This window comes from Mustela putorius, unplaced genomic scaffold (assembly GCF_011764305.1).
Source record: "Mustela putorius furo isolate JIRA1106 unplaced genomic scaffold, ASM1176430v1.1 tig00000992_pilon_pilon_pilon, whole genome shotgun sequence".
Lineage (NCBI taxonomy): Eukaryota > Metazoa > Chordata > Mammalia > Carnivora > Mustelidae > Mustela > Mustela putorius.
In genome coordinates, this window is record NW_025421526.1 from 109,158 (window position 1) to 240,908 (window position 131,751).

The window sequence follows — 131,751 nt, forward strand, 5'->3', positions numbered from 1 at the left end:
CTTGTTGTATGTGAGTATGTGAGCCAGAGTGGCTGAGGAAAGGATGAGCAGTAATTGCCCCAGATGAAATAAATTTTAAACCTGCAAAAGCTTAAGAAGTTGGAATTATCAGTTGCAAAATATGAATTTTTATAAAATGTTTAAAGAAAGAATAAAACTTAAAAAAATACAGAAACATCAGTGAAAATTTAGAAGACAACATAATTAACAACCTCAATTTAACAGGCCTATATAGAATACAAAAATTGACCATATATGGGTCACAAAGGAAGTCTAAACAAATTTCAAAAAGTTGGAATCATAGAAAATACAATGATCATGGGATATTTTTAGAAAGCAATAACAAAAGATAAATTGGGAATTAGGAATTGTGATTTTAAATAACTTATGGATCAAAAAGATCATTATGGAAATTCACTTTAAAATAATGAAAATTCTGCTTATCAAAAGGTGTGGGATGTCACAGAAGCAGAAAATAAAGAAAATGTATAGCCTTAAATGCAATTTAATTTAAATGAAATGTTAATCAAGAAAAAATTGAAGGAAACCAAACCAAAAAATCTAACTACACAAAATAAGGAATTTAAAAGGGACATAGCTACATGCAAAGAAGAGATTATGGTGATAGAATATTATAATAACCTGTGCTTAGACATAAAAAAAAACTGAAATAAAACAAGGATATTCTTAGAAAATCATAACACAACTGCCAAAAGGAGAAATAGAAAACCTGTATAATCCATTTAAACTTATAAAACATTCTAAATATTAAGTTGACAGCTAAAAATCTTTACACAAAGGAAACACAAATCCCAGATGGTTTTATAGGTGATATCTACCAAACCACGAAGAGCAAGACATTCTAATATTAAGCTCTTTGAAGGAATAGAAGAATAGAAAACACATCCAACTTAATTCTATGAAGCCAATATAATTGATACCCAGAATGGTGGAAGATAGTTCCAGCAAGAATTTCATGCCAGTCTTTCAGAAAGACATTTATGTAAAATTACTACATTAAATATAAGCACACTAAATGCTAACAGTTTATTTTAAAAAAATAAAACAACTAGGCCAATTTTGATTTGTTCTAGGGTGAGTTAACTTAAAAATATAGAAATGTAACTTAACACATGAATAGACTGAAGAAAAACAATTTAATGTCTTAAATTTGGAAAAGCTTTTGATTAAATTAAATAACTTCATTATTTAAACAAGCTTCAAGTTGGATGTTTTCCAAGATGGTGGAGGAGTAGGAGACCTGAATTTTGTCTGTTCCCGGGAATTCAGCTAGATTGCTGTGAAATCATTCTGAATACCTGTGACTTCAACCAGAGATCTAAGAAAAGAGTAGTTACAACTCTGCAAGTAGAAAACCAACCACTTTCTGCAAGGTTGGAGGTGCATAGAAGTGATTCCAAGGTGATATATGGGAAGATGAAATGTGTGGGGGCAAAGTGGGGGAGCCTCTGTAAACAAGCACCGGTAAGTGATATAGCAGTAGAGCCCCAAATCAAAACTTTTAAAAGTCTGCTCCAGTGAGAGACATCCCTACCTTAAAGGAGCTCAGGTGCTGAAGCAGGGAAGAATCTTAGATGGGACATCCAGGCAGAATCCGCTGGACCCCTGGAATCACAGGAAGAACACAGGTGCCTGAATGCAGCAGACTTCGCAGGCATCAGAGGAGGGAAGCTGGCTGCAATCATCATGTCCAACAGTGGGGTTATGGGATTACCATAAACCATGAACTATAGCATGGTTGGGCAACCACTCTCTGAGCAGGGGCCCAGCAAGCAGCAGAACCCCAGCAGAGCCCCCTCCCTCCTTCAGGAAGAGCAGGAGGCATGGTACAAGTGGATGCCACAGGAGTCTGCAGGGTTTGGAGACTCCAAACAGAGTCACGTGCTTGAGACAGAAATGCTCAGTCACAGGCTAGATGAGCACGGAGTGTGGACAGAGATAAGGGAGAGAGGAGTCATTGCCTACTTTTCCTGGAGGGTGCACTGAGTAGTTGGGGGTACAAGCTTTCAGCCCTGTAGCAGAGATTGGAAAGTTGCACTTTCATTTTCATACTCTAAAGTGAGGTGGAAAACCTTTGGGGAACTAAAGCCACATAGAGCAACCTGGAGCCACTTACTTAGCTTGGTTCCTTGGCAATGGTGGTGTACTTCTGTCCCAGGAAAAAACACCTGAGAATCAGAACAATATGTCCCTCCCCCAGAAGATCAGCAAAACATTCAGCTAAGAACAGGTTTACACAGATCACACAGAACTGCAAAACTCCAGCACTAAAAGAAAAGAGTTTATAGAATTCACTGTTTTTTTCCTCATGATGTTGTAGTCTTTCCATTTCCATTTTTTTTTCTCTTTCCTTTCCAACCAATGTCTTATTTTGTCAGGTTTTCCTTGTTTGTTTTTGTTTTTTGTTTTTTGTTTTTTTTTTTTTTACATATAATGTATTATTTGTTTCAGGGGAACAAGTCTGTGAATCATCAGTCTTACACAATTCATAGTACTCTCCATAGCATATAACCTCCCCAGTGTCCATCACCGAGATACCCCATCCCTCCCACCCACCTCCCCTCCAGCAACCCTCACTTTGTCTCCTAAGATTAAAAGTCTCTTATGGTTTGTCTCTGTCTCTGGTTTCTTCTTCTTTCATTTTTCCCTCCCTTCCTCTATGATCCTCTGTCTTCTTTCTCAAATTCCTCATATCACTGAGATCTTATAATAATTGTCTTTCTCTGAGTAACTTATTAGGCTTAACATAGCACATTCCAGTTCCGTCTACATCATTGCAAATGGCAAGATTTTGTTTTTTAAGTCTTTTTTAAACTCTCATTTTTACATTTACATTCTCTCCCCTGTATTTAATTTTACTTTTGCATATATATAAGCTATTCCTTTTTTATAATCTTGGGATCTAGTTTTCTAACAAATGGACCAAAATACATATAGGATCCAGTGTATTATTCTGTTCTGTTCACCTGTTTGTTTATATTTTCTCTTTCTTTATTTTTTTTAATTTTTTTTTTCAGTTCTGGGTCTCTTCTTATTTGATCAGTGTATATTTCTCTGGGACCATTGTTGCCATTTTAATATTTTGTTCTTCTTTTCATCTATTCTTCTCTGGACAGAATGACAAGAAGGAAAACCCACCTAAAGAAAGAAAGAAAGAAAGAGTACTGACTGCAGGGATCTAATCAGTATGGATATAAGTAAGATGTTGGACCTGGAGTTCAGAATACCAATTATAAATATATTAGCTGGGCTTGAAAAAAGCATAAAAATCACTAGATAATCCCTTTCTGGAGAAATAAAATAACTAAAATCGAATAAAGTTAAATACAAAGGCCACTGAGATGCAATAAAAAAATGGAGGCTCTAACTATTAAGATAAATGAGACAAAAGAGAGAATTAGTGATGTAGAAGACAAAATGATGGAGAGTAAAGAAGCTGAGAGAAAGAGAGATAAACAACTATTGGATCACGAGAAGAGAATTTGAGAGATAAGTGATATCATAAAGTGAAACAATGTTAGAATAATTGGAATCCCAGAAGAAGAGGGAAGGAGAGAGAGGCATAAGGTATTTGGGAGTAAATTCTAGCTGAAAACTTATCTAATCTGGGGAAGGAAACAGGCATTCAAGTCCAGGAGGCAAAATCAATAAAAATAGGTCAACACCTTGATATATAATGGTGAAACTTGCAAATCTCAGAGACAAATAGAAAATCCTGAAAGCAGCACAGGACAACCTTAACCCCAACCTACGATGGTAGAAACATTAGATTGGCAGCCCACCTATCCAAAGAGACCTGGCAGGCCAGAAAGCACTGGCATGATATATTCAGAATGCTAAATGAGAAAAAGATGCAGCCAAGAATACTTTATCCAGAAAGGATGTCATTCAAAATAGAAGAAAAAAAAAAAAAAACTTCCAGGACTTTGTAATCACTAAACAAGCCCTTCAATAAATATTGAAAGGGGTCCTCTAAGTGAAGAGAGAGCCCAAAGTAACATCGACCAGAAAGGAACAGAGATAATATACAGAAACAGTGACTTTACAAGGAATACAATGGCTCTAAATTCCTATCTGTCAATAGTTACTCTGAATGTACATAGGCCAAATGCCCCCATCAAAAGACACGGGGTATCAGATTGGATAAATAAGCAACACCCATCCATATGTTGTCTGCAAAAGATGGATTTTAGACCCAAAGCACCTCCAGAATGATAGTGAGGGGGTGGAGAACCATTTATCATGCTAATGGACACCAAGAAAGCTAGGGTATCAATCTTTATATCGACAAATTAGATTTTAAACCAAGATTGTAATAAGAGATGAGAAAAACACTATATTATAATTAAAGGGTCTATCCAACAAGAGAATTTAAGAATTATAAATATTGATGTCCCTAACATGGGAGTAGCAAATTATATAAACCAATTAATAACAAAATTAAAGAAACACAATAATATTACAATAATAGTAGGGGATCTTAATACCCCACTCACTGCAAAGGAAAAATCATCTAATCAGAAGATCAACAAGGAAACAGGGGCTTTGAATGACACACACTGGACAGATATACTCAGAGCATTCCATCCTAAAGCAACAGAATACACATTCTCCTTGAGTACACATGGAACATTCTCCAGAAAATGGGTCACAACTGGTACCAAAAGATTGGGTTCATTCCCTGTGTATTTTCAAACCACAGTGCTTTGAAACTTGAACTCATTCACAAGCAGGGAATTTGGAAAGAATTCAAACAGAAGGAGGCTAAAGAGCATCTTATTAAAGAATGAATGGGTATACCAGGAAATTAAAGAAGAATTTTAAAAATTATGGAATTAAAAAAATGGAAGCAAATGAAAATGAAAACAAAAACTGTTCAAAATGAAACACAACAGTTCTAAATCTTTGTGATGCAGCAAAAGCAGTCGTAAGAGGCAAGTACATTGCAATACAAGCCTTTATCAAGAAACAAGAAAGGTCTCAAATATACACCCTAACCTTACACCTAAAGGAGCTGGAGAAAGAGCAGTACATTAAGCCTAAATCCAGCAGAAGAAGAGAATTGATAAAGGTTAGAGCAAAAATCAATGAAATAGAAACCAAAAGAATAGTAGAACAGATCCACAAAACTAGGAGCTGGTTCTTTGAAAGAATAAATAAGATCAATAAACCCTTGGCCAGACTTATCAAAATGAAAAGAGAAAGGACCCAAATAAAATCATGAATGAAGGAGGAGAGATCACAACCAACACCAAAGAAATAAAACAATTATAAGAACATATCATGAGCAACCATATGCCAACAAATTAGGCAATCTGAAAGAAATGGATGCATTTCCAGAAACATGTAAACGACCAAAACTGAAACAGGAAGAAATGGAAAACCTGAACAGATGCTTAGTCAGGAATGAAATTGAAGCAGTAATCAAAAATCTCCTCTGACAAACCAGAGTCCAGGACCAGATGGCTTCCTAGGGGAATTCTACGAAACATTTAAAGATAAATTAATACCTATTCTTCTGAAGCTTTTTCAAAAAATAGAAATGGAAGGAAAACAAACTCTTTCTGTGATGCCAGCATTACCTTGATCCTTAAACCAGACCCCACCAAAAAGGAGAATTACAGACCAATATCCTTGATGAAAATGAGTACAAAAATTCTCACCAAGATACTAGCCAATAGGATCCAACAGCACATTAAAAGGATTATTCACCACAACCAAGTGGGATTTATTGCTGGACTGCAAGGTGGTTTAGCATCCACAAATCAATCAACATGATACACTGCATAAATACAAGAAAGGACAAGAACCATAGGATTTTCTCAATAGATATACCTGATCAAAACTCTTCACAGTGTATTGATAGAAAAAACATACCTCAATACCATAAAAGCCATATACAAAAAGCCCACAGAGAATATCATTCTCAATGGAGAAAAACTGACCACTTTTACCCTAAGGTCAGGAACATGGCAGGGAGGTCCACTTTCACCATTGTTGTTCAACATAGTACTAGAAGTCCAAGCCTCAACAATCAGACAATAAAAAGAAATGAAATAAAAGGCATTCAAATGGCACAGAAGAAGTCAAACTCCCAGTCTTTGCAGATAACATGATAGCCTATATGGAAAACTCAAAACACTCCACTCCAAAACTGCTAGAACTCATATAGGAATTCAGCAAAGTGTCAGGATATAAAATCAATGCCCAGAAATCAGTTGCATGTCTATACACTAACAATGAGCCAGAAGAAAGTGAATTTAAGGAGTCAATCCCATTTACAGATAGACCAGAAACTGTAAGATACCTGAGAATAAACCTACCCAAAGAGGCAAAGAATCTGTACTCAGAAAAATATAGGACACTCATGAAAGAAATTGAGGAAGACAAAAAGAAATGGAAAAACGTTCCATGATTATGAAGTGGAAGAACAGATATTGTTAAAATGTCTATGCTACCTAGAGCGATCTATACGTTCAGTGGAATTGCTATCAAAATATAATCAAGTTTTTTTCACAGAGCTGGAATAATAATCCTAAAATTTGTATGGAGCCAGAAAAGAGCCCGAGTAGCCAAAAGACTGTTGAAAAAGAAAACCACTTTGGTAGCATCATAATCCTGGACTTCAAGCTCTGTTACAAAGGTATAAGCATTAAGGCAGTGTGGTACTGGCACAAAAACAGACACATAGATCAATGGAACAGAATAGAGAGCTCAGAAATGGACCTTCAACTCTATGGTCAACTAATCTTCAACCAAGCAGGAAAGAATGTCCAATGGAGAAAGGACAGTCTCCAACAAATGGTGTTGGAAAAATTGAACAGCCTCATGCAGAAGAATGAAACTGGACCATTTCCTTACACCACACACAAAAATAGACTCAAAATGGATGAAAGACCTCAATGTGAGACAGGAATCCATCAAAATCCTGGAGAACACAGGTAGTGACCTCTGTGACCTTGGCCCAGCAATTTCTTGCTAGGCATGACTCCAAAGGCAAGAGAAACAAAGGCCAATATCAACTATTGGGACTTCATTAAGATAAAAAGCTTTTGCACAGCAAAGGAACCAGTCGACAAATCCAAAAGACAACTGACGGAATGGGAGAAGATATTTGCAAATGTCTTATCAGATAAAGGGCTAGTGTCCAGAATTGATAAAGGACTTAGTCAAACTCAGCACCCAAAGAACAAATAATCTGATCAAGAAATGGGCAGAAAGGAACACTGGGTGTGGTGCAAAAACAATGAATACCCTTACATTGAATATAAATTTTTAAAAAAATTCTAAAAAAAAAAAAAAAACTCAAAATGGATTAAAAACCTAAAAAAAAAGAAAGAAAGAAATGGGCAGAAAGGGGCGCCTGGTGGGGCTCAGTGGGTTAAAGCCTCTGCCTTTGGCTCAGGTCATGATCTCAGGGTCCTGGGATCGAGCCCCCCCATCGGGATCTCTGCTCAGTGGGGAGCCTGCTTCCCCCTCTCTCCATCTGCCTCTCTGCCTACTTGTGACCTCTCTCTCTCTGTCAAGTAATTAATTTTAAAAAATCTTTTGAAAAATGGACAGAAGACATGAACTGACATTTCTGTAAAGAAGACATCCAAATGGCCAACCAACACATGAGAAAGTGCTTCATATCATTCGACATCAGGGAAATACAAATCAAAACCACAGTTAAATACCACCTCACACCAGTCAGAATGGCTAGAATGAACAAGTCAGGAAATGACACGCTCGCGAGGATGCCAGAAAAGGGAACCCTCCTACACTGTTGGTGGGAATGCAAGCTCTGGGAAACAGCATGGAGGTTCCTCAAGAAGTTGAAAATAGAGCTGTCCTGTGATGCAGCAATAGCTCTAGGAGGTATCTAGCCCAAAGATACAGATGTAGTGATCTGAAGAGCTACCAGCTCTCTGGCGTTTTATAGCAGCGGTGCTGTCCATAGCCAAACTGTGGAAAGAGCCCCAACGCTAATCAGCAGATGCATGGATAAAGATGTGGTATATATATATATATATACTCAGGCATCAAAAAAAAAAAAAAGAAAGAAAGAAAAAAAAGAAAGAAATCTTGCCATTTGCAACGACATGGACCAACCTAAGTGTATGCTAAGAGAAATAAGTCAATCAGAGAAGACAGTTATCATATGATCTCACTGATATGCAGAATTTAAGAAATAAAACAGAGGACCATAGGAGAAGGAGGGAAAAATAAAACAAGATGAAGTCAGAGAGGGAGACAAACCATAAGATAGTTTTAATCATAGGAAGCAAACAGGTTTTCTGGATGGGGGAGGGTAACTGGCTGGTGGACGTTAAGAAGGGGATATAAGATTCATGAATCACCAAACTCTACCTCCAAGACTAATAGTATACTCTGTGTTAATTAGTTTAAATTAAAAAAATGTAAAATAAAAAATAAAATTAAATAAAGGTCAAGTGGTAAGTATGAACAAATACCATCATCTTACATTCAGAGTATGCCAGCACCTGTTTATCGGTCACTATGTGAGTTAATGGAATTCTTACTGGGAAAATAATATGGAGTGATTTTATAAAGCTCAGAAATCTACTTGCCAGTATGTAGAATTATTTCTTTGTTTCTGGGTTTTTTTTTTCTGTAATAGCAAAAAAAAAATTAAAAGCCCAAAACAATCCAAATAACCTTTGACAGGAGAATGAATAAATATATTATGAGTTTAATATATGATAAGATACTACTCAACAGTGAAAATTAACCTTACAGATTTCTCTAGATAGTTTGATGTCATAGATTGATGTTATCATTAATTAGAAGCTTTTCTGTTTCTAGGATGAACCCAAATTTAGAGACAAACTCACTCCAATTACTGTTTTTATGGAATATTGGCTAGATCACAGAACAGCTGCTGAAACGAGTCTTACACCCAGTCTTAATAAGTTCACTCCAGCCAACACTTGCTGATGGTATTACACTATCTCCACTTATCACTAATTTTATATTTTAATTTTTTTAAGTTTTATATTTCATTTTTTTAAATATCATGTGGGATTGCTTTTTAAATGTTGTGTTTCTAGTCAAAGAAGCCAGGGGAAAGAATCGGAATTTTCAGGTCACAGATATTTGAAGCCACTCAGAATTTGCAGAGAGACAGGGTCATATTCATACATGTTACATAGTAAAATACTTCAAGGAGAACAAAGTGCCGTCTATTTACTGTTTTTGCTAAACAAGTTTTATGTCTATGTTTTCTTTAATTTACATTTTAATTATAAAAATAATGTATGTGTACACATATGCAACCTCTTACATCTATGTCATTAAATTAATTCACATATATTGTTGCTTCATTGCAGTTAAATTGACAGCTAAGATCTGCATCATGTAATTTTATTCTGTGTAGCTGCATATCCCTTGTGACTTGGAAGAGGAAAACTTTCATTATTTTCCCCTTTAAATCATTCTCTCTCTCTCCCTTTTTTTTTTTTTTTTTTTTTGTCTGTCCCTGGGCTTGAAGCTTTTTGAATATTAATAGACCAAGAATGGCTTCCTCTTTTTCTTCTTTCTTCTTTAAAAAATTTTTAGATTCTTTCTTTCACATTTTGCCCAACCTCTTCTGCTGCTTCCCACTGTTTCTCTTTTTGCATTTTCCATACTGATCTAGCCTCCAGATCTGAAGGGAGAAAATTCAGGGTTTTGGCTTATTTCACCCATCCTGGATTGGTAAACTTCAGTGCTTTTAGTCCCTTTTCCTTCCTCTCCTTCCAAATAGCCATGCATATGCTGGACTCATTTTGTCCAGTTTCCATTCCCTTTGGTATGCCTGTTGGAATTGCTTCCGCATGCCCATAGCTTCTTATTCTTTTACACTCTGAGGCCATATTTCCATGATGTCAGCAGAGGCATAGTCTGCAACAAGAAATTCTAAAAGGGTGGGCGCCTGCGGGGCTCAGTGGATTAAGCCTCTGCCTTCGGCTCAGGTCAGGATCCCAGGGTCCTGGGATCGAGCCCCACATCGGGCTCTCTGTTCGGCTGGGAGCCTGCTTCCTCCTCTCTCTCTGCCTGCTTGTGATCTCTGTCTGTCAAGTAAATAAATAAAATAAATATTTAAAAAAGAAATTCTAAAAGGGAAACTTGTTTCTCCCAAGATAACTCAACTTAGCTAGCAGCAGCAGGTTCATGCTGATTCCTCATTTCTTTTCTTCTTCTTTTTTAAATCTTCATTTCTTGACTGTACTTTTTCTTCTACATGACACTTCATTCCAGAATCGTAACAACAAACATTTGAGATAGAACTAAAATGTTCCAGCTAATTTTATTATATGCTGTGATTGTTTTTCTTCCTTTTCATTCTTGACTAGTTACACTGATCTATTTAAAAATAAGTAGCCATGGGGCTCCTGGGCGGCTCAGTCATTTGAGCATCCGACTCTTGATTTCAGCTCAAGTCATGATCTCAGAGTCCTGGGATCGGGCCCTGTGTTGGGCTCTGTGCTCAGGGGGAAGTCTGCTTGAGGATTCTTTCTCTGTCTCTCCCTCAGCCCCTCCCCTCACTCCCGCATGTGCACACGCCTGGGCCTGCTCTCTCTGTCCCTAAAATAAATACATCTTTTTTAAAAAAGCAGCCATGATACTTTTTACTTCCAGGTATGCAAACAAGTTGATGAGTGTATCTAAATATATGTGTGTTTATGTATATTCACATACACCTACATATACATTGACTTATATTGATTTACAGTGCATATGTGTCCTACCTTGGTATTTTTTTCATGTAGAAACAATAAAATGCTTTTTTCTAGGTCCATATTCTGCTTGACTGTGGTAAAGACAATGTCTGCAAACCTAAATTGGAAGTTTCTGTAGATAGGTAAGTTTTGCTCGAAACAATGAACAGTATAACAAGAAATTTACATGGAAGAAGACACTTTTCTGTTCAAAGCAATAGTATATTTTAATGTTAACTAGTTATAAAGGAGGATAATTCATAATTTTCTGGAATAGTAAGACTATCAGTATTGAACTTTAAGGAAATAAGTACTGTTTTCACTACTTGCCTAGGTTGGCAAATCTATTTCCATGCAGGATGAGTAGTGTTACAAAGTAATATCTCTTTTTTTTTTTGGTCATATTTATTTATTTTAAATTTTTTCAATTTATTTATTTTCAGAAAAACAGTATTCATTATTTTTTCACCACACCCAGTGCTCCATGCAATCCGTGCCCTCTATAATACCCACCACCCGGTACCCCAACCTCCCACTTCAATCCCCTCAGATTGTTTTTCAGAGTCCATAGTCTCTGATGATCAGAGACAAAGTAATATCTCTTTTTTTTTTAAGATTTTATTTATTTATTTGACAGACAGAGATCACAAGCAGGCAGAGAGGCAGGCAGAGAGAGAGGAGGAAGCAGGCTCCCCGCTGAGCAGAGAGCCCGATGTGGGGCTTGATCCCAGGACCCTGAGATCATGACCTGAGCCGAAGACAGAGGCTTTAACCCACTGAGCCACCCAGGCACCCCAAAGTAATATCTCTTAAAGATATGTTTCATTATAGATACCCAGTAAGCTACCAGAATCTTATTAATATTTTATGATATATGAATTTTAAAGAATATTTTGAGAATCATGACAGTGATTAATTCAGCTTTTAGAAGAAAAAAAAATCAGGGAATTAATTAGTACCTACAAAGAGATACAAAATTACTTCAGCAACAGACATGACTGGTAGTGATGTATTAGTAGCATTAATTCTGTTTTTTCCTGAGAGAAGCATGGGATTTGCACTCAGTGTGCTATTTCCAGTTTTCTGTTGAGCTGTGAAATAGGCTTAAAATATCGCCAGACTCTGTTGAACATGTCAGTGCTATATATTTCCTTTGTTTCTTTGAACAACCCTGCTCTCCCCCTGCAGTTTTTTTTTTTTCCATTGTCTAGATTTGTATTAACTTGTAGTAATCAAAAGAAGATCTATATTGGGGACGACAATCCCCAGTATTCTGAGCCAAACTGTCAAGGCTCAGAATCAAGGAGAAGGTGCCCATGAAACTGAGCTCATGGTTTCCCTCCCTCCGCAGGCTGATTTCATTGGGGTTGTCCACAATAGTGAAGTAAGCAAACTGCCTCTTTAAAAATCGAAATGCACTCATAGATTTCATTAACATTAATGAGTTACCCCTCTATTTAGTGTAGTACAAGCTTAGGCATTCTACTTAAGGCTAAATTGCTAGGTAGTAGAGTGCCTGTCTTATATAATTCCTTTCAAGCCTGATACTTTTCATAATGCATTGATAGGACATTTTTAGAATTGCTAGCTAAGTGTCTGAAACAAGGTCAGATCCATCCATCAAATAATTTGTTAGGGGTAATAAGGTCCTCTAGGGATCTTTCAGAAACACCTTGACATTCATATGTGGCAGTTGGACACAATTCTAGCTTCTCCCATACCCACCCCACCATTTACTCAAACGGATGGATATATTTTTTAAAATAAGAAACTTAGTTATACAACTGCGAGATGTTGTCTAGGAATTTTAGTGTGTTTTTTGGGGGGATCATTAATTTATTTTCCTTTCAATCCTTCCCCTGCTTTTTTTTTTTTTCTTTTTTTGGCTGTCAAAGGTATTTGCAAGACTTTCCTGTGTATTTAAGACAAAAGACCAAACCCACCAGGTTAGGTATGTGATCTTGGAAACCCAATGAAGGCTGGAACTCAATTAACATATTTTAACTAAATAGATTTTTTTTTTCTTTTAAAGAAGAAAGCATATTTTTCTGTGGGGTTTTCCATAGAAATTTTTTAAAGAAATGCTTCAGAATGTCTCTTTAAGTTGGTTTTGATTTAGAATGTAATGACTAGCAGAGTTTGTTTGATTTTGACTAAGATAATAATGGATTGTGCTATTACACTGTATTCAGTAAGCAGTGTTTACACTGCCTTCATTTTGCTAAATGGATTGAGAACATGGGTTAAACTAAGGACTAAAATTGTAACTCTGATATTTTCACCTAATGCTTTAATGAACCCTTAAAGCTCTTCTGACAGATACAAGACTGCCGTTACTAAGTGTGATAGAGTTGTCTCATGAATTTGAAACTTATCGCCATCCCAAACAGAATCAAAGAGCACCTTAGTTGGATCAGGCTCCCCTTCAGGTGGAGAAGGGAGCCCAAGAGTTTGAGAAAATGTACTCAGTAGGTCTGCTTCTGAAGTGCTCTAAAAAGTGAACAAACATATAGCTGGAGAACTCTTCGTATCAAGGTAAATGGGAGTATATTTCATCCTACTTTTTTTCTTGCTACTTTTTCTGTAAAATTTAATTATAGTACAAAGACTTTGGTAGTTTGAAGATCTGTTTATCTTTCCTGTTAGATATTATTCAAAGGCCCAGACTTGGCAACTAACAGTGAGTAACCCTTAGAGGTATAATGAACAGCACAGTGCATACATGGAATCATCAACCTTGCGGTGGCGCCTGGATGGCTGTCAGGTAAGTGTCTGACTGTTGGTTTTGGCTCAGGTAATGATCTCAGGTCATGGGATCGAGCCCTGCATTGGGTTCCACACTACTCGTGGGGTCTGCTTATCCTGCTCCCTCTGCCTCCGCCCCATTCTCTCTCTCTCTCAAATAAGTAAATAAAAATCTTTAAAAAAAAATCTTAAAAAAATATTTTGCTAAGAGATTAGATCTTTATTCCAACCATAAAATAGAAATTATAATTATGTGACATAATAGAGATGCTAACTATAGCTACAATGGCAATCATATTATAATTTATAAATGTATCAAATCAACATGTTTTATGACTTAAATTTACACACTGTTAAATGTCAAATATATTCCAACAAAAGTTCCAATTCCTTCAGGTATAATTTCCATTAAAAGTCATTATTATTTCTAAATGTGTGGTCTCTTAGGAAGGAGGACCTGAACAAAGTGCCCTGAGTTTAACTTTTACACATGTATTTAACAATGTTTCACTGACAAGTGAACATATATTTCCCTGTTCTCATTATCTCTAGCCTTCTCACTCACAGCTCACCCAGTGTAGATAATTTCAAGTTATTTCAAGTGGCCCGCTCCAGGCTGTATAAAGTGGGAGGGGGTTTGATGAAGTCCCCACCAGAAGTTTTATTTTTGTGTATCATAAATGATCCTCAAGAAGCCTGCTTTCTCTTACCTTGTTATCTCAGTTCTTTTTTTTTTTTTTTTTTAATTTATTTGACACAGAGAGAGAGAGAGTGAGAGAGGGAATCCAAGCAGGGGGAGTGGGAGAGGGAGAAGCAGGCTCCCTGATGAGAGGGATTCCCTACTGGGAACTTGATCCCAGGACTCTGGGATCCTGACCTGAGCTAAAGGTAGATGCTTAAGGACAGAGCCACCCAGGCACCCCCAGTTATTTTCTTTAAGAACAATGTTCCCCTGCAGGAATTCGGTTGATAATTGTTAGTGGAGTTGTGATGGGCATAGACAAGGTCTGGCTCTAGCCCTACCTCTCAAGCCTTGTGTAAGCCGGGTTCTCTCGCTTTTTAAACCCATTCATTCTTCTTTCCTGATCCATTAACACAAGTTCATTGTTAATTTCCTGTCCCCAAATCAGTGTGCAGAATTGCTGTACTTTCACTGAATCAACAGATACTCACTTTTGCATTTTTATAATGTTAATATTAGGTATTATTATGAGTAGATAAAATTACGTTCATAATTGTTAAGTAGGCTCCTTTATGATTGGCCCATGTATCGTAAATAAAAGAGATTCGATAGAAGATCAGATTTAATTATCTCGGTTAGTGTTTTCAGTTTTATTTTAAGCTCAGAAAAACCCCATTTTGGAATAATTCCTTTTATATTTGGACATTGGAATTTGAATTCCACTGATTAGGTACTGTTTGAATCAATATCGCTCTCTCTTCCTCCCTCTTCAGCTCCTGGCTGGTCTTTGTTTCAGTGCGGGCCAGCAGTCCGAGATGGATACTTCCGTGAAATTCGGTTTACAGATACAAAGGTATGGAAACAACTTGTTTCAGTTTGTAATAACGATTTAGGAAATGTTACTTGTCATAAACATATTATGTAATATGTTCTAAATGTTATGGAATAGAATAGGCTGAAATTTCAGTACTTGACTATATAATTTTTATTATTTTATTATTTTTTTATTTTATTTTAAAAATTTCACTTACAATGTTTCCAAGGCTGATTACTGTTTTTAAAAATAAAATAGTATTCATTGTTTTGTATAAATATATTAATGTCATAAATACTAAAAAACAGAAAATCTAGAAACATATAGAAAGAAAATAATAATCACCCATAGATACCCTTGTGAACATTTTGTTATATATCATATCATATCAATTTCTTTTACAGAATAAGATTTTTTTTTACTTGAACACATCTCTGTATGTTTAACTATTTTCCTTATGGGTGGACATTTAATTTGCCTACAATTTTTTTTAAGATGTTATTGATTCTGAGAGAGAGGGGGGCACAGGGAGAGAAAGACTGTCCAGCAGACCGTGCAGAGCAAACGCGGCTTCCCTCTCCTGACCCTGAGATCGTGACCTGAGCTGAAATCCAGAGTTGGACACTTAAGCCACCCAGGCACCCCTGCCTCTAATTTTTTTTTCAAACTGTGATGAACATCTTTGTAGAAGATATGGTTTTCATTTTTTATTATGCCATTTTAAAAATCAATATTTCTATCCTAAGAATAATTTATTTTGAGTTTTGAGCTTGTAAAACAAAAATAAAAGAAGTAAAATTTGGTCATCTTGGAATTAAATGCCAATGAAAATCGTTTTTAGTTAGTTTTTCCTTTCTTTGTTGCTTTTAATTTGTTCATTCGTTTCACTGCATTTGCCTCTGTATGTCTTTGACGATGATCATGCTTAGGTCAGGTCTAAATATATATTTTTTTCTTTTTCAGCTCCATCTCTCTGACAAGGTAAGCCCAGTTGTTTCTTACAGAGCTGACCTCGCGGTCTTAGCCGCTGTTGTGATAAGAAGGTCAGTATGAGGACTGAGTTGAGTGTCTTATTCTTGTGAGATTTAAACTGCTTTAAAATGCAATTACTTTTTAAAAGTAACTGCGAGGCTCAGTAGCTTCTTGTAGGAAGGATCCTCCCAAATTTCCTGGTAGTTTTACCAGAGCTAGAGCTTCTGTAGAAGTAAGGTCCTAGGTGTATTCCAAAGCCCCCAATATTTGCTGGTATCCTCCAGAAATAAACCAGATGTGGCAACACCAGGCACAAAATACGTGTTGAACTTTGATGCAATGTCATTTACCAAGTCACCCGTTCCGTGAGATGCAGGTGTGTGTGCGTGTTCACATACACATACAGCTCCTTTTCTTTTAAATGTGTACATTTTTAATTAGTTCTGATTAGATTCATCTGGATACAGGGTACTTTTGAAAATGAACTGACCATATCGTTTTGTAATCATGGTAAGTTTTCTTTGGTCATCGTTTAGAGTTTCAAGTCCTGATCATATCTTTCTTCCAATTCCAGACTGTGGGCGTAAGGGGAACGCTGAGACTGAAGAAGATGCCCGGCCTCTTGTTCAGCACTTCTGTGAGGTCTGCAGTTGTTGGCTTTAACTGATGCATGGTAGGGAGCCTTTAAAGAGAAGAACAGATAGGCTACTTATAAAAAGCAAGTCTGTTTAGGGGCGTCTGGGTGGCTCAGTGGGTTAAAGCCTCTGCCTCCAGCTCCAGTCATGATCTCAGGGTCCTGGGATCAAGCCCCGCATTGGACTCTCTGCTTGGTGGGGAGCCTGCTTCCTCCCCTCTCTCTGTCTGCCTCTCTGTCTGCTTGTGATCTCTGTCTGTCCAATAAATAAATAAAATCTTAAAGAAAAAAAAAGCGTGTTTAATGATTATGTAAACTGCATTTTTAAGAATGTATCTGAACTTTCTTTGAATTTTTTCCCTATTCAGAAGTTCCTTTTTTTAAGACAAATAGCCTCAAGTGGTTAAAGAATGCACTGTATACAAATTGTCTAAAATCAGTTACTTCACTTGAATAAAAGCAATAGGTCATTGTTCAGTATTTTCATATGGATTTTTTGCAGCTCTAACTAAAAATTGAAAGTGCCTATAGCAGATCATCCAAATTTTCTTCCTACAGAAAGAAAATATCCTATGCCATCTTTCCTTTGAAAACTTTTTCATATTTTTCTCTTGTTATATATTTTCATCCTGACATATACTGCCATATAGTAGAGATAAATGCTGAGTGGATCTCCTTTGCCTAGTAGTGATCCTGTTAAAATGTCAGAGTGACTATGGAACCTCTGCTGCTATTCAGATCTCTTGCTAAAGTTGGTGTAGGGGGACGATTATGGAATACATTTTTGCTCAAAGTATTTACATTTTCTTTTCCCCATTAGCTCAGAAACAACGGTCCAAGTTCATTCTGCAAGGCAGTGCTGAATCTTCAGTGGCCTTACACACGTGACCGTAGCCCGTTGTTACACAAGCTTCAGTACAGAGCTGGCGGGCCCACAGACTGCAGGTCAGACATGGAGACTGACCCTTTGAGAATTAACGTAATGTGCTTAATAGCAACTTCTCATTATGATATTTAATGCTTTTCTTTCTAGATATATGGGAGGAATGTATGAAATAAGACATTTATTTATTTTTAATGATTTTACTTATTTATTCTAGAATGAAAAAGAGATGAGCAGACGGGAGGGGCAGAGGGAGAGGAAGACTCCATGCAAAGCACGGATCACGACGTAGGACCCGATCCCAGGACCCTGGATCGTGACCAGAGTGGAAGGTAGACAGGTAACCCACTGAGCCACCCGGGTGCCCAAAATAAAGTAAATGCTTTAGTAACACAAACCCACTCTACAAAAATACTTTACTTCATAACTAGTACACTAAAGATTAAATTGTTTATTTGTATAATGAGTAAGGATTAATTCCTTACTCTGCCAAGTCCTCATGAATCATTTACTTATGGAGAGACCCAGTTTGACTTTGGGTCCATTGCATTGTGGTTTATCCACATATGATATTGTGATGGGTGTTTTGTTGTTGAAATTTTTGTCTTTGGAAAAAGATCTAACATTTCACTTAACCTGGCTCTTTTGACTTCCATGACTTAGAAAAACTTCATTTTGTGGAGTTCTGTACTTTTGGACATCTTAGCACATGTATTTGGATAAGAAGCTATTACCCAATTTGGACTAAGGAAAGTTAAGAAAACAGAACAAAAAGCTCTTTTGAAATGATATATATACATGATTGACACTTATCACTGTTGCGCACTATGAAATTTCAGGCTGCTTCCCTGTGTTTTATCCGTGTCCCCTGTAGCTATGCAAGGGGAGAAGAAAATCATGGCTAAGCAGAGGTAACTTTCCACATACTAAGGACTCTCTGTGCTTACGTTCTACCATATATTAAGTAGTAAATTTGTCCTAACACATTTTCAGTCACCGTGTTTAATCATATATAACAGTTTATGCCAAAACATCAGTGCAAAATGTTTTCCACTGTTATATACCATCAGTTTCTCTGTAACCCTAGGTCTCAAATTCACAAACCTAAAAGAATGACACAGTTCCTGGCCAAGGGGACGCGAGCCATCTCCTCACCAAGCAGTATCTCACCCTCGGCGAGGGAGATGTTCACACTTCGGTAAGCGCCACTTCAACAACAAGCACGTTAGACATTAAAAAATATGTGATTATAGAACTGATGCCAGAGAACATTTCAAAAATAGCGACAGCTGTGCTTGGAAGAACCACATATATTTTTACACTATTCACTCCACTTACTGTCCTCGTTCCTAGTCAAATTAATGCCAGGTTTTCTGCAAATGATCTATCTTTGTAGATTGCCAACAAAAGTATTTTGTATTCCAATTTATTTTTCTGGCTGTACTCTAACTGACCTCTTTCTTGACCTCATCCTAATCTTGGAGGCTTTAGTGCAATATTGGGAGAAAAACCCAGGAGGCCACAACAAAAATATATTACAAGAATAATTAGCATTATGTTATAAAATGTTATGTTATATATATATTATATAATGTTATAAAATGGCTTATCATTTAAGTTTTTGAAATTTAATCAATCTGCTAACCATCCGCTAGTGGGGAATCCAGGACAGTGTTTGTATTCATTCGTAAGCACCTTACGCTCACATCACCACATTCCGTAGGTCTTAGTTTGCGTCACCCTCAACTCTCGGTGACGTCTGGCACTGTCGGTCCCTTGTGGCACCACTCCTCGCTCACGTCCGAGACCCGGCTCTCGTGGCCCTCCCCCGTCACCACTCGCTCCTTCTTACTCTTCACCTCCAGACCTTTCATTCTAAAGAGTGTTCCAGGGCCCACGACTCAGATCCCTTACTGCTCCAACACATTCATCCGTTAGATCTGTGCTATCCAATCCACGGACACCAGACACATTTCAAGTAGCCACCTGTGGCTCCTACTTCGGGAGGCAGAGGTACCCCCGCACTGATGATTTCTCATCATCTCAAACCTCATACTGATGTTGTGGGAAGCTACCGTCAGACAGTGCTGTTCACTCTCAGGGCTGCAAACACCATCTCTGTGTGCATGACTTCAGTTTACGTGCCCAGCTGGATCCTGGCATTGAACGCCAGACTCCAGTATCTGACGGCCTGCTGGAACTCCTCTTAAATATTTAATAGCAATCTTAAATTTTTTCCCAAGAACGTCCCGCTGAGTTTTCCCAACTCTGTTCTTCCTGCAGTGTTCCACGTTTGAGTAAGGCATTGTCCAGAATCTAGGAATTGTGGTTGACTCCTCTTTTTCTCTCAAACTTCACATCCTATATACTAGCCAGCGCTGTCAACATCTACTTTCCCATTGCCCTGAACCTGGGCCCGGCCCAGCAGCGAGACCCCTGTTACGGCCTCACCAAGGCCTGCCTCTCTTACTTGGATTATTGCCAGACTTCTAGCTGGACTCCATACTTGTCTCCCCCAGACCACAGTTTATTTGCCCAACAGGAGCCATAGTGATCTTTTTAAATGGAGAAGAGAGCCTGTTCATCATGTTCAGTGCCTTCCCAACTAAGTCAGAGAGGAAGCCTTTCAGCCCAACAAGATCTAGGCCTTCAGAACGTGCCAACTGCGTTTCCTCTCCTGCCTCACTATTCATGTCTTGGCCACCTTGGTTTTTCCTTGAACAGACGTGCCCAAACATGTTTCTACAACCAGGCTTTGAAAAATTTTCTCCAATCTGCCTGGAATGCTCTTTAGAGGGGATGCTCTTTCTCCAGAAAAACCTGGGGCTTATCTTCCCGTCTCCTTCCAGTGTCCTTAACTGGCAGATTATGACAGGACTTCCCTCACCAGCCATGTGAAATAGAAATCACTTTTAACTTCCACCCCACTTCTGATCCTGTACATTACCCTCCTACACAACTACATTTAAAAAAAAATTGAGATAAAACTTGCATGATGTAAAATTCACCATTCTAACGAATTTGAAGTATGCGATTGATTGATTTTTAGTATATTCATGACATCATGCAGCCACCACCATTATCTAATTCCAGAACATTCTCATTGCTTCAAAGAGAAATACAGAGTCACTACCCAATCCTCCAGAACTGTCGCCCGTCCCAGCAACCCCCCGTCTGCTTTCTGTCTCTAAGGATCTGTCTGTTCTGGACACCTCATATAAATGAAATCGCATGATACATGGGCTTTTGTGTTTGGCTTCTTTGATCAGTTTAATGGTTTTAAGGTTCACCATGTTATAGCATATAGTAGTACTTCAGTCATTCTCTGTGGCTGAATAATACTCCATTCTGTGGATATATGACATTTTGTCTATTCATTCATTGACGAATATTAAGTTTGTTTCTACTTTTTGTTTACTTTGAATAGTGCCATTATGAGCATCACAGACAAGTTTTTGCAGGGACATGTTTCCAGTTCTCTTGGAAATAAACCTAGGAGTAGTTCTCTGTAGAACTCTGTTTAACTTTTGAGAAACTACCAAACTTTTCCAAAGTGGTTGCAACTTTTTTATTCTCAACCAGCAATTCAATTTGTCCATCTTTGCCATCACTAGCGCTTCCCTTAAAAAATTCTTTTTACTTTACTTTATGGTCATCCTTGTCAGTGTGAAGTGGTATCTCATTGTGGCTTTATTTGTACTTCCTTGATGACTAAGATGTTGAGCATCTTTTGAGTTATTGGTCTTCTTTTGAGAAATGTTTTTTCAAATCCTCTGCCCATTTTTGTTTGTTTATTTAAATTTATTTATTTTAAGGAGCAGAGGGAAGAGCAGTGGGAGAGGGGAAAAAGAATCCCAAGCAGACTGACTTGACACTGAGCATGGAGCCCTGTGTTGGGCTCCATGCCGTGACCCCGAGATCATGACCTGAGCTGAAACGAAGAGTCAGTTACTCAACCAACTGAGCCACCCAGGTACCGCATTTTGTCCATTTTTAAATTGGGGTGTTTGCCTTTGTTGTTAAGTCATAAGTTCTTTATGTATTCTGGACACTTCCCTTTTCAGAGCTATTATTGTGCATATTTTCTCTCATTTTGTAAATTGTCTTTTCACTTTCTTGATAGTATCCCTTTGATGCAAAAAAGTTTTCTAATTTGAAGACTTTCAGATTTGTCAAATTTTTTTCTTCTTTTGTTACTTCTGCTTTTGCTGCTGTAGTTAGGAAACCATTGCCTAACCTGAGATCCTGAACATTTATGCCTAAGATTTTTTGTTTTCTAAATTTTATATTTTTGAGTCTTATTTTGATCTATACATGTATCTTTAGGCAAGTACCAAATTGTTTTGATTATTATAGCTCTGCAATAAGTTTTGAAATTGAGAAGTGAGTACTCGAACACTTTCTTCTTTTTCAAGATTGCTTTAGCTATGTGAGGCTCTTTACAATTCCATATGAATTTTAGGATCAGCTTGATCATTTCTACAGGAGATGTAGTTGGAATTTTAGCAGCAGTTTTCCTGGATCTGCAAGAATTTAGGAGTGTTGTCATCTTAATGATAGTAAGTTTTTCAATTCTTGAACATGAGATATCTTTTCATTTATTTAGGTCTCCCTCAATTTCTTTAAAAAATATTTTGTACTTGTAAGTGTATGCAAGTCTTGCACTTTCTTGGTTAAATTACTTCCATGTATTTTGTTCTTTTGGGATGCTCTTTTATTTTTTTATTTTTTTAAAGATTTTATTTATTTATTTGACAGAGAGAAATCACAAGTAGATAGAGAGCCAGGCAGAGAGAGAGGGAAGCAGGCTCCCTGCTGAGCAGAGAGCCCGATGCGGGACTCGATCCCAGGACCCTGAGATCATGACCCGAGTTGAAGGCAGCGGCTTAACCCACTGAGGCACCCAGGCGCCACTGGGATGCTCTTTTAAATAGAATTGTTTTCTTAATTTCATCTTCAGAATTTTCATTATTGGTATATAGAAATCAGTCTCGCATTCTGTACCTTCCCCATACTTGTTTATTAGCTCTAATAGTTTTATTGTGGATTATTTAGTGTTTCTGTACATAAAATCCTGTCTTCCATGAACAGATAGTTTTTCTTCTTCCTTTCCAATTTGGGTACCTTTTATTTCATTTTTTTCTTACTTAATCATACTAGCTAGGGCCTTCTGGACAATTTGAACAAAAGTGTCATGAGTGGGCACTGTTGTCTCATTTCTGATCTTAGGGGAAAAGCATTTTTCTTTCACCATTAAGTGTGATATTAGTTACCAGTTCTTCATAGATGCCCTTGCAAGGGTCAGGGAAACTTGGTTATTCCTTGTCATCGACTAGAAGTGCTACTTACTGGGTAGCATTGTTGTAACTATGAATGTGGCAGGTCTAATGCAGTTTGACCAGCACATGCAAGGTGGTCATTATTTCCTATTCAGTTGCCTTCCAATTATTGATAAAAACACCAAATGTAGCAAATTCAGCACGGAACCATCAGCCATTTGATTTTTACGGGTCTGACATGGCACAGGTGTTCAAGATTCGTTCTGCTTCTTTTTCTTTTCCATAGGCATAGTAGGATCTGATTTTTATGTCTTACTATAATCATCACGCTCTGGGTTTACTTAAGAATATTAATTTGTAGAAGAATGTTGACTTCTAAAATCTTAGAGTTTTCTAGAAGAACGTTGGTTTCTGGCCATAAAAATACATCTTTTAATATTATAGATCTTATCCTTATACAACAAATCACATTAAAATCAACCCCTTTATTTCTATTTTATTATTTTTTTAAAGTAGACTTCATGCCCAGTGTGGAGCCCAACACGGGACTTGACCTCACAACCCTGAGATGAAGACCTGAGCTGAGGTCGAGTCAGACGCCTAACTGACTAAGCCACCCAGATGCCCCTAAAACTGACCCCTTTTAAGAAAAAGCATTCATAACTCCACTATTAGCCTATCATTTTAAACAGGATTCTTATAAGGCAAGAGAATCTGGATCATCTCTTCAGCCCTCACATAAAACAACAAGTACTTTTCTTTTAAGTAAAGAATTTGTTTCAGCAGGGTTGTGGAATTGCTGAGTGCCTGAAGATTGCCTTCCAGGTTGGACGACTAGACAGCGGAAAGACTGCCATCCTGTATGTAAAGTCCCTGCTGTGGACTGAGACCTTCATGAATGTAAGTAGACAGATAACAGCATTCACCAGTCTATCCGTTTTCTCCAAGATGTGAAAAAGGCCTCACCTCAGAAATCATTTCATTGTTATTTCTGTACAGAAAGAAAACCAGAATCGTTCATACTCTCTGAAGTCATCTGCTTCTTTTAACATCATTGAATTTCCTTATAAGAACCTTCCAATTAGGGCGCCTGGGTGACTCCTTAAGGCTCACGCCTTCAGCTCAGGTCATGATCTCAGGGTTCTGGGATCAAGTCCCACTCAGGGTCCCTGCTCAGTAGGGAGCCTGCCTCTCCCTCTGCCCTCCCTGCTTGTGTGCATTCTCTCTCTCAAATAAATAAATAAAATCTTAAAAAAAATTTTTTAAAAACTTTACAAGTGAGGGTATCTTCAACTCTACATCAGTAAGTCATTGACTTGGGGAAATGGAATAAATGTACTCAGTTCAATGCCAAAGATATTTTTAAATTTTATTTTAAATAATGATACCTTAACAATTGTAGAAGTTACCTGATAGGCTTGTAACCAATTAAATATTATTTTACTCGCTCACCCCAGAATTATTAAAGGTAGATTTTTTTTTCTTTAACATGCTATTACATGTTAATTTTTGTTTAATCCACAATCCATTTCCTTACATTTTAATTTGTATATTTAGGTTCTATTTCAAATACTAAAAGCCACCCTATACTAAAAACTCTATGATCAGAAATGCCTCTTTTGTGTAATAGTTTAATTTCCTCTCATCATATGATGCTAAAAGCCACACGCAGTTGGGAATCATTTCCAGAGTACATGTATTCCACTGTATTAGTCTGACTATTTAAAATACAAAAAAAAAAAATTTAGGGGGTGCCTGAGTGGCTCAGTGGGTTAAAGCCTCTGCCTTCAGCTCAGGTCGTGATCCAGGGTCTTGGGATCAAGCTCCGCGTCGGGCTGTCTGCTCAGCAGATACTGCTTCCCTTCCTCTCTCTGCCTGCCTACTTGCACCCTCTGTCTGTCAAAAAAAAAAAAAAAAAAAAAAAAAGAAAGAAAGAAAGAAAAGAAATTAAAATTAAAAGACTGTATTTCTTTGATAAACTTGCTTATTTTTAGTATGCTCTTAGAGCAAGAATTTTTAGTTGTAATTAATTTATATTTTTCCTATATATGTGTTCTTCCTTATATTTCTAAAATCTTACTGAACTAAGGTCAAGAGGAATCTTTGCAAATTACAGGAACCTGCATCCACCCTTCCACCCCCACAAGAAAACTTGGAACTGAAATTCTGAACGTGGCTTGCTGATTTCCTTCCAGAAATAGCATGACGCTACTCACAGGGATATTACCTTAGTTTCCACAGGTAGCATGTGTAAAACCAGTCTCAGCTACCAAAATAACTACAGAAGTTACTTTTATAAGCAATTCAAGTTATTGGGAGCCTTTTAAAACTTTTGTAGTTTTATTAACATAAATTACCTTTTTAGGATTTTTATATAAAAAACTGCAAGGTGGCACATTATAGTTTTATATGCCTTCGGGGTGATGATTCTTCTAGAGGAATATGTGATTTATTCACAGTTCCTCAAGGTGTGGGAATGACTCCTAATTATACCTATTTTTGTGCAATTATAGCATGTTATGCTTTAGAAATTGAGAGCTTAGTAGGTTTTTTTTTAATATTTTAAGAGAGTTTAGTAGGTTTTTAACTGCTGTCCTCATTAGGCAATGATAAATATTTCCCTCAAATAACTGAATATTTTTCTGTTTTAAAAATAATTGAAATTTACCTGCCATGTCTTGTGTTCTAATTCCTTACACAAGTGGCTAAGCTAGAATGTATTCATAAAGCAGAGGAATGTGAGTTATATATGTTAGAACATGACAAGACCCTGTTTTTCACTTTAATGAATCTCACAATTAATAGGTTTGTAGGTTAGATTTTATTAGTAGCTTAAATGATCTTAGTCATATGCAATAAGTATTTTTACTACCAGTAAGTCTAAAGTTTTTTAAGAAAAAAATGCTTTTATCCTAGGGTCTGCCACCAAACAGTCAACTAAGTTAACAACTTATACACTTGTTTTCTCACCTAATAGTGTCTTCCCTGAAAGTATGTGTTGGATAGAAATTCACTCTCTTAGAAAAATGTAACTGTTTGCTTTTGCATATTCTGCTCCTTTTATGGCTTCTATCTCAAGGTGTAATCTTGTATGGGAGACTGAAGGTTATTGTTGTTACTGGAAGCATGATGTTTTAAGTTCCCTTTTATGAAATGTACTTTTAAGCAGTAGTATTTTCCTTCAAAAAATGAAAATGCATATCTCTACAAAGGTGTGATAGAAGAATGATTTGGAAGCTTATTCTTTGAGGAAAATGTTTGGGAAAATATTGGGATTCTTTTTACCCTGAAGCAGCATGTGAATGTATTTGGTTAAATTTATCAGACAATAGTTCTATGAAAACTTTTGATTTTCAAACATTTTAAATACTACTGTGTTTATGATTTATTGAAAATTAAAATCCATTTTGAGTGTAGAATTTTAATAATCTGATCAGTTTTAAGAAACATGAGTGAGATACAGGGTACTTAAAGCATTTAAAATTAGTAAGAACTATGATTCTGTTGTCGATTTCTTATATAAGCATTTATTTCAGAATTGATATTTTGAGAAACATTTGTGTGAGGAATATTCTTTCTTTTCTTCCTCCTTTACCATTCTCTTGTGATGAATTATTATTATTATTTTATTATGATGATGGCTATTATTATGATATAGGTCTTCATAATTCTAAAGTATAAAACAATTAAAACTTCAGTGCCACAATTTTACCTGTGTTTAGAAACTACTATTCACAGTAAATTCTCATCAATACTTCATATAATGAGAAAGATAAAGTATCAGTAAAAGAGACTGTATTTATACTGACTTCCTTAAGAGGGCCGTGAAAGACCTGTGATCGTTCAAGAGAGATTTAAGTGGCAAAAGTACAGTATATAATAGATCAGCTGCTTTTTATAAGGCAAACAAAGTGTAAATTGATAGACACTTCCTGTTGCAAAACACAGTGCCAACCTTGGAGAAGAAGAAGAATTTGAATTTTTGAAATGCATGTATATGACCATCGCCTATCTTAATGTCACTTTGTATGTTCTCTTGGATAGTTTGTATATGTGGTAGTTTGGCAAATAAAAAATGTAAATTTCAGAAATTGAATATAGGATCAAAAATGACAAATAAAATAACTCAATACTCAGTGTTTTGGAGACTAGCTCTTTTAATTTGTTGATATGCTAGTTTGAACAATGAACCCCAGGCATATATGCTTGTATTTCATTGTAATTTCTGATCTGTAATTAGCTTCTTGGGAGAGGTAACAAATCCTTGATTTTTGTTGTCATTGTTCTCAAGTGCAATATAACAATGTAACCAAACCTAGATAATTTTCAGAGTCATTGTTAGTTTAGTAAACCTAGTAAACAGAGATTTAAACTTAATAAAATTTGGTTAGTAGGAAGGAGGGATTCTGCTATACAAATGCAGTTATTTACTCCTAAAAGATACATTGTACATTTTTAAAAATTTTTATTTTTTTTTAATTTCTTTTCACTGTTCCAGAATTCATTGTTTATGCACCACACCCAGTGCTCCATGTAATACGTGCCCTCTATAATACCCACCACCAGTCTCACCTAACCTCCCACCCCCCCGCCCCTTCAAAACCCTTAGATTGTTTTTCAGAGTCCACAGTCTCTCATGATTCACCTCCCCTTCCAATTTACCCCAACTCCCTTCTCCTCTCCATCTCCCCATGTCTTCCGTGTTATTCCTCATGCTCCACAAATAAGTGAAACCATATGATAATTGACTCTCTCCGATTGACTTATTTCACTCAGCATAATCTCCTCCAGCCCCGTCCATGTTGCTACAAAAGTTGGGTATTCATCCTTTCTGATGGAGGCATAATACTCCATAGTGTATATGGACCACATCTTCCTGATCCATTCGTCCGTTTAAGGGCATCTTGGTTCTTTCCATAGTCTGGTGACTTTAGCCTTTGCTGCTATGAACATTGGGGTACAGATGGCCCTTCTTTTCACGACATCTGTATCTTTGGGGTAAATACCCAGTAGTGCAATTGCAGGGTCATAGGGAAGCTCTATTTTTAAATTCTTAAGGAATCTCCACACTGTTTTACAAAGTGGCTGCACCAACTTGCATTCCCAAGAACAGTGTAAGAGGGTTCCCCTTTCTCCACATTCTCTCCAACACTTGTTGATTTTGGCCATTCTAACTGGTGTAAGGTGGTATCCCAAAGTGGTTTTGATTTGGATCTCCCTGATGGCTAATTAAGATCAACATTTTTTCATGTGTCTGCTAGCCATTTGTATGTCTTTGGAGAAGTGTCTGTTCATGTCTTCTGCTCACTTTTTAAAATGATTATCAGTTTTGCATGTGTTGAGTTTGCAGAGTTCTTTAAGATTGTATTTATTTATTTGACAGAGAGACAGAGATCACAAGGAGGTAGAGCAACAGGCAGAGAGAGAGACAGAGAGAGAGAGAGAAGGGGAAGCAGGCTTCCTCGTGAGCAGAGAGCCCAATTCAGGGCTTGATCCCAGGGTCCTGAGGTCATGACCTGAGCCAAAGGCAGAGGCTTAACCCACTGAACCACCCAAGTACACTGAGTTTGAGGAGTTCTTAATAGATCCTGTATATCAGCCCTTTGTCTGCATTGTCATGTGTGAATATCTTCTCCCATTCTGTGGGTTGCCTCTTAGTTTTGTTGACTGTTTCCTTTGCTGTGCAGAAGCTTTTGATCTTGATGAAGTCCCAGAAGTTCATTTTTGTTTTCGTTTCCTTTGCCTTTGGAGACATGTCTTGAAAGTGGTTGCTGTGGCTGACACTGAAGTGGTTACTGCCTATGTTCTCCTCTAGGATTCTGATGGATTCCTGCCTCACATTGAGGTCTTTCATCCATTTCGAGTTTATCTTTGTGTACGGTGTAAGAGAATGGTCAGGTCTCATTCTTCAACACACAGCTGTCCAATTTTCCCAGCACCATTTTTTGAAGAGACTTTTTTCCACTTTATATTTTTTCCTGCTTTGTTGAAGATTATTTGACCATAGAGTTGAGGGTCCATATATGGGCTCTCTACTCTGTTCCACTGGTCTGTGTGTCTGTTTTTGAGCCAGTACCATGTTCTCTTGATGATCACAGCTTTGTAGTAAACCTTGAAATCAAGCAATGTGATGCCTCCAGTTTTGTTTTTCTTTTTCAACATCCTTAGCAATTCGGAGTCTCTTCTGATTCCATACAAATTTTAGGATTGTTTGCTCCAGCTCTTTGAAAAATGCTGGTGAAAAAAAAATTTTTTTAAAGATTTCTTTTTTTAATTTATCTGACAGAGATCACAAGTAGGCAGAGAGGCAAGCAGAGAGAGAGGAGGAAGCAGTCTCCCTGCAGAGCAGAGAGCCTGATGTGGGGCTCGATCCCAGGACCCTGGGATCATGACCCGAGCCGAAGGCAGAGGCTCAACCCACTGAGCCACCCAGGTGCCCCGCTGGTGAAAATTTGATTGGAATGATTTGAAAGTATAGATTGCTCTAGACAGTATAGACATTTTAACAATGTTTATTCTCTTGATCCATGAGCATGGAATGATCTTTCATCTTTTTTTTGTCTTCTTCAATTTTTCATGAGTGTTCTGTAGTTCCTCAAGTTCAGATCCTTTACCTCTTTGGTTAGGTTTATTCCCAGGTATCTTATGGTTCTTGGTGCTATAGTAAATGGAATCAATTCTCTGATTTCCCTTTCTGTATTTTCATTGTTAGTATATAAGAAATCAACTTATTTGTACATTGATTTTGTATCCTGTCACATGACTGAATTGCTGTATGAGTTCTACTAGTTTGGGGGTGGAGTCTTTTGAGTTTTCCATACAAAGTATCAGGTCATCTGCAAAGAGAGAGAGTTCGACTTTGTCTTTGCCAATTTGAATACATTTTACTTCTTTTTGTTGTCTGATTGTTTTTGTTAGGACCTCTAATACTGTAGTGAACAAGAGTGGTGAGAGTGGGCATCCTTGTTGTGTTCAAATCTCAACCGGAAGGCTATCAGCTTTTTCCCATTGAGGATGATATTTGCTGTGTGTTTTTCATAGATTTTATGAAGTTGAGGAATGTTCCTTCTATCCTTATACTTTGAAGCATTTTAATCAAAAATGGATACTGGATTTTGCCAAATCATCAATTGAGAGGACCATGTGGTTCTTATCACTTCTCTTATTGATTTGTTCTACCACAATGATGGATTTGCGAATGTTGAACCATCCTTGTATCCCAGGGATGAATCCCACCTGGTCATGGGGGATAATCTTTTTAATGTGCTGTTGGATCCTATTATCTAGGATCTTTTTGAGAATATTAGCCTCCATATTTATCAGGAATATTGGTCTGAAATTCTCCTTTTTGGTGGGGTCTTTGCCGGGTTTGGGGATCAGAGTAATAATGTTGGCTTCATAAAAAGATTCTGGAAGTTTTCCTTCTGCTTCAATTTTTTTAAAACAGCTTCAGGAGAGTAGGCATTATTTCTTCTTTGAAAGTTTGGTAGAATTCCCCAGGGAATCCGTCAGGTCCTGGGCTCTTGTTTTTTGGGAGGTTTTTGATCACTGCTTCAATCTCATTACTAGATATTGTTCTATTCAGGTTGTCAATTTCTTCCTGATTCAGTTTTGGAAGTTTATAGGTTTTCAGGAATGCATCCATTTCATCTAGGTTGCTTAACTTATTGGCATAGAACTGTTGATAATAATTTCTGATGATTGTTTCTATTTCCTTGGTGTTAGTTGTGATCTCTCCCTTTTCATTCATAATTTTATTACTTTGGGTCTTTTCTCTTTTCATTTGGATTAGTTTGGCCAATAGTTTATTGATCTTATTGATTCTTTCAAAAAAACAGCTTCTAGTTTCATTGATGCTTTCTACTGTATCTCTAGTTTCTATCTCCTTGATCTCTGCTCTAATCTTGATTATTTTCCTTCTTCTGTGCGGAGTTGGCTTAATTTGTTGTTGATTCTCCAGTTCTTTAAGGTGTAAAGACAGCTGGTATATTCTGGATTTTTTTTTTTTTTTTTTGAGGGAAGCTTGGATGGCTATGTATTTCCTCCCTAGGACCGCCTTTGCTGTATCCCATAGGGTTTGGACCAAAGTGTCTTCATTCTCATTGGTTTCCATGAATTGTTTAAGTTCTTCTTTGATTTCCTGGCTGATCCAAACATTCTTAAGCAAGGTGGTCTTTAGCTTCCGGGTGTTTGAGGTCTTTCTGAACTTTTCCTTGTGATTGAGCTCCAGTTCCAAAGCATTGTGATCTGAGAATATGCAGGGAATAATCTCAGTCTTTTGGTATTGGTTGAATCCTGATTCTTGACCCAGTATGCGGTCTGTTCTGGAGAAGGTTCCATGTGCTCTCGAGAAGAATGAGTATTCTGTTGTTTTAGGGTGGAATGTTCTGTATATATCTATGAGGTCCATCTGATCCAATGTGTCATTCAATGCTCTTGTTTCTTTACTGATTTTCTGCTTCGATGATCTGTTACTGAAAATGGCATGTTAAGATCCCCTATTATTAAAATATTCATATCAATATGACTATCTTGATTAACAGTTGTCTTATGAAGTTGGCTGCTCCCATATTGGGGACATAAATATTTACAATTGTTAGATCTTCTTGGTGGATAGACCCTTTAAGAATGAGGTAGTGTCCTTCTGTATCTCTGACAACAATCTTTAGATTAAAATCTAATTTATCTGATACGAGAATAGGTACCATGGCCTTCTTTTGAGGCCCATTGGCATGAAAGATACTTCTCCCTTCACTTTCAGTCTGGGTGTATCTTTAGGTTCAAAATGGATCTCTTGTAGACAACATATGGATGGGTCCTATTGTTTTATCCAATCTGCAGCCCTATGCCATTTTATGGGCACATTTAGGCCATTCACATTGAGAGTGATTATTGAGAGATACGTTTTTATTTACATCGTGTTACCTGTAAAGACTCTGTTTATATAGATTGTCTCCATAAATTTCTGTTCAATGCTGTTCTTGGGATTTTTCCTCTTTTATAGGACCCCCCCTTAATATTTCCTGCAGTGTCGGCTTGGTAGTTGCATAGTCTTTTTAGCCTTGCCGGTCTTGGAAGCTCTTTATCTCTCCATCCATTTTGAATGTCATTCTTCCTGGATAAAGTATTCTTGGCTGCATGTTCTTCTCATTTAGTGCCTGAATACATCTTACCAGCCCTTCCTGGCTTGCCAGGTCTCTGTGGACAGGTCTGACGTTATTCTAATGGGCTTTCCTCTGTATGTAAGGAATCTCTTTCCCTAGCTGCTTTCAAGAGCTCCTGTCTACAATTATGATTCATCATTTTCACAATCAGGAGTCTCGAGGTCTTTCTAGATTCTACAATCTTGGGGGGGGAGACCTTTCTGCCTCTAGGACACAAATGCTGGTTCCATTCGCCGGATTGGGAACATTTTCATGGAGAATTTGTTCCACTATATCTTCTAGACTTTTTCTTTCTCCACCCCCTCAGGGATTCCAATAATTCTGATGTTGGAACATTTCATGGCATCATTTATTTCCCTAATTCTGTTTTCATGGCTTCTAAGCTGTTTGTTCCAGGCCTCCTCCTGATCCTTTTTCTCTATCAGTTTGTCCTCCAGATCACTAATTCTATCTTCTGCCTCAGTTACCCTAGCTTTTAGAGAATTAGGTTAGATTGGAACTCATTGAGAGCATTGTGAACCTCATGCCTGGTGGCTTTCACTCTGCCCTAATCAATTCCATTTTGTCATTAATAGTTTTCTCCAATGTAGCCATTATCTGGATAATTATTAGCCTGAATTCCCTTTCTGACATACTGTTTATGTCCATATCCAATAGCTTTGATGGAGAGGGACCAGTCTCTGAATTCTTCCTCTATTGGGTGTTCCTCCCCCTAGTCATTTTGGTGAGACATGGCTGAGGGGATGTGAAGCTGAATGTATCAACCATGAGGCAGGCACAGTGCACCCGGGAATGCTTCTGAGCAATCAGGAGTCCCCCACCAAAAAAAAAAAAAAAAAAAAAAAAAGAAAAAAAGAGAGAGACATGAGATAAATAAATAAATGAATAAATAAATAAGCAGTCCCAGCCTGAATGGGCCCCAAAGGTACAATTTATAAAGTATATAAACAAAAACACCTACAAAAGTAAATGACAAGTTAAAAAAAGAACCCAGCCAAAATGAACCCCAAGCGTAAGATGTAGATACTACCAGAACAAAAACAAATACAGAGAAACACTGACAGAAGAAAAACATGAGAGGGTGGTTATAAATTCTCAGTGTGGGCGAGGAAGATTATTTTGATTCTCCTTGGATGTATCTTGATATCTCTGTTAAAAGACTCAACTTTCCTGAGTTAAAGGGGGATTAAAACTGGTTTGTATATAGGGGTAGCCTTGATTGGGGAAAGGGGATTCCTTGAAGCTTATCTCTATATGAATATTTTTTAAAAAGTAAAATTAAGAAATTAAAAAAAATTAAAAAATAGATAAGCAAAAGAAAAACACAGGCATATGTATCAAAAAAGTTCAAGTTAAAAAGTTATGGAATTTGTGGGACGCCTGGGTGGCTCAGTTGGTTAAGCAGCTGCCTTCGGCTCAGGTCATGATCCCAGCGTCCTGGGATCGAGTCCCACATCGGGCTCCTTGCTCCGCAGGGAGCCTGCTTCTCCCTCTGACTCTGCCTTCCACTGTGTCTGCCTGTGCTCGCTCTCGCTCGCTCTCTCTCTGACAAATAAATAAATCTTTAAAAAAAAAAAGTTATGGAATTTGCTGTACTGAACATCTCATTGTGATGGTAACAAGATGGGATTGGGAGGGAGACAAACCATAAGTGACTCTTAATCTCACAAAACATACTGAGGGTTGCTGGGGGGAGGGGGTTAGGGAGAAGGGGGTGGGGTTATGGACATTGGGGAGGGGATGTGCTTTGGTGAGTGCTGTGAAGTGTGTCAACCTGGTGATTCACAGACCTGTACCCCTGGGGATAAAAATATATGTTTATAAAAAATAAAAAATTTAAAAAAAAATTGAAAAGAATGAGAATAGTGGGAACAAATTAAAAATAAAGCAATCTGAGGGTTTTGAAGGGGTGGGGGTGGGAGGTCGGGGTTCCAGGTGGTGGGTATTAGAGAGGGCACGGATTGCATGGAGCACTGGGTGTGGTGCAAAAATAATGAATACTGTTATGCTGAAAATAAAAAATAAATTAAAAAAACTATATAAAAAAGAGTACACTTATCATTATGAGTGTTGAGTAATGTATAGAATTGTTATATCACTATATTGTACACCTGAAACTAATATAACATTGTATGTTAACTATATTGGAAAGTAAAATTAAAAACTTAATAAAATTCTAAAAAGCCATATTCTATTAAAAAAATAAAAAATAAAAGTTGTATCTATGAAGTAGTGGTGGTTGTCTTCTTGGGTTTTTGTTTCTTTGTTTGAGGGGTGGGGGCCGGCTTTCCGGGAGAGGGGTCCGCCACATGGATTTTTAGGCAGTCTTGCTAGAGTTCAGTCCTCCTCCTTCCTCACAAGGGGCTGGGCTCTGAGGAAACCAGTTTTTCAGGCTTTTGTTCTCTGGAGGGGTTCTGGAGGGTTTTTTTTTTTTCTCCCCTTGGCAGCTTTTGGCAGTTCTTTGGAGGTTTAGAGGGAAGCATACTACACCCAGACCACCATCTCAGAGAGGAGACTCAGTCTGCTCCCCTCTGGGTGCTTCAGAGCACATGAATCCCCCCTCTGCCCCGGCAGAACACATCCCCAGTCATGATCTCAGGGGTCACGTGGCCCCCACTTATGCCCACTGTTACCAAAACCAGATGAAATCCAGAGTGCTGGCTTCCAGCGGCTGCCTCCACCGTGGCTGTCTGGGCCGGTTCCTCCATTCTACAGTTTATTTCAGGCTGGACATGACCTCTTCCCTACTAGTTTTGAAACACTTTAAATACCTTAAATTGACTTGGAACTATATATCAAATTAATTTGTTACCCAAAAATGTAGTAATTTTCTTTGTTTAGCTTCTCTTATGATCACCCACATTGGGTGAGACATAAAAGGTGTGTCTTCTAAAACTTGCCATTCGCTGACTTGATTGAGTTAGTGAGAACTGCTACAGTGTTCTACTTAGTTTCCAATGTGTCACTTGTGTCTGTTCAATAAACTTGAGCATATGGTGCCAGTTTTTTGTATATTTTCCTCTGTGATCATAGTTTTGTTTTTTAATCACATGAGCCAGCAATAATGGACTAAGAGGATGACCTCAAAGAGGTGCCTCTCTGAAAGTCTGAATTCTTTATGAGTGTTATTTATTTGAAAAAAGGTAACATGAAAAGAGCAAAAGGAACCTAAGGTTAAAATACACCAGTTACAAATTACAGAATCATAGACACTTTAAAATTTAAAAGGGTTTTCCATTTCCAATAATGGCAAGTAACTTCTATCAGATAAAAATGGTAAGTGATGAACTAAAGAAGGGAAAAAAGAAACTTTTTGAAAACACTGAAGTTAGTAAAAGCAGAAACTGGAGCAGATTCAACTCTTATTAAAGAGGAGAACCACCTCTTTCCTGGAAGTTACTTTCTGCTGCTGGATAGAATGCAAGCAGAAAAGGGCCTTCCTTTTCCTGGAATGATGGGACTGCCATCATGGATAAAAACTGAGGGAAAGAAAGGAGCCATATTTTGGGAGGGAGGAATGTTTTGTCCTCAAATCGTTTTCTGACCCTGACCATGACCCTGCTCTAGTAAGACTCCAAGGGGCCCAAAAGGAAAACAGCAGATGGAAGGTTGGAAGAGCTGAGCAGGTGCTTCAGCCACTGCCTATGGTAGGAGAAATGAGATTGGAGAAACGGAGACTTGAGTGACCGGCGTTTGGAAACACCCAGTATTTCCAGAAACCTTGGAGGAGCTATGCCTTGGGAATAAATACTACATTCCGAGGTGGACTGATTAGCCCTAGGATGAAGAACAATGCCACTGGTCCACTCTAACACAGTGTAAAACCAAGATTCCACAAACTTAAGGGGATCCACGTGTAATTCATTTGCTCCTTCAGGCAGTTACTTTGAGCGGAAGACCTCGTAGAAGGACTGCAACGTTCCATCCACAATGTCGTGCGTGTGTGTGGGTGTGTATGAAAAGAAAATGTTACCCATAGTTTGAAGGGGAAGAAAAAGAGTCAATAGGAACAGACCCACAAACAATTTAGCAGGTGTGACTTTAAGTAACAATTATAAATAAATATGTTAAAAACTCAAGAAAAACATGGAAATTATGGGCATTTCAGAAGATATTGGAAATTAATAAAAGACTCAAGTAGACATTCTGTTATTAAAAAAATACAGTACCTGAAATCAGAAACTCATTGGAGGGGGATTAAAAGTAAACCAAGAAAAGGAAGAATTCGTGAATTTAGAGAGCAATAGAATGCATCTAGACTGAAGCACTAAATGGGCAGTAGTGGTGTGGATTACAAAACAAATGGCCTCATGACTCTTGGTCAACTGCGGTGTAAAACAAAAGGAGTCAGAGAGGAGAGAGAAAATGGAGACAGACTAACTTGAAACCAAAAAGTTGCCAGATTTGGTAAAATGTAGCAACCATACAGTTGTGGAAGCTCAGTCAGTGAACTCTAAACACGACAATCACAAAAACACCATCTATGTGCATCACGGTCCAACAGCTAAAAACCGCAAGTTAGAAAGGGTTTACATCACCCCTACATACTGGTAATGATGCCCACAGTTCATTTCTTGTCCAAATTCGTACTGACTGGATGGGACCTAAAGCTTATATATTCAAATTTCTAGTCCCGTGTGCTTTCTGCTGTGCAAGACTGCCTAGATTCCTAGTGACCCTTTATATAAAACAGATTTGTTACTATCCAGTGGGTAGGTCAGGATGCCGGAATGTTCCTTGGTGCAATACCAGTACCTTTCCAAGTGATACTTTTATTCACTTTCCGAATGTTCTGAACAGCCTAGAGTTACATTGTTTCATTTCCTTTTGCACCCTGGTTCACTTCCCTTGTCAGCTTTATTTCCTAAAAAGTAACAAATACATAAATTGGTGTTGTTTTAATAAAAGGAGCATTTAGATTTTGAACTCGAACTTTATACAGCAATTTACCTTCATGTTATTAAAATTTTTTGTCTTAAGGTAATTAATTTTTAGTTCTTCTATACCATTTTTCAGATATTAAAGTATCGAAATGGAATCTTTAGGGATTACTTTTTAGCCACTTTTGTATTCAGAAAATTAATTAATGACTACAAGGTTATTCACAAAAAGTACTGGATGATATATACTAGTAGTACTTAATTTGGAGAATGTGCTATCCACCTGAGTAATACAAATGATTCTTGATCTTGTGTGAGATATGTGGTAAATTTCCTGTGGGAGACAAGAAAGTTGGTATCTTATAAATTTTCTCATTTTTGAACAGTGCAGTTAAAATTCTTTTTGAGGTTGTAAGTGACATAAGCACTTTCAGATTTTATCACCTAACTGGAAGACAAGTGAATGATTTTTAATCTCTCAATATACTTTAGTGAGGGAATGAGAGGGAAGACTTTATTAAAAAATAACGAATTTCCTACTTCTTAGTAATACTAGTGTTGACTTTAACTTAAATCTGTAATACTAAACCAAACCCAAGCATTTCACCACCATGTGGTATTAAATTACCGGCACAAATTGAGCCTCAGGGGTCTTTCTCCCACAGGTACTCAGTGTTTCCCAAGTAACAGAGATGACATAGTGGTAACTAAGTTCACCTTATTCCCACTGGACAGCTCTAGCCTCCCAAGGGAACCCTAAAAGCAGCTGCAGTAGAGCAGTGGTTCAGTAACAGACCTGAGAAGGTCATTTGCCCACCATACAGAGATGGTCTCTTCTGCTCCCCTCTAATACTCCAAATTCAGTTCTTCACCTTACCCACTCCACATCCTTTCCTAGATCTAATCAGTCTTGGTCATTATGAGTCTCATTATTTTATCATGGCTTAGACAATAAAATAGTTTTAAATTAGTATATAGTCCTTTTGCCATGAAAGGTGATATATTTACAGAATGCAGGATTAGGTCATGGACATCTTTTTGGGGGGTTGGGGGGAGCTGCATTAGATCTACCCCAGTCCACCTCTGGCCCTCAAAGATTCACTTCAATCTCATATACAAAATACATTAACCCCATGCCAAAGTCCCCCAAACGTCGAACCATTACAGCCTCAACTCAAAGTCCCAAAGTCCTCCTTAATTCCATTATTTTGAATGTTCTGAATCTTGTCATCTAAATCCTCTAAATTATGTATGAGTAAGGTCAGGGTGACGATCCATCCTGGGATACAATTTCTATATGTGAGTCTGTGAAATCAAAGAAACAACGTTATCTTTTCCCGACATACCATGGTGGGGCAGACATATAACAACTATAAACATTCTGGTTTAAAAATAGGAAAAATGTAGAAGGAAAAAGAAAGGTCCCAAGCAACTTCAAAATCCAGCTGGGGAAACTCCATGCAGTTTCAAAATTTGTGGATAATTCTCCATGGCTCATGGTCCCACCATCTGAGTTGTCCTAACCCCTCCCCCCACCTCCACTATGAAATGTAGCACATGTTTGCAGCTGAGTGTTATCAGCTTATTTCCACTGGGAACATTTTATGGGCAGAGTATGCTTTTTCATATTGTACTCTATCCCTTTTAGACCAAACCAACAGTGCTTCTGATGATATAAAATTTGCAGGAACCTCGTGGATCTCCTATGTACGTCAAGAAGATTCATTTTATCATACCGGACACTACTCCACAAATCTTTCCTAAATAATCCCATCTCTATTTTTGGCTCCTTTTGAGATGTTTGAGGAGATAGATGAGTCAAACATTTAACCTCTTGAAGGAAAATTTTGAGATATTAGCAAAAGTTTGTGTAGTCTCTGTGTTCTCTGCACAGCAAATTTTCTTGACAGTGAATCCCTTAATTTTAACATCTTTTGCAATCTAGATAAGTTGAGAATTTTGCAAATCATCAAGTCCTGGTTTCCTGAATTCTCTTTTTATAAATGTATACTTGCTTAATGAATTTATATAATTAAATAAGGACGAGAAACACAAGAGTGGGGTTGGGGGGCTTGTGCATGGATGGTGACCTGAAATGCCACAGATGAAATTGCCCACTCCTTGACATGCGGCCTGTAACCCAGGTATTGTGACTGTAGTCTCAATGACTTACAACGCCTGTCACCTGAGAAGGCCTCTAAACCTGAGTGTTAGTGACTGTTTGAATCACACGATCCAGTTTGGTTAATAATCATACATAGTCTTTATCCCCAGGAGTGTGGGTAGCCCTATCCGGATAAATAATTCTTGTTCCAAAAAATACAAACATCAACCTTGTTCTATCCTCTTCACTAGTTGGTGGTCCCTTGGCTTTCAAGCGCAAATGAGATGGTTCATTATCGAATGAAAACAGAAGTGTTGCAGGAATAGTCATAATCTAAGGAATAGTTGATCATTCACATCTCAAAAATCGTATTATGGTAAATAAGGTAAAAGTTCTTGCAACAACTTGTTTAAAAAGGATTCCGTCTTCTCCCTTTCTCCCTCACATCATTCGTTCTGGCTAATCCTTTGTCCTGGCTGTGTCATGGTGGGGTCTCTGCAGACACACTGTACAGAGACTGTCTGTGAACATTCACTCCTTACACTGCTCCATGAACTCCCTGTTGGCTCAGCCACACTCAGCTCTGGCCTGGGGCCACTGGGGACATTACCTCCACCTTCCTCATACGTCCGTGTCCTGCTCTGGGGATAGCCCTGTGGGGAGTAACTACAGAGGTTGTTGCCTGTGTTCTGGCCATGCCTCCACTAGACACGGTAGTTTGGTACTGCTGGGAACACCAGTTGTAGTTATAGATGAGCAACTGATTATATTCCACTGGCCTCACCTTACTGATTGCCGTACTCGGAAGCACTGGTTTGGACCCCAGTCCCACTGTTCCCTGGCATTCCCTCAGGGTTTGCTTCTGTGCCAGTTCATCCATGAAATCCATAAAACCAAACCCTTTGGACATAACCTGTCTGATTCAAAACCACCTTGTCTCTCCAACAGGACGGTGGATGCTGGTGATCGACCATACAACATACTACTAGCCACATCGGGAGTCAGGCCCCCCACCCCCAAATGGGAGTACATCAGGTTATTATCTGGTTATTTCCATAAGGGGCAGAGTTTAGTACACTAATGCTTTGCAGGTGTGGCTCCTGGAAGACATTTCCCATTAATTTTATGCAAAGTCTTTTCAGCTATGGCCAAGTCTAAGCATTCTACAGAGCAGTAACCAGCTGGGATGCCAGTGAGGCTATCTACTTACTTTATTCTTATTTTTCAAAACTGTTTTGGCTATATGGGATCCCATGCAACTCCATGTGAATTTTAGAATCAGTTTGTCAATTTCTGCAAAGAAGTCATCTCAGATTCTGGTAAGGACTGTGTTGATTCTGTAGTCAAGTTGGTTTTCTTTCTTTCTTTCTTTCTTTCTCCTTCTTTCTTTCTTTCTTTCTTTCTTTCTTTCTTTCTTTCTTTCTTTCTTTCTTTCTTTCTTTTGCTTTTTCTTTTAAAATAAGTTATAACTGGGGCACCTGGGCGGCTCAGTTGGTTAAGCAACCGCCTTTGGCTCAGGTCATGGTCCCGGAGTCCCGGGATCGAGTCCCGCATCAGGCTCCCAGCTCACGGGGAGTCTGCTTCTCCCACTGACCTTCTCGCCTCTCATGCTCTCTCTCACTCTCTCTCAAATAAATAAATAAAAATATTTTTTAAAAAGTTATAACTGATATTTAACATTATGTTGGTTTCAGGTATACAACATAATGACTGAATACTTGTGTATGTTGCAAAACGATCATCACACCAACTCTAGGGAACATCTGTCAGCATGAATAGTTACTATGCCTATATATATACATATATATATATATTTTCATTTATTTGTTTAACAGACAGAGATCACAGTAGACAGAGAGGCAGGCAGGGAGAGAGGGGGGAAGCAGGCTCCCCGCTGAGCAGAGAGCCCGATGTGGGGCTCGATCCCAGGACCCTGAGACCATGAACTGAGCCGAAGGCAGAGGCTTTAACCCACTGAGCCAACCAGGCGCCCCTTGGTTATAGTTTCTGACTGTCTTGGTTTTGAATAATGCTGATATGACTTACGTGTTCAAATATTTACATATATTTAATATTTCTCTCTTGGGAAGGCTTCCTGCCAAGCAGTGACCCTGATGCAGGGCTTGATCCCAGGACCCTGCGATCATGACCTGAGCTGAAGGCAGAGGCTTTAATCCACTGAGCCACCCAGGTGCCCCCCTATGTATATATTTTGAAGGATTCTTAGCAACTTTTAAGTAAGTCGTATAGTATTTCACTCTAGTCCCCATGCTGTACATCATATCCCCACAACTTATTTTATAACTGGAATTTATAACTTTGATGCTTTTCACCCATTTCTCCCACCCCCCACCCCTGCCTGTGGAGGTGTGTCTGTAAGCTTGGATTGTTTTTATTCAATTCCACACATACATGAGCTCATATGATATTTCTTTCTTTGACTTATTTCATTTATCTTGACACCCTCAATGTCCATCCATATTGTCACTAACGGCAAGATTTCATTCTTTCTTAAGGTTAAATAGTATTCGTGTGTGTGCGTGTGTGTGTGTGTGTGTGTGTGTAACACATTTTCTTTGTCCACTCACCCCTGAAGAACACTTACATTGTTTCTGTATCTCAGCTATTGAAAAAATGCTGCACAGAACGGAAGAGTGCAGTTATCTTTTTGAATTAGTGTTTTCATTTTCTTTGGATAAATATTTAGAAGAAGAATTGTTGGATTGTAGGATAGTTCTACTTTTTAGTTTTTAGGACCCTCCACACTGTTTTCCACAGTGGCTGCACCAAGTTGCATCTCCACCAACAGTGCACAATGGTTCTGTTTTCTCCATATCCTGCCGACACTTGTTGCTTCTTGGTGTGAGGGAAGATCTCATTGAGGTTTTGTTTGCGTTTCCCTGATGATTTTTGATGTTGAGCCTCTTTTCATGTACCTGTTGGCCAAAGATGTGTCTTCTTTAGAAAGTGTCTATTCAGATCCTCTACCCATTTTTTAATCTTATTGTTTGGGTTTTTTGCTATTGACTTGTGTGTGTTCTTCAGTTATTTTGGATATTAAGGCCTTATTGGATATTTTACTTACAAGTATTTTCTCCCATTCCATAGATTGCCTTTTCATTTTGCTGATGGTTTCCTTTCTTGTGCAGAAGCTTTCTAGTTGGATGTACTCACACTTCTTTATTTTTGCCTCTGTTGCCACTGTGGAGGTGCATGTCAAGAAGTTTATTACCTGTTTAGTTTCAGAAATTTAACAGTTTTAAGTTTTACATTCAAATCTTCAATCCATTCCTTTAGATTTTATTTGTTATTAATCTCTATACCTGATATGGGACTCAAAATTACAACCCTGAGATCAAGAGTCACATGTTCCACCAACTAGCCAGCCCGTCACCCCTCATGTCATAATCTGTTTTGAGTTAATTTTTGTATATGGTGTCAAATAGTAGTCATTTCATTCTTTTGTATGTCATTCAGTTTTTCCAACACCATTTATTAAACAGACTGTCCTTTCTCCAGTGTATATTCTTGGCTCCCTCTTTGTCATAGGTTGACAATTTTTGTATGGTCTATTTCTGGGCTATTTTATTTGCCCATTTTAAAATTGGATTGTCTGTTTTCTCGCTATTGAGTTGTTGAAACTCCTTATGTATTTTGGACATTAACCCTTCATAAGATGTGTGGTTTACAAATATTTTCTCCTATTTGATGGGTTCCTCTTCACTCTAGTGATTGTTTCCTTTGCTGTGCAGAAGCTTCTCAGTTTGATGTAGTCTCATTAGTTTTTTGCTTCTAATGCTGGTGTTTTGGTGTCATGTCCAAAAAGTCACTGACGAGAAGGATATCAAGAAATTGTCCCCCATGTTTCCTTCCAGTAGTTTTATAGGTTTGGGTAGTACAGTTAAGTCTTTAACACATTTTGGATTTTATTTACTTATTTATTTGAGAAAGAGAGTATGAATGGTGGGGAGGGACAGAGGGAGCCGGAGAAACACATTTCCACTGAGCAGGGAGACTAACTCAGGACTGGATTCCAGGACCCTGAGATCATGACCTGAGCTAAAGGCAGCTGCTTAATTGACTGAGTCACACATGTGCCCCATCTTTAACCCATTTTGAGTTGATTTTTGGTTTATAAACTGAGATAGGTTTTGATTTCATTATTCTGCTTGTGGCTCACTGGTTTTCCCTTAGCATTTGTTGAAGAAACTCTCCTTCTCATTGTGTGTTCTTGGCACCTTGTTAAAGATCAATTGACTATACATGTTTGGATTCATTTCTGGCTCTTCATTCTGTTCCATTTGTCTAATGTCTGTTTTTACACCAGTACCATGCTGTTCTGACTTCTATAGCTTTGTAGTGTATTTTGAAATCAGGTAGTGTAATCCAGGAGTTTTTTTTTTTTTTTTCTCAAGGTTGCTTTGGCTAATTCACATTATTTGGGGGTTCCATATGAATTATAGGATTATTTTTTCTATTTCTATGAAAAATGCCACTAGAATTTTGATAGATATTGTATTGAATCTATAGATGGCTATAGGGAGTATGGACATTTAACAATATTAACTTTTTCATCCATGAACAAGAGATCTCTACCCATCATTTTTGTGTCTTAATGTCTTTCACCAATGTTTTACAGTTCTCAGTGTACAGGTATTTCACTTCCTTGGTTAAATTTATTCCTAAGGGTTTGTGAGTTAGTTAGTTAGTTAGTTTGTTTGCTTTTGAGGCTATTGTAAATGGAAATGTTTTCTTAATTTCTTTTTTGATAGTGTATTATTAGTGTGTAGATATATAATTGATTTTGTTTGTTAGTTTTGTGTCCTACAACTTGACTAGATGTATTTGGTAGTTCTACCAGCTTTGGTGGAGCCCTTGGGATTTCCTATATATAAGACCATGTCATTTGCAAATGACTCTACTCCTCCTCTCTGGTTTAGACAGTTTTCGTTAATTTTTCTTGTCTAATAGCCATGGCTAGAGCTTCTAGTACTGTATTTATTAAAAGTGGTAAGAGTGGGGGTACCTAGGTGGCTCAGTGGGTTAAGCCTCTGCCTTCTGCTCAGATCATGATCTCAGGGTCCTGGGATCAAGCCCTGCATCAGGCTCTCTGCACAGTGGGGAGCCTGCTTCCTCCTCTCTCTCTGCCTGCCTCTCTGCCTACTTGTGATCTCTCTCTGTCAAATAAATAAATAAAATCTTAAAAAAAAAACGTAGTAAGAGTGGACATCTTTGTTTTGTTCCTAATCTTGCAGGAAAAGCTTTCAGCTTTGCTATGGAATATGATGTTAGCTGTGGGCTTGTCATATATGCCTCTACCATATTGAGGTATATTTCTTCAATATCTGATTTGTTGAGAGTTTGTTGTTTTTTTTTTTATCATGAAAGGTGTTAAATTTCATCAACTGCTTTTTCTGCATCTGTTGAGATGACCGTATGATTTTTGCCCTGCGTTTGTTAATGTGGTGTATCACACTGCCTGATTTGCGGATGTTGGTGGATGTTGGTGGAGGGAAGCCTGGTGCCTGAGTCCAGGAATCAGTCCTGGACCCTGGGTCCACTCGAGCCCGAGTCCATGGGTGCTGACCTTGTGCTGTGGTGGACCTAGAAACAGGGACCATAGGGGTCAGTCTGGCACTGGAGCAGGCCTGGAATTTGGGGCCAGAGGGACTGAACTGGAGCTGAGTCTGAAGGTGTTGGCCCGGTGCCCAGGGGCGAGCCTTGCACTAGAGCAAGCCTGGATTCTGGGAATGCAGGAGTGGATTTCTTCTTAATTCTTGATAGCATTCATGTTGTCCCCCCCCCCAAATTATTTGGCCTCCCTATAATTTCTTTTATCCAATCTTTCTTACTTACATCAAAAGAAATGTATTTTATATAGATTACACACACCTATGCAGTAACTCATTATTCATGATTCCATATTTCTGAGTTAGGCTTTTGCTGAAATGTATTTGTAACCCCCAAATCAGTGCTTTCATGGTTATTCATGGAAATGTGTGGAGCAGTGAAAAGTTGGGTGATACGACATTCCCTCCCCAGCTGCAGTCGATAGTACACATGTACGTGCGCTCTCCCCGCTTTCAGCTCCCACATGAAGCGTCCTTTTAGTCGTCTGCTTAGTGCCATTTTTTTTTCAGTTTTGTACTTTCTGTTCGCTATTTTGTTGTATCAAATGGCCCCTGACTGCAGTGCCGAAGTACTCTGTCATGCTCTTAAGCCCAAGAAGGCTCTGATGTTCCTTACAGAAAAAGTACATGTGTGAGATAAAGTTCTTTCAGGCATGAGTTACAGTATTGTTGGCTGTGAGCTCAACGTTAACAAACTAACAACACGTAATAAATAAGGTGACCTTAACAGAAACACAGGTAAAACTAGTTACGTATTAGTTAGTTGATGAAAATGTTGTGACCAGAGACTCATAGGAACATAACTCTGTATTCCTCTTAGGAGCTATGTTCAGCAGTTGTAAATTTAGTATTTGCAGGGGTGCCTGGGTGGCTCAGTGGGTTAAGCCTCTGCCTTCGGCTCAGGTCATGATCTCGGGGTCCTGGGATCGAGTCCCACATCGGGCTCCCTGCTTGGCAGGGAGCCTGCTTCCTCCTCTCTCTCTGCCTGCCTCTCTGCCTACTTGTGATCTTTCTGTCAAATGAATAAATAATAATCTTTAAAAAATTTAGTATTTGCAGTCACTTCATAGAACATAACTACCAAGAAAAATGAGAATTAGCTACATATAACATGAAATTTTACATGCATTATAAAATATACATAAATAAAACAGACCATACCTAATATTAGCAAAAGAAGCCGTGTCTGACATTTACTTAACAATTTCTATAGCAAGAACCTAAGTATTTTTATGCATGATTTCATTTTGTTCCCTCCTCGAAGCTCTATTACATTCCTCATTATACAGCTGAGGAGAAGGAGGCCTAGAATTCTGGGTAAATCACAAACCTGTGAGTGGGAGACACCAGAGCAGTCTGACTTCAGGGCCTTCCTCTGTTAACCAACACTTTTGCCTCTTAGCAGTGATTTATTGATTTGATTAAACAAGCCTCAACAACCAGTGTTAGGCATGGGGCTGGGAGTTGGAGACAGAGCTGGGAACACGAGGGCCTTGGTCCTGTGGCCTGTCCTGCTCTTGCGTTATACTAGTGGGGATACAGGCCACTTCGAGTCCATTGTAAAGAATAGAGTTCTGTTATTTGGAAAAGGGGAAATATGAGGTGATGCGAGAACTCGTAGGAGGGGCTCCAGTCAGATCTAGGACTGTCAGGAAGTGTGTTCTGAAGGAAGTAATATCTAAACTAGCCCTCATGGTCTGTGGAAGCCAGTTGGAGAGCTGAGGGCGTAGAGTTCCTGGTGGAGGAAATCAATATGGGAGCATCCAGGGGCAACACAAAGAAGTCTCGCTCAAGGTAGTGAAAGAAATCCCTTTTCTCTCCTCTGGTTTTCTTCCTGTGTGTGGTGTGTTGTGGGCATTTATGTAGAAAATATCAAAAGATGATTCTGAGTCATTGCAGGATGGATTGTAAATGGCTTTGCAAGTCTGTTAGGGATTATGGACCTCATGTTAAGAGCGATTGGGAGGTCCTAGAAGATTTGGGGAAGAGCTTTATACAGACACAAATACACATGTATGTACTAGTGTACTTCACTTTCTGATGGTACCGGCATCGGCCATTCCTCTGTAAAGCGCACTGACTGAGAGGTTAGCAGGGTACAGCTTCCTGCGTGTTTGCTTGGTTTGGCTCTCCCAGTTGGTTTGTGTGTATGCCAAGAGTCAGTTATGTTTGTGCCTAAACGTGTTTTTACCAGTTCTATGTATTTTAAGGAATGGATGAAATATAAATTTGAACAAAGCATATTTTTCTATGAAAACAGAGTTTAATACTAAATGGGTGAAAAGATTCTAAAATTTGGGAAAAATTCAAGTAGAAAGATTTGATTGCTTGTCAAGAGTGTTTAAGAACTCTTTTCACTTAAACTACAAGTAGTAGAGGTGTATTATAATTGTGGTTTATGACTTTAAACCCGAGGATGTGGTTAGATACTTATAAACAGTCCTGGTCCTACATCAGAAGATGGGTAAATAAATGTACATTTGCTTGTTTTAAAGTAAAATAAGCAGTTTAAAACACATTTAAGATATATATATATATTTTTGTCTCTTGGCCAACTTCTTTTTATTCACTACTACCCCTGGTTGCATCAAATAATATGGCTTTTGTACATTGCACAGAAATTAGACATACTATATGATTAATGGAGCATTTAAAAATCATCTAAAAACTATCTTGACAGACAAAGCTTATTTCTGCAAACAGTCCATAGTATTTTTATTTTATTTATTTGACAGACAGAGACCACAAGTAGGCAGAGAGAGAGAAGGAAGCAGACTCCCCACTGAGTAGAGAGCCTGACGTGGGGCTCAATCCCAGGACTCTGGGATCATGACCTGAGCTGAAGGCAGAGGCTTTAAACCCACTGAGCCACCAAGGCACCCCCATAGCATTTTTTTTTAAACAGTTCATAGTATTGAAGAATTTGATGTTCACCCTCCATAAAATCAGTGGCTTTGCCGCTGGAAGATTAGTTTCTAACATATTAAAGCCTTGGCCACCATAAGACAAATGACAGAAATCCTGGCCACATTCCTTTTTCCTGATCTGCCAGTCAGGTTTTTGGAGCTGTTTCCACTTTCTCCTCTCCTCTCTCCAGGAGCAGAGGTAACTTGGAAGAAAATGCAACAAAAACAGCTTGATGAGACTAATAAAGGCTCTCCACATTCAGCCTCCTACTCAGTAGCTCCTGCTCACACAGGCAATGCGAAGCCAAGACGGAACATGGTGTTTAATGTCAGGGGTCTCACTCTGGCATCTATTTTCCAAAACTTATGTAGCTCACATAGTTCCTTTTGGTCTAATAATCACTAAAAAAACAATGCAAACTCATGTAAAAGTTTTCAATGGTGCAGAAAGATGAAGTCACATATTACTAGCTCAGCCTTGGGCAAGACAGTAGCTAGTCTCTCTGATTCTCCGTGTTTCCCTTTGTTAAACAGGATAATGAAAGCTCTTCTACAGGATTGTTCTAAGAGTACGGTGAGATAATATATATAAAATGACTATGATTTTTATTATTATTATTACTATTATTATTTTCTTTGTGGTTATATAGGTACTATTTTCATGTCATTGAGCAAAGAATAAATTTCCCCTACTGAGAAGTTTGGTTTTTTTCTAGGAAGTTGGAAACACTGGGGAGGACCATGCAGAAAAATGGTGAGTGTTGGAGTGCTTGGGTGGTTTGTCAGTTAAAGGGCTGCCTTTGGCTCAGTGTTGTTCCCAGAGCCTGTAGGATCAAGCCCTGAGGTGGGCTCCCTGCCTGGTGGGGAGCCTGCTTCTCCCTCTCCCTCGGCCACTCCCCCTGCTTGTGCTGCTGCTCTCTCTGTCTCCCTGTCATATAAATAAATAAATCTTTAAAAAGGAAAAGGAAAGTGGTGAGTGTGGAATGAGACGATCCAATCATTCAAATCAGCCAAGTCAACTACGGTAGGAAGTGATGTGATGTCACAGTCAGACCCCACTGACATCATGCTAGATGTCTGGGGCGTCCACAGGCACTCCAAATGCAGAGACCACAGCTGAACACGCATGGCTTCTGGTCGCTGCTGCAGTCCGCACCACCAGTGAATCTTTAGGATGCTGGAAGTAGCCACCCAAGATCCCAGTCTGGTAATTTGGGTGTCTTTCTCCTTCTCCCTGCCCCCGCCCCCAAACAGTCAACTTTCTCTGTGCTTCTAGCCCGGTATACTGAATCTCCTAATCCTTTCCTCTCCTTTCCAGTGTCACAAGACTGGAGCAGCTCATCACCGCTTTTGGGAACACCTCTAAACTGACCGGCTGTCCTCTAACGGATGCTTCTGCAATTGTCTTCCATGCTGAGAGCAAAGTGGTCCTGCTGGGCCGACTGGTACCAAGTTGGGTCCCTGACTGGTTTCTTTCAGTACTTCACAATCCCTTGCAGCATAAATTTCAGTTTCCTTACAGGGCCACCTAAGCTCTTACAGGAGTTCATGTATAGGAAGGTTTAAACAGCACCCGGACACGGTGAACTCTACAGAAGCGTCTATTATTTAAAAAGAAGATTTTTTTTTTTTTTTTTTTACATTTTATGTGTTTATTTGACAGAGAGACAATGAATGAGGGAGCACAAGCAGGGGGAGTGGGAGAGGGAGAAGCAGGCTTTCCCCTGGGCAGGGAGCTGGATGGGGGTTTGATCCTAGGACCCTGGAATCACGACCTGAGCCAAAGCAGACGCTTGACGACAAAACCCAGGCGCCCTGCTATTATTATTTTTTTAGTGACCTCATTTTCATTCTCCTGTTCCATCTAAAACACTCTCAGCAGCCATTGCTCACAGTTTTCCAAGCATACAGTGTTTACTGCACACCTCTAGCCCCGCACCCCACACACAGACACCCTTGCTCGGTTTTCAGACCACCTGGCCACACCGTCTATGCGAGGAACTCTTCGTCCTCGTATCCAGCCTCACCTGGTGCTTCAGAGCGTGCTCCCCACTAGTCACCTTCTTTTTTTTTTTTTTTTTTTTTAAGATTTTATTTATTTATTTATTTGACAGACAGAGATCACAAGCAGGCAGAGAGGCAGGCAGAGAGAGAGAGAGAGGGAAGCAGGCTCCCTGCTGAGCAGAGAGCCCGATGTGGGACTCGATCCCAGGACCCTGAGATCATGACCCAAGCCGAAGGCAGCGGCCTAACCCACTGAGCCACCCAGGCACCCCCCACTAGTCACCTTCTTGCACATTCTGTGCGACCTCAGCACATGGCCGTGTGTTTCCAGGGGTAACCACCACACTGGATGCTAATTTGCTTTTGTATTTCTCGGCCCTAACAGGTAGGAGCTCCCAAAATGCAGGGACTGACCTTGCTTATTTGAAGCACCCACTGTCAGACCTAATCTCGTTTAGGAAATGTGGGTGTTTTTGACCAAATGAAAAGTGCACGCAGCCATCAGACAAAATGTAATTAAGACTATTTGAGAACGTAGAAATTCCCTTTTGAGCAGAGAGAGGCAGTGGAGTTAAAATCCGTAGAACTGCGTTGATTGTCGCCTGTCCTGGCGGTGGTGCGCCACAGCCTGCAGTGCTAAGAGGTCCCGACCGGCGACCAGTGGGCGCTGCGTGGGTGTTTCGGGAGAGTAACCAGTGCGCCACCTCCTCCGCTGCTTTGGGGTCAGGTGGTGGGAACTGTATCCACCTTTCCGCAAAATGTGCCGCGTCTCCGTAGGGCTGGAGGGTCTCTCGCCGACCAGCCCCCCCGAAAGCGTCTTCTTGCCCATTTCCCCCCGGAGGCCGCCACCCCGCGCCCCAGCACCGCGCGGACGGGGTGCCCGCAGCCCCGCGGCGGGCGGCGGCGGGCGGCGGCGGGAGGCGGGAGGCCGCGGGGCCCCGGCTGCGGGCTCGCCCCGCCCTGCGCGTCACGTGCGCCGCGCTGCGGACTCCCCCTCCTCCGCCGCCCCCGTCCCCGGCGCCGCCTCCCCGGCCTCCTCCTCCCCGCGAGGCGCGCGAGGCAGACGGCACGAGCCCGAGCGAGGAGCCCGCAGCCCGGGCGTCCGCCGCCGCCGCCGGGAGCCCCGCAATATGCCGCCGGGGCCCCGCGGCTCTCGGCCATGGCGAGGCTCCGCCGGCGCGTCCCCTGCGCCCTGCTGCTCGGCCTGGCCGCGCTGCTGCTGAAGGCGCGGCTGGTGCCCGCGGCCGCTCGCGCCGAGCTCGGCCGCTCCGACCTCAGCCTCATCCGGCAGCAGCAGCGGCAGCGCGAGGAGGCGGCGGAGGAGAGGCCGGAGGCGCCGGCGGTGCGCCCCACCGGGCCCGCGGCAGGTAGGTCCCGGCGCCCCGCCCGGCCCTGCCCTGGCGTCGCCGCGGGGAGCTCGCGGGCCCCGTCGCCGCCCCCCGCCGCCGCCCCCCGCGCCCCGTCGCCGCCCCCCGCGCCCCGTCGCCGCCCCCCGCGCCCCGTCGCCGCCCCCCGCGCCCCGTCGCCGCCCCCCGCGCTCGCTCCCCAGCGCCCGACCCTCCGCCGCCTCCGCGGACCTGCCCGGACCCCGCCCGCGGCTCGGCGGCGCGCGCGCTTCGGGGACCCGCCTTGGGGGCGAGCCCTCGGGGCAGCGCGGGACCCGCAGTGGGCCGGGGAGGGGTCGCAGGGGCCGGGCGAGTGGCCGCCCGAGGCCTCGCGTCCTTCCCTCCCTCCTCGCCGAGCCCTTCCCCGCGCGTCTCCCTGGCCCCGCCGGCGTCTCCGCTCCCGGAGACCGAAGCCTCTCGCCGCGGACACCCACGCGCCTTCCCCGCAGCTCGCGCCGCCGCTGCGTTTACGTGTAGATCCGGGGAAGCTCGATTCCTTTTATCTTCCGTTTCTGGGTTTTCTGGTCAGCTCATTCCGTCGGGGTGATGAGACGGACTCAGCAGAACGGAACCGGAGCGGGGGTGCAGGGAGGGCGCAGAGGAGCGGCGGGCGGGGACGACGCGGTCCGTGGTGACGCCGCGCAGCCTGCGGACGGTCCCCGCGCGGTGGGGTGCCCCGTGCGACCCGGCGGGCGGAGGGACAGCGGGACGGTCGGTGCTCACCGCCTCTCCGCACCCCCGCCCCAGCGCCCTGCCGGCCGCGGGGCTCCCGCTGTTTACGGAGGGAAAACCCGCCCCTTGTTTTGGCAAGTGCGTTTAGCTTCCCGCAATACCAGAGTGAATTCTATTTTAACGCTGGTTTTGCTTTAAAATCCTGCCTCGTGACATGCGAGACGATGAGAAGGAGACGCTGGGATCATCTCACTCTGTGCGCGTCGCCCGGGCAGTGCTCGGGCCTACGGCTGCGGTTCCCGACTCGGTGGTTTAATGCGTCGGAGCCGAGGACGGAGTCGCCGGCGTGTGCGGGAGCGTGTGCTGCTGACCGGCGTGTGCGGGAGCGTGTGCTGCTGACCGGAGTGTGCGGGAGCGTGCGTTGCCGACCCGGGTGTGCGGGAGCGTGTGTTGCCGACCAGAGTGTGCGGGAGCGTGCGTTGCCAACCAGAGACTGCGGGAGCGTGTGCTGCCGACCGGAGTGTGCGGGAGCGTGTGCTGCCGACCCGGGTGTGCGGGAGCGTGTGTTGCCGACCGGCGTGTACGGGAGCGTGCGTTGCCGACCAGAGACTGCGGGAGCGTGCGTTGCCGACCCGGGTGTGCGGGAGCGTGTGCTGCCGACCGGAGACTGCGGGAGCGTGCGTTGCCAACCAGAGACTGCGGGAGCGTGTGCTGCGGACCGGACCGTGCGGGAGCATGTGTTGCCAACCAGAGTGTGCGGGAGCATGTGTTGCCGACACCCTCTAAACCAGTTACTAACACTCGAGTGTGGGTACGAGTCCCGAGAGGAACGCGGTGTGCGACGGTTTTCCCGGCGCTCTGGGACTCCGGTGCGACCAGCATGGCTCGAGGCTGCCCGAGACGCGCTGGCTGTGGAAATACGGAGACTAAAGATGGACAGCAACTGAGAGCCCGTCTGGCCCGAGAGGATTCCGGGCATCAATGACAAAACAGTTCTGAGAGTGGTGATGGGTTCTGTGCTTTGCAGTGTATTTTTAGTCTGATACATCTTTTTTTTCAGAAATACTAGTTAAATGGGTTTTGACTACGGTGGTGTATGTTGTGATGAAGGTTATGAAAAACTAAAACATAGGAAAACTTTTGTATCGAGCTGCAAATTAAAATGCTTATTTTCTGTTATTTGTGAAAATATTTTTGAAAACAGTTGTTGTTTGGGAAACTCGCAGTTGTTGTCTTATTTACATATTAGCTTAATCAAAATAAAGGAATTACTACCAAGCGGATCAAACCGGAGCCTGCAAAGTAATCGATTTTGACTCTTGCTTTCCCTCAAAAACTAACTTCGCAAAGCCAGTGGCAAAGAAGAGAGCAACTCAGTTGATTGTGGTTTTAGTTACTGAAATATCGTGTCCTTTAACGAACTACAGCCAATAAACAAACGAGTTAAAATACTCCTCTGAGCACAATGTCACTTCCCATTCCCACCTTGGCTCCTTGAGTGTCTGTTCTCTCTCCCAACTGAGGATCTTTTGGGAAACATTCCATAGGCTCACTGCTGCCCCCAGGCCTCTGGTTGGCTGCCCCTCTCTTTCACAGTAGAAGTCCAGACACTGAAAATGGCCCACTGAGGCTTAGAGCCTCCCGGGGCACCCCTCCCCCTCCTGTCTCTCACTTCTCTGACCCTGCTCACTCCAGTACATCCACACTGGTTCCCTGTGTCTTCATTTTTGCCGGTGGGCCTGCGTGGGACCTTTGACCTTGCCATTTTCTCCACCTGGAATTCTGAAACTTCACTTTCCTCGGGTTTGCTCAGTGTCACTGTCACAAAGAAGCCTTTCCTGACCAGCTCAGTTAAATGGTCATCTTTATGCCCTTTTGTAATGCTGCTTCTCCCTGGTGCTTGCTACCCTCAGCCCTTCCTCTACGCCTGCCTCCTCCTGCTAGAATGTAAGAGGATACGGACTTTGTTCTGTTCACTACTACGTTAAATTATTCTGTATATTTCAAAGACCTGGAAGGGCATCCGCTGTAGGTAGGCACGGATAAATGTGTTCAAAGAGTGAATGAATGAATGAACGAATGAATGAATGAATAAACAAATATGCTGGCATCAAGGATCTTTCTGATCCTTTCTGGGCGTTTGCTACTTCATCATCTTGTGAAATTCTGCACCAGAGTTTAGTGAGGGTTGTGTTAAAGGAACGTTGGGTATACATATTTGTAAGTAGAGGGGATATGAAGTTTAGATGTTTAGTTTTACCTAATTTCAGTGTTTGTCCTGTTCCGACTCTGGAGAGCTGATCGATGCCAGCATGGAGTCTGCTCCTCACGCCTGTCCAGATTCTTCACCCAAGGGCAGTTACGATCCCCTTACGACCTGGGAGGTATTAACAAACCTTTAAGTAGCTGTTACGGAGCTCGGGTTAGTTCTTTGACTCTGCCTGGCGCTTCTGATTCTTTGGACACATTACGTGAACAAGTATAGGATTTGTCACAAGCAAAACTTTGAAAACTAATATGGCATCTTTGGTGACTGGTACATGACTGAGCCTTGTCAGTCCACAGTAGAGAAACTGCGCATTGACCTTTGTTCGTATTCTCTGGATGTTATTATTCTGAAAATGTATATCTTTGTATTCCTGAGAAATTAGGAAGTGAAGGTGAAGAGTTGAGTATGAGATTGAAATAATCAGGACGTAAAAAAGTGAATTTTTGTCTTCTCGTTAATTATAAAACACCATCTTTGGAGCGCAGAGAGAGTAAAGGCGTAGGCAGAGGTCTGTCAGGTCTGTTGTTCTCTCCAGTGCAGGCAGCCGCTTGGATTTCTCCATCCGCACCCGTGTTTGTTAGAAATAAAGATGGGAGGGCCCAGGGGAGAATTAATTTGGGGGTTGGTGCTAGCTGAGAAACCATACCCTATTCACTCTGATGGCCCATTAGCCGCGAGGCTTGCTGGGGGTGGGGCCAGGGGAGCCCGAGAAAATCGTGAGCTCCATTTCAGATTCTCCACGTGAGGTGACACAGGGCACCTCCACGCATCTTTCTAAATGTCTTCTGCACACAGAAGCAGCTTCTCGAGAGATACATTTTCATGATATAAAATTTTTGATGGAACATTTCACTGATACATATTTTAGCCTTTTGATTTTGGAAAATGTCAGATATTTAGAAAGTAAACACAGCAGCATTTGAGAAGCCTGTACTGGTCTCCCAGCCGTGATAGTGGCTGAATTCGGCCACCGTCATTTCACACACCCATGCGCCCATCCCTCTGTGTGGGATTTTGTTGGGGGGCGGGTGGCAGGGGAATGCACACACATCGAAATGTCCGTATCTCAGGTGTACTATTTTATATTTTTGACAAATGGATAGGCTCATAGGACCACCAACCCTATGAAGATAGAGAACCTTTGCATCCCTCTAGAAAGTTCCCTCCTGCTTCCTTCCCAGGCAATCCCTGTCCCTTACCAAGAGATGACACTGTTTTACTTTTATCGTGCATTAATTTTGTGCATTTTCTGGTGCCTCATAAAATAGGATCATATAGCATGCACTCTTTTGTGTCTGGCTTCTCTAGCTCCATCTAATTTCCGTAGGTTTTGTCCATATTCTTGTGTGTTCAGTAGTTTCCTTTTACTGCTGATCCGTAGCCCATCATAGGGATTACTCTAGTTTTGTTTATCGCTTCCTTCTGTTGATGGTGATTTGGGTCATTTCCAGCTTTGACTATTGTAAGTGAAGCCGGTACATTCCTGGACAAATCATTGGGTGTGCACGTCCTCATATCTCTTTAGTAAATGCCTAGGGAATTGCTGGGCCAAGTAGTACGCTTGGAAAGTTAAAACATTTTCCCCCAATTCTGTATAGCTGGAACCACACTTCATAATCTATAATTTAAAAATTATGAAATCCAATAGTATTACTGTATGCTTTCTTTTTTTAATTAGTCACCATACAATACCTCATTAGTTTTTGATGTACTGTTCCGTGATTCACGGTTTATCACCCAGTGCTCCAGTAAATCCGTGCCCTCCTTAACACCAATCACTGGGCTCACCCTTCTCCCCTCTAAACCCTCAGTTGGTTTTGTATACCCCCCCCCCCCGCTCTGATTCCCCACCCATTCTTTCCTTCCTTCTCCTAACTATACTTTCTATTAAACTCAAATAACTTGATTTAAAGAACCTGATTGAAATCTCCCATCCATGAAAACATTTATTTATTTATTCCCCCTCCCCCTATTTCAATGAACTTGAAAATCAATAAGAGAAGTGGGATTAAAAATGAACTGTTCTACCTGAAGTACTTGTGCTTTGAAGGCCATAGTCCCAGATGGGGTAATCATGATTTCTTTCCAGGATTTTAGTAACCAAAGGGGGCTATTTCTTGGTGTTGATTACTGATTGAAAAACACATGCCATTGTGTTGAATTTGAGTTCAGTTTGTTTTTGTGGTGGTTTTGTAATGTTTTTAATGTGACTGAACAGAAACAACATTTTTTTTTTTTTTGGAAACATAACTACCCCCCACAACCTCCAGTTGAGTTTGTAAATTTTGACCTGGACACTCAGGTTTGTCTGACTAGGTTAGCTGCATCGTTGCCATTGGTTGGCTTGGCTCAGTGTAGGTCTCTTAATTTCCTTTTGTCCAGATTGCCTTAGCTAGAACATGGAAACAATGTTTCCATCTACTATTGGTAAAAAGTATACTTTGTAGTATTTACCTGGGAAATTCCAAAACCTTGAAAACTGTGTGTTGTAATGCAGTACCTCATAAGCTTAAGAAACAGCCTCTGTTTGCTTTGAAGATTGTTTGGAGATGTCCCTTTAGCTCGCCTTTTGTGTGAGCACAGCCCATATGCCTAGAACATACCCAATTGTCTGCTTTTTAAGTTCTCTTATGACGGTGTCCGTAGGACCAGGCAGTATTCTTAAGTACTTGGTGATGAGGTCTGTGACTATAAAGGCCCATTCCCTTGGGCCTAAAACGAGTGATTCTGAGTAGGGTATTTCATTTCATGTAGGGTAGAGTGTGTGAAGGAAATGTTAATCATTGTCTGTCCTTACTAACATAGCAAATCTGCCGCTGGAATCTGGAGAACCCAGACTGTAACTCACCCCAATACTGTATTAAGCTTCTCTGAAACCTTTAGTTGATAATGCCTATTAAGATATCTATGTTAAGGTTCTATGTCTTGCACAGAAATTAAGATTTTAAATGAACTTCATTTATATGGGAGTGAGATCTTGATTTCTATTTAATGTGCATTTTTCTGAAGGAGGTTTTTATATAATAATTAGGAAATAATTCAAAAGTAAATATTCATTAGTATTATCAGCTATTGTATTTATTTCAGTTTTGTTTCTGTTCAGTAAATAAATGTTATTTAAAAATGGTGTAGTTTTGGGGCACCTGGGTGGCTCGTGGGTTAAAGTCTCTGCCTTCTGCTCAAGTTGTGTGTCCTCAGTGAGGAGCCTGCTTCCTCCTCTCTCTCTGCCTGCCTCTCTGCCTACTTGTGATCTCTGTCTGTCAAATAAATAAATAAAATCACTTAAAACAATAAAAACAGTGTAGTTTTAATGTACTTGTTGGCTCTGTGGACATGGAGAACACGAACGCAGGTAAGGCAATACCGATTCGTAGCTACAGCCCTCAATGCTAGTTAGTTTTAGGTGACCAGTTAGTTGGAAGCTGGTAGAAATGTCCAGTCTCAAGCCAGAGCTCATGTTGTGAGGACCCTGGCTTATTTCTGAGGAAGGTACTGGAGGGACATAGTACAATTCCATACCCTCTGACTGAATCCAGTGTCTGTGGTTTTGTTCCCAGGTAAGTCCTCCCCTGCTTTATCGTAGCAAACAGGATGGAGAGACAGATGATTTGTTTTTCCCAGTGGGTTAGCAATAACCAGGAGTTGTGTAGAAGTTGGAAGTGTCTTGGAGTTTCTGACTTACTGGATTTTGTGGCCCATGCCACCCTCGCTTACTCCCCTGGTTTTGGAAAGGGTAGAAATTAAGTTGTCAAAATATGCTCAGTATAGTTAAGTGGATTATGGTTCTTCAAAACTTTGAACATGTTCTTTTGTGTTGTACGAGTAGAGTTTATAAATGCCTGGGTGGCTGAGACAACATTACCCAAGAGACCAGAAGAAGATCTAGTTACTGTAAAAATGAAAGCAGGGAGGCCCTACCTTTTATGTAAGGGGGAACATGTCACCAAAAGTAGTAGGAATAGTGGGATTTATTTAAATATTTGACTAAGAATAAACTATGCATGAATCAGTGATGAGTATGTCATGAAACACAAATTATGATTAATTAAATTTGTATACCTAGAGTTAGGGAAAAATCTATCTACTTATTTATATTTAAATGAATTGATATATTCCAAAGCTTTACATTTACAGACAGATACCTTCTTTTCATAAAATAAGTACTTCCCAAAATATAGTTTCTAATATATTTGTGCTAGTAGATTTTGGATTTTTAGCTGAAAAGCTATGATTTAATACTGACTAAATTAATCAGTTTAACACTAATTCATAATCATAAACAAGAAAATTTTTTAGTAATGTATGAAACAACTAATCTCATCTTCCAGTGTTATTTATAGTGGAACAGTATCTAATATCAATTAAAATATGTAATAATTAAAAGTACAAAATTTTTACTTTGCAGATTATAGTGAGCCTTCTTGGAACCCTAGGCTCTTAGAACTAGAATGAGGTAGAAGTGACCTTTCCTTAAAGTGCTTTGCCCGGCAGTGTTTGAAAAGTATCTAACATGAGCTCGAACACATCCGTAGCTGAAAAGACGTTGTGGTAGCCCCTGGCAGTTACAAAGTCTGATAAAGCTGAGCGTTAAGGACAATCTGATGTTTTCCCCACATAGGAAATATGACTGGGATGAGTGAATGTTTTTATCATCTCAACTTCCCCTGTCAACTAATTAAGTTTGCGAATGAGAAAAATTGAAAGAGTGTGTGTTGTAAAATTTCTTCTGTACCATCGTGTTTCAAAGAGGGAAGGTCTTGTGAATTCATAAATCTTGGTTAAGTGTGGGGTGTGGAAGTGGAGGAGGTGAAGACTTCGGAGTCTGAAGAGAAAGGAAGGAGTCAGAAGTACCATAACTCACTGCGATGAGTCTGAGAGGGGGTCATGTCGGTAAGTTCACGGGAGCGGAGATCAGGCACAAGGCGCCACTGTGCGTATGAGGGACTAAGCAGCCGAGGGAGGGCTGTAGGGGGCTCTTGGAGAGCCTGAAATCAATGATGCAATCTGTAAGTGTCTAGTATTCAGGGTCTCTCTAAGATTTTCAGAGGCATCTTTGACCTCAGAAGTGTTAAGAAAACCTGCCCTTGTTAATTAGTCCTTTGTGAGAAGACCCCATAAGAGGAAGATAAAGGTAACATTCAGACTCAAATAGCAGTTTTGTATGTTCTTAACGTGAAGTTTCTCTGTTACTGTGCACACGTGATGGGTGAAATCAGTAGGTGTGGCAGCAGCGTAACTCATCCTCCGGAAGGCTTTCACCCTTACGAGAGCTGGTGGCTTGGGATGCGTGTGCCTTGGTCTGTCCCTTCATCCTTTGGCTTCTGTCCCTGCTGTAGAAGAGCTACCAACACCCGACAGAGCTCTCTTGCTAAACCCCATGACTCTGGGTTTCTTTATATCGAGGCTTTGTTATATGATAAACTGGTGGGATACCTTATACCTGAAAAAGCCCTCTGTTCAGAATTCATTGGCAGTCAGCCCAGAAACTTTCTGTGCCTTGGCTTTTGGCCATTCCACAGAAGAATGGGGTCACTGAGATTAAGTTAATAATCTTAATAAGGGCTCTAATGATTTGGTGAGTCATCTAATCCTTTCAGGTCTGATTATAAGCCTCAATCAGTTTTAGCAGATGAGGACCTACTCAGGTTGTTATTAATTCCCCAAGAAGGCATTTATAAAAACCTAAGCCTTTCCCCACCAGTGAAATATGTATTAATCTTTGGTCTTTAAACAGTTTTGGGGTCAAAATAGTCATTTCAGCTTACAGTGATTGAGTCTGCCAGCAGATGAACTTGCTGCTTTCATTACCAGTGCTCTCCTGGGCTTTCAAAATTAATGTTGTTCCTAAACTCACTGAAACCTATATGTTTTCTACTCACTTTTTTGATTCATGCCTTTCCCGACTTCACTAATAACTGAAAAATGAGATTCTACAATGAGTGCATAGCAGAGTAAGGAATTTTATTTGTCTTGAGGAACAACTTCACATAGCAGAATTTTTCTTTCCTTTGAAAATCCAAATGCAGAGATTTGTATTTCAACACATTTCGATGTTTCGAAGATAAATAAATGTGTCGCCACTTGGAAAATTGCAGCTTCAGAGAACAGCATGGGATACGGACATGGAGGCAAAAACGAAGGCGGCATCCCTGCTGGATGCAGGTCTTTCTGTGACCACTGTGCCCGCACACACGAGGGCGGCTCCTGGTCTAGAACTCGGGGCAGGGACTGTGTCTTCAAGCTGCCGGAAGACACGTCTAACAAAGGCACGTGAGAATAGGCCTGTTCTACTCCCCTTTCCTCCCCGTCGGCCGGCCTCATCAATAGCATAATACCGAGTCTGTGGCTTTGCGTAATTGGCTGTGCAATGATTATGTTACTTTAAAAAAGCGATGGCTAAGTATTAATGTTAGAACCATAAAGAGCTTGATACTGTAATATGTAGGTAATTAAAATATCTTTATATTCTAAAACCTAAAAATAGAAAAGATAGTGTATTTTGTTTTCATTTGGTTTCACATTCCTGACTCTCTTACCACTCTTCCCTCTCACGAGGATCTCATCCGCCTGCGCGGCTTAAATGCCATCCGTGTGCTGGGACTCCCCAGAGCTCACTCCTGAGTATGTCCACCAGTTATTTCACATCTTTGTGTGCTGTATCACAGCCATTTCCGTGTAAGCATGTCTAACTCTGCCCTGATGTGTCTCATACTCCTTCCAGAATAGAAAAATCTCCTCCTTTATTGCTTTTCTTTCCTTTAACTATAGTGCCCAGAATTTATGTGTCTTATAACTGGAAGTTTTTAGCTTTGACTGCCTTCTCCAAAGTTCCTTCCTTCCTGTTTTTTTTTTTTTAAACATTTTATCTACTTATTTGACAGACAGAAATCACAAGTAGGCAGAGAGACAGAGAGAGGGGGAAGCAGGCTCCCAGCCGAGCAGAGAGCCTGATGCGGGGCTCGATCCCAGGACCCTGAGATCATGACCTGAGCCGAAGGCAGAGGCTTAACCCACTGAGCCCCCCAGGCGCCCCCTTCCTGTTATTAAAGACAAACGGAGAAGGTTGAGGGGACTGTCCTGAATTTCCTCCACCTTTTCATCCAGTTAATCCCCAGATCCCAAGTTTGTGTCCATTCCAAACTCCATATCCCCCAGAGCAGCCTTGGGGATCATCTGCTCCCCACCCCATAGTGGTGGTTGTATTTTTTTTTTTTTTAAGATTTTATTTATTTATTTGACAGAGAGATCACAAGTAGGCAGAGAGGCAGGCAGAGAGAGAGAGAGGGAAGCAGGCTCTCTGCTGAGCAGGGAGCCCGATGTGGGACTCGATCCCAGGACTCTGAGATCATGACCTGAGCCGAAGGCAGCGGCTTAACCCACACGGCCACCCAGGCGCCCAGTGGTGGTTGTATTTTTAAATACAAATCTGATCGAGCTTCCCATGACATTGCGAACCAAATCAAAGGTCTTAACGTGACCGATAAGGCTTTGAGGGATTTACTATTCTAGTCTCTGCTCTGGCTCTCGGGGTCTGGAGTGACACCAGTTTTGTGCCTCAGGGACTCTGATACACACAGGGACTCGCCTGGCTATTGCATTCAAACTTCAGACGTTAGCTTAAATGCTCCTTCTTTTAAACGGGTTTTCTGGACTTTCCAGACTGAGCTAGGTTCCTGTGTTACGTGGTCTCATAAGTACCTCCTGCTTGCTCGAGGCGTGTAGTTGATTTGTAGCGAGACGCCCACTCTGTGTTTCTGGGTTGTCTTCTCTACACTAGAAGTCAGGTGAGGCCAGCTGCAGTCATTGTTTTGGTAGGGTTGTGTTCCTGTGTAAATATTTATTGAATAAGTGAATGACCCAATAGAGAGAAATATTCAATTGAATGCTTTCTCTCATTTACTTGCTTGAGTTGGCTTCTCTAAAGAGTGTATTTAGGAGAAGGATGTTATAGAGGGAAAAGGCTGTAGCACTTTCAGAATGAAGTGGCCAAAGTGTGTGTATTTGGGATCAAGAGAATGCCTAGTTTCATTTTTTTAAAAATATTTTATTTATCTATTTGACAGAGACAGACAGGAGAGAGCAAACAGAAGCAGGGGGAGCGGGAGAGGGAGAAGCAGGCTTCCTGATGAGCAGGGAGCCCCGACATGGGGCCCGATCCTGGGACCTTGGAATCTTGACCTGAGCTTAATGAGTGAGCAGTCCTGTTGCCCCAAGAATGCCTGGTTTCCAAAGTATATCTGGGAAGAGGAATGTATTTACTCAGATTCAATACAACATGTGTTGGTTCATATATGGGAACAGAGATGATATACAGGATTCGTACAGTGACTGATTTCATCCGTCTTCTTCTTTCTTTTTTGAAACAAAACTCACAGGGTATCTACTGTTCGCCAGGCACTTCCTCATCACCGATTGCAGGGGACACCCAGTGGGGCTGTAGAGACAGAGACCGTAAATGATAGTAGCGTGTGGTGAGTGCTATGTTGTGAGTGTAGAGGATCCTGTGGAGACAGGGTTTGAGGAAAATCATTTGGCCTGTGTCCTGGAAGAAAGCACACTTAAAGTGAGTTGCAGAGGGATGTAAAAAAGCAAGAGAAGGACATTCTTTTCTTATTTTTGATCTGGATTTTTTTCTGTGGTAACGACACAATAATTCAATTCCCTTTTATCTTTGCTGTTCTCTGGAATTTGATTTCCTACTTCTACGGCTCATCATTTTGAGATTAAAAAAATTAATAATAATGTCGCTTCTTTCACAGTGCCCACAGACTTCTTAAAGACAGACTGATGATATGCCTGCCTCTCTTAAGGAAAGGAACTGAATCCAGAATTCAAGCATCAGCCCGTTTCTGTCAGTGTGGCTCTGCTGTGTGCCCCACAGTCAGTCCCTTGCACCTTGGCGTTGATACTCTACCATGAGGACAGCTGGGCTGTCTACCACCCTGGCCACATTGTGCTCTTTTCTTGATATGTCAGTCCTCAACATGAGCACAACAGACCACTTGTGTCTCCATGTCACCTAGGACGTCCTTCCCTCCCGTCGGTGCCAGCCCGGGGCCGTTTCTCAGATCTGTCCTGGCTCCTTTTCTTTCCCCTTCAGTGACCCTAACTTCCGTTTCCACAGCTCACCAAAAGAAGTGAGCCCTTAAACTCTATGTTGTTAATGATTGTGGCTGGCCGTCCGAACTGAGACTTTTTAAAAAATATAATTATGCAAAGCAGTTGCTTGGTTTTTTTTTTGCTAAATCTGAAAGTTTATGGCCCCTATTAGGTAGGAATTTTATGTATCCATGAAGTTCTTCTCTGTTAAAGTTAAGCCAGAGATGAACTCCTCGCAAGAGGCCATTTAGCTGAAAATTGCTAAAGCAAGAGAAGGGGCATCACATCGACTCGAGCTAGCGACATCGATGTGTGTTTGTGGGAGTAAGTGAGGTTCGCTCTTGCCACCTGAAGCATTTTATCATGCAGTTTCTGAAATTTTTTTTAAACTCCTGAAATGTTGTAAATCCTCCAGGCTAGAGGGATCGAGACCCTGAAACAGCTGCTCGTGGGGAGAGCATCTCGCTGCAGCCTCTCAGGCTGCTTGTGTGGTTCTGTCTCCGGGCCTCCCCTGCCCATGGTACCACGTGCCCCAGCACTTGAAATGTAAACCGTATTTACCTGGGAAAGCCAATATATACATCTGTTTCGCGGAAGACTTTGTGTTAACCCAGCAGATGTGCCCCCGCCCCCCACTGCGTCTCTTGCAGTCCCTGTGGAGAACCGGGCATCGCCGAGGACTCAGCCTCCTCCCTCTGACCTGTCGCTCGAAGAGTTAAGTGCCCACCACAGCGTCGTAGCGTCCACTCCTCCTGGTTTGTTGTCGCGGCTACTTGGTCTGTCCAGGCCCCGCCTGGACTTTGGGTCTGTTACAGTAACTGAGTCGGTCTCGCTGTTTCTTTCCTCCGAGGCGGACCGGACCCAGCTGCGTGGGCCACTTGCAGGGTCGCCTCCTTTTCTTAACTTTCATCATGTCGTCCTTAGATCATCATTAAGATTTGGATTCTCTGCCAGACCTCTACGTCCCGGCAACTTTTATAGTAAATATTTTGAAATATACTGAAAAATTGAAGTGGTGTCGTGAATATTCACATGTCCTTCCCCGGGACGCAACAGTTGTCAAAGTTTTGTCATATTTGCTTCTCTCTTGCGATTCACTTTATTGCACACGTGGGTGCATCTGGTCCCGTGGAACCAGCTGGAGCGCAGTCACAGGCTTCCGGACTTTCCTTCCTGAGAGCAACCGTGCGCCTCTCTGAACATCTACGTAACTTTTGATGAACAAGTAATCATTCTTTTGAAATGGTGAAATAATTAACAACTTTTTAATGAACTGTATAAACATTAATGAGGAAAAGATAGAGCTTCAGTAACAAATGATAGATTGTGTGGGGCGAATTCTTAAGAAGGGTTCACTTTGATTTGTTATATTTTAGCAAATAGCATCTTACTTATATTGCATGTACACCACAGTGTGGTAGGACAGTGCTTTGTATAAAGGTAACGTTTTAGTCAGTTATGGGACTCTCCAAAACGGGGGGTTCTGCTAGGCTTCCAGTTTATTTTGTTCCTTGGTCATTTCTTACCATTCACGGTCAGTTGTTTACATGTAACTTCTGTGTGGTCACACAGAGAATTGCATGGTACCTCTCTTCCCCTTTCTTTTTGCTGCCCTCATGCATCCACGTTTGACGGTGGGAACGGTAAGGTGTAACACCGAAGACTTCTCATCTGTGTGGACGGAGCCGGTAGCCTGTGAGCAGTAACACAGATGGAGTTCCTGGTTTCCGTCGCCCCCAGGGTCCGGCCAGATCACTGTTTTCCTTTCCTCGTACGAGTTGTTAAGTTCCCATTTTTGCCTCAGCAAGTTCTGGTTGGATTTCTGTTACCTAAAAAGCCATAGCAGGCTCAAAATAGTATCTCCTGCACTAAGTCCTAACTCCAAGCAAATTTTGAATTTGTGGACATTTTCTCTCCCCAGGGGCCCTGCCCTCCCTCTGTCTTATCTGAAAGTCCCCCAAACCCCAGCTCCGCTCCACTTTGCCCATGAAGCTTTTCCAGTCCGTAATTATTTCCTCTTACTAGGTCACTCACAGTCTCTGCTTGGTGATTCCCTACCTGATGGCCGGATGTGGTAGGTCAGTCTGTTTCTGCTGTGCTTGTCTTTCTCTTGAGCTGCTGAATGTGTGCAGAGCACAGACCCGTTCATTCACCCATTTCACACCCCAGAACGCCCAGCACACTGCACGTGCTCGAGGAAAGCATGTTGATTCGTCCCATGCCATGACTCTGCCTTTCGTTATTTATGTCTCTGCCCCTCATGCCTGTCACGGTGCTGTGTACAAGCTGGAACTCTACAATTCATGGTAATGAAAAGAATGTGTTTATCCTTAGACTTAGGAGTATGGGGCAAATGCTGAGGGTATTAAAATTATTTTGAAGATAATGAAAAATACTACATTATGCGTTAAGACTGAGAACCATCAGTCTGATAGTAATACACTAGTATAGAGACACGTAAATGGCTCAGTGGTTGAGCCTCTGCCTTTGCTTGGGTCACGATGCCAGGGTCCTGGGACCGAGCCCCACATTGGGCTCCCTGCTCAGCGGGGGGCCTGCTTCCCCTCTGCTGGTCCCTCTGCTAATGTGTGTGCGCAACTGTGCGCGTGTCTCTCTCGCTCTTTCATCAAAGAGATCTTTAAAAAATCTTAAAAAAAAAGATAAACCAAAGTATGACGGTTAAGTCTGGACCACTGTTTAGAGTCCTTTCCTTTCCCTGCCCTATATCTTTGTTTCCTTCCATCTTTACTTTTATTTTTTGTCCCTCATTAGCACTTAGTCTTGTCACTTTGGGTCCACGATGATAACCTCCTGCTTCTCACACCTCCTTTTCCCTCACCTCACGGTGCTAATTTAGCTGCAGGATTGCAGAAAGAACCTTTTTATCTCCTCAAAATACTGCCCTAGGGCCTCTGAATTATGAAAAAACAAGCTTCTAAGTCTACATTGCAAACAAGTACATTCAATTAATGTCTTCAGTGATTATCAAAAGTCCTCTTTGTCACAGAAAGGATGCTACATCAGAGAAGTCATTAAACCTTTTTATTGGCACTTTAAAAACCCGGGTGACTAGCTGAGTACTAGGTCAGGACTGTACTGTTGGAGAGGAACGGCCTCGGTGAACTTGAGACCTAAAGGAAGGCTGGTGTGGCCGCCTTGGAGAGCAGGAGACGGGGCAGGGTTTAGGTTAGGGCAAAGGTCAGCTTCTGTGCCCTGACACGTTTGTTTCCATGGTTGGTGGCTTTTCCAGGACAGGCGTCCCTCGAGGGCTGTGTGGTTTGGCGGTTAGAACATGGGCTTGGGGGGTCGGGCCACGGGAGTTCAGAAATCTGCTCTGCCTCCTCAGGTGTGCTCTTGGGAGTAAGTGTGCACAACTGTGGTTAGCTGTTCGAGTTGACACGTGAGAGACGCCTTGACTTAACAGAACTTACCAATTACCGTTACTGATAGATTATTTATAATAAATTAAATATTTCAGAGGTATGAGTACACTGTTTTGATTTATATTCTTGGTAGTATGTTCGTAAGAGTTGAGTAGGTACTCAGAAGGTAAAAATGCCAGTTTTACAACTTTCTAGCAAATGAAGCTGGATTTGTTTTCACTGGTTCTTTGTAAATGAGACTCTATGAGTACCTGTGTTTCTGTAATAAGAAATATTGAAGTGTATCATGGAATACAATTACTGTTTTTCTTTTAAAATCTAGAAGCTGCATTGTCTTTGGAATGTTACCTCAAGCAAGTGAAACATTCAAAAGCCAAAAATCAGAGTGAGGTTTTCACTACTCTGTTGATTCCTTTTGTTTCGCTGAGAAGACAAATTGGCTTTTAAGAAAGACTGAATTCAAACAGTGGTTTTTATTATTCTCTTTTCTGTCCAGAAAATCTGAACATGGGCTAGAATTATGTCAGCAGGCAAATGAGCCAACGGTCCGGCTCTGGTCTGTCGGGAAACGTTGTGTTCTAAGAGTCGTGTTTTCCTTTACGGAAGAAACCAGAAGGCTGTGCGGTTCTCTCCTTTGCTCGCCTTTGCATTGTGCTGTGAGGTATCATCTGTCCCTTAAAATGGTGTATCTTGGGACGCCCTCCTCAGAAAGAATTCTGCGGCAGAGCAGAGATCTTACTGTTTCCAGTGCATACTCAGAGGAGTAGTAAACCCTGTCTCTCAGGATCACTCCACCTAGAGAGGCTCTTTCATACCCTAATGGAGACAGCTGATCGATTCACATATTGATTGGATCCAGAAGATTGCCTGCTGTGAAATTCCAACTGACTAAATTCTCAAATTGGTGTGCAGTTGCTCCTAACCAGTTCAGAATTTTCTTATGTTGAGGATATTCACAAAACAAATTTAAGCACTTTTCATTGAAAGACGAGAGGAAAGAATGGAACAGAATTATAAACTGCATGTTAAGAGAAAGGTGTTCAGAGACTATTTGCCATTCTTATTTCTCTAAGTAGGAAGCAGGAGAAAGTCATGGATTATAAAGGCCCAATAGAATTCAACAGGAACTTATTAAAAATCCCTAGTCATGTTAGAGATTGTGTCCAAATTCAAATAATAAACCAGATGAAGTTTGGAAAGTCGGCAGGACAAAAATAAATCAGAGCAGGTGGTTTGGGAGTTATTTTTTGTCCTCTTTGAATCGACTGAAAACAAAGGACTGAGCCATGTCAAAATGATCTTTTCCCTCCTTACTCCCCAGCCCAGCAGATGGCAGGAGCCCAGTAGCCGCCCGGACTTGCGCTGGGTGCACAGTAGCAGCTTCCTGAACGGTTGGGTCCGCGGGTAAAGGTTTGCTTCCTGGTTGGTTTGGGGAAATCGATCGGCAGGCGGCAAAGGCTAACTAGACAGCTGTGTTCGAATTGACGGCTAGCTAAATGAGAGATTTGACTTCTATCACTCATTTTTTTAAATCACTTTTTTTTTTTTCTAAATAAAGCAGCTTCTGCTATTCCCACAGGCTTTATCATAAGAGAAAGAACTATAAAACGTTAGGAATGGTAATATCTTAGTCTATAAAGTCCAATAATTAAAAATTGAATATGATATACTAAGATTCTAAGATGGAAAATTATTCAAACAGTCAAATAAGGGTGGGCATGTAGAATCCTCCGACTGAGTGTGGCAAAGGCTGGTGGTCATTCACTCTGCAGTCTCTGACTTTTTGCAAAGACTTTGAAGAGCAGGTTTTCTACTCTCAATATACCGATCATTGATAACTGGAGAGGACATAGACATATAAATATAATTCAAGGCAGGATGTTCTAATATGCCCATTAGAGTTTTACAGTGCTGTGGAAACAGGAGGTAAGGTGAGACAGACTTTCATTATTAAGGGTTGATTTTCTGATTGTTTATAGCTTAGTTACCTGCTTTTTGATCACCGCAGTTTTAGAACCTACATACCCGGGGTGGTTGGAAAGAAATCAAGGTATTTATTTATTTATTTGCCTATTGTGTCTAAAAGGAAGGTGAGCTGGTAGAACTTAGGGAAGGAAATAGAAACTTTTATAATTACTCCTGTTTTCACTATAGGAAAAAATTCCCCTACTTCTGTTTTTATTTAAGACATTTTTCATCTTAATTATGAAATATTTGAAAGAGACATATAGTCTGTATATATATAAATATAATGGATTTCCAGGTAATCATCACTGAAGTTAACCAAATATTAGCTTTTTCCTGTATTTTCTTCAGATTTCTCTGTCTCTCTATAAGGAACAACAACTAAAGATAATCAAACTCACTTTCACCCTTTTACCCACATCATGCAGAATTATTATTACATTACTATATATCTTGTAATAATTATTCTGAAGTGGGTGTCAATCTTTTTGTTTGAAAAACTGAAATAGATGTATGTACATATTAGACATATCTGAAGTTTGCTTTTTTTCATTCAACAGCGTGTATGGGGGACTTGATACATTCACACTTCATTAATTGGGTTTAATTGCTGCATAGTATTCCATAATACACTAAGGCACACTGATGTACAATTAGGTTTTATCTAGCAATTTGCTATTTGGCAGTGTACATGTGGTCCAACTAGCAGTTGTCTCCTTCTAGATGAGTCTAAGAATTCACAGAGTGTTCAGACAGAGAAGTGGGATCACCACGTGGTATGTATGGCTGCAGGATTTAGGTTTGAGCTGCGTGGCAACGGAGTTGCTGCAGGTTCTGAGCGAGGGAATAACAGGAAAATAACACTCAGGAAATAATAAAATGGCAGGCACTTCACTTTTGATATTATATGGAAACACTAGAAGCAAGGAGACCCCAAAGGATCTGTGGGAACACTTCTGTTGGGGCCAGACTATATTAGGATCAGTCCTCCCCTGAGATTTAATAACCCAGGTGAGAGGTGGTGGGCTCCTCGCTAAGATAGTACAGCAGATTTTTTTTGATTAAAATATTAATTGTGTACATTTATGACCACTGATGTCAAGCTTGGCCCCATGATTTGCAGTGACCCCAATTTAGTGAATATCGTATATCTTTTCCTACTGAAGTCAGAAGAAGCCATGTTGCCTTTGGCAGATGAAATCTGAGTGGAAGGGTACATGGTACTTCCAAGCAGAAACATTAAGAGCCACTGGGAGGTTCCGCTATCTTCATGCCCTGCCTCCATGAATTCCTTAGAGGAGCTGCTTTTTTAACGTATCTAGTCTGTCCACATAACTCTCAAAAGAAGCTGTACAATTTGCATTTTCCTGGTTACAGATAAGTGCTCAACACTTAAAAACTTTTTTTCTTCTTCTTTTCTTCTTTGTGAGCTTTTTGGTATGTGTTGTCTGTTTTCTCTCTTCTTTTTTTTCTTATTGATTTGGGAGTTTTCATATCTTTTGAATAACAATCTTTGTAGTTTATATTTTTTGCAGATCCCATTTTCCAGTGTCTAGCTTGTCTTTTAACAATGTTTTTGGGGCACCTGGGTGGCTCAGTGGGTTAGGCCGCTGCCTTCAGCTCAGGTCATGATCTCAGGGTCCTGGGATCGAGCCCCGCATCGGGCTCTCTGCTCAGCAGGGAGCCTGCTTCCTCCTCTCTCTCTGTCTGCCTCTCTGCCTACTTGTGATCTCTCTCTGTCAAATAAATAAATAAAATCTTTAAAAAAAAGAAAAACAATGTTTTTTAGGGTACCTGGGTGGCTCAGTGGGTTAAGCCTCTGCCTTCAGCTCAGGTCATGATCTCATGGTGCTGGGATCGAGCCTCACATCGGGCTCTCTGCTCAGCAGGGAGCCTGCTTCCTCCTCTCTCTATCCCTGCCTCTCTGCCTACTTGTGATCTCTGTCTGTCAAATAAATAAATAAAACCTTAAAAACAAACAAAAAAGGACAATGTTTTTTAGACTCTTTTGTGGAAAGTTTTAAATATTTTGCTGTAGCAAAATTTCTTTTTTTTTTTAAGATTTTATTTATTTATTTGACAGACAGAGATCACAAGTAAGCAGAAAGGCAGGCAGAGAAAGAGGGGGAAGCAGGCTCCCTGCTGAGCAGAGAGCCCGATGTGAGGCTCGATCTCAGGACCCTGAGATCATGACCCGAGCCGAAGGCAGCGGCTTAACCCACTGAGCCACCCAGGCACCCCGATGTAGCAAAATTTCTTAATCATCACATTTACGTGTGCAACTTAAAAGTTCTTTCCCTAATCTGATGTAATTTGAAAAACCCTCTGTATTTAGTTCTAAAAGTTTTTCTGTTCATATTTAAGTGTTTAACCCATCTGGGATTTATTTTTGTGTAAGGAGTGGGGTATAGACAGAGGTGAAATGATTTGAATCTTTCAAAAGTCCTTCAAAACCCATACGTGCTACATTCTTCATCCTCCATGAGCTTCAAGATATATCACGGCATTTCGAAGGTGCCTATACGCTGACGCAAGGTGTTCAGTTATTTGAACTTGATGCATCATCTTTATTTAAGTATGTATTCTTTTCTCCCGAATGACTTTATGAAATAGGATTGCTTTCAGAGCTTTTCAAATGAAAACGACCCTTGCATAGCACTGAGGTGACAGACACAGCAGGAGCAGGCTCAGAAGAATGTGAGTGACATTATTTTTTAATGCGGGCAGTACTGTGCTCAAGTCTGCTAATGCCGAAACGGCATGCTGTGTATGGAGGGTGAAACTACCATTTGGAATCTGAAGCAAAAACCCAGTCTGGAGTCTAGTGCTTACTGATGGGGAGAGCCACGTGGTCCAGGACGGTGTTTCTCAGCAGAGCTAGAAACGGAGTTCATGTGGAGTCCTTCTGGGCTAGTATTGAGCTGAGATTGGGGAACTTGCAGAGGTGGTGGCGGGATGACATGAGCCATGGAAGCTGGCTTCTCTGAGGTTTTTGCTGGTTGGCGGTGGGTCCACTCCTGGTCGCCTGATGTGCGAGGTGGTCACGGATCGGCTCCCTTACGGGGGTGAGTTCAAAGAGACAAGCTGTCCGTGATTTGGTGGTTAAGGAGGTTCAAGCCAGTTCCGTGGCTCTAAGGCTACAGAATGACACAGTAAGCACAGATTTATTTAATGTTTGTTCTGGTGCTTACCTATCACCATGGTTACTGAGCAGTGTGTCTTAGGAGTGGAATAGCTCTTTTACTCTTGCGTGTGTAATTCGTGTTTAGAGCTGACTGCTTCGAAAGTGAGGTGATGTGGTTTTTCTTCAGAGAAGCTTGAATTCAGATTTGGGAGTGGAAAACAGTGTATCTGGTTTGGTAATAAATTTGCCTCTGCCTCTGCTCAGCTTTGCTTGAGATAGGAAAAACAATCACATACAAGTTCATCTACTGTTCCAGAATCTTGCACAATGGCCGGTATCACATCTTGGATGCCTCTGTTTTCTGCTTGAGGAAGAATAATATCTTCAATGGAGCACCACACTGTCTTCACTACTTCCTCACAATGGGATGTTGAGTAGTTTCCTTTTTGAATCCTGTTTTCCCATTTCTCAAATAGGAAGAAATACTTAAAATGGGTTTGTGAGACTTGAGATGAGTTAGTAGATATAAGCAACTTAGAACAATGTAAGTCCGTGGCATCAGTGTTAACCTCTCTTGCTTAGTGAACGTTTGGTGAACACATAAAATTTCATGTTTGAAATAGACTTACTTTTCCAACCAGTTCATTCCAGATCAGTTAAATGGAGGTTAAAATGGATGATTAAATTCTTTGCCTAACAGAAGTCATAAAAACAAAGTCTTTTTCCTAATTGGCAACTCACAAACATGGATCATTTATCAAAATTCGCTCCAAGACTTTTTAGTAAATATTAGTTATTCTGTTCCATTATGTTTCTATAATTTGTCTTTCATGTAAAATATATCTTATTGAGATTGTTTAGTTTTATAGGAATAGACAGCCTTCTTATAAACTTCTTTATGAGAAAAATTTCCAGAAAGGCCAAATTATACAAGGTTAAATGTGTATAAAATATGGGCTAACTTTATGGGGGAGGTTTTGGTGAAGTCAGCGTTTCTTCAACAATTACCAGAAGAGACTTACTTTCAGAAGCTAAAAAAACACAAGTGTGGAAATATTCATTGCCGAGTGCTGTTAAGCGCTGTGTGCTATTTCATTTCCTCCCCCAGCAAACCCAGTGGGGCGTGTATCTTAGGGCTGCCTTGTTCTCATTTCATGGGGGATATTGAGGCCCAGCGTGGCCGGGTGGCTTGTCCCAATCGCATAAAAAGAGATGGAGCTGAAACTCCGGCTGTTTGGCTTTTAAAACAGACTGTACTGTCCCGGGGCGGGCCGGGAATGACCCATGTGTACCCATAAAAATAAAACACAATTTTGAAATTAGCAACATAGTTACAGCAGTCTTTTTTTTTTTTTCTTTTCTTTTTTAAGATTGATTTAGAGAGCAGCATGCATGGTGGGGGGCGCAGTGGGGAAGGGAGAGAAACTCAAGCCGACTCCCTGCCGAGTCTGGAGCTCAACTCCGGGCTTGACCTCAAATCTCAAGATCATGACATTGGGCTGAAAACAAGAGCCAGACGGTCAACTGCCTGAGCCTCCCAAGTGCCCCTACAACGGTCATTTTTATGTGGAGCTGGGAACATGCTGATGTCCTCAGCAATGTTTAGAAACTTAGATTATGGGAACCTTTGAGCTCACTGAAATCTCATGCATATTTATGGGTACATGCATTTGTGTATCTGTAGTTGGGGGTTGTGGAGGTGAAGAGAAATCATAGATCCATCAGATAGTCAAAAGGGTTAAGAAATCACTGGCTCTGGTGAAAGAGGGGAAGTCTCTTCAGTGGAGTTTTCTGCTAATGACTGGGATAGGCAGATTTGAAAATTTCTTTCCAGGACAGCAGATGAGTCTAGTACTAATGGGTGCTTTTGTTCACATGCCATTCTTCTTCTCTGCTCCTTTTCCCTTCCACTCGGTGCTCTCTCGTCTGTAGTTCCTGCCCTCTGCCGGCTTAGGACCTGGCATTTTGGCTCAGTCCACCTAGAATTTTCTCCGGTCTGCAGAGGTTCTGTTGTGAGAGGAGCTCTCTGGTGTCCGCTTAGCTTTCACCTCTGTCAGGAGCCATTCTGAAACCTCCAGGTGCGGCTCGGTGTCGCTGCTCTGTGTTCCCGTAGCATTTGGTGTTTAGGAGCACTTGGGGCTCTCAGCTGAAATGGCCCTCAGCCCATCTGCAGCCTCGCACTAGAGGAGGCTAGACTCCCGGCGCCCGGCCAAGATCTTGTTCTGTTTGCCTAACATCAGTGCTTATCACCTTGATCGACAAGTGTCAGGTACTCAGTCACTGTTAAATAAAAGAATATGATTTCTGTTCTCTTCATCTTTGAGGCTCAAAAATTCCCCATCATTTTAAGTTGGTCTCAATTTCAATATTGTATCAGTTGCCACCTGATGCTTTTGCATCTGACCCTTCTTTATACTTCTGCTCTAATGCTGACTTCCTTTACTTGATCCTAAACTATTGCAATAGCTACCTTCAGTTTCTCACTGTCCAGGCCCATTTCACAGGTGGCTCCCAGTGAGATGGTCCGCTCCTCACAAGAAGAGTCTTGTCACGTTGCGTCAACAGTGGAAGGTGGTCACCTTCCACTGTGCTCAGACCCGTCTCCTCTTCCTCAGCGACTGGTGTTCCCTTAATGTTGCATTTATTTACTTTCTTTTCTTTTTTTTTTCCAACTCTGGTGCCTTTCTCATCTGTTCCTCCTTCCTTACATGTTCGTACTCCAGCCCCATGTTTTAAAATTTATTCCTTCCTTCAAGTTCAGCCTCAGTTAATTCTTACTTGAAAACATTGTCATTTAGAATTCATATTTTCCTTTTCTGAATCCCATAATACTTTGTTCATAATTTTGTATGCCTTTCCTCCTGGGCTGTCAACTACTTCAGACTTGAAACCGGGTTGTATTAAATATAACAACAACACACATGAAAATTTAGCACAGTTTCTGCACATGCTCTCTCTGGACCTGGCGCTCTACCTGATGCCTGGTCAGTATTCGGTGAGTGTCTACTCATGTGAATTTAATTGCTATCTGAAGTTTTGAAAATACCGCAGTGCTATCTACAGACCTTTTTCATACAAAATGAACACTTATATGCATGGTCCTATCTGTTTTGTCTCTTAAGATCTTTCAATTTCATGTTACTTTTCCACCTCAAAAATAATGAATGGTCCGTTTTCCTTGCAGTTTCCCGGTCTGGCAACATATTAGTTATCTGCTAATACAAGCTGCATCTTGTACGTGTCGTGGAATTAATGCTGTGTTAATGCTTTCGGCTCTTGTAGCCCCTGAATTTCTATTTGCTGGTCGGTATTCCTTTCAGATGTCTGTGGACAGGGAGCTGGCTTCGTGGTGCTACGGGAGCAGAGACGCACAGAGAAAGTGCTGGGACTCGCTCTGTCCACGTCTAGCCTTCTCGCAGCAGGGTGGGTCTCGTCTGCTATCATGAGATGCCGACCGACCCACGGTTGGTTTCAAACCCTTTCTAAAGACGTGCTGAAGCATGTGTCTGGAGGGTTCTAAATAAATTCCATTTTCTCTTTATTGGTTTAAACATACTTTGCATGTAGAAAGAACCAGAGAAGAAAGCCTCCGTAAGAGAAAATGGATGTTTCCTTAAATCCTTTCCACTTGATTTTACTGTGAGTTCACGAGTGCAGCCCCGAACAAGCAAGCGCACATGCGTTGGGCTCCTTGTGTTCTCTGTAAGGGTGCTGTCTCTGCACTCATTTTCTTCATAGGAGACGCTCTCACCCCTTCAAGAGGCAGGAAGAAAAAATAAAACAAAGCAACTAATAATGTTGGGAATAGAAGGTAAACTTAAAAGAAATTAGAATTGTTTTGAAACTTGACTGAACGTTGTTTTTCACGTTAACTCCCTGGGGAGGTAGGAGCAGTCATGTTGATGGAGTGACTGCCGTGAAATGAAATATGAATGCTCTCCTGTTTACAGGAGAAATTGGTAGCACCCTCCGGAAAGCATTTTAGGAATACAAATCAAGAAGCTTTAAACAGCTCATACTTTTTGACCTATTATTTCTCCTTCCAAGGAAACAGTGAAGAACTCAGAGGAACATTTATGTACATGGATTTTTAATTAAAGCATTGTTTGCAAATGTGAAACATAGAGATGACTAAGCATACACCAGTAGGAGAAAGTTAAATGAATAGTAGCCAATAGAATGTTCAGTAAGAAAAATGTAATTTCTAAAAAGGTTTAATTCCATGGATACATGGTCCCAATAGAATCTTAAGTGAAGAATGCAGCTCATAATATTCTTTATTAGCTTCTTTTCTTTATTCTTTCCTACTTCTAAGTGCAAGCTCAGTGTAGTAAGTCACATCGCACACTGGAGCCAGGGAGCCGGTACCCCACTCCCCCATGACCCAGCGGGTACAGTCAAGAGAACAGTCAGTCTTAATTTCGTGAGTTTCCTTCACACCTTACTTCACATTTATGTAACCACAGACGTGTTTATACACATATACACAATATAATCTTCATGTTGTAAATCTGGGGTTTTTTCAGTATGCTATTCAAACTACTGAATGAAATCCAAGGGACTTCTGAGAAATTGAATTAGGAAACAACTTTTATTCTCCTCTGTTTTTTCTGTATTTTCTAAATACAATATTAAAAAAAAAAAACCTAATGAAAAAAAGCGAGTGAAGCCGAACACTTTTAAATTTGAGGCCACGGAGCTAAATATTATGTAAACAACAAATATTATTTAATAGTAAACAATAATTACGAAGAGATGCAGCCACCAAGGTCAGGTGTCTCTCACGTCCGCATCTAGTATTGTACATCTCCGATGGATTTCCCCATTCCCTGATTGCCTGGGGTGCGTGTGCCTTCAGGGCTGTGCAGCAGAGGGCGGGTGAGCACACAGGGGACTGAATGGATGCGCCCACTGCCGTCCTCAGGAAGTCATTTAAATCCTTTTATATTAAAAGAAACGGAACGATTGAACTGAAGGAGATGGCATTAGGTCATACCCCTCTCCCTCTGGGATATGCTTATTTTTTACCCTAGGTCAGTGGTTCTGAACCTCGGCTGTGCATTAGACTCATCTGGGACCTTTTAAAAATGTGATTCCCTGGACCGCATCTGCAGTGATTGTGACTTAATTGGACTGGAGTGGGGGCTGGGAATATAGCGAAAGATCCCCAGATTGAGTTAATGTTCACACAGGGCTGAGAACCACTGTCCTAGGCCAAGGGAGTTGAGTGTACCGGGAAAGGTAGCAAGAGTAACACATTATACAAACGGATGATCTTGAGGTTTTTTAAGAGGTTCATTTAATATTTTTCACTTATTTGTTCATTCAAACAATTAGTCATGTGTTCAGAAGAGTTAAATAGATGCATATGTGTTTACAACACATGTGGTTTTCTTTTGTTTTTTTTTGTTTGTTTTTTAGAATATTTTTTTTAATTTATTTAACAGAGATCACAAGTAGACAGAGAGGCAGGCGGGGGGGGGGGGAAGCAGGCTTCCCGCTGAGCAGAGAGCCCGATGCGGGGCTCGATCCCCAGGACCCTGGGATCATGACCTGAGCCGAAGGCAGAGGCTTTAACCCACTGAGTCACCCAGGTGCCCCAACACATGTGTTTTTGAAAAACAGTTGTTTCCTGGAATATTTACAATAAGACAGTAATGTGAACAGGCAAACTCAGAATTCACACAGGACCATTTCTTACCATTGTTAGCCAGAGGAGTTTAACCCTATACTTCTGAGCTCGAGCACTTTACATGTGCTCTTCCCAGTACCGGCTCTCTGCCCATTTGACTCTTTCATGAGCATTTTTGAAGGCAACTCATGTCTTTGTATTTCTCACAGTGACTGGCCCAGACCTTGTACATAGTAGGTACTTAATAAAATTGTGTAGCAAACAGATACAGAGGCTCCAAAACTTTCTTGGCTCATAGACCCTTTAGCATCTCAGGAATTCGTGAGAGTGTGTGACCTAACAACTTAGTAGTCATTTGAAAACAATAATGCCTACTTGCTAATAACTAAATGGGTTGTAACTTGTTAGGACACAACTTCTCAGCCCTCAGAATGAGACTGAACTCTGCTGCCTCCATTTCCCCTTCGATAATCATTGTCAAGCAATATTTACTTTTTGTCAGAGCAATCACTGAACACCCACCTTCACAATGAGGTAATGCTATTGATTGAGGCCAGTACCTTGAATTAGGGACTCAACCCAGCTTTGGTGGTGGCCAACAGATGTTATCATTGTGCCTGCTTGAAAATTTACCCCAGTGAATTTATAGCCCCTTTGCTGGCTTTGAGCACAATGTGGGAACTGGGGCCCCAAATCTCAGGCTTCTGATATTTTTCTGTTTTAGGTATTACAGATTTGTTTACTAAATATTCATCACTTCCGTCATTTGCTTTAGGTATTCAACTGCTAAGCCTAGCCATACATTCCAAGAAAAGAGATTAGTCACACTATTTCTTTGCGGCATTAAGACACGGTAAAAATAGGTACTAAGAAAAAGTGCTTAACTGGATTCAAGGTGCTGTACTAATAAATACTTCGCAGTACTGTATTCTTTGATTCTGAGTTGTCTTTAAAATTTGAATTTGTCTTATAAACAATGGTAAATAAAACATTTCTGCTGCAGGATAAATAGTAGGCTGTCCCTGTTACATGGGCTGTAGAGATGCTGGTCTTTGGGAGGCGTTCGATAGTTCCCCGGGCAGGAGGTGGGGGTTGCGGCCCATCCCAGTTGGTACAGACAGGTGACCTACCAGAAAGGCCAGTCTAGAGAAACGAGCTAAAGTGGACTTCTGCAGTGAGTTCTCTTACTCCAGGTCCCCTGGCTTAAAATTGTGCAGCTCCAAATAGTACTCACACTCTACAGTCTTGTAGCTCGGAGATGTTACATCCTTTCTAGACACTTGGTGGGAAATATTTCTGGGGCATAATTTTGGGGGGATATTTTTGCTTTGGTATTCCAAATCCATTTTAGGATGTTATATAAATAGCAATAACTTGTCTCTCCTTTTGGCCTGGATGACACAGTCCTCTTTAGACCTCATAAATTATACTGACTGAGAATACTTGAGAACTGTGAAGGAGGCTGTAGAACTCTGTCCAAATGAAGGAACGCACTCGAATCATCCCCAACAGGGTGTTGTACCCTACCTAGAGAGAGTGTGACTTATCTCTTCTCTTGGAATGCATGCCTAGGCTTAGCAGTTGAATACCTACAGGCAGTGACCTGATGATCAATGACCTCTAGCCCAGTTTTCATTGTTACGTTCAGGAGAGGGAAGAGTGATGGTTCTCTACAGCTCTTCTCGTTTCTCCCGTGTACTGTCATCCGTGCGTTTGAGGCACCCAGGGGAAAACATGAACTAGTCAAAGATTCCTAATGGTTTTCCTTTTAATAGCATTTTACTAAGAAACGTAAGCCTTTGTGAAATAGAGTTCATAAAACCTTTATATTAAAAATGTTCCTTAGTTGTTTTTCCAAATGGGGCTTTTTCCCTTAGAGTAGTCTTTTTGTTTCCACCTCTATTATTTGTTTCCATTTTTATTTCCAACTTCCAGTTTTGTTTCTTGGTCTATACTAGAGGACTATTCAACAAATTAGTTGAAGTGGAGTAATAATTGGTATAATTGCTTTTCTTTTTCTTTTTTCTTTTTAAGATTTATTTGAGAGAGAAAAAGAGAGTATGAGCGGGGATAGGGGAGAGGCAGAGAGAGAAAGAGAATCTTGAAGTAGACTCCCCCGGAGTGTGGAGCCCAATGCAGGGCTTGATCTCAAGAGCCAGAGGTCATAGACTGAGCTGAGATCAAGAGGCAGGTGCTTAACCAGCTGAGCTGCTGGGGTACCCTGCAACTGCTTTCCTAAAGAAAAGCAACATGGTTGCTCTGATCTTGGTTCTTGAATGAATGAATCTGTTGAAAGAAGTAACTCAAGGAGGAAGTGGTAAAGGATCAAAGACTCTCACTTAGCTTCAGGCATGTAACTTCCACGTCGTCTGTGGGCAGAAAGGGCCTGCCCGTGTCCTTGTCCTGCTCTACTTAGGAGCTCACCTGCCTCGTTTGACACATTTGCGTCTCCCCTCGCAGTCCTTAACTCCTGGGCTGGGGCTCTGTCTTACTGGCGTCAGAGTGAGGCACTCGGCCACGCATTCAGTGATTCATTCAAAACTCGGGACTGTTATTTGAGGATACAGGAGTTAATAAGACAAAAAAGTCCATGACCTCATAAAGCTAACATTCTAGTACGGGAAACAGAAAATGAACATAATGAGGAAATCGTATAGCGAGTTAAGAAGGGATTACGGCAGCGTGGGGTGTGGGAAGAGTGTTGACTCGACCGACTGCGTTGCTCAGTCCTTGCATGTGTCCAGTGGGGCCTGGACCCTAACCCTAGGAATGCGCCCCTTGGAATGTTCACTGTGTTACTGATGAATGTTACTGTATATGCCTGGGGCAATGGGGGGCCATGCCCTTCAGCCTGTCAAGCCTTTTCCTCTACTTTCGTCTGAGTTAGGCGCCCAGCACGTTTGTGGCAGCGGGACTGGTGCTTTTTCAAGCAAGTGAAAACCTGATCCTTCACTTTCCCTCTCTGGGCTCTAGGATCTTCTGTTGCTCCACATTAATGCCACCATGCATAGCATCGTTTGTAAATGGAAGTTAACTGAATTTGTGAGTGAGTGAAGGAGAAATTGTCTGATGATGAGGCAGGATGAAAAACTGGGAAGGAGAGATGAAAGTCAGGTTGGGAAATGACTCTGGAGTGAGCTTGGGCAATATGTTTTAGGAGCTAGAGTCCGACTGCTCTACTTCCGTCGAGGAAGAGAGCTTTTGGGTGGGCAAGAACGAACTGAGTCCAAGTGCTAATGGCCCAGACCTCTCACTCGTCCCTGTTGAATCGTTTGCAGTGTGCTTATTTTTCCTTTTTAAGTAGGCTCCCCAGCATGGAACCCAACGTGGGCTGAAATCACAACCCTGAGATCAAGACCTGAGCTGATAGCAAGAGTGAGACACTTAGCCCACTGAGACACCCAGGCATCCCTATGTGCTGATTATTAAGTTAGAAGACTCCTTTTAGCTTATCCCTGTCATTAGTTTTAGAGAATCCTACTCATTTAGCCTCTGGTCATAATGGAGAAAATGTGTATTTTATTTGCTTTGTAACATGTTTCACCTTTGGAGATAATGTCCTTATTTTATTTCTTTGGTTTCTTCTTTGATTTGACATTTTCTCTGTCATATTAACTTACTGCAAATAAATTTGTTTCTGCTTCAAACAGGAACAGTTGTTTTTGTTGTTGTTGTTAATTCTAGAGCCAGTAAGAATTTTGGATCCAATCTGGTACTTAAGCAATGAAAAGGCAGCTTTTCTATTTTAGTGAGCTTTGGTTGCTGTTCGTCTTTAGTTCAGCAGAGTCTTTTGTTCCTTTGGAAGGAGAAGGCTCTGTGTCCGTCCTGGAAGTGCCATAAAGATTGAACTGTCTCCGCCCTCTCCACTCCGCTCTATTGAATGTGAATAATACGGTTCTTTCTCCTTACCAGCTTCTCTGTTGGCCTTGTTTTGTTTCTGTCCTTCCAACCCTCCTTCTAATTGAACTAGGGAAATTGTGCTGGTACCCTAGGAGAAAGAGTTGTAAGACTGTGCTGGTATTGTTTTGTAATAGTAAAAGTAAAACTTTTAAATTTAATCTTTCCGATAATACAGTTGCATTCTATTTATTGAGCAAGTTTTGCTACTTATACATTATTCTGTAGTTAAAATTTCCAAGTTAAATATTGTTATGAAGAAGAAGAAAATGTATTAATTTTGAAAGGAAAAGGAATCTTAATATTTATTTGTTGCTATTGTTGCAATAATATATTTCTCACTGATAACTGTGGATCAAACTCAAGATTGTACGCGATCCTGGGGCTGAAAAGCAGCTGTAACTTCAGGTGGCCTCTGGAAATCCTACAGTCAGTCCTTCCTCAGCCACTTGGATTGTCCTGTCTCTCTCCCTTCACTTCTCTTCTTTCTCCTACTCTTCTTCCCACTTTTCTTCCTGACCCGTGTCGCATGCTTCTAGAATACATGTTCCGAACCCCTTCCTAGACTCTGGTAGGACACAGGGCCGATGTGGAATAACACTGGCTGTGAAGAAACTTACTCTCACAGAGAGTACAAGCAGAAAGCACGACATGGACCAGAACGCATCCTGTGCCGTCCGACTAGTAGGACAGGAGAGAAGGTCCCGTCTGACAGAAGTAAGGCCAAATTCATTTGCGCTACACTTTAAAGAACGGAGTAGGATTTTGATGGGTAGAGATGAAAAAAAAGGGGTAGATTTTCAGATGAAAGAAGTGAATTATGTAGCAGGAAAGTGGGTCAATCTCGAATAGTGACCTTTGACCCATTTACGTGACACTGCAGAGCAGGAACCAGCAAACTTTTTGTGGAAAAGTGCCAGATAGTAACTGTTTATCTTCGCAGGCCATATGGCTTCTGATGCAGCTGTCAGCTCTGTTGTTTTATAGCAAAAGCAGCCACAGGCCATGCGTGAGTGCGTGCTGTGGCAGGGTGACGGTAAAACCTCATTTACAGCAATCCGTGGTGGGTCAGAACCGGCCGCAGGTGGTCAGTTCCCAAACAGACGGGTCTAGAAAGCAGGGTGGTAGCCAGATCTTAGATTTTGAATGCCAGACTAAAGAATTGGGAATTAATTTATATTCTCTTTAGTGAAACCATGATTGTTATGTCTCTACTAAAGGTTTTAAATACGCGGACATTTAAATTTGGGACCAGATTTTTCTTTTTACAAGATTTTTGTATGTTTACACTACAAGATATTTGTATGGCTAGCTCTAAGTTATGACTTCTGTGACTAGATGTCTTGTATGAAAATGGCAAAGAATGAATAAAACCTGATTTGGGTCACAGCCAGAAGTTTGTCGTCTTCTGGGTTCTCACCACAAAGTCTCCATCATAATGGACCAAAAAGTCAGACTGTGGAAAACAGGAGAGAATAAATGGGGAGATGCTCTGGTGATCGAAACTAAAGATGTTGACATCCCCCTGTCCAAGAAATGATAGTGGGAATTGATTCCGAAGTAAATACTAAATTCACATTTTTTTTTATATTTTAAAAACTATGCATCAAGGTATGATTGACATGTAGAAAGCTATATATACTTAATATACGCGCTCCGTAAGTTTGGAGTGTGCCCGTGAAACCACCACCGCCGTCGGGCCGAGGCGTGTGCGTCCGCTCGCAGAGTTGCCTGACACCCTGGCACTGTTTCATCATCGTCATTGGCATCGACTCTCCTTGTGGTAAGAACACTTACAGATTTGCCCTGCAGCAAACTTGAACTGTGTAGTGCAGTAGTATTAGCAATAGGCACTACGCGGCATGGTAAGTCGTCAGAACTCAGTTCTCTTACGTGACTGAAACTTGGCGCAGTTGGGCCCTCACCCCCCTCTTCGCTCAGTCGTGGCCATCACCGTTCTGCTCTCTGCTTCTATGGATTTGGTTATTCTGGATGCCACATAGAACGTATAATCATAACACTATGTTTGTTTCTGGGTGAGGGTTAGTTCACTTAGCGCAATGTCCTCCAGTCTCTAAACTGTAGAAAACGGCGGGATTCCCTCCTTCTGACCCGGGATAGTCCAGTGTATGTACACGCATCTTCTTGATCTGTTCGTCCACTGTTGTGCGTTTAGGTAGTTCCAGTATCTAACACGTGGATACTTATTATAGGAATTGTTGTATACATAGATTTTAAATTAATCCTTAAAGCAAGATTGGGTCATCTTTATGTTTGTATTCCCAGTACCTGCTAGAGCAGATCTGGCCCAAAGTGGACGTCAATAAACATTTGATGGGTGTAGTAATGAAGGTGAATATTTCTTTAAAAAAAAAAAAAGATTTTATTTATTTATTCGAGAGTGAGAACATGCAAGCGGGGTGGGGGAGGGACAGTAGGAGTCGGAGAAGCAGAGCCGTGGGGCTCGTTCCCAGGACCCTAAGATTGTGACCTGAGCTGAAGGCAGATGCTTGACTGACTGAGCCACCCAGGCGCCCATGGAGAAATTAGAATACTTCTAATCCTTCCCAACCATTTCAATCCACTATTATTTTTATGCTCTTCATTAGTCTGGTTCTCATTAGAATACATAAACCTCAATAAAGTTTTAAAATCTTATTGTTAGAGTGTTGTATAGAACAATTTGATCTCTGATCTGTCTATAAAAGCTTTATAAACCTAGCATGTTTTAAGCATTATATTCCTAGAGAAAAAAGATTGTTGTATGTTAAATGAAATGATTGCAGATGCTTGAAATATAATGGAAAAAGAAGTAAGCTAGTTTTTGTACTGGAGAAATCTGAAAATAAGGTGGCTTCTCTGTGGGCACAGTTATAACCTACAGAATGGTAACAACCTAAGAAGGTGATGTCGAGTGCTCTCGAAAAGTAGTGGGGTTATAATTTATCAGCCCACCCCACTTTAAGTTCTAGATGACAGCCAAACAAATGGCTAGCTTTACTTTTTTCTACACCCTTCCTAGGCTTTGAGTTACCTCTCTGTCCTATAGCAAAACCGTAATACAGTGTTCGTTCTAACATGCTTTTTCAGGAGCCCTTCTGTGTAGATTAGTCTTTTGAATTTTAGTGATTCTCACTACTGAACAATGCTTTTAATTATGTGGTAGTTAAAATTTCCCCCAGCAACCTCAGGACCGTGCTCATTGATGTGTATTTTGTTTTTGTTTCTCTCAACATTCAGATTATGTGTTTTCCGAGGGCTCAGTTGAAATCATTTGGTATTGAACCATTTTTAAACTAATGGTGACATATTGAAAAGAAGATTATGTGGGCAAGACATAATAATTATAATTAAGTGACAGAGAAAATACCAAGTGCATGGAAAGCTGAACAGTGCAGTGGAGAAGGGTAGACAGATTACGGAGGCAAAAGCACCTGTGGTTGAAAATTATATATTTAATCACAGAATCTGCCCCATCTAAATGCCAAAGTATTTTTGCTGGAGGAGAGAACTAGTAAGGGATATTGTTATGGAGATTCTATGTATGGGGAACTTCTGCTTGCTAGGCCTGTTTGCTGATCAGCTGTTGACATCATGGAAGTCAGAAATGTCCTATTTATTTAAGTCACCAGCAGGCAAGTCTTTATCACTTCTCCTTTTATGTGGAAGAGGAAGTATCGTTTGTGTGCCTTTAATTGCAGTGAGCAGGCCTCCAGCTGAGACTTCGGGTTTTCGCTTTCCTTGGTGCTGGTTTTGCTCTTTATGCTGGGACCAGACAAACCAGGCAGAGGGCTGGGGCAGGAGACTCAGAGGGTCAGCAAACCACCACTTCCTTCTCTGCACTGGCCAGAAGGAAATAAGGAAGCTTTGGAATATGCTGAAAACCGCATCTAAGGCCTTTCAGTGAGAGATGTGGGGAGTAGAGTGGGGAGAACTTGGAGTCCAGTGAACCAGTCTGCGGATGCTGCTTCAGCCCATCTTAATCTGTGCGACTTTAGCCATAGTGTCCTTGCCTTAAAGCGGGGTAAGTCTCGCAGATGGCTATTAGGAAGACACTGGACAGCATGTATAAAGTTTCTGGCACTGGGCTAGGTGTATGTGTGTGTGTGTAACCAATAGCATACGTTTTTTTCCAGTTTGAGCTAGAGAGGACACTGCTGGTCAGGGTTACATCCTGTCCTGACGCTACAAGGTCTATCTACGGTGCACATAGCCAAGGTCTGACCTTTGCCAGTCACTTTTTCCCTGAATTTGATTTTCATTTTCTCATCAAATTTAGTCATTAACATAATGATTACATGTGGAAAATAAAATAATCCATTCCGAATTAGAAAATGTTTTAGAAAACATTTATTAATCAAACCCAGCTTCAGAATGTCAGGAGGCTTTAGTGTGTCTTATTTTGGCAACTGTATTTTTACAGGATGAAGCAGATGGAATACGCGGTGTTTTAAAGAATTTAGCTCAAGATCTTAGTGCACATTGGAATTTGTCTATTAATCAAGGGCTCTGAGAATTGCTGAAATTAATCTTTGGAGCAAATGAATTCATCAAAATTCCCATTCCTAAATATGCTGTTGAAGGAGCCATTGTAGGTATATTTCATAGGAATAAGACCGATTATCAAACTTGGAGAGAATCGTGTGCCCTTTTAGTTATGTGCCATCTCCTTCTCCTGTGTCTTACCCTATTTTTGGTACATAACATTATCCTTCCTTCTGTTCATCTTCTCTTAGAAAAGATTGAGTAGCGCTTAAATAACACATCCTGCATTTGCACTCGTGCCGTTGCTTTGGAAGCAAGCGACCAGTCTGACTGTGGTTGCAAGGAATAAGGGTCGTTGGGGAAGGATCGTGGTTCAGCTCACAGACTGGGAAGGGCTATAGGACCAGCCATGGGAGACCTGGGGAGGCTCGGTGAGCAGGCACTCGTGCATGTTCTAAGATGCGCCGGTGCCGGCAAGCGTTAGCCTCTGTGTAACTTCAGCCACATTGTGAGGTCCTGACAGCATCTTTCTGGCCCCAGTTAGTTGGATGCTTTTTGTCCGCGGCTCAGTCCGTTTCTTCTTAGGGGAGTAGGAGCTAGGAGGCTCGGGGGATTATTTTGAACAGGGCAGCTGCTTGTCCTCCACGGTACATAGCTGACTGTAGTGACGGGCCTATTCAGGGATGTTCGGTGCAGGTGGCCCTCATGTCACATAGAGTACAGCCTTTTATTTTTTTTACCCCAGTTGTAGTTCCCACTTGAGTTTGAGGCCTTAGTTTAGTATGTATTTTTTTCTTTGTAATTGATGTTATATAAGCATTTCTCAGTAATTGCAGCATCATGTTCCTTGAATTAACTTTAGTAATGTGATCCCAAGACTCCCTGTTATATGGTCTAAAGGTGGCTTTGGAATCACTCCTGGGAACGTTGAAGGCTGGCGAGGCCTCCTAATACATGTGAGCCTTCGGGGCAGTCCACATTACTTGTCTGAATCCTCTATTTTCACTGGTAAAGTGGACTCGGTATCACATACGTTGCAAAGGTATATGGAGATTTTTGTGATAATATATATGCGAGGCTTGCATTAGGAATGTATTTATCCCCAGTCCTCCATATTTTGATTTTAAATGTTACAAATATGATTTTTCTTTTTTTACTTTAGAGTAATGGGGTGAACTTATAAAATGATGAGAAAATAGTTAAATAATTTGAGGAACAGTAGGTGCCAAAGCCCAGGGCTTAGTTCACTTTTTAGTACCTGATACTCCCAAATTTATCTATTAAAAGTAATGATAGTAATGACTATTCACAAAGAATTTAACTTCCCACAAGGCTGCCTGTTATTAAAAATGCTGAGAAAGCAGAGTGCTGGAGAAACCCCAGTGACCTCTGTTCTCCATATATATATTTGAATATATATGAGATTGTTGTCCTGGAAATGAACGACCTTTTAGACAGACTGCTGGAACCTCATTTTAAGGTATGACTGTCCAGTACAATTTGTTTTTCCCCATCTCTGCCCTCTAAACTGTGGCTAGAGTTGCTTTAAGAGCTAAGTCAGGTCAGTGGCTTAAGAGCACGAGCTTGGAGGAGAGAAGGTCCAAGTTTGTGTCCTGTTTTCTCCATCGGCTGGGGGTTGGCCATGAGTAATTAGAAAACAGTTACCAATATATATGATGACGAGAACAGTGATATTTCTGTAATAGGGTCTTGAAGAGTAAATGGAATGATGCACTTAAAAACTGACACAATGCCTGGCTCATTAATCCTCAACATAGTTTAGTTCTTGTGGTTATGATTACTATGTGTAGTATTACCGTGCTGTTATCATACATGAGAGGGGATATGCTCTGAGAGACCTTTGTGTTGGACTGTATGAGGAACAGTGTTTGGATAATGACTGCCGTTTTAGATTCTTGAAAGAACAGAGCTCTTTCCGAGCTGGCTAGGTTGTATCTTTCCTAGGACTGGGTGATTATTGCAGCAGTTCTATTTGTATTTAAAATGTCTTTGTTGGGGACGCCTGGGTGGCTCAGTTGGTTAAGCAGCTGCCTTCGGCTCAGGTCATGATCCCAGCGTCCTGGGATCGAGTCCCACATTGGGCTCCATGCTCCGCAGGGGGCCTGCTTCTCCCTCTGACTCTGCCTGCCTCTCTGTCTGCCTGTGCTCGCTCTCGCTCGCTGTCTCTCTGACAAATAAATAAATAAAATCTTTAAAAAAAAAAATGTCTTTGTTGGGGCTCCTTGGAGGTTCGGTGGGTTGAGCCTCTACCTTCGGCTCAGGTCATGTTCCCAGAGTCCTGGGATCAAGTCCCGCATCGGGCTCTCTGCTTGGCAGAGAGGGTTAAATACATCTTTAAAAAATACTTCTTGAGGACTAATTCTGTGGCAATGTGTTTACAAAGATGTATTTACTTATTTTAGAGAGAGAGAACACGCGTGCGGGTGTGGGGGACAGAGAGAGAGAGAATCTCTGGCCTAAGTAGGGTCCTCGGTGAGCAGGGACCCTGATGTGAGGCTCCACCTCTGGACGCTGGGATCACGACCCGAGCAGGAACGGAGTCAGACAGCTGACCGACTGAGCCAACCACGTGCTCCCTCTTGAGGGACTTTCACTGATGACTGTTTGTAAAATAGTCTCCAGTTATGCAGTAATGATTTTTATTATTAATAATGATATTAAGTGACAGCCGCACTGTCCTGAGCACATTATCTGTATGATTTCATTTTATTACCTCAAAGTAGTTACTATTCCCCTGATTTTACAGAGGAGCAAATGGACTTGAGAAGTAACTTCCCCCAGGTCACAATCTAGGGAGTGGCAGAGATTGACCTTGACTGACTCCAAAGCCCATTAATGGTGCTTCCAAGAGAAGGCATCTTTGGCAAAGGTGTTGTGATACAGGCTTTACAAAGGCATTTCCATGGTGATACAAGTTCTTTTTAACCAAGACATCAACGTTAGGAAATTCATGAACATATTGTCAAGATCTGTAAAGCTGGAGGTTTAAGTTAGGAAACAAGTTAATTTTGATTTTCCTCAGTGTATTATCTTACTGTGCTTTGTTATACATTTAACAGAAATACTTTTTGATATTTTAAGGATGTTGTTTTGATATTTTGTAATTTGAAACACATCCTTTGCTTTCCAGACAACAGAGCCAAATGAAGGAGCCAGCCATGTACTCAGTTTGGTGAGATTGCATTTCATTCCAGCAACTTGGGCTACATTTTCAGTTAGTTAATTGATAGCATTAGGATTAGGGAGGCCAAGTAAAAATGTGTTCTTCTGAAGAGAGAACCAGTCTCTTCTCCTTATCCACTGCTTCCTTTTCCTTTGTTATTGGCAGAAGAAATTAGAATACTGTCTTATTAACAATAAAGTCACATGTATTCAGTTTTAGAAAGAATAATGAACTTGTTGGAATGTTTTTATACCTCTTTCTTTATACCTCACACATATGTATTTCCAGATTCTACCAGCAGTTTTGTGCTGTTATTCAGATATCTTGAACGACATTTTAGAGCATAGCGTCGTATACGTTCCAGGGTCTAACCTGCTGCCCTTTCTGGTTTTTTTCTCCTCCAGTGTCTGTATTTATGCTGAAAGTCCAGGTGAATGACATCATCAGTCGGCAGTACCTGAGTCCAGCGGTCGTAGAAGTGTTTGTAAACTACACAAAGACAAATTCCACAGTCACTAAGAGCAACGGAGCCGTGCTGATAAAAGTGCCCTACACACTGGGGCTCAGCTTAACCGTGGTTGCTTACAAAGATGGCTACGTGATGACATCTCTGCCGTGGAAGACTGGAAAAATGCCAAGTAAGCACGTGCAGTGTTGTGCCTTTACTAAATGTAAATGGGTTTTGGTTTGCTTGTTTTTTTCTTCTTTGGGACTCTTGTTCTGGTAAAATAAAAATGAGAAGCGCCTATATGAAGTCCATACAGAGAGGTTGGAGTGAGTGCCAGTTTGGAGAAAACTTGCTTTTATTTAGTTTTCCTACAGAGGCTTGACACAAGAGGCTCTGCTCAGGTACAAACCTGATCTGCAGGGGTCGTGGGAGGCTTGGCCTGCCCTGGTGGGTGAGCCAGAAGCAGTGTGGACCGGATGAGGAAAGGATGCTCTCCAAAGAGGAGACAGAAAGTCAGATTTATGTGCCGAACAATAAGGCGGTTAGCACAGATTCTCAAGTACCTTAACTGTAAGTGGTTTGGAAACTGAACTTACTTTAACAGCGTATGATGTTTAGGCCAAAAGCAGGGCTAAAATGCATTCAGGGATCCTCGCTATCAACCTGTGGTTGTGTTCCTGGTGGTGGTAACAACAGCCTGTGGCTAGAGAGGGCGTGAAAAGAAGGGCAGGACCGGAGGCCGGCGGAGGACAGAATCAGTAATCACCGCACGATCACTTCACCGTACACACAGATCAAAACATCGCACACCTTAAACTTACACAGCATGAGAATTACATCTCAGTAAATCGGAGGCGAAAAAATAAGAATTGATAGGACTTAGTGTGACTAATTGGATTTGGAGAAGTCCAGGCCATACCAGGTAGCAGAACGCAAGTCCTGCTGATTGCATGTGTGACACATTAGGTCGTCAGACGTCTTCTTTCTTTGAATTGTGATGGTTCTTATTAGAATCTACACACTTTATTTGCTTTCATGTTGGAAACATTTGAATTCTTGAACCATTGTTGAAGTTTAGAATGAGAAAGAAATGAAAAATTAATTAGATAAACCAAGATTCACGTAAAGGAAATATAAAGAATCGTGACTCGAATCTGAAGAAGACTATGTCTGAGGTGACTCCATGGCATTGTGTGCGTTCGTCTTCTTTAAAGACAAATCAGGCACAATTATTCACTAAGTGAAAGATAGAAGAATAATGACAGAAACCAAAAGTAAGATAGGAAAAAGAAAATAAACAGGAAAGTAGATGAACGTTAATTTAAAAAAAAAAAAAAAAAGAGCTAATTGACAAAATGCTAGTTCCTTGAAATAAAATTACAAATGCATTGGCCTAACGTAAACAGGCAAGTGAAAAAGGAAAAAATATATAAAATATATAAAGATCATAAAAATGTTCTAGATCAAATTTGATGGCCATAATCTTAAAAAGTCTAATAAACAATTTCGTGATACTATAAATGATTTTGTTGATCTTAGATGAGGTAGACTAATAGCCATGGATAAAATGTTCCGAGTAAAAATAGCTTAATTCAAAGGCTACTTTAAAAAAGTACTCCAAATCACAATTTTATAAAACCAGTGCAGCCTTAATTCAGGGACCTGACAAAAATAATGCAGACTAAATGCTCTCATATGTGCGCACTCTCTCTCTCTCTCTCACAAATACTCCTCTATAGACCAGTCTTATAACTCTAAATAAAAAAAAAAATCCTTAACAGAATAGTAAAAAAGAATTTCACCATTATTTAAATACAGCTTTCTGTTAAGACCAAAGAAGACCATTTTTCTTCTTTGCAGGATTATAAGGATATCAAATGTGTCACTCTATTAATTTTACATATCATAACACATTAGAACTAGCAGATGATAACATCAAGAACTGTCTGAAATGCATTTTATAAGTTCACCATCTGTGCCTAACTAAGAACAAGCTCCATTAAAAGCTAGGACCACAAAGATCTCAACATGGTAAATATTTCAAAATCATACTAACTATAAAAATAAGAGGTGATTCTACTAAAATAAGAAAGTGGGGGCGCCTGGGTGGCTCAGTGGGTTAAAGCCTCTGCCTTCGGCTCAGGTCATGGTCTCAGGGTCCTGGGATCGAGCCCCGCATCGGGCTCTCTGCTCAGCGGGGAGCCTGCTTCCTCCTCTCTCTCTCTGCCTGCCTCTCTGCCTACTTGTGATCTCTCTGTCTCTGTTAAATAAATAAATAAAATATTAAAAAAAAAAAAAAAGAAAGTGAACGCCGATGTCCATATTATTTTACATTATAGAAGTTTTTATCAGAGCAAAAATATATCAACAGACCAGAGAAGGAGACAAGCTATTAAAAGAAAGAATCAAAACATTTACTATTTCCAGTTATCATCATATCCCTGGAAAAATGACAAAGCGAGAATCTTAAAATGCTTAAAATTAATGGAATTAATGGAATTTGACAGAATTACTGAGTGTGGAATAAGCATTGGTACAAATCAGTATATATTCATATCTACCAGAAGTAGTCCGCATTTATGGAAAATAATGAAATCCCTCTCAGAACAACAAGGACAAACAATATATGCAGGGAAACCTAAAAAAAAGTGTTAAATAACCACGTGTTAGGGAAAATAAAACTACCAAATGTTACTGATAGACCTTAAAAAAAAAAAGCTGAAAACTAAAATCCTGGATAAATGGCAAAACATTATATTTCTTTAGAAGTCTGAGTATTGTAAAGATTTCAATTCTTCCTGATTTATATATTTAATACAATTAAAAAAAAATGGGGGCGCCTGGGTGGCTCAGTGGGTTATTCCTCTGCCTTCGGCTCAGGTCATGATCTCAGGGTCCTGGGATCGAGCCCCGCATCGGGCTCTCTGCTCAGCAGGGACTCTGCTTCCTCCTCTCTCTCTGCCTGCCTCTCTGTCTGCTTGTGATCTCTCTCTGTCAAACAAATAAATAAAATCTTTTAAAAAATTGGAAGAATAATCCTCAGAGAATAAATGTATAAAAATACCTGGAAATCATTTTAAAAGAATATTTATTGGAGGCAATTTGCCATTTCAAATAACTAAAACATCATATACCTACACAATTAAAACTCTGATACTGTGGTACGAATCAGACACTAGCATGCATAAGAAAATGTAATCTATGATAAGGTACCATTATAAATCAGTGAGACAGGGCCGAATATTCAGTAAGTAGTGTTAGGACGTTTTGGTTAACTATCTGGAATAAGTGAATTTGGATTCATATTCCAAATACATTGCTCATGGAGTTCAAATGTGGAAAATCAAATCCTATTAAATAGAAGAAAATTTAAAAAAAAACTATCTGATTTTCTTTTTAATTACGATGGTCTGCTTAAAATTAAAAGTAATGAAAGAGGTCATAAAAAGTAGATATCACTATTTTTAAAAAAGGTACCATATCGCACGGTGACTATAGTTAATAATACCATATTGCATATTTGCAAGTTGCTAAGAGAGCAGATCTTCAAAGTTCTCATCACAAGGAAAGACGGAACTCTGCATGGTGGTGTGTTAACTCACTGTGGTCATCATTTTGCAATATATACAAATATTGAATCATGCTGTACAACCGAAGTTAATAAATTATATGCCATATATCTCAAGAAATAGAAAAATATGAGACAATAAGAAGTAATATATTTTTTAAAGATTTGAGCGGGTGAGAAAGAGAGAGAGAGCACAAGAGGGGAAGGGGCAGAGACTCTCAAGCAGACTCTGTATTGAGCACAGAGCCCAATGCGGGATTCGATCTCACAACCCTGCGATCATGACCTGAGCCAAAACCAAGAATCGGACGCTTAACCGACAGAGCCACCCAGGTGCCCCTAAGAGGAATATTCTGAATGTGCTAATAATTCATATAAATTAGTTAGAAAACACCAAGGCCCTGGCTAAATAAGTGGATAAAATTATGACCTGGCAATTTTCAAAATGAGAAGAACTAATGATTTGTCACAAAACACGGCAGAATGTTTTATCTTACTCATAGTCTCAGATTTGTACACCAAAGACACTCGCACTTCTAAGATTCTTCTCCCTAGAAGAGTTGGGAAAAGGGCCTTCCCAGGGTTGGCAGAGTGAGGTGTGAAGCGCGTTCTCAGACGTAGCTGGGGGCGCGGATGCCCACAGAACAGCTGACGTGTGTGTCCGAAGTCGTCTGAACCTGCATAACCTTTGCCCAGAATGCCAGTGCTCGGAATCTGCCCCAAAAACAGAGAGACAGGTAACTGAAGCTGACAGGTATTCGTATACAGGGGTGCTGATTCAAATATTATTTTTTGCAATAATAGGGAAAATAAAAACAATCTAAGTTTATACCAGTCTAGGGATTCAGTAAGTCTTGATACTTCAAGAAAGAAAGTATGTGACCTTGGAAATGTTAGAAAAAGTTTTTCCTGAGGGACAGAAATGCTTGTGATGTTACCTTAAGTGAAAAAGCAGGGTAAAAATACTCGGTATGCAATACTGTACTGTTTTTAAGAAAATCACAGGGAAAAATCCAGGAAGATTATACTGAACTGTCAATAGTCGCTGTCTCTGTGGGGATTGTGGTGGCCGTCACCTGCGTCTTCATTTCTCCACTTCGCCAGAGCGTCCGTTAGTCCCTTGTCTAGTGAGAGACATTCTGTCAGGGAAAGGAAGTCGACCTGTAAGGGTCACTGAAGTCCGGAAGAGTCTCCTCAGGTTGTATGACCTTCCGCTGCCAGGGCTGCCCCCGTTTTACGCTAGCTGTGACGGAAAGACTAGTGCCCTACTGTATCATCTCCAGGTCCAAGCCACTCCCCTAACATTTTCTCCGATTTAATAAAGCCATTAATTAGTCTATTAATGTATTCTGAATTGAAATTACACGTTCATCGGGTAGTCTTTTCCTATTGTAGGAAAAAGGTATGTTTCATTTAATGTCCATTCATATCTTTTTGTGTTTTATCCTTTGTTTCTATTCCCTTTACAGCTCTTTGAAATATCTTAAAACATGAAAAGTATTCCCATGCAAATCTGTTTTATCCTCACTGATTTGGGGATATTATGTTATTTCTGTTAATTTCAAATACTGGTACTGGGTAGGGGAGAGCTGTCAGACGAGAACTCAGAGTGAGTCTGTTCTTGCTTATAAAACTGTCTTTTGTCCCTGCTTCTCCGGATCTTGAAATAACGTGGTTACCTTTCAGGTCCTCTGCACGTGTCCCATCAGTTACGGAGGGCGTCTGTGCCCACAGGCAGCCTGGCCCCTCCTGCATCACGGCCCGTAGTTGCCTGCGGATCATTTGTTCCATCACGCGTTCAGCTGCTCCCCTGCTCCGCCAGCTCAGAGTCTGGCAAACCGTGCTGTGCGGTGAGGAGCGCCGTGCCCTGATGCAGGGAGTCTGGGACGCAGACGAGCAGAGGATGTGGTCTCGCTCAGAGACCCTTGCAGGTGGAGCCAGGACTTTGTAAACCATTAGAAAGAAATAACAAGTAACCATTATATAGAGAAAATAGCAGAGGATTTTCAGGGTTATTCAAGCATCTGGCCTGACCGTATCTATCTGGGGATTGAGAACATCATTAGTCACCTTGGTGTGAACTACTGGCAATAGGATTAGTAAAATGAAATAGTGGCGCCCGACCTTCCCTCACTTTCTGTGTCCTCTGATTTCTCCCTCATCATTCTTTATATTTATGTCCCACAGTCCCCGACCCCCCACCTCAGTTCCCGACCCCCCACCTCCACTTTTTAGGGACTGCTGGGACAGACTTATTTACCTAGTTCCCCCCCATCTAGTAAAATATTGTAATTGTGCTGTATTTCACAGTATATTCATCAGTTACACTTTCGCTGTTCCCGCAAAGCCAAGCGAATATATGGCTGTTTGAAGACACCGTTCTAATTACTGGAAAATTAGCTGGTAAGTTCCACACTTCTCAGCTCGTAAGTAAAAATGTCAAGTAATAACAGTCACTTTAATTAGGTAATTGCTCTGCACTAGTGCATCGGTGTGGGTTATCACTTGGAAAAACCCTGCCTTGCCCAGGAGTGATTGCTCTCAGTGGGTCTGAACTGATTCCTGGGTCGCTGTCCGACTGCGGGACGCGGTGCATGGGACTCGCTCTTCACCATTTTCACAGCCCCCCACCTCCACCCCTGCCCGCGTAGGAACATCGGACTTCTGGAAATGTTGCAGAGAGAGTCTCAGCCGCTTTCCCAATTGTGTCTCTCTCTGGCTTTTACACGGGTCAGTGAAACTGGGAAAACTTTAGGATTCTCTGGTTTGTGGCACGTTCATCCCTGCTTCTGGCTTGAAACCTGCTGCCTGAGCAGGGAAGGGCCTGAGACCAGATACGTCCTTTCCTCAGCAGAGGGGATTCACCCCACCTGAAGCCTTACTTTAGGTCGGGTTCAGTTTCGCTCTACCAGCCACGGCAGAGACAGAACCATGTATGAAACGAATTAGCGCGAACGTCCATGTGCTGCTCCTTTGCATTGTACCAAGCGACCGTGAACGCTCATTTGTCTGGAAAATACTGGCTACATCTTGGTGCATCTCCATGAGAACCCGGAGCTCTCCTGAGGTCTCTGATATTTCCTTTTAGTGCCTCTTTTCCCTAAGAAGTGAGCCGTTGATAGGGCTAGTGAGGAAGGGGTGGATGTTTGTGCAGACGTTAAATCCTTCCTTGGAGAATACCCATCCTCACTTCTCAGCATCCAAAAAATGTATGTTTTTTCTTCCAGGATTTGATCAGAAAGGTGTGTGGTTTGTACAACAAAAATGTGTTAGGTTTGTGGGAGAAATTGGAAACTTCAGGAATGTACAAAACCCTAGAGGAGCTCAGCCAATTTTACTTAGTGTACATGTTTTCAACCATAAGAAATTTGGGGCTTCAGCATAATAAAGTCACATATATATTTTTTTAAGTTTTTAACTTTGTAATTGGAAATAACTTCCAATTCAGAAATAATTTCAAAATATAGAAAAGTTGGAAGAATAAGAACCAAGTAACTGCTGTATACCTTCTACTCAGGTTAATCTACTGATAACACTGTTCGTTTGCTTTACTGTGTGTAATTGTGCTCTGGGTTTGCCTTTTGTTTTTGTTTGTTTGTTTTGTTTGTTTTTTTTTTTTTTCCTGACCCATTTGAAGGTAAGTTACAAGTATCATGGCCTTTTACCTCTAAATTTTTAAGCTTGCATTCCTAAGAATAGGGTTATTAAGTGGCCATAACACAGTTCAGCAAAATTATTTTAATAGGGTAACTTACCTTCCAAATTCCCGTCTCGTCCACTGACACATTTTTTTTTTCTCACTCCATTTTAGGCTCAGGTATTACGTTCAGTTTTCATGTCTCAATTAGCCTCTGCTACTGTGAAATTCATGACACATATTTTTAAAAAGTAAGGTGTAAATAGTATCTGTTAATCATTTGTGTTTAACTATTAAATTTAATGATTTAACCAAATAAGAATATAATAAATGTGTTGTTTTTATTTCCCATATTTCCAGGTATTATTTTTCTAGCTTCATATGTAAACTATACACTGATTTTGAGAACTGTATTACATTTTATTTATCATGTATTGTCATGGAACTATTTAGAAACTGGTATTTCAAAATTCTAATAATTTAACTGATTGCTTCTGTCTTTATCAGTGGCCTTAAAGTCAAAGCAATAGTTGATGTTTTTGATAAGTTTTAATGATTTAAGAGTTGATCCTTGGATTGTTAAAAATGCATTAATTACAGAAGTATCAATATTCTGAGTTCTCACTCCCTAAGTTATATTAAAGAATAGTCTGTTCACAGTTAGTGACGTGGGATGACATTTATGAACTGGATGCCTAACATTTTGATCGGCTCCAGCCCACTTTGGATGCGCCAGTACCTCTACTCCTGTTACAGAAATGAAACCCAGGTGATCTGTATGGACTAAAATGGTATGTGGTTCCCTGGAGTGAACCCAAAAAAAGGGTGAAGAAATTCTGGACAGAAGAATCAAGCAGTTTCTAGGGTACAGGTGCCTTGTGTGATCTAAAGAAATTGGGATTTCTTGTTTATTTCAGTTTTGAATTTAAAATAATAATTATGAGATGTTAAAGTGTCCTGAGGGATGAGGCTCTGCTTGATGTGAATTTGTTTTGTGTGTTTGTTAATGAGGTTTCCCTTTTCCAGATGCCAAATCTCAGCCAAGTGTTCAGTTTTCAAAAGCCTTAATTCAGCTACCAGACGACCATCACGCTAGCAATGTGACAGGTTATCTCACAGTTCTACAGCAGTTTTTGAAGGTGGACAACTTCCTCTATACAACTGGAATTACTCTGCATAAGTCAGGTATCATCTAATTTTTACATAGTCATATTTTATATAACTTTGCAAGTTAAGAAATATATTTAAAAGCAAAAATTTGATTTAAGCTTACACATATTTTATAATTTGGCCTTCTATCCAATCTTATCAAATTAATTATCAGTAATTGTTAGACATAAAGTTTATGGTTTAGAGTAAGCAATTAATAGTTTTTCTTATCAAATATACTTGGTATTTCCTATGAGTAAAATTATAAATAAATATTTTAAAAATATATTCTGTTGACCTTTGAACAATGCAGGGATTGTCCCCTCCCCCGCGTTAAAAGTTGTATAACTTTTGATTCTCCAAAAACTTAACTACTAGGAGCCTAGTGTTGACCAGAAGCCTTCCGGGTAACACTCCATTAAAACATATTTTGTGTATGTGTTATATACTGTAATCTTACAAGAAGGTAGAGAAAGGAAACTGTTAAGAAAATCACAAGAGAAAATACATTTATAATACTGTATTTATCAAAACAGTCCATATCCGTGGGCTGCTCGGTTCTCAAGCTCACGTTGCTCAAGGGTCAGCCGCATCCCACTCGGCAGCACATATGCATGCGTGGCTGTCGTCACCTGAAAGGTAAGAGGATGAGGGAATTTTACATTCCATTTAATACAGCCATGAATAAACCCCCTAAAATCTCCTTCCCCTGCACCTCCACATGCGTGCCACCAGTTCTGCCACTTACTGCAACATGGAACCGACTCATGACTTTTTAAAAATCACCTCTGACAATCTGTATTTCTGATGACTTCAGTTGTGTCAGATTCTGGTCCACTTCATTTGGGGGAACAACTAGAAATCAGAGTAATGGACATGTAGATGTTTTTGCTCTTTGTTTTGTCTTGCCTGCTGTCATACTCCTCCAGCGGGATGACCCTCACTGTTCTCTTACGGGCCTGTGTTTCCTCCCGTGCACACCTGTGGCTCTGCCTGAGGGCGTCCCCTAGTCCAGCAAGCTGGGCGGCCCTCATGAGGGCCAGCTCTCGACGGATAGACAAGAGTACAGACGGCACACATCTGCTCCTTAGTGTACCTCCTTCTGTCTCCTTCCTTCTTCTCCGGACTCTCCGTCTCCTCAGTGACGGGTACTTCCTTCCAAACTGTCACCTTAGCGTCAGCTTCCTGAAGAAGCCAATCTAAGACACCTGCCAGAGTTGTTCGGATGCAAGTTAGAGGCTGCTCAAAACAAAAGCCTTTGCAGGAGTGAGAGCAGTCTGCCATTTCCCAGACGAAGCTCGTGTTGCACGGGAGAGTGTTTGTGGATGGGACTCGCGAGGTTCAGGAGGAGGAGACGCGGTCCACACTCCCCCCAGCCTCCCTCTACCGCCTGCTTGTGAGATGGTGCACTTACTGTTCCAGTCATCCTGAGAATGCCGCTAACACTTTAGCTCTAGAGCAGGGCTGGCGAATGGGAAGGTTTTGCTCTATCGGACATGGTAGCTACTAGCTGCAGGTGCCTGTTATGCTCCTGACGTATGACTAGTGCACCGGAGAACTACACTGATTTCCTTTAAATTTGAGTTGCCACATGTTGCTGGTGGCTACATTATTGGGTTGCTTAGTTCTAGAGTTTTAGGGGTAAGGAACTGTTTATTGTTTTTTGTTTTTTTTTAATTAATTTATTTATTTTCAGAAAAACAGTATTCATTATTTTTTCACCACATCCAGTGCTCCATGCAATCTGTGCCCTCTCCAATACCCACCACCTGGTACCCCGACCTCCCACCCCCCGGCCACTACAAACCCCTCAGATTGTTTTTCAGAGTCCATAGTCTCTCATGGTTCACCTCCCCTTCCAATTTCCCTCAACCCCCTTCTCCTCTCTAACTCCCCATGTCTTCTTCTGTGTTATTCCTTATGCTCCACAAATAAGTGAAACCATATGATCGTTGACTCTCTCTGCTTGACTTATTTCACTCAGCATCATCTCTTCCAGTCCCGTCCATGTTGCTACAAAAGTTGGGTATTCATCCTTTCTGATGGAGGCATAATACTCCATAGTGCATATGGACCACATCTTCCTTATCCATTCGTCCGTAGAAGGGCATCTTGGTTCTTTCCATAGTTTGGCAACCGTGGCCATTGCTGCTATAAACATTGGGGTACAGATGGCCCTTCTTTTCACGACATCTGTATCTTTGGGGTCAAAACCCAGGAGTGCAATTGCAGGGTCATAGGGAAGCTCTATTTTTAATTTCTTGAGGAATCTCCACACTGTTCTCCAAAGAGGCTGCACCAACTTGCATTCCCACCAACAGTGGAAGAGGGTTCCCCTTTCTCCACATCCCTCCAACACATGTTGTTTCCTGTTTTGTTAATTTTGGCCATTCTAACTGGTATAAGGTGATATCTCAATGTGGTTTTAATTTGAATCTCCCTGAGGGCTAGTGATGATGAACATTTTTTCATGTGTCTGATCTTAAAGGTGCCTCCTTCTCATTGTCTTTTAGTCCTTGCCCCTGTGCGATTTTCTTTTCCTTCTTTGAATTGGCCTTATCCCAAGTGGTGGTGCTGGGTCTGATCTCATCAGCTTCACCCGCATTTAGTATGCAAAGCCACTGACTGCATAGAACTGGGGGGCGGGGACAGAGTTAAAAGCAGTCACCTCAGAAAGCCAGTGGGTTTCATCAAATAGTTTGATAAAAGATTATAATTACTAACAGATTACATGGTAATTTCTTTGGGCTTACATTGGATTTTGACTTGTGTAACTAGTCTAACTAGTATATAAAATATGTATGGCATTATTTTGCTCATCTTATGATTAGTGTTTTAGGAAGTTTACAAAGGCTAACTCTCTTACATCTAATGGAAGTTTTTCGTGAAGCCAATAGTTGCTCTGTCTGATAACTGAAGGTGCTCACCGGGTGTGGTAGATAATGAGGATTCCTCTCCATGGACTCAGGCCTGCTGCTGCTTCTGCCCCTCTGCCCGTCAGCCTTCTCCCTTTCTTGCACAAACCAAGATCACTTCTGATTTGGGGGCTTTCACCTTCTGGTCTTTGCATGGATGGCCCCTTCGCATTTGGCCACAGCTCACACATCCCCTCCTCAGAGAGGCAGCTTTTATGACCTTGCACTTACCTTGTCTTTCCAGATTTTCTTCAAAGACCTGGTAAGGTATCTTCTACCACACACTTACATTCCAGTGGGGACAGGAATGACAATGGGCAAAGAAATGCAAAAAAGCCTTTTTGATAGTAATGAAGATGGTGAAAAAAATATTGCAAGCCAGTGTAAGAGCTCATGCACCCACTGCATTTCTGGAACAAGATGAGCATGTGGTGTTTCTGGGGCCCTGTTATAAATATTTGCTAAATGAATGAACAAAACTCTAGCTTTTAAGCTGAAGGTTCAAGTCTATCCATGAAGAGCAAATAATATGTAATGAATATACTTTAGTCAACTCTTCCTAATGTATTAGTAAATGTACTTGGGAAATCTAAAATTATCTAATTCTTTATAGAAAATTTACATTGTATTATAACATCATTAACCATATTACTTTATTCATTATACCTATTCTGGTGTCTGTTATTACTTTAACATTGCTAATATTTAAAAAAGAAAACAAATGCATTTTCTACTCTTCCCCTCAGTGATAGAGAAATGTGGGTAGCTCCTGATATGTAAGGCATGTTATAAATTATATGTATAATCATACTTTAAAACCTTAGGCAAAACACTGCAATCAATTCTGTTCATCTCCTTTTCCCTACTTTTGAAGCTTTGAAATCTAAGTCATATTTTAATACTAATATTTAGTCTAAGTTTATATTCTTTCAATTACGTTATTAGTCAAATGTATATTAAAGCTTATTACCTTTATCAGCTAACAGTATTGCTGGTTTTCTTTCATGTTTGTCAAACCTATCAAAATTTGCATTTTGAGGGGCGCCTGGGTGGCTCAGTGGGTAAAGCCTCTGCCTTAGGCTCAGGTCATGATCTCAGGGTCCTGGGATCGAGCCCCGTCGGGCTCTCTGCTCAGCGGGGAGCCTGCTTCCCCCCACCCCTGCCTGCCTCTCTGCCTACTTGTGATCTCTGTCAAATAAATAAATAAAATGTTAAAAAAATATTTGCATTTGAGTCAGGATGTTTTTGACACAAGGTGATTTTAAGGAGTATAACCAACTCTGTTGTCCTCGTACTTGAAGCAGATGGTTTTGGGAGGAGAAGGGTCCAAGTTTTAGACCCATATCCACATTGATGCTGTGATATGATAGAACCTTTATTTGGGTAGGACACTAGTGAGATGTATTTTTGTTGTTTCATAGATTTTTAAAACGCTGAATTAGATTCCGGTGACCTTAAAATCACAAGACTCTGGAAGAATTAGGTCTCTAGGCTCATAATGATTTGTCAAGTTATATAGCTATATCTGTGTTTATATTTTAAATTCTCTAATAACGATCCAGTACTATTGGTATTAAAATGGATAACTGTAGGTGAATAAAGGAATTAAATATTTTAGTCCCCTATTTTATTAATTTGTAACTACAACCGGTATTTTACATATGATCTTAATAAACTGTCTTTTTTTAGGTTTTGAAAGTGTTGAATTGACTCCTCTTGCTGCAATATGTGTGAAAATATATTCTGGAGGGAAAGAATTAAAAGTGGATGGTTCTATTCAAGTTTCTCTCCCCCTTCTACATACAAATGATCTAAGTGCAGGGGATCATATACCTGCCTGGACATTCGATATGAGCACAGGTATGTGAGCTGGGTGAAAATATTTTTGAATGTTTGAATGTTTGATCTTAGAAAAAATGTTTCTATATTACTATTAATTGTTTTTAGCTTTACTGAGGTATAATTGGCACATTTTTATGTTTACTACAGAATAATTAAGTTGTCTTGTTTGAAACATTGAAATACATCATTTATATTTGAATGTTTTATCTTTAGTAGAGCATATGTTACTGTTATAAGCACTTTAAAATGACTAAAATTGGCCCCACTGCGATTAGTTTAATACAAATGTGGGGAAAATGATGCAAATATATTACATTTTAAAAATAGCATTATGTATTCACATTCCCTTGCCCCTTTTTTTTTCTTTTTTTAAACTCTATGCCCAAAATGGGGCTTAAACTCAACAAGCCCAAGATCAAGAGTCATGTCCTTTGGCACCTGGTGGCTCAGTGGGCTCAGCATCGAGTCCCACGTGGGGCTCCCAGCTCGGCACGGAGTCTGCTTCTCCCTCCCCCACCTCACGGTCTCTCTCTCTCAATAAAAAGGGGGAGAAAGGATCCTGTGCTCTGCTGACTAAGCCAGCAAGGTGCCCCTCCAAGGCCTCTCTTATATCCCCCAAGATCTTGAATAGAAAAGTAGAAATACACTTTTAAAAAATTATTTCTACTCTTATAGACTTTTGTTTTGCTATGCAACATGAACTTGTATTTAAAAGGTTGGTTAAGGCAATTTAGAAATGTATGTTTACTTCATGAAAATAAATAACATTGTGTTATTAAGATATAGAGTGATTATTTTCAGAAAAAAATCCCAAAACAGAAAACTCAGATACCAATTTTGGTCCCTGAGTTTAGCCTCCTAAATAGATGCATGTTTTCCTCCTCTGCTTCCCTTGGTTTTGTTCTTGTGTTTCTATGTAAATAAGATGGGAGTCTTTTAAGTTGCAAAACAAACAAAACAAAAGAAGGGATATGATGCGCAATTGTTTTGTGAGAGTCCGGTACAGAGCCTGGACAGTCTCACAGGATTTCTCTTGTCTGTTTCTCCTGCATTAACACCGTTGTGTGGTAAGATTTGCCTTCAGAGTGGCAAGAAGGGTGTAGAAGCTCGGACCTTATGCCCAAAGTCTAATGAAAAGAAAGATTTTTTTGTTTTAATCCGAGTACCAGTTGCACAAACTCTTGGATTCACTGCGATTGTAGAGTGGAGTTTCCGTGCCCGTTGCAGAACCAACATTTGTGGTCTGCACATACAAGGTACAGATTTATTTTAAAAAAAAAAGTACGGATATTTTAGGCTTAAGATTGTGTGTTTGAGCCGCGGACTAATCATGTGGATTGAAAATAGGGAGCCATCAACCTTCAAAGGAGACTTAAAATAAGATTTCACTGCAATTAGAAGGGTAGTTGGCAATACAAAACAACAACAAAATAAATGTCACCATAAAAAATAAGCAATAATAAATACATGTTTTTAAGAAAAAGTGGAAACTAATAAGTACACAAGACAGTTGTAAGGGAACGCAGTCTCGTCTCCGCACAATTCTACGCTCACTACTTCACGTCTGGTCTCCAAGTGTTGGGGGTGGGGGCGGGGAGAGGGTTGTTCTTCTCACACGAAGCAGTTCTCTGCCAGCTGGATGTCCTAAAATTCTATTCAATTTAGACACTGGCATGAGATCAGATCCCACGGGTTAGGACTCTGTCCCATAAGACTGTCCCCTGGCCCCGACCTCAGAGGCCAAGTGCAGGTCCCGTGTGTCACCCATGCTTCCGACCAGCCCACGGTGAGCGGGAGACCCCCGTGGCCATCTCCGCACCTGCAGAGCTGCCCACAGAACTCCGTTAACCCAAGAGCTCCTGCAGCTGCTACTCGGGAAATTCTTTCTTTTCAGTAGACTTTAACCGGGGGGGCTCACAGGAAAAGTTCACATCCTGGATTACCAGTTTATTATAAAGGGTGTTCTCTCCTCTGCGTGCAGCACCCTGCCACCACCTCGATGTGTTTGCCGACGTCCCTTCGGAACCTTCAGGGACGTTTCGTGGTGTGGGCGTGCTGCGTGGTCATTGACCCGCGGTGGCAGTGCTTCCTCTCTGGCCCGTCTTCCCACTCCGAAGATGGAGCTGCAGCGGTGGAGCTCCAGCCCTCTGACCACAGCGTGGGTTTCCCTGGCAGCCAGCCCTGCACGGGCCTTTCCAGAATATCACCTCATTGACATAGAGTCAGGGGTGGTTGAAAGTGGGTGGTCAGGAACAGAAGAAGCACTCTTTCCACCTTTATCACATCGGAAACTGTGCCAGGACGGGGACGGAGACCAGATCAAGTCTGTTGTAATCGTTGGCTTGAAAGCACTAAGCCCTGGAGTCTAGTCCATTGAAAAGCTGTGGAATTTGAACAAATCACTTATTTGGGCCTGGATTTCCTACTTTGTTGAAAAAAGCGCTGTTTTAAAACATTTCAAAGGATATCTGTGTTGAGTTCTGATTTCTGATTGTTTATCCCCATAAAGGCCTTTGTCTCTAATGTGCCTTCCAGTAACAAAACTTTTGAATTCATATATCAGATAAGTAATGCCTAATTTTAATGTGACTATTTAAAAAACATAGTAATTTGGTCCATTTCCATCAAGTTGGTCTACGTTATTAAAAACACTGTTTTAGGGGCACCTGGGTGGCTTAGTTCATTACATGGCTGCCTCTAGCTCAGGTCATGATCCCAAGGTCCTGGGATCAAACCCCTCATGGGGCTCCCTGCTCAGTGAAGGGCCTGCTTCTCCCTCTCCCTCTGCCTGCTGCTCTGCCTGCTTGTACACACACAGTCTCTCTCTCTCTCTGTCAAAAAATAATAAAATCTAAAAAAAAAAAAACAAAAACTTTTACATGTTGTAGGTCTATCATTACAGTGGATTAACAAACCAAGTAGAAATATACAATGAATTTATAAAAAGTTCTGTTATACTCAACTTTATAAAGGTCTTCAGAGAAAGAGCTTTACTGAATTATTTGTCTCATGGATGGCATTTTATAGATCAGATAGCATTTTATTTATTTATTTATTTTTCCTTTTTTAAGTAGGCTCCACACTGGCCCAGTACAGGGCTTGAACTCACAACCCTGAGATCCAGACCTGAGCTGAGACCAAGAGTAGGAAGCTTATCTGACCCGGTCACCCAGGTGCCCCAGATCAGATAGCATTTTAAAAATATTCTTAAAGATCTGGTTCTAAAAGAGTCATGCCAACAGTACTAGACCAAAACAGTATTTAATAAAAAAAATGAATAAGGCCAAAACCCATACATAAGTATTTAATCAGAACCCAGGACAGGTGGCCATAACCACCTACTGACAAATTTGGATTTCACTACTCACATCCTTCCCGTATCGCAGCACGCACAATTTGAACATTATTTGGACTCATGATTTCCCTAAATATGTGTGCTTTCTACTGTATATATCACTGTAATATGCACTATAAATATATTTTCAAGATTTTACTTCTTTATTCAGGAAGAGAGAGGACACATGCGAACGGGGTAGGAGAGGGAAGAGGAGGAAGAGGTCGAATCCCACGTAGACGCCACACTGAGTGCAGAGCCCACATGGGGCTTGGTCTCATGAACCTGAGATCATACCCTGAGCCGAAACCAAGAGTCGGACGCTCGACTGACTGAGCTTCAGGCACCCCTCTCTGAACTGGATTATGATATAATATACATTATCCATGATAATATATTGCCAGAGTTTTCATAATCTTTGAAAGTCCTGCAAAGTGTTCTCTACATGACTATCAGCAAATTCCCATCAGCATTAAATACCACTAACTGGTATTTTTTACTTGCCTTTTTAGGTGCTTGGATAAATCATGGCCGGGGGACAGTCAAGGCATATAATAATCACTTAATTTGGACATATGACGCACCACATTTGGGCTACTGGATAGCAGCTCCACTTCCAGGAACTAGAGGTATTGTAAAAATAAAAGCAATTTGAAAAAAATTCAGATAGTGAAACTGGAATTGGTATTGCTAGGTCTTGACTATTCTGAACATTGCCACTTACCGACTATAATGCTGGAAAAAGCTTCTAGTCTCTTGATCTCAACTTTAATATTTTTCATATGTTGTCAGAAAAGATGAAGCTCAATGAACTATAAGGTCCTTTATGGCTCTAATATCTGATGAATATGTGAGGTATAAAGTTTGTTCAAATCAAATGCTTACTTTTCAAGAATAAATTCCACCACATCAGTTAGAGCCTTGGGTGGTGAACAACAGGGTCAGATCTGGGATCGTCCATAGAGTGTATCAGGATATAGGGTCCCAGGAAAGGCTAAAGAACTAGCTTCTAAAAGGCAGAAGTCCTAGGGAAGCCCAGCAGCAGGCCTGTTTCATGGTCTTGGCATGACTGCTGCTGCATATGTCACTGACCCTGGTCCTCTGCAATCCTTTCCTCACACCGTTCCTTCTTTCCAGGGATGAAGAATTTGCTCGGCCCAGACTTGGGTCGAGAGCACACTCCTGGGGCAAGGGCTGTTGAAAAATAGTGTCCCCATACTGTGTCAAAGATAATACATGTGATATCCCAGATGAAGGTTGGCCTGACAGAGGAACTGAAGGTGGACAAAAGCTCGGACTTCTCCCCTAGCAATGGTGTGTTCATGTTCTAGGACAAATGGGCATTTTATTTTTCCTAGATTTAACACGCTATCAGACTATCTGTGATTTGTAGTAAGGAAATCACACATGCATCTTGGGTTGTATAAATCTGAAAAGACTGAAACATTGCATGTTTGATCCATTAAGTCTTACTGAAGTCTTCTAACCTGTGGTCACGTAGACCGGTTGCACCGCGGGCCTGCTCCCACTTCGTGGGCCGCGGCGGTGCTTCTTGGCTGTCCAGGTAGCCAGCTTTGCTAAGTCAACTTTCCAGCCTCCCGCATCTGCTTGCTCTTTTTTCTTGTTCTGCTTTTCTCCTTTAACCTGTGGGTTGGTTGATTTATAAAAACAAAACAAGGCAAAACTTCAGTGTCATTTTCATGAGGTTTTGGGCGCAGTGCGAAGGTTGAATGCATATGTCATTTCTTTAACTTTCGTCCTGTGTCTGAGAATTCTGGTTGGTTGAAGGTCTTGGCTCCCAGCGGAGAGGCAGCGGGCTCATTGCTAGTCGGGAACAGACCCACCGCAGACCCGATGCAGGGTGTGGCTGACATTTTACATACATTTCTCTGCAGCATTCGACACCTAACTTTGCTAGGGCTGTCTAGTAATAATTTGAAGGCTCTGTTCTTTCTGCAAGTGTCTTTTTTAATAGTTTAATTTCTTTTCATTTTATATTGACAACCTTTGACTTCTAAACCACGCAAGGTGACAAGCCTTTTTTTTCCCCATCCAACCAAAATTTAGTGTTCCAGTAGAAGAAATATGTGCCATTAACCATTACGATCAAGGGGGATGTTCTCCTATTTTTATTTGAACTTTAGTGCTTACGAGATTATGCAAAACCCAGAGGGTGGTTCCTTTTGTTCTTCATGAGGCAAAATATCCTGCAGTCTTGCCAGCTGTCTGACCTGAGTTCATTCTAGATCTGCAACTATAATGAAATCTTGATGAAAAAGAACAATTAATATTTAATACTTCAACTCGACTAAATCCAAGCTATTTAATTTCTAATAAAAATAATCTAAGGAACACTTGAGTTTTATAGAGACATGTGCTTTACAGGGAAAAGATACCTGAAAACAATTTATATAATTATGAATTACAAAAGTCAAGTAATTTTCTAGAGTAGGTGGAAGTTTTGTTTTAGCTTATATGTTGGAAAAGACTTTGTGTGAATCAGAGCACTAACACAGAAGTGTGGGTTTCCCGTTTAGCTTGAATTAGATAGCTTCTAGTGATCGCTCCAAAAGTCCACCAGCAAGCATCACAGTCAGAGGAGCACTGTGCTAGAAACACAGATAGCTTGACTGTAGCTCTGGCTTTGCCAGTAAATATCTGGCTGAGCCTGAAATAGATACTTACCATCTTAATATTAGTTTTCTTATTTCTAAATTGCAGGAGTTGGATATGATGATCCTTCATCCCCCCCAAATTTGAGATTATAAAATCACATTTTGTTTAAATCAAAGTTGGTCCTCTGATGGACCAGTGTCTGGTGTTCTGGAGCTACTTTACTTAAAATTTTGTTAATAACAAACTAAATCTCTTTTTAAAAAAAAATCAAATAGAACTCTAGGATTTCTTGGAAAATAAGTGCGAGAAATTAAAATCAAGTTATGTTTCATAGATTGCTATAGTCGAGTTTAATAAACAAGTACTTAAGGACTGTTTTTAAATATGCATCTTCAAATGTATTTAAGTGGAAATATAATTCTCTGGCTTTCTCTTTTTAGGTGGGTGTGCACACACACACACACACACACATACACACATACATGCATACTTTTTGCTGTTGTTGTACATATAAAATCTGGGGGAAATGCAACAGTATCCACCTCATATTTCCAGAAGTGTGTTCCACTGCAACCCTGTGCAGTTTCCGCTGTGGAAACGTATGTTCATACACCCTTTGAAGCTGAACGTCACTCAGTTATCAGATTGACTCCGTTGCAGCTCTGGATCCTGGATAAGAATGTGCAGACAGACCTGTTACTCTTATTTCTTTTCTGGTTGAAGAATCTTCGTATTGTGCAGTGCTAGACTCGATTGTCTGTCAGATATGATAAGCACTTTACTATCACTTAGCATTAGTACAGGAAATGGCGGTCAGTACTGCGATGCCTGTTCTTGTATGACCTTGAAGCTTCTTTCGACAGCAGGTGTCATAGAACTAGCACTTTCTGATGGCTTCTCATGTGCTCGCACTAAGTGCTTTAAGAAGTGTTTACTTTTAATCCTTGTAACAACCCTCATAGGTGAGATCTGACAGACACAAACTAAGATACAAACTCATGAAACTTGGCCAAGGAATAAACGAGAATGTCACAAAGAAATAAGTGGTGGTGTTGGGGTGTAGATGTACATCCAGGTCCCTCGCACTCGAATGAATTCCCGTGCACTTGTTTAAGGAGTAAAAGGGTCCTGTAGTGACGGGGGTGGGGGTGTCTGAAAGTGAAGGTCGCAAGAGCTGCCTTCTTCCCTGTAACTAGTACTTTTACGCTTCATCCGTATCAGTCTGAGGACGTGGAGTCTCCTGCCTACAGGGGTGGGGATTTCTGTTCCTCCAGCGAACGTGTGAGCTGAAAGAAAGGTATATATTTAAAGAAAATTAAATTTTAGTAAGTTTCTCTTAAAAAAGAAATAGACTAGGATTTTTTTTTTAGATTTTTTTTTTTTATGTATTTATTTGACAGAGAGAGATCACAGGTAGATAGAGAGGCAGGCAGAGAGAGGGGGAAGCAGGCTCCCCGCTGAGCAGAGAGCCCGATGCGGGACTCGATCCCAGGACCCCGAGATCATGACCTGAGCCGAAGGCAGCGGCTTAACCCACTGAGCCACCCAGGCGCCCCTAGACTAGAATTCTAATTGAGGACACTAGCTCCAAGTTTGTATGAATAACCACAATACTTATTCTCCGAAACCGTTACTACTACCATTATTATTACTTCTGTTTTATCAAATTAGATGGTGCAAAAGTTAAAGGACCCAAAGATTCATGATCCTCAGTCTTTTCTCGTACCCTGGGTGAAGCTAAAAGCCTCATTCTGGACATTTCCCATGGTAGAGTTTGCTAGGAAACCAGTTGTCTCACCACTCTTAACGTCCTGAATACATAGCAGACTCTAGTTGCTAATGACCAGTAGACGCGTTATGTCACTGTGAACCATGCAGTCTCAGTGACATTACCATGGTTTACCTCGACATCAGCTGCATTTATTTGCATGCAGAATCTTCATAGCCTCCAACTGGCCCTCCGAGCGCTTTCATCCACTTTGACCGTAGTGAAGCTGAGGCAGCCGCAGTGTTTCTGTGTGTCCTCACATAGAAAGGTCCTGGGCCATGTGTGCCTCTGTGTGGCATCTTCATCTAGAGGCCAGGCTGAAAGAGTGGCAACTTTGAATTCTTCAAGTCCCCAATTTTTGGATTCTTTCTAAAAAACTTTTCATACCTACTTCCTTCAGCAAATTCTTTTTTGGATTTATCTTTAAAATTTCTTTTTAAATTGAACATAGCTAATAAGTCTTACTACCAACACTCTTTCCCAAAACCTCTGGGCACAGAAATATCCTCTCCTAGTTCATCCACCGAAGATTTTGCTGCCCTACAGTGTGGGTCCATTTTACCGCCTCCCGAAGCAGGTTTCCTCGCTGCCTGGCCTGGACGCCGCTGTCACGGCTGTTGAGCTTGGCTTGATGCGATTCAACATTTGTTCTCATTCCAGAACATAGGTTGAAAGAAGGGCAGCACGTCGGGATACACTGTTCATGTAAGAGGGTCTCAGCAAGAGGGCAGGACCATATAATGCAGCCCCATTTACGGTGTCCACGTTTCACTGAGCAGAACAAGTCAACCCATGAAGCCCAAAGTGTAGGGAACATGTGCTCTGCCCACTGGGAAGCCTGCCCCTGAGACAGGAGCAACCAAACAGCACTGTGTACCCAGACTTACTCGATGTGCACGTACCCAGAGTAGGACATGGTTGAAAATTTTATCTAAAACAATATATTTTCTCTGTTTCACATTTAGGTTCAGGTATACACGGAAGCGGAAGGGACATAAGCGCCTACCACACAGTGTTTCTCACAGCCATATTAGGAGGAACAATAGTCATTGTCATTGGATTTTTTGCTGTACTTCTTTGTTATTGCAGGTAAGAAAAATACTATTTATAAATACAGAAAATTGCCATAATATCATGTCAGTGTGTTCTGGGTATTACAAAGTTCCTTTGTAAAAATAAGTAGGTTGATCTTTACAATATGTAGATTAAAATAAAAGTGGATATACTCTAACAGTAGCATTGTATATATTAATACCATATCATGGGATAGTTTTTTTTTTTAATGACTCTTCTAAATCATAAGTTTTAAACACTTTTTGCCATCTCCTCTACTCTAGGGATAAATGTGGTACTCCGCAGAAAAGAGAAAGAAATATCACTAAACTTGAAGTCCTCAAGAGAGACCAGACAACTTCAACAACACACATAAATCACATAAGTTCAGTCAAAGTTTCATTAAAAGCTGAGGACAAGTCACAGTTATTTAATGCCAAAAACTCCTCATATAGCCCTCAGAAAAAGGAGCCAGCAAAGGCAGAAGCAGAAGAAAGAGTTTCCATGGTAAAAACTCGGGACAATTTTAAAATCTACAATGAAGATATTCCATTTCTATCAGCCAATCAAAACAACTACTCAAGAAACCCAACACAGTCTTTGGAGCCCAATGTAGGGTCCAAACAACCTAAACATATTAACAGCAATCTGTCTTCATCTCTAGGTGATGCACAAGAAAAGAGATACCGCCCAGGTCATGAAGAGGCATATGGACATTCCCACATTCCTGAACAGCTTATGCATATCTACAGTCAGCCGATTGCCATCCTTCAGACATCTGACCTCTTCTCCCCTCCAGAGCAGTTACATGCTAAGTCAGCTACTTTGCCAAGAAAGGGACAGTTAGTCTACGGTCAGTTGATGGAACCAGTAAGTAGAGAGAACTTCACACAGACACTACCCAAAATGCCAGTGCATTCTCATGAACAGCCCCCGGATGCCAGGGAAGAGAATATCCCCCTTGAAGGTCAGCAGAGCTTGCCGTCCCAGACTTCAGATTGGAGCCGATACTCAAACAGCTTACTAGAGTCGGTTTCTGTTCCGGGAACGCTAAACGAGGCTGTCGTAATGACTCCCTTTTCCTCAGAGCTTCAGGGAATTTCAGAACAGACGCTCCTGGAGCTGTCCAAGGGAAAGCCTTCCCCCCACCCCAGAGCATGGTTCGTGTCTCTTGATGGAAAACCAGTCGCACAAGTGAGACACTCCTTTATAGACCTGAAAAAGGGCAAGAGAACCCAGAGCAATGACACCAGCTTGGACTCTGGGGTGGACATGAATGAGCACCTCTCAAGCAGAAGACTCGAGAGGGAGAAAACGTTCATCAAAAGCATGCACCAGCCGAAGATCCTCTACTTAGAAGACTTAGACCTGAGCAGCAGTGAGAGCGGAACCACCGTCTGCTCCCCCGAGGACCCAGCTCTGAGGCACATCCTGGATGGCGGGGGCGCAGCAATCCTGGGAGCGCCCGGGGAAGAGTCTCTGGGAAGAAGAAGTGCTGTTGAAGGCTTTGAGGCCAGTCTATCCCCTACCAAGAAAAGGGGCAGACCACCACTCGCCAAAAAAGATAGCAAGACTACTATCTGGAAGAAGCGAGAGGAACGCCCACTGATTCCCATGAACTGACGCCGAGGACGTTGCGAGTGTGCTGGCTCGTGTTTGTTCTTGCTCCTTGCAAGCCGCTGTCTGAACTTTTGAAGAAGTTGGAACTGAGCAGTCATGGTCCCTGGACGTGTCTCAAGCAGAGTAAATAGTAAAATGGCAATTCACTAATGAAAGAGAAAGATACCAAGCAATGCTTTTTTTGACCTATTCTTTTCATTTACTTTTGAGTCATGAATTTGAAGTATCCGAGAGCTCAAAATGTGAAGTAGCTTCAAGACGTTAATTCTCTGAAAACCCTGCTCCGTCAGCCAATGTAGCCCTCTCTCAGAAAACAGTGAAGTGCGCACTCCGAAAGTCGCTTTCAGAAAAGTTGCCTCTGCCTCATGCCCGCCCCTGTAAACATTTAGAAATGAAACTATTGGACATCGTAGCCTTGTGACATAAGACTATTATGTTCTCCTCTGCCTGTAGATGAAAATAATGATAAATGTTCTCGATGTTCCTCTAGAATTTAAAGGCCAAACAATATTTCCCTTTTTGCAATAAAATGCATGTGCACTGTACCAACCCCCAAATAAATCTTGCTCATGTAAGATAGGCAAGAAGCTACGTGGTTGTTAGAGAGGGAAAAAGCAGCTCTTTGGTTGTTTTTGGATATAACTTCACAGACTAAATGATGAGGTGTTAACTTGTTATTTAGAAATCTGAAAAAAGAATGCTCTGATACTTCCATTTTTATTTTAAATTTTCTTTTCTCCCTACTTCTAGAGTGAAATGATTGAAACTGTCAAGGAAAACTTTAGCAATGTTAAACAAAAACAAAACCCCATACTTTAAGAATCAATGATACATGTAAGCTAAAATCAGCTTTAAGATATTTTTCTGTCCCCCACAATTCATTCATTTTAAACTTGAATTTAAAATTAATATTCAGATGTTCATTTTAAACTTGATTTTAAAAATATTTAAGTATTCATAAGCAGCTTTCAGTTTATTAACAAAATATGTGAAACTAAAGGAAATAAACATTTATTTTTTAAATGTTCATAAGCAGGAAAAGAAATTCTATTTCTCCTAGACTCAAAAATACCTTCAGAATGTTACACGTATATCCAGATGCTTTTCTCTTGACATTTGTAAAAGATATTTTAGAAAATGTTTTGATTTAATGGAGAAGTAAAAGGTTTTTTAAAATCACTTTTAGCATTTGCAACATGTTTTTCTAGTTTTGGAAGTAATATATTCATGTTCTTTTCATCATCGCAAAGAATTAAGTATGAACACATTCAACAGCTGTTTTTAATTATAATTGTCTTCAACTCTAAATTATCATTCATATGTCCTAAAAATAAAGCTCTTTGTTAATTAAAATCAATTCATCCCATGTTTTCTCCAAATTTCCGTGAAGGCGAATGTCTGAAGCAGCTCCCCCTTCTCTCAGGGGCAAAAGTCAGACTAGATTATTGTATTTCTCATCCGCTTCTCTCCAACACAGGAGCAACAGAGAGACCCAGGGCACATAAACAATTTGAAAGAAGCAAAATTAGCCTAATATATTAGTTATAGTCAAACTACAGATGGATAGTCAATGAAAGACAACTGCTTTTTTTCCCCCCAAGATAGTCGACTTCAGCCATTTTTTTCCTCTAATTACTTCAGTTTTTCCTATAACACCAAACCTGTTGGATAGTACTCTTTCTGTGTTAACCCAAAGAACTTAAAAACGTAGGCAAAAGTTTGCCATGTTTTACCCAATCCATAGGAGAGAGAGATATTTGGGGTAATACCTAGAGTTAGTTTCTGGAGTCGGAGGTTTATATTGGTCTACAGAAAGATGCATCAAAGTGGCATAGATGGAAATGACTCGGAAGAGGTTACAGTTAGTGCTCTGCTGAAGTGCCTTTGACATAGATGTGCTTGTTGGGAGGATACACTAACATCTTTCTCTGATGTGCATTTTCTTTCTGTTAGCCAAATTAAACAGATGTGCAGTTTTGTTAATCAAAAAATATAGACCTAGTGTTTCATGTTGGAACAACGATTTTTGCATGCAAGTAACATTTCTCTTGTGTTTTTTTGAATCCAGTTTACATTGATAAGCTATGTTGGAATGAAGTTAGAAACTATATAGTAAACTGTTGCACTTCAATATTTTAAGCTTATATTCTCCCTACCTTTAAATAAAAATGTTTCATGTTTTAGCTTGGTGATGGAATACATATGTTGATATAAGGGTATATTATTCAAGTATGCCACTTACTCATTCTTACGTAAAGGAAATGAGATGTATCCCCAGGGGCTTTTATAGAAATATTTTTTTTTGGGTTTCAGAATAAAAATATTTTTTTTATACACTGCACATTCTGTTCTCAATGGGGAAGTATAGGCAGTTTACCTTTTCTAATGATAAGTGTGCGACTTCTCATTTGTGAGTAGTTCACAGATTTCCTGTTAAAAAGCTGAAGCCATCTACTTTTTCTTAACCCAAGTAATAATTACCCTACAATATTCACAACTTTCTTAAATTTTTAAATTGAAAACCAACAGTTTTTTGCAATGTAACTCTTACAAATTTTGATCACGAATTGTTAACCTTTGTGGATCCTTTGTATATCTACTTTGGATATATCTTAAAAGCAAAATTATCCCTCAATTAACTGATGGATTCGTTTACTAAAGCACAGCTATATGTATTTTTGAATACATATGATCTTGAGACTTTATAAAATGAATTTTTATGGCATTTATGCAGTTGTACAGGGTTTACGCCCTTTCTTAATACGCAGAATCACGAAGGTCACAAGTGTTGCGGAACGAAAGCGCCACTTTGCGCCGGCGATCATTTTCGGATCACTTTCTGTGTTTGAGTCCTCTGATATCAGTACATTCAGAGTTGTAGGAATCTGTGGGTCAAATAATGTCCGCCAAAACTTCCCAAAAGGTGAAGCTCAGAGTTTGTATTCATTTATAGCGAATGAGTTACTCATTTAGCTGTGTGCTGGCGTTGTAAAGAACGTGACCATGTTCCTTTCCGTCTCAGACCTTAAGCTGACACATTGCCCTTGTTTCTGAGTATTTCTATCTTTTGTATTTCAACAGAGGAATCTCACAGTTCACTGTATTTAATGCCATTGTTACTATATTTACTGCTGAAAACTGTAACAATCTGAAGATTTGTAAAATGTTAAACATAGCTCATTAAAGACAATAAATCTAAAAAGTACTTGATGCATTTTTTTTTTTTTTAATTTACCTATTTTAGAGAGGGGAGGGCCTAGGGAGAAGTAGGGAGAATCCCAGGCGGACTCCGTGTTGATCACAGAGTCTGACTCAGGTCTCAGTCCCACGACTCTAGGATCACAACACGAGCAGAAGCCAGGAGCTGGATGTTCAACTCTTAGCACCCAGCGTCCCCTGGACGTATTCTTTAATTCTGGGTAAACAACAAAACATTCCTCCCTAAACTGTCATTTCATCTAGTAAATATTCAATTATTACTTTTTCCACTCTTAGACTCCCTGTGTCAAAATAAAAATATTTGAATACTCTTTGTTTTTATAATGAACTTGATTTCTCTTTATATTTCATGTTCTCCAAATTTCACATTTTTACTATGAAAGCCGAGTATAGCCAAATTATTTTTCCATTCATTGAGAAGACTTGTTAAGATATGTCATAGAATATAAAATAAAATTGCAGCATGCAAAATACGTAAGTGAGAAAATGATACAGTATCCCTGCCTCCTCCACTTAAAATTATTTGGACTTTAAACAATATAATCACACAAAGGCTGTTCACACTTAGGGTGTTACATGTCCTTCAAGAGCCCCTCTGCTGAACCGTACTCAAGTTCAGGGAGTCTACATTTTGGGGTGTTGGAATATCTTTAATTTACTTAAAAATAATAAATAAATTTTATTTTAAGTAGGTTCCATGCCCAGTGTGGACCCAACAAGGGACTTCAACTCACAACATGAAGTTCAAGACCCAAGTTGAGATCAAGAGTTAGACGTTTAACTGACTAAGCCATTTTTTTTTTTCAAGGGAAAGTAATTTCCATATATATGAAATCCAAGATGTTGGGAAAGACTGTCCAGGGAAAACAACAGAAAAAGCTTAAAATGAGTGTTTTTTTTTTTAATTTTTTATTTTTTATAAACATATATTTTTATCCCCAGGGGTACAGGTCTGTGAATCACCAGGTTTACACACTTCACAGCACTCACCAAAGCACATACACTCCCCAATGTCCATTTTATTTTTATTTTTAAGTAATCTCGACACCCAATGTGGACCTTGACCTTAAAACTCTGAGGTCAAGTGCTGTATGCTGTGCTGACTGAGCCAGCCAGGCACCCCGGACTATCTTTTAAAGTCATTATCTTGGCTGCTATGTTTTCAGACATTTTGTGTGACTTCCATAAATTAAAATGGCAGCAGAAATACCTTTGGTTCGTTCTCATGGCAACTGGGCTTTGAATCCACTTACACACTCTGCAGGTTCGGCTGTCAGCAGTGCTGTTTGAGACCGACGCTCTCATTTGGATCCCTATAGAGTGTAAGCCCAGCTGTGGCTACCTTTGTTCCAGGGCCTGGTCTCCCACTGGGATAGTCTAAGTCTGGACAGAAATAATGCAGTTTCTGGAGACGTCCCGCAGGACCTGAGCTCACATGGAACTGACTTTTAACAGAAAATAGGTTTCCTAAATCACAATCAGATACGCAGCAGCCAACAGATGATGTTCATGAGGCAGTCATCGCATTCTCCTGTCAGAAGGGAAATTCGTATCAGTAGACTAATGTGTAAGAACTATAGGAAAGGTGGATGGAATTAGGAGACTTTGTAATGCATTTATCAGAAGTGATTTACCGATCAGTCCCTGATACTTACGACAGCTAATTAAGGACCTTCCCCTAAACTACACGCTGTTGATAAGGTACCAGTTAAAACATCAATAAGCTCTCCTGAAGCGACTGTGGGACGAACTTCTTCTGAGAACACTGTTCTATTGTCTTAGATTCGCTTGCTCCATCAAAATAAATTCTTCCCTTGACTTTATCTTTTTTTCTTTATTTTGAGCCTCTCTTTTGGTGGCAGTGGGGGAACTCAGGGAGCTTCTGCCCAACTGGGCTTTTTAATATGTAAAAACATTTTCAGTTTGACTAGAAAAAAAAATCACAATGATTATAATCAATTTATAATGCTAAATACCAAAAAAGTAATAAAATCAATTGCAAATGATGGAAAAACATTTTCATTAAAATATATATGGCAAATTTCACAGGGAGAAATTGTGATAACTATTTTCTTTCTCAATTAGATAAATTTCGAGACCACAATTTAAAATTACCTGGGTTGATCAAAACTGCAATAACACTTCTTTCCACTTTGTTAGCTGCAGTCAATAAAGACCACCTGCTTCTGTTGGGAAAATTTACATGTTGACAAGTATATGATTACTTTTCCCTTCAATGACAAACCTTTCTTCATTGAATCTCACATTTCCTAGTTTCAAACCTATACTTACTATGGCTGTAAACAATACACCACAGTCATGTAGGAAGACCCAACTTCCCAAATGATTTTACCTTTTTTTTCTGTGTGTACTTCGGGCTGACTAGAAGTTTCATAATTCATATGTTGACTGATTCTAATCCTTATAGACCTTATTAAAACACTAGACTAACTGCAGACAGTCTGATTCAAAACAAACCAGATAATTACATTCCCAGGAGTCTCGGGGCTTACTACATGTGAACAGCTTAGTTAAAAACCTTTCCTAAATACAATATTGAAAAGCATAATTGTGGCTGTTAAGCAACATGGAGTAAATAGCGCAAAACAATTTTTATTTCTATATTTCAGTCTAGAAAAAAATTTTTGTTTTACATAGGAAGTATTTTTAAAAAGTGTATTTATTTAGCTCAGATTTATCCATAACATTCAGCTTTCTGTAACAAATACTATTTTGAAACCCTGATTTCTAACTTAGATGACTTCTGGAAGATTTGTATTCATTAGATACAGAAATGTTTAATATTTTTTAAAAGATTTATTTATTTATTTATTTATTTATTTGACAGATAGAGATTACAAGTAGGCAGAGAGGCAGGCAGAGAGAGAGGGAGGAAGCAGAGAGCCCGATGCAGGGCTTGATCCCAGGACCCTGAGATCATGACCTGAGCTGAAGGCAGAGGCTTTAACCCACTCAGACACCCAGGTGCCCCCAGAAATATTTAATTATTAACATGCACTTTTCCATATATTTTATTGTTACTATTTTTTTTTTCCATTTAGTGTTTATTACTGATTATTCAGGGAATCGGCTGGCCGGGAGAGATCAGTCTTTTTCTTTCAGATGCTCTGAAGTGTAAGGATTGGTGGGGCATCGAGATTTCTCATGCATCCCCCTTTACATGGCTGATGGAAAACTTAAATAAGCTGATAGAGGAAAAAACACAGGCTAGCAAATATTTTTGATTTTTTGACACTACATTTGATGAATTTAAATTATAAGGGGTTGATTTTATGGCTCAACCTTGTTAAACCAAGGCTATCTCCATTTAAGAATTCATGATTATCAGTCACTGCAAACTAACTGTCATTTGAAGGCTATGTTTGGATAACTGAGTTCTGTTACAGCCATTACTGTTGTCTTTTTCATCACGATCAGTAGGTATTGGGAAAAAAGAGGACCTATAAAATTAAGGAGAAGGGGATCCAAGACAGAAGTATAGGAAGACCCTGAATTTACCTCCTCCAGGAACACAACAAACTGGAGCTATATATTGAATAATTTTACTCTGAAAGGGAGGAACTAGAAAATTAGATGAACAATGTATTTAAAACAATTCAATATATTCACAAAAAAGACAAGACATGCACTGAGAGTAAAAGAAGCAAAGACATGAACTTTCTCTGGATCCCACTGTTGATGTGGTAACCCCACAACCTGGAAGGATCCCCAAAATATAGGATTCTCTTTTGAGGAGTAAAGGGGCTGTTCCCCACACTCGGCAACCCAACCCTTTGAGCTGGCACTATAAAGATGAGCCTCCAAAGTGTCTGGTATTGAAAATCTGGGCAATAAAAATCAGGAGAATCATAGACTTATAATACAGAAATCACACTCTTAGATGGTTTATTTGTCCTGAGATCCAGCACAAAAGCAACAGATTGAAAAGTGTCTAAGCCATAAGCAAGGGAGACCCACTTATTAACTTTAAAGCAGCTACTGGCGAGACAGGAATCTTCAGGGACTCTATGCAGGGACGGAAGTCCTGGCAGACATTTTTACAATCTCATTGTAATCTGCTGGTGACAGAGTCAAAGGGCACCATTTTTGGTGCCTTCCCTCCAACCTGCCAGCACCAGAGAGCATGATCTACCTACCCTGTGCTGCAACTGAGCCGGGTGAGCGTCCTGAGCCCCACCCATACAACATAACACCCAAACCACAACAAGGTCAAGTGAGTGTCCCAAGCCCCATGTTCCTTGCTCAGCAGTAGAGAGGAAGACAGCCCGGGTGAGAGCCCTGCTCCCTGTACAACCTTCACAGATACCAAGCTACAACTGGCCAGGGGAGCACCCTGAGCCTTGCCCTCCCTATTCAGCAGCCAAGACACAACTGGGTTGGGTGAGCACCCTGAACCCCTGGACAGAAGTGGGATGGGAAAGTATCCCGGGCCCCATGTCCCTGTACAGCAGCTGCAACCCTACCATAGCTAGTGAGCAATACAGTACATACAAGGGAATGCCCATATAGCGTTTGGCTCTGGTGACCAAAGGAGATTGTACTTCTGGCCCACATGGAACAGCTCCTATATAAGACCACTCATTAAAGGCTAAAAATTGTATGGAATAAGAAAAGACCCCCAAATAGCCAAAGGAATATTGTAAAAGACAACCAAAGCTGGTGGCATCACAGTCCCAGATTTCAAGTTCTATTACAAAGCTGTCATCATCAAGGCAGTGTGGTACTGGTACAAAAACAGACACCTAGATCAATGGAACAGATAGAGAACTCAGAAATGGGCCCTCAACTCTATGGTCAACTAATCTTCAACAAAGCAGGAAAGACTCTCCAATGGGGGGGAAGTCTCTTTAATAAATGGTATTGGGAAAATTGGACAGCCACTTCCAGAAGAATGAAACTGGACCATTTTCTTACACCATACATAAAAATAGGTTCAAAATGGTTGAAAGACCTAACTGTGAGACTGGAACCCATCAAAATCCTAGAGGAGAACAGAGGCATCAACCTCTGTGACCTCAGCCATAGCAACTTCTTGCTAGACTCATCTCCAAAGATAAGAAAAACAAAGGCAAAATGGAACTATTAGGACTTGATCAAGATAAAAAGTTTTACACAGCTAAGAAAACAGTTAATTAACAAAACCAAAAGACAACTGACAGAATGGGAGAAGATATTTGCAAACGACATATCAGATAAAGGGCTAGTATCCAAAATCTATAAAGAACTTACCAAACTCAACACCCAAAGAACAAATAATCCAATCAAGAAATGGGCAGAGGACATGAACAGACATTTCTGCAAAGAAGACATCCAGATGGCCAACAGCCACATGAAAAAAATGCTCCACATCACTCGGCTTCAGGGAAATACAAATCAAAACCACAATGAGATATCACCTCACACCAGTCAGAACGGCTAAAATGAACAAGTCAGGAAATGACAGATGCTGGTGAGGATGCGGAGAAAGGGGAACCCTCCTACACTGTTGGTGGGAATGCAAGCTGGTGCAGCCACTCTGGAAAACAGTATGGAGGGTCCTCAAAATGTTGAAAATAGAGCTGCCCTACAACCCAGCAATTGCAGTACTAGGTATCTACCCCAAAGATATGAAGGTAGTGATCTGGAGGGCACATGAACCCCAATGTTTATAAGCACCAATGTCTACAATAGCCAAATTATAGGACGAGCCCAGGTGTCCATCGACAGATGAATGGATACAGAAGACGTGGCACACACAATGGAACACTGTGCATCCTAATAATGAAATCTTGCCATTTGCAACAACATGGGTGGAACTAGAGAGAACTATGTAAAATAAGTCAATCAGAGAAAGGCAATTATCATAGGATCCCACTGATATGCAGAATTTAAGAAACAAGGCAGAGCATCATAGGGGAAGAGAGGAAAAAATGAAACAAGATGATACCAGAGAGAGAGAGACAAACTATAAGAAACTTATTTTTTTAAGATTGTATTTATTTATTTGAGAGAGAAAGAATGAGAGAAAATCATGAGAGGCAGGAAGGTCAGAAAGAGAAACAGACTTTCCATTGTGCAGGGAACCCAATGTGGGACTCAGTCCCAGGAATCCAGGCTCATGACCTGAGCTGAAGGCAGACGCTTAACCACACTTCACCGAGCCACCCAGGTGCTCAGGGTTGCTAGAGGGGAGGGGCGGACGGGGTGGCTGGGTGGCGGATGTTGGGGAGGGCATGTATTGTGGTGAGCGCTGGGTTTTGTGTAAGACTGATGAATCACAGGCCTGTACCCCTAAAACAAATAATACATTATATGTTCATTAAAAGTAAATAAATAAAGGCTAAGGGAGGTAGCCATTTTGCTTAATATATACAGACAGAGAAATGGGCAAAATGAGGAGACAGAGGAATATGTTCTAAACCAACAAAGATGACAAATCCCCAGAAAAAAACTTAATGAATTGGAGATAAGCAACCTATGCAATAAATAATCAAAGTCGTGGTCATAAAAATGCTCACTCAGGGGCACCTGGGTGGCTGAGTGGGTCAAAGCCGCTGCCTTCGGCTCAGGTCATGATGTCAGGGTCCTGGGATCGAGCCCCACATCGGGCTCTCTGCTCAGCAGGGAGCCTGCTGCCCCCTCTCTCTCTCTGCCTGCCTCTCTGCCTACTTGTGATCTCTGTCAAATAAATAAATAAAATCTTTGGGAAAAAAAATGCTCACTCATCTTGGGAGAAGAATTGGATGAACACAGCAAGAACTTCAACAAAGAGAAAATATAAGAAAGAACTAAACAGCAGTCATAACTGTCCTGAAAAATACACTCGAGGAGCACCACAGCAGAAGAGACGAAACAGAAGCACGGACCAACACGCTAGAAGGCAGAGCAAAGGAAGACACCGAGACAGAACAGCAGAGTGAGAAAAGGAACTAAAAGAAGAGACGAGACATTAAGAGACCTCTGGAACATCAAGGAGAAATAACAGTCACATTACAGATATCCCAGAAGGGAAAGAGAAAAAGGGCCAGAAAAATTGTTTGAAGAAATAATGCCTGAAAACATCCCTAATCTGGGGAAGAAGACAGACATCCAGGTCCAGGAAGCCCAGAGAGTTCCAAACATGATGGACCCAAAGAGAAGCACAATGAAACACATTATAGGTCAAACAGTAAAAGTAAAGAATAAAGAAAATCTTAACAGCAGTAAGAGATAAGCAACATATGGCTAAGGGAATTTTCATAAGCGTGTCAGTGTAGTCTCCACAGAATGTTCACAGGTCAGAAGGGAGTGGCGTGACATACTCAAAGTGCAGACAGGGAACCACTGACAAACCAGAAGTCTCTACCAGGGAAGACTGTCATTCAAAATCGAAGGAGAGATTAAGAGTTTCCCAGACAAGAAAAAGCCAAAGGAGGTCTTCACCACTAAACCAGCTTTGCAAGAAATGTTCAAGAGACTTTTCTAAGCTAAGAATAAAATGTGCTAATTAATAAGAAGAAAATACATGAGAGTAAAAGTCTCACCGGAAGAGGTGAATAAAGGTAGTAGGCCAACCGCTTGTAAAGCAAGTATGAAGGTTTAAAGGACAAATGTGGTAAAATTAGTTTAAAAAATGTAATAGTTAATGGGGTGCCTGGGTGGCTCAGTGGGTTAAAGCCTCTGCCTTCGGCTCAGGTCATGATCTCAGGGTCCTGGGATCGAGTCCCACATCGGGCTCTCTGCTCAGTGGGGAGCCTGCTTCCCCCACCCTCTGCCTGCTGCTCTGCCTACTTGTGATCTCTCCCTCTCTCTGTCAAATAAATGTATAAAATCTTTTTAAAAAATGTAATAGTTAAGAATACATGAGATACATAAAGTAAAGAGATAAGATGTGGTTCCACTCCAAGAGGGTGATGTAAGCACCTGAGCTTAACCTCCTCATGGACACACCAAATCCACACTCCGTTGTAGAGGACCTGGGGCTGCCTGAGCACCGTCTGCCCGACCAGGGACAGCGAGACCACAGAGAGAGAGAACGGCAGGAAAGACAGACACGATAAGGAAGAGAACCAACTTCTCCTGGGAACCGCAGCCGGGAGAAGAGGACTGCGGGACCAGGTTTGTCTGCTCAGGGCCACGGGGGGTTGGGGGGCTTTGGTTTAAAAAGGCAACTGGGACATAAAGGAACCGCCAAGCGGTGCGGCTGCTGCTAGAACCCTCCCGGCCGGTGGGCGGACGAGACATGGTTTACATCCCCCTTCCAGCTTGATGGCACAGAAGTAGTCATGGTTGGCCTGCTGCCTGGCCGATCCCCGGGCCCTCAGCCCACTCCAACCCTACAGGAGGGGGGGGGGGGAGACATGGTTTAAAAGAACAACTATATAGAATAACTATATTACAACTATATTATAAACTATAATACAATATTAAAAGATGACTATATAGAATATAGAGGAACTAACCCCAGAACCCTCCCATATGGCAAATGAGCTACTGGAAGTCTATCCAGTTCGGTGGGGCTGGCAAACACCACAGTTTACATTCCTTCTCCTCCTGGATAGCAGGGACAGGAGCAGGGGCCAGGTGTTCCAGCTGGTCTACTGTCTCAGTGAGCTCCAGGCCCCTAGTCCACACCAGCCCCAGCCATCCCATGGCACATACCAGGACACCCCTGGTCAGTGCTCACTATAGCCCCCGCCAGCTTGCCAAGATGACACAGGGGCAAAACACCCTGGAATGCCCCAGGCCCACCCCGCTTTGGCTCCTCAGGCACTCCCCCTGCTTCCCCATGTTCTTTGTAGCATTTTTCCAAAAGCAATGTGTTCATGGCTAGATGAACGGATGAAGATGTATACACACACACAACGTACTATTATTCAGTCACAAAAAAGAATCAAATCTTGCCATTTGTGGCAACATGAATGAACCTAATGGGCATTATGCTAAGTGAAATAAGCCAGATAGAGAAAGAGAAATACTACATGATTTCACTCGTATTTGGAATCTACAAAACAAAACAGAAAGGATCATAGATACAGAGAGAAATTTATGGTTGCCAGAGGGAAGGGTTTAGGGGGTTGGCAAAAAAGGTGAAGGGGATCATAGGTACAAACTTCCCGTTACTAAATAAATGACTCTCAGGGATATAATGTAAAATGTAAGGAAGATAGTCCATAATATTTTAACAATTTTGTATAGTGACAAACTGGACCTATGGAGATGATCATTTCATAGTATATAAAAATATGGAATCAGATCAATCAAAATATGAAACCAATATAGTATTGTAAATCAGTTGTGTGGTGCCCAAATAGGGTGTCTCTTGATCCGATGGGGGCCTCAAATGTGGAGTGACCATCAGGTGGAGGCTCACGGCATAGGCAGTGAGAGAATTCACCTGAGGCAGAACGGAGGCTCTAAAGGTTTCTTGAACACACTGCATAGGAGGGGACAGCAGGACGCAACAAGGCAGTGCGTGGGGGCTCTTTTTAAAGGGAGAAGATGAGGAAATGTGGCTACATAGGGAATCTTTCGTTTTTTGGGAACTGTGCCTAATTGTGAGTAGCCCGTTCTTTCATTAGGGTCTATGGGTATTTGAGCTGGGTTTCCCAGTGGGTCTGCCTGAATTCAGCCCGGGGTCACTATTGCCCCTTCTGCACTCCATGACTCAAAAGCAGCTCCTACAAATTACAAATTATAAATAAATGAACATTGCTTATGGGATTTGATAGGATGGGGTAACAGTTCAGCTGCTCTCAGGCAGAGTTTGTCTCTCAGAGTTCATAGGAAGTCTCAGCTCTCCAGAATGATTTAACTATAACTGTTGAAAAGGTATTAAAAAGAGGGTTTTGATGGTCCCGTTGGCCAGTGACTCATAAATCAGAGGAACCGGGGTTGTTTTGACAACCCCCCCCCCCAGTATTTTTTCTTTTTTTTTTTTAATTTGAGGTGTAAGTTATAAATTTTGAAGTATTTAATTATACAGTTTTATTCAGAAAAAAATGCTTTTAGAAATTTTTTTCTTGATCTCTTTACTCATATTTTGAATATATTCTAAACTTTTAAGAGAATGTACCAAAATACAGGAGCTTTCCTATTAGCCTGAAGACTCAAGTCCATAAAAGAACAAAAACCTGTGTCTCAAGTAGAGAGACTGCGCAGTTATCAGGTCAACCATCTCTTCAGAGGGTTCTCCGGACCAGCCCTTTTGCAGAATCGTGCTAATTTCTCACGCCCTGCCCCTGTCTGGTTAATGTGAGAGGAAGACTGGAAACACCGAAGCACCTTTCTGGAGAGGGTGTTTGTGAAGGGAGCTATCGCCTCACCTTTTTTTTTTAACTTTTTATTTTTTTATTTTTTTAAGATTTTACTTGAGAGAGAGAGAGCATGAGAGGGGAGGGGTCAGAGGGAGGAGCGGACCCCCCGTGGAGCTGGGAGCCCGATGCGGGACTCGATGCTGAAGCTGCAGGATCATGAGCTGAGCCGAAGGCAGTTGCTTAACCAGCTGAGCCACCCAGTGCCCCCCCCCGCCCCCGCCAAAACCTTACCTTCTATGATGGTGAAGAGAGTGCTTTACTGGTATTCCTTCCAGAAACTTGGGTGGTGAACAGAGGACCACTGATGAAGTTTGGGGGTGTCCATAATAGGACACACACTCTTTTCCACAAGGGTGAATATGTGCCCAGAGGGTTAGTGGGGTTATAACTTTTACCACCAAGACCCCAACTGGCTTCCCTTCGTCTTCACAGGAACATTAACCTTGTCTCTAAGAGGCAATCAACAGGAGGAGCTCCTACTGGTGTTTCAGACCAATTTGAGCTTGACCAGCGGCTCCCATCTATGCAGATGGACCCACAGAGCGTCTGATGGTCATTATAATGTTAAGCTCTCCACCCAAGGAGGAGCACACGTTTCATTAACATAACATAGTGTGAGGGCCTACTTTGAGCGATTCCATCTCGGTTAAACAGCGATTTTGTTGTTTATGCAGTAAAACTTAAACTGACCCTGCACCCCCAAACCCTCACCCCCTCCCACCCCTGGCCAGGGGAAATTTTATAAAAGCAAGTCCGGGAAACCAGTCAAATGTGGTCAACCAGTCCCTGATAACAGAGCCCAAATACAAGGGTGGGTCAGGTCAGGCGGAGCTAACAGCCCCAGTGCAGGGATGAGTCCGGTCAAGTGGAGACACCCAGTCAGTGGGGCGCATACTGTCTCCCTAGCGACCAAGGAGCGTGGGCCCCGTCTTTTGGGTGCCAATTCTGACCAAGGTGATAGGCTAGTGCAAATAGCTACTATGGGGTGAATTGTAATGCAGTTGGCCATCCGTGTGTGACCTAGCGTGACTGTGCAGCTTTCTCTGTGAGTTACAATCTCATCGGCCACCTGTGTGTGGCCAGGCTCAACCACATGGCCTTTGCCCTTTAAAAGTTAGTCTGTGAGGCTGGGAGGGGTCTCCCTCTCTGTAAGAGACGGCCCCGACCGGTGTGTTTGATTCTCGATGCTTAGCATGAAATAAAGCTTTGCTTGACCTTTCTTTTGTATCAGTCTCGCTCCTTTGGTCATGGACCCTAAGACATAGAATACAGGCATAGGCATGTTTTCTAAGGATGTATTTCTAAGCATGTTTTCTAAGTATGCCTTTGCAACCTTATGCCCACCTAAATATAGGACGACAAAACTCCTTTTTCTGAGTAGTCATCCTCACCCTGAAGAAAACCTCTCACCTCCCACACGAGGAATCATGGCTTTGGAAGTTATCCCCTGTGATCTCCTTATTTGCTGAAAATCAAAGGTCCTTTGTTGGACACATCCACCTGGTCTCCATCTGTAATGAAGGGGTTCAGGACAGGTTCCCTCCACCCTTAATATGCCCTTTTCGTGTGTGGATTATTTTGAGCTGGAGGCAGTTGAGCCCTTGTGGCCTCAAGAGAAACTCCTGTCCTTCCCTTAACCACACAGAAGTAGCCAATCTGGTGTGCTTTCCCAGAATAAGGGCTATGAACAGATCAATTTCATCTGAGGGACCCATCTGTATGTCAGGCAGACATCTAATTACCAAATACCTGCTTTTATCATCCTGTGAAGTGCATTCCTTTCCTCTCAAGTCCTAGACCCCCGCCCCCTTCTTCCTTCAGGGTGACTTTCATACCTCATTTTCCCTGTCTTTGGAATTCCCACGTCTGTGCAGATTCCCCATATGTACGGTATTAAATCTGATTTTCTGTTAATCTGCCTCATGTCAATTTGATTCTCAGTCCAGCAAGAAGGATCTTTGAAGGGACAGGGATTCTCACTCCCTGATATTACCTCCCCAAGGAGTAAACTCAGGTTAATTTGGTCACAACAGGAGAGCCGCTCTGTCCCAACACAAGAGGGGATAAAGCACTAGGGAGATGGCACTGTAATTCCCAGCAGGCGGGAATAAGAATTGTGTCTTTACCAGAGAGGACTCAAGTTTAAACACTGAAGAAACTTCAGAGATCTTATTTTATTTATGATAAAGTGTGGGTTAGAGAATTTCAGTGGCTTACGGCAGGCCACAAAGCCATTTAGAAGCTGAAATCTGACAGGAATCAAATGTCTTTAGTTTCCAGCCCATTTTATTCTTTCTTTCTCTCAGCAGCTTGAACTTTCTCTCTTGATCTTTTAATCCATGGATCGCTGTTATCCCATTTTAAAGTAATCTTTGGTCGATTCCAGCTAGACAATGTTTTCTGAAGTCCACAACAGTAAAATGTCTTTCAAAACAAGAGAGTGTAGCCAATTTATATATATATGTTTGTATTTTTAGATAACACCTTCCCATGTACCATATTTTATTCCCATGGCCTGTAGTATCTTGTCAGTCCTCTTCAAGCTTGGTAGCTGTGCCACCTAAGGAGTTTTAACATTCTCCGGTTCTGTTTTCAGAAATTCCAAGTGGATGAGTCCACAACAAAATGTATTTGCCAGAAGATAAGTGATTTTGATGACGATCAAGATTTGTAAATCTAGTACCTAATGCTTCTCTAATGTAAATCTAGTCCTTGGGCCAGCAACATCAGCATCATCTGTGAACTTGCAGACTCTTCAGTGATGCTCTCAAACATATCTATTATTTTTTTAATTTTTTTTAAAGATTTATTTATTTGAGAGAGAGAGAGAGCACAAGTAGGCAGAGGCAGGCAGAGAGAGAGGGGAAGCAGACTTCCTGCTGAGCAGAGAACCTGGTGCAGGTTGATCCCAGGACCCCGAGATCATGACCTGAGGTGAAGGTAGAGGCTTAACCCATTGAGCCACCCAGGCGCCCCTCCCAAACACATTTAACTCACATTCACATTTTATTTACTTTTTAATTATTTTTATTTAACTATATATCCAAAAATCACCATTTAAACAAATTATCAATATTAAAAAATTAGTGAGATACTTTACCTTTTTTTTCATACTAAGTCTTAAAATCCTGGGAGCGTTTACATTTATGGCTTGTACCATTTTGACTAGCCGCACCATAAGTGCAGCTTAATGGCTACATGTGCTTAGTAGCTACCACGCTGGACAGTGCACAACTGAACCATGGCTCAAATATGTCCGTTAGAGCCTTCAAATGATATGTAAGTAAACAAAAATGATGGCAACTATCATTTCACATTCACATTTTAATAAGATCTCCTAGGTGATGTGTAAGCAATGCAGTTTGAGGAGCACAACTCTTAATACTCATCTCTGCCAAATAAAATCTTTTAGGATCTGAACTACATGTTATGGACCCTCATTACCTATCTGCAAAAGGCTCTACCTTTCTCTAGGGATCCCCTGGTCCATTCTTTCCTTGGCCCATATAAAAGCATTTCTTTCTACTACTGTTCCCCACGTGGGAACAGTGTATTTTAAATCACTGGTGTGTTTTCTTTCTTTCTTTCTTTCTTTCTTTCTTTCCCCTTCCTTCCTTCCTTTCAATTCCTTGAAACTTCTAAGATGTTTCTGGCCTTGGAATATTGCATTTGTCCTTCCCTCTTTGGATGCCCTGTTTTTGATTATTGTTATCGAGGTCTCTCCTGAGGGATGCCTGGGGAGCTCAGTCAGTTAAGTGGCTGATTCTTGATTTCAGCTTAGATCATGATCTCAGTGTCCTGAGATTGAGCTCTGCCTCAGGCTCTGCACTCAGTAGGGAGTCTGCTTGAGGATTCTCTCTCTCTCCCTCTTCCCCACTGCTCTGCACACACACGCACACGCACCCACCCACACACACATGCTGTCTGCAATAAATAAATCTTAATTTCTTGAGGAATCTCCACACTGTTCTCCAAAGAGGCTGCACCAACCTGCATTCCCACCAACAGTGTAAAAGGGTTATCCTTTCTACACATCTCCTGCTACACATGTTGTTTCCTGTCATGTTAATTTTGGCCATTCTAACTGGTGTAAGGTGGTATCTCAATGTGGTTTTAATTTGAATCTCCCTGAGGGCTAGCGATGATGAACATTTTTTCATGTGTCTGATAGCCATTTGTATGTCTTTATTGGAGAAGTGCCTGTCCATATCTTCTGCGCATTTTTTTATATGATTGTCTGTTTTGTGTGTGTTGAGTTTGAGGAGTTCATTATAGATCCTGGGTATCAACCTTTTGTCTGTACTGTCATTTGCAAATATCTTCTCCCATTCTGTAGGTTGCCTCTTTGTTTCCTTGACCGTTTTCCTTTGCTGTGCAGAAGCTTTTGATTTTGATGAAGTCCTCAAGAAATTAAAAATAGAACTTCCCTATGGCCCTGCAATTGCACTCCTGGGTATTTACCCCAAAGATACAAATGGAGTGAAAAGAAGGGCCATTTGTACCCCAATGTTTATAGCAGCAATGGCCACAGTCGCCAAACTATGGAAAGAACCAAGATGCCCTTCAACGGACGAATGGATAAGGAAGATGTGGTCCATATACACTATGGAGTATGATGCCTCCATCAGAAAGGATGAATACCCAACTTTTGTAGCAACATGGATGGGACTAGAAGAGATTATGCTGAGTGAAATAAGTCAAGCAGAGAGAGTCAGTTATTATATGGTTTCACTTATTTGTGGAGCATAACAAATAGCATGAAGGACAAGGGGTGTTAGAGAGGAGAAGGGAGTTGGGGGAAATTGGAAGGGGAGGTGAACCATGAGAGACTATGGACTCTGAAAAACAATCTGAGGGGTTTGAAGTGGCGGAGGTGTGGGAGGTTGGGGTACCAGGTGGTGGGTATTATAGAGGGCACGGATTGCATGGAGCACTGGGTGTGGTGCAAAAATTAATGAATACTGTTACGCTGAAAGGAAATAAATTAATTTAAAAAAAAAAGTAGTTGCTGAATTTGTTAGACCTTTTCTTACCCCATCTAAGCTGGCTTCTGAACCTTAATCCCTACATACTTCCTATAATATCATCCTGTCCTTAGTTTTTGTTCATTTTCATATTGAAAATTGCACAGGTTGTCTACCTATCTCCCTTCCCTGGTAGATATTAAGCTTCTACAGGATAAGGAACTTCTCTGTCCTTTAGAACAGATATTCAGTAATATGGCAAGTAGTTAATATTTTCTGAACAATTATATCAAATTTGAATTATTTATGTAGTTATTCATTTACCTCTTTTTTTCCTGAAAGCTCAAAGTAAAGTTTTCAAAATATACATACCTGTACACACACACACACACACACACACACACAGAGAGTCTCTTGCATTTTGTCAAAAAATAGAACCTCAGTGTGATATATTGAATAAAAATTATTTTTGGAAAGAAATTTTTCTTATTTGAGGAACCTTTTCAAAAGAAAAAGAAAAGCTCTCAATGAAATTATATTTGTAGAAGAGAAAATCTTTAAACTTTCAGAATTTACAGTAGGGGGTCTAACCACAACTAAAATTTTATAAAATTAAGAGAAACAAAGTAACCACAAATAACCCATTTTATAATTAAAATAATCCTTGGAAATATCTTCTTGTATAAAGAAGTAGTTTGGGAAACAACCAAGATGTCCTAAATGGCTTCTGTGGGTGAGTGGATAAAATGGACAATGGATTATTCAGAGTTAAAAAGATAAGACCTATCAAGCCATGAAAAGACCTGT

The 131,751-nt window shown here is 40.9% G+C and overlaps 1 protein-coding gene and 1 pseudogene across 1 annotated transcript; both read left to right on the top strand.

Annotated features, from left to right (window-relative positions):
- Window positions 1–7,005: 7,005 nt before the first annotated feature.
- On the top strand, window positions 7,006–23,831 carry LOC101690880 (annotated as a pseudogene).
- Window positions 23,832–50,432: 26,601 nt separating this feature from the next.
- Window positions 50,433–115,668, top strand: FAM171B (family with sequence similarity 171 member B). Its single transcript, XM_045086445.1, has 8 exons — window positions 50,433–50,788; window positions 88,921–89,154; window positions 94,843–94,935; window positions 97,196–97,354; window positions 101,923–102,093; window positions 105,922–106,038; window positions 110,759–110,882; window positions 111,131–115,668. Exons 1-8 carry the CDS (start codon window positions 50,581–50,583, stop codon window positions 112,467–112,469), a joined length of 2,445 nt encoding a protein of 814 aa, XP_044942380.1. The 5' UTR covers window positions 50,433–50,580; the 3' UTR covers window positions 112,470–115,668.
- The last annotated feature ends 16,083 nt before the right edge of the window (window positions 115,669–131,751 follow it).

Excerpts from the sequence above, each read along its gene's own strand:
- FAM171B (XM_045086445.1), top strand. The coding sequence starts at position 50,581 with ATGGCGAGGCTCCGCCGGCGCGTCCCCTGCGCCCTGCTGCTCGGCCTG. Across the intron at positions 89,155-94,842 it reads GAAGACTGGAAAAATGCCAA|TATATTCATCAGTTACACTT; the intron begins GTAAGCACGTGC and ends TGTATTTCACAG. Across the intron at positions 102,094-105,921 it reads GACATTCGATATGAGCACAG|GTGCTTGGATAAATCATGGC; the intron begins GTATGTGAGCTG and ends TTGCCTTTTTAG.